General features: G+C 32.4%; 13 protein-coding genes across 18 annotated transcripts; 7 read left to right on the top strand and 6 right to left on the bottom strand.

Moving 5' to 3' along the window:
* Nucleotides 1-8,876: 8,876 nt before the first annotated feature.
* LOC133703784 (CRIB domain-containing protein RIC10-like) lies at nucleotides 8,877-12,516 on the top strand. 2 transcript variants are annotated; one of them, XM_062128459.1, is made up of 5 exons: nucleotides 8,877-9,537; nucleotides 9,776-9,943; nucleotides 10,050-10,147; nucleotides 10,285-10,381; nucleotides 11,918-12,516. In XM_062128459.1, the coding sequence occupies exons 2-5, from the start codon at nucleotides 9,886-9,888 to the stop codon at nucleotides 12,136-12,138; spliced, it is 474 nt and encodes a 157-aa protein (XP_061984443.1). In that variant the 5' UTR covers nucleotides 8,877-9,537; nucleotides 9,776-9,885; the 3' UTR covers nucleotides 12,139-12,516. The 2 variants fall into 2 exon arrangements, with proteins under 2 accessions (XP_061984443.1, XP_061984444.1); XM_062128460.1 differs by having other exon boundaries at nucleotides 9,773-9,943.
* A 528-nt stretch (nucleotides 12,517-13,044) lies between these two features.
* LOC133703783 (thiamine thiazole synthase 2, chloroplastic-like) lies at nucleotides 13,045-14,382 on the top strand. The gene is made up of 2 exons (XM_062128458.1): nucleotides 13,045-14,042; nucleotides 14,151-14,382. Exons 1-2 carry the CDS (start codon nucleotides 13,146-13,148, stop codon nucleotides 14,304-14,306), a joined length of 1,053 nt encoding a protein of 350 aa, XP_061984442.1. The 5' UTR covers nucleotides 13,045-13,145; the 3' UTR covers nucleotides 14,307-14,382.
* Nucleotides 14,383-18,930: 4,548 nt separating this feature from the next.
* Nucleotides 18,931-19,509, bottom strand: LOC133703615 (uncharacterized). Its single transcript, XM_062128237.1, has one exon. It carries the CDS (start codon nucleotides 19,507-19,509, stop codon nucleotides 18,931-18,933), a length of 579 nt encoding a protein of 192 aa, XP_061984221.1.
* A 10,583-nt stretch (nucleotides 19,510-30,092) lies between these two features.
* Nucleotides 30,093-34,294, top strand: LOC133703981 (homeobox-leucine zipper protein MERISTEM L1-like). Its single transcript, XM_062128740.1, has 11 exons — nucleotides 30,093-30,405; nucleotides 30,536-30,653; nucleotides 30,953-31,141; nucleotides 31,233-31,670; nucleotides 31,896-31,997; nucleotides 32,142-32,342; nucleotides 32,447-32,621; nucleotides 32,732-33,003; nucleotides 33,132-33,227; nucleotides 33,330-33,714; nucleotides 33,825-34,294. The coding sequence occupies exons 1-10, from the start codon at nucleotides 30,200-30,202 to the stop codon at nucleotides 33,693-33,695; spliced, it is 2,163 nt and encodes a 720-aa protein (XP_061984724.1). The 5' UTR covers nucleotides 30,093-30,199; the 3' UTR covers nucleotides 33,696-33,714; nucleotides 33,825-34,294.
* A 15,170-nt stretch (nucleotides 34,295-49,464) lies between these two features.
* LOC133702557 (tryptophan synthase beta chain 1-like) lies at nucleotides 49,465-51,603 on the top strand. Its single transcript, XM_062126864.1, has 5 exons — nucleotides 49,465-49,824; nucleotides 49,949-50,305; nucleotides 50,403-50,836; nucleotides 50,950-51,044; nucleotides 51,140-51,603. The coding sequence occupies exons 1-5, from the start codon at nucleotides 49,507-49,509 to the stop codon at nucleotides 51,319-51,321; spliced, it is 1,386 nt and encodes a 461-aa protein (XP_061982848.1). The 5' UTR covers nucleotides 49,465-49,506; the 3' UTR covers nucleotides 51,322-51,603.
* A 1,705-nt stretch (nucleotides 51,604-53,308) lies between these two features.
* Nucleotides 53,309-60,480, bottom strand: LOC133703498 (polyadenylation and cleavage factor homolog 4-like). 3 transcript variants are annotated; one of them, XR_009843893.1, is made up of 8 exons: nucleotides 60,023-60,480; nucleotides 58,918-59,019; nucleotides 58,562-58,813; nucleotides 56,671-57,474; nucleotides 55,193-56,158; nucleotides 54,562-55,110; nucleotides 54,021-54,118; nucleotides 53,309-53,661 (listed from the first exon to the last, which is right to left on the bottom strand). XR_009843893.1 is itself a non-coding variant. In XM_062128062.1 (7 exons), the coding sequence occupies exons 1-7, from the start codon at nucleotides 60,350-60,352 to the stop codon at nucleotides 54,077-54,079; spliced, it is 3,045 nt and encodes a 1,014-aa protein (XP_061984046.1). In that variant the 5' UTR covers nucleotides 60,353-60,480; the 3' UTR covers nucleotides 53,309-54,076. The 3 variants fall into 3 exon arrangements, 2 of the variants coding, with proteins under 2 accessions (XP_061984046.1, XP_061984047.1); XM_062128062.1 differs by having other exon boundaries at nucleotides 53,309-54,118; XM_062128063.1 differs by having other exon boundaries at nucleotides 53,309-54,118; nucleotides 56,671-57,372.
* Nucleotides 60,481-64,809: 4,329 nt separating this feature from the next.
* LOC133702848 (ATP synthase gamma chain, chloroplastic-like) lies at nucleotides 64,810-66,322 on the top strand. Its single transcript, XM_062127170.1, has one exon. It carries the CDS (start codon nucleotides 64,989-64,991, stop codon nucleotides 66,099-66,101), a length of 1,113 nt encoding a protein of 370 aa, XP_061983154.1. The 5' UTR covers nucleotides 64,810-64,988; the 3' UTR covers nucleotides 66,102-66,322.
* Nucleotides 66,323-66,455: 133 nt separating this feature from the next.
* Nucleotides 66,456-70,369, top strand: LOC133702847 (putative F-box/FBD/LRR-repeat protein At3g49040). The gene is made up of 3 exons (XM_062127169.1): nucleotides 66,456-69,403; nucleotides 69,576-69,725; nucleotides 69,816-70,369. Exons 1-3 carry the CDS (start codon nucleotides 68,276-68,278, stop codon nucleotides 70,059-70,061), a joined length of 1,524 nt encoding a protein of 507 aa, XP_061983153.1. The 5' UTR covers nucleotides 66,456-68,275; the 3' UTR covers nucleotides 70,062-70,369.
* A 525-nt stretch (nucleotides 70,370-70,894) lies between these two features.
* Nucleotides 70,895-73,671, bottom strand: LOC133703017 (uncharacterized). The gene is made up of 4 exons (XM_062127403.1): nucleotides 73,344-73,671; nucleotides 73,157-73,245; nucleotides 72,956-73,046; nucleotides 70,895-71,262 (listed from the first exon to the last, which is right to left on the bottom strand). The coding sequence occupies exons 1-4, from the start codon at nucleotides 73,370-73,372 to the stop codon at nucleotides 71,232-71,234; spliced, it is 240 nt and encodes a 79-aa protein (XP_061983387.1). The 5' UTR covers nucleotides 73,373-73,671; the 3' UTR covers nucleotides 70,895-71,231.
* Nucleotides 73,672-75,371: 1,700 nt separating this feature from the next.
* Nucleotides 75,372-76,930, bottom strand: LOC133703064 (F-box protein At3g59000-like). The gene is made up of 3 exons (XM_062127467.1): nucleotides 75,998-76,930; nucleotides 75,758-75,913; nucleotides 75,372-75,665 (listed from the first exon to the last, which is right to left on the bottom strand). The coding sequence occupies exons 1-3, from the start codon at nucleotides 76,928-76,930 to the stop codon at nucleotides 75,372-75,374; spliced, it is 1,383 nt and encodes a 460-aa protein (XP_061983451.1).
* Nucleotides 76,931-80,518: 3,588 nt separating this feature from the next.
* On the bottom strand, nucleotides 80,519-83,072 carry LOC133703065 (F-box/LRR-repeat protein At3g26922-like). 2 transcript variants are annotated; one of them, XM_062127469.1, is made up of 5 exons: nucleotides 82,949-83,072; nucleotides 82,789-82,835; nucleotides 81,603-82,495; nucleotides 81,022-81,189; nucleotides 80,519-80,925 (listed from the first exon to the last, which is right to left on the bottom strand). In XM_062127469.1, exons 3-5 carry the CDS (start codon nucleotides 82,485-82,487, stop codon nucleotides 80,641-80,643), a joined length of 1,338 nt encoding a protein of 445 aa, XP_061983453.1. In that variant the 5' UTR covers nucleotides 82,488-82,495; nucleotides 82,789-82,835; nucleotides 82,949-83,072; the 3' UTR covers nucleotides 80,519-80,640. The 2 variants fall into 2 exon arrangements, with proteins under 2 accessions (XP_061983453.1, XP_061983452.1); XM_062127468.1 differs by having other exon boundaries at nucleotides 82,789-83,030.
* Nucleotides 83,073-85,184: 2,112 nt separating this feature from the next.
* Nucleotides 85,185-87,524, top strand: LOC133703066 (jasmonate-induced oxygenase 1). The gene is made up of 2 exons (XM_062127470.1): nucleotides 85,185-86,358; nucleotides 86,971-87,524. The coding sequence occupies exons 1-2, from the start codon at nucleotides 85,528-85,530 to the stop codon at nucleotides 87,217-87,219; spliced, it is 1,080 nt and encodes a 359-aa protein (XP_061983454.1). The 5' UTR covers nucleotides 85,185-85,527; the 3' UTR covers nucleotides 87,220-87,524.
* A 1,012-nt stretch (nucleotides 87,525-88,536) lies between these two features.
* On the bottom strand, nucleotides 88,537-115,120 carry LOC133703063 (guanine nucleotide exchange factor SPIKE 1). 2 transcript variants are annotated; one of them, XM_062127465.1, is made up of 31 exons: nucleotides 114,934-115,120; nucleotides 114,631-114,731; nucleotides 113,839-114,001; nucleotides 113,346-113,473; nucleotides 113,070-113,182; nucleotides 112,888-112,943; nucleotides 112,319-112,416; nucleotides 112,043-112,180; nucleotides 111,052-111,363; nucleotides 109,366-109,653; nucleotides 108,212-108,379; nucleotides 107,932-108,123; nucleotides 106,836-106,879; nucleotides 105,899-105,968; nucleotides 105,407-105,568; nucleotides 100,916-101,023; nucleotides 100,430-100,467; nucleotides 99,857-100,001; nucleotides 98,572-98,698; nucleotides 98,237-98,430; nucleotides 97,558-97,688; nucleotides 96,813-96,888; nucleotides 96,536-96,646; nucleotides 94,331-94,513; nucleotides 93,477-93,620; nucleotides 93,189-93,362; nucleotides 92,714-93,061; nucleotides 92,292-92,624; nucleotides 91,485-91,670; nucleotides 89,128-90,102; nucleotides 88,537-88,988 (listed from the first exon to the last, which is right to left on the bottom strand). In XM_062127465.1, exons 2-31 carry the CDS (start codon nucleotides 114,727-114,729, stop codon nucleotides 88,734-88,736), a joined length of 5,559 nt encoding a protein of 1,852 aa, XP_061983449.1. In that variant the 5' UTR covers nucleotides 114,730-114,731; nucleotides 114,934-115,120; the 3' UTR covers nucleotides 88,537-88,733. The 2 variants fall into 2 exon arrangements, with proteins under 2 accessions (XP_061983449.1, XP_061983450.1); XM_062127466.1 differs by having other exon boundaries at nucleotides 113,079-113,182.
* Nucleotides 115,121-123,203: the final 8,083 nt, after the last annotated feature.

The raw sequence follows: 123,203 nt of genomic DNA, 5'->3' as shown, positions 1-123,203 counted from the left end.
TTCTTGCGTCTACACGCCGCAACAAAATGGGGTTGTGGAACGTAAACATCGTCATATTTTACAAGTGGCTCGCTCTTTAAAATTTCAAGCACATCTCCCTACCCTTTTTTGGGGGGAATGTGCTCTTACAGCCGTCCACATAATCAATCGTTTGCCTTCTCCAGTTCTTTCTCTAAAAACTCCTTTTGAACTTCTCTTTTCAAAAAAACCCGTTTTTTCTCATCTCCGTGTTTTTGGCTGTCTAACCTATGCTACTAATGTGCGCATTTCTCATAAGTTTGATCAGCGTTCCATTCCTTCCATTTTCATTGGTTATCCCGTTGGACAAAAAGCATACAAATTGTTTGATTTGTCACATAAAAATTTTTTTACTAGCCGCGATGTCAGATTTCATGAAACCATTTTTCCCTATGCATCTGTCCAGCCCATTAACCCACCAGAAACTGGCCCACAACTTTCCGAAACCGGCCCAATCCCAATTATGGCCCGTGACATCCCTTGGCCCAATTCTTCTCCTTCCACATCAGACACTTACCTGCCAAATCACCTTACCCCACCTTTACCAAATTCCCCATCTTCCTCTCCTTCACTGACGCCATCACACATGTCCCCTTCACCTCGTGACCCATCGTCACCTTCACCACTCCCACAGCCACCTCCTTCAGCTCCACCATTCGAGCACTCATCAACCACCACTCCACCAAATAACCCCATTCCTGCCCCTATTCCTCTCCGTCGCTCAAGTCGCCAGACTGTTCCACCGATCAAGCTCAAGGATTTCGTCTGCAACAATGTTTACACTGACCAATCACTCTCTTTGTCGCTGGGTCCAACCAAAGGAACTCGACATCCTCTGTCTAACCACCTCTCATATCACCGATACACGCCCAATTACAGATCCTTTGTTGCTCAAATCAGCACCATCAGTGAACCTAAGTCCTATTCAGAGGCAGTTGTTCATCCTGAGTGGCAGAAGGCCATGACTTCTGAGTTGCAGGCTTTACAAGCTAACGACACCTGGACTCTTACCAAACTTCCCACTGGTAAAATTCCAATTGGCTGCAGATGGGTCTATAAGGTCAAGCTCCGATCAGATGGGTCAGTTGAAAGGCACAAAGCACGGTTGGTAGCAAAGGGGTTCACCCAATTAGAAGGCATAGATTACCAGGATACATTTTCTCCAACAGCAAAGATTATTTCAGTACGCTGCTTGCTTGCCTTAGCTGCAGCCCGTGGGTGGTCCTTGCATCAAATGGACGTGAATAACGCCTTTCTTCATGGCGATTTGGCAGAAAAGATTTACATGTCTCCACCGCCTGGCCTTCAGCGACAGGGGGAGAATAATCTGGTGTGCCGTTTACATAAGTCGCTGTACGGTTTGAAACAGGCGTCTAGGCAGTGGTTTGCAAAATTCTCGGAGGCCATGTGTTCTGCTGGCTTCATCCAATCTCGAGCCGATTACTCTTTGTTTACCAAAACACGAGGCAAGCTCTTTACTGCACTTTTGATATATGTGGATGACATTCTAATAACTGGAAATGATCATGCTAGCATTGTTGACACTAAAAAATTCCTGCATAGTCAGTTTAATCTTAAAGACCTTGGTAATCTAAAGTACTTCCTTGGCATAGAAGTTTCTGCATCCAAGAAGGGTATTTTTATCTGTCAACGTAAATATGCTTTGGAAATTATTGAGGATGTGGGTCTGTTGGGGGCTGCCCCAATTAACACTCCTATGGAACGAGGTTTAAAATTATCAGACCAGGGTGTTTTGTTGAAAGAACCGAGTAAGTATAGAAGATTGGTTGGCAGATTGATTTATCTGACAGTTTCGAGACCGGATATAACCTATGCAGTGCATGTTTTGAGTAGGTTTATGCATGAGCCCAGAAAGCTTCACATGGAAGCAGCACTTCGGGTTGTCCGATATTTGAAAGGTGCACCAGGTCAAGGCCTATTTTTCTCATCAAATAATGACTTCAGGTTGAGAGCATATTGTGACTCAGACTGGGCAGGTTGCCCGCTCACTAGGAGATCCACCACAGGCTATTGTGTGTTTCTTGGACCGTCATTGATATCCTGGAGATCGAAAAGACAGAAAACAGTTTCCCTTTCTTCCGCCGAAGCCGAATATCGCGCAATGACAGGAGCCTGCTGTGAGTTGACTTGGCTGCGTCAATTATTGAAAGACTTGGGTCTAATACATCATGAAGCAGCCCTATTGTTTTGCGACAACAAGGCTGCCTTACACATAGCTGCCAACCCAGTTTTCCATGAGCGGACTAGGCACATTGAGATGGACTGCCATTTCATTAGAGACAAGATTCAAGACGGTTCAGTGATCACGAGATATGTGAGTTCTACACGTCAGCTGGCGGATATCCTGACCAAGTCTTTGGGAAAGGAAAGTTTCATCCCTATGATTCGCAAGTTGGGAGTTCAGGATATCCACTCTCCAACTTGAGGGGGAGTGTTGACAAGATAAATGTTGACATTATCTTTATATAGAAATAGATAATCAGTACATATTATTTTTCTATTTTAGTTCCTATATTGTAGCTGATTTTCCTGTAATGTAGTTCCCATTCCTAACTCATAGGAATTCCTTGGCTGTACAAATACATGACCTAAGGTCTGTATTCATTCATTCATTCAATATACATTGTTCTTCCATCTTTTCAAGTATGAGTAAAAAGCTATGCATGTGTGATTTCTTATTGTCAACAATCCCAGATTAGAAAATGAGCATCTACCATTGTTATTAAAAAAAATATATTATTTTTGTATGTATTTTGCTCATTAAAAGCTTGACCCAAATAAATTGACTTATTGGATTTGCATACCGAAACAAGTTTATCAAGCATATTGAGTATGAAAATTTATAAGTTAATTCAAATAAATGTAAGTTTGTAGGATATCCGATAAAACTATTAAAAAATTTATATCATCTCATTTAGCAAACATTTTTATCTTAAAACATGCTATTTTTATAAATAAAAAATTTATTCTTGAAAGAAACAATGAGAGGAAAATAAAACTTGAAGAAGTTTAAGAACCACAAACTAACATCCAAATAGAACTTGAGCCCAATGCTATAACATTGGATGCTCATCTTAAAACTCAAAAAACATAAGAATTTTATAGATCTAGGAGGACATACTATGCACAAATTAGATATATACTACCCATGATAGCTAAAAATAATAATTGTTTATATTTGATGAACTTACCAATTATATGGAACTAATATATGATATTGATTTTAAATAATGACTTGAAACCATGAAATATAAAATGGGTTTTATATATAATAACTAGATATAGACCTTGGTTGGTCCGTATGAATGAATAACAACTGTTAAATATAAATGAATCTTTATAAGAAATACTTATATAAAGAAAAACACTCTGAATACAATTTATGAGTGGATCATCATTTACAAGAGTCAAATCATACAGTAGAACATGTCAACTCAAGATTTCTAGTTATCATTCATTTATGTTTGGATTGAGAACAATTGTATCTTGATTGTCCATTAAATCATTTTTCATCCGCATCTAAAAAAAATAAAAAATAAAATAAAAGCAAATCATTGACTTCCTATTAATAGAAAATACTATTCGTTCTAGTTCATCCCTCCCATCGTTTGTTACGATTTTAAAATCTAGTAGAATTCTACTCTGCTGCACTTCAACTATCAGATGTAAAAGAAATCCCAACATATAATGTTCTTTTATTTTCCTCGAAAATAGGAAATGCTACACATTGTGAACCTGATTTTTCTCCTAATAATTTGAAGGGAAACATGAACTACCAAACAATTTTCTTTGAAACATGATTTTAGAACTAAGAAAAATAGAAGCTATTGAAAATTAATTTTTATTTCATGAAAATAAACAAAGCCTTGACTACTCTTGATCTTGCTCCTTCATCACCAGGACAATTGCTCTAATCATCCCCGAACTGGTAAAATATTACAACCCATAAATTTCTATCCAAATCACATTTAAGAGAGTGTTAAATATCAACTTGACTAAAAAAATTTCATGATACAATAGTTGAAAAAGAATTGCTAGATTAATTATTAATAAAAATAATTGATAAATAAATTAATTATTGATAAAAATATCCATAAATTTATATCCAAATCACATTGAAAAATACTTGATATCAAATTGATTTTTAAGATTATGTTTCCTTCAATGAAACAGCTGCCACTCAAACGTGGCTCCAACCATCGACAAATACTTAGCATATCATCAAAACACCTAAATCTTTTGTGGGATTATCCATGTGGGGGGCACGAAAGACAGTTATGTACGTAGATACATTCCTGTTATGTACTTATACCTAATAAAATGAATCATATTCTAATATTTGACTTCTTATAGTGTCACATAATTTTATATCCTTGTTTTCTTGAGCAAAATTTTTAGATAATGAAAAGATTTAGAAATCATTTAGTACTGTTCTTTTTCAAAATGATTTTCACTTGAAAATATATTGAAATAATATTTTTTTATTTTTTTTAAAATTTATTTTTAACATCAATATATCAAAATAATTTAAAAATATAAAAAAATTGAAGCAAAAAAAAAATATTAAAATCTTATATTTTTTTATTTTTTTAAAATACAAAAATAAATAAACGTTTAGAGAATAAAATATTAGTCTCAAGTAAAGAACTTTATGGCTCCTAGTAAAGCATGATGCGGTATGATGCAATGTATACTTTATCTTGATTATAAATTTAAAAGTGTTTGGTTAATTAATATATACTATAATTTTTAAAAAAAATTAAAAAAATTTTAATTAGAAAAATATAATTTATATTTTTTAAAAATTATTTTTTATAATTATAACTATAAAAATTATCACATCACTAAACATTCATATATGAGATCGTGGAAGTTTCCCATATCGAAGAATTAAAATGATTATAGAAATATAAATTAATATAATGAGAAAAAAAAATGAAGGGCCAAGAAGTTAGGTACGTGGTTTTAGGAATTAAATGAAAATTCGAAGGATAGACAAGCAAATGCAAGCTAGCTATTTTGTTATTAAAATATTAGGCTTAACACATCAACAAATTTGTAGGATTTGGTAGGGTAGCAATGATTTCACCTGTTGCCATATGTATGATATATAGATAAAAATAAGTTGAACAACAACAACCATATTATATTACACTATGTATTAAAAAAGATTAAGGTGTATTTATTTATTGAAAAGTAGTTTTTTTAAGTGGTTTTTGTAGAAAATAAATTTTTGAAAAGTAAATTATTTTTCAATGTTTTATAATGTCATAAAAAATAAGTTGGAAAATACTTTCTAGTATTTGGTCATGTTGTGAAAAATGAGTTGAAAAATAACTTATTAACGTTTTATTTTTTTTAAGTTTATTAAAATAATTAGGAACAAATCTTACAAATTAAAAAGTTAAATGAGAATGAAATTGAAAAAAAATCTAATTTCATAAATTACTCAAATAAAATAAATAACAATCAAAATAATTAAAATCAAATCTAACAGATAAACAAGTTAAAAGATGATAAAATTAAAATAATAAAAATAAAAATTTTATAAATTATTTCAAATTAAATAAATAATAATAAAACTAATTAAGATCAAATCTAACATATAAACAAGTTAAAAGATGATGAAATTAAAATAATAATAATAATAATAATTTCATAAATTATTTCAAATTAAATAAATAACAATCAAAAGAATGATGATCAAATTTGATAGATAAAAAGTTTTAATTAAAAAATGATAAGAGAAAAGCAAATAACAATCATAAAAATAAGAATCGAAGTTAATATAAAAATCAAATTAAACCAAATTCTAAGGGATGAAATTAAAAAAAAAGATTAAAAAAAAATATAGCAATCAAAAGTTTGAGGACCAAATTTGATATATTCAATAAATAATATGACATTTCTAAATTTTTCACAACTTCTGGAAATGGGTTAGTCAAGTTAACACGAGTTGACTCGGTTTTTTTTCCTTATTTTCGCTATTACTTTATTTTTATTTTTAATTTCATCATTTTGCATTAAATGATTTGCCCGTGAGCTTTGTTATTTTTTCGCTTCTCTTTCTGTTTAATTATTTCAAAAATGGGTTGGTCAAGCAAACCTGAATCAGCTTGCAATTTCCTTCGCAATAGTTTTTTTTTTAGGTTCTTCTTTTGGAACTCTAATTTTTTTTTTTACCCAGATCTCATGTCCTGGGTGGCGGGTTAGTCGAGTTATCCCGGGTTGACTCAGATTGTTTTTCCTCAATTTTCTTATAACCTTTTTTTTCTCAATTTTATCATCTGCATTAAATTATTTATCCTTGAGTTTTTTTATTTTTTAACTTTTCTTTATGTTTGATTATTTTGAGAGTGAGTTGGTAAAGTTAACCCGAGTTGGCTTAAGGTTTTTTTATGTTTTTTTTTTATCAAACTTTGATTTTTCTTACTAGGTCCTTCTTTTAAAATTCTTTTTTTTTTATCTCATTCTCATATCTCATATCGCAAGTTGTGAGTTCATTAAGTTACCATAAATTTACTCGAGTTTTCTTCTTCGACGTTATATTTTTTATTTTGTTTTTGTTTTCATTTTTGACATTAGATTATTAGGTTATTAGATCTTGAACTTTACAATTTTGTTTTATTTTTTTTTATGCTAGTTCTTTTAATCTCATATCTCAAGTAACATTTCAGTTAATTAATTTAACCCGTTATCTTAAATTATCATAGTCTGAATATCTTCATTTTAGTGTTTGAAAAAATTTGGTCTAAATCACGGTATAGCATATGATACCTATCTAATAATAATAATAATTATAAGTACATGTGTAGATTGGCTGGCTTCTTTAAGAGCCAGAGTTGGGACATAATTGGTTGCGGAAATGACTATAATTTATGAAATTCTTATGGAGAGATTTTTCAAGGATTTGATAATGGATATGGTGATACAATGTTGTGTTTCTGTGTTTTGTAGTTTAATTTATTTTTTAAAATATTTTTTATTTTAAAATATATCAAGTTTATTTCTTTAGATGTTTTTTTATATTAATTTTGATGTGCAATTATTAAAAATACAAAAAAATTAAAAGCATTTTTAATTTAAAATATTTTTACAAAAACACCATCATATGCATTATTATCATGCACACACTAATTACAGGGGAGAGATAAATTTAACTTGTGAAGTTATTTTATAATGGGCAAACTTGATTTGAATCAAATTGCAAGCCATAAAAACTTTGATAAAATAGCAAAGAAAACAAATTTAGAAATTAAAAGTAAAAAAACCAAATTGAAATATCTTATATATACAAATTAAGAATCAAGAGTTAAATTAAAAAGAAATAAAATATCAACAAAAGAAAAAATAACTAAAAAATAGCAATCAAAACTCAAAGGTCTGGATTTGAAATTAAAAGAGAGAGGATCATAGTATATTTACAGCGGTAGAGGAGAGAAATGAAAAAAGAAAAAACAGAAAAGGTTGTTGGCGATACAATGGTCATATTTAAATAACATGTGCCATTTATAATAATAATAAAAAAAGACAATTGTTTGAGAGGGCAGATGACCATTTTTTACAACCGAAAATAACCACACGTGCTGCTCAAAGCTTGCAGTGGTTCCAATACGTTAGCACGTGCTCTGCACTTACTAGTAGTTTTTTTAATAATAAATTATTATTTTAATAGTAAATTATGTAATTACTCTCAACCAAACTTATAATTAATAAAAAAAGAGGTTAAAAGACCAAAATACCTTTGGCAACAATGAATTAAATTTCTTGCATCTAAGATTATATGTGTAATTTCATTTGTGTATAAAAAAATATCTAAATACCCTTACTCGACAACTTAATTGTTTTTACTTATAGGGGTATTTTAGTTATTTTACTGTTTATAAAAACATTGAATGAACAAAAATACCTCAAACAAATTAATAATAACTTATAAATTATATGAAAATATTAAAATGTCCCAATCCAAAAACATTTATTTTTTGATAGGAAATGACAAAATAGTTACCATACTATAGTGGCGAAAAAAAATATGAGGGTTCAATGAATCTTCTATACCTTTTAATATATTTGTTATTTACTTGTGTGTTTTTATACTAATAATTTTATTTTCGATTATTAATGACATTCTTTTTAACCTAACGATTAATTGTCATTTTCAAATTAGGTTTTGGTTTTTTCTTCTTCTTTCGTCTCTCAGTTAGATCAAATATGTTTAATTTGTGATAAAAAAAAAACCCTCATAAATTCATAATTCATGTAGATCAGATTCATATAATAATTTTTAAGATAATTATCATAATTATTTTATATAAAAAAATTTGTAACCAAAAACTCATTTGTATATCTATAAAATCTACTAAAACAATTTTCATACAAACAAAACCCCCCAAAAATGTCTCTCATATAACGTTGTAAATCCATTTGATTTTTTTTCTATAATTAAAAAAATTTTATTTTGAAGTTTTATATATAATCTTTTAAAAAATCATCAATCTGGATAGAAATTATTTTACAAGGTTTTATGTTCAGTATTATATCTGAAAACCATATTGAAAATTAAAATACATACATTATACGTGCAATTACATTACATTACATTATATATATATTGGCCGTTTCAAAAACCATTTTCAACAAACACTTTTTTCCTAGTTATTTACATGTAGTTATAGTCTTCAATTTTTTTTATATGCTTATAATAGAAAATCCAAATAATTTAATGATGTCAAGTGAAAATGAGATATGTGGAGTTAGAGAGATACATTGTATCAAGATTTTCTCTATATTAGGCAAATCCTTCTAGATCATGACAGATAACTTTTGGAAGATAAAATTCAATTTACGAGGCAGGGTTTCTCTTTTACAAGTCAACACTGCAAAAACATAAATTTACTCTCTTTAATCGCCTCTGAAATTTTGCCCGCATTTTGAGAGAGCCCTAGCAATGGTTTTTCAGAGAAGAAGCTTTAAAAAGACAGGTTCAAGGGCTTCAGACCCGCGCTTTGCTCGTTGAACAACAAAGCAAATTCATCCTGCGCTCACATTTTTGTCACAAAATATTTGCAAGAACTCTTCATTATTAGCCAAACCAAAACCAACAAAACCACCATCCAACTTTTATCGTCATCTCTTCTTTCTTTCTTTGTCCTTCGTCTTTCAAACCCTTTGTGGGCTTGTTTTCGTTCCACCTTCTTTAATTTCTTTCTTTTCTAGCTTGCTATATTCTTGACTCTTTACACCCGCACGATATTTTCTCTCTTTCCTTTAGTTCAAGTTCTTTGGCTTTGATGGATTCTCTTTGATATTAGCAAGCTATCTCGTGATAGTTTTACATTTAGAGTTCTTGTATGTTCTTTTTATATTCATCAAAAGCATAGTGATAGATACATAAATGGAGCAATATTGTTGCTTGGAGGAAGGAAGAGAGAAGAGGTTGTTTCTCTTTTGAATCTCTCACTTCTTTGTACCGCCATACCTGGCCATCAATTATTTGAGGTAAAGTTACTATAGTTTTTTTATCTTTCTTTCCTTTCCTTCACATCAAGGCAATGTATTTTTCATTCAAAGATTCCAATCTTCTTTCACGGGTTAATAGTTTGTAAATCACATGCATAAGCTGCTACACGTTTTTGTCTGGTTTTTCCCCGTCCCTTGACATGGTCTGCTGTCATATATATTTTGGTGTGGATTGCATAATCTCCAATGTCCTAAGTACATCTTTGTTTTCTAGCAGGCAAAATTGGAAGCATCTCTCCACGTGCGTTTGGTAGTGCTGTTTCCTTCTGTTTTGAATCAATATTTCATTGAAGGACTATTCCATTTGGCTAGCTTCTAATTTTCTCCATGGCAACCAAAATCAAAGGGCTCTGTAAGGGGTTCAAGTACATCTCGCAAATCTTTGGTATGCCTACCTTTCTTTTCTCGACAATGTATTTATATATAATATCTAGTTTCCAAATCAACATGCCTAAAATTGTTGCTTGTTTGGTGTGTTTAATTTCTTGCAGTGGTGAAGGAACGAGAGATGGAAATTGGGTATCCAACAGATGTCAAGCATGTGGCGCATATAGGGTGGGATGGCCCTTCTGGCAATGCACCCAGTTGGGTATGTAGCAGTACTGTCTACAATTCTTGGCCTACCATTGTCTCATAAATCCTCTGAATTTTCTCTAGCACTAGAAAAAGGAAATCTCTATTGATATAACGATAAGTTAATGCAATTCTTGTGGGACAATATTGCAGATGAGTGAATTCAAGACACCTCCTGACTTCTCAACAACCACTGTTGCAAATCCAAGAGATTCCAATTCTGTTACTTTCTCCCCATGGTCCTCTCAAGGTAATGTCATCGTTGTTTTTTAAAACCTTGTCAATTATTTTTCTTTTCCGTGACATGATTTTTCTTTTGGTATTGTTGTGTAGCCATAGATTGTTTTGAGGAAAAAGACTAGACTAGATAAATTACAATTAAACACCTTAATTTTTGTGTGGTGGTAAGATAACTGTGATTTGGCCACCACATATAGAATAAATAACTGCTGAGCACTGTTGTTATGCCAAAACCTAGAAGGATCTGGTTGCTTTTCTTGCAAACCACAAAACCAAGCATTGCCTTAATTTTTTTTTAGTTCACAGCAACAAATAAGACATATATATGTGTGGCAAAGCTTACTCACATTTGGATGCCACTGGAGTAATGGCAAAGGTTGAATTTATGACCAAAATTATGTCGGCTTGAAAAATACTTGATAGATACCAAGTGGGGTTCTATTGCATTACAAGACAAGTGAAAGTAGGGCCTTTTCACGTGTGAAGAAACTCATAGGAATGCCCCTCTCAATTGATCAAAAAGCTAAACTTCAAGGTACACTGAGACTTGTTGAGATTCTTTGCCTCCAGGAGGGAAGAGTTTGGCTTTTGCGTCACGCGCGAGCTAATAATAATATTTATGTGGGTTATCTATGTAACTGATGGCCTTGGAAAAGGCCAGTTTTTGGTGGACCGTGTATAGGATTTTGCTACTCAAGCCACTCATACATGGTGTGATATATAATAATAATCATAAGGTATCTTGGAGAATATTATTGAGAATCTCTGGGTATTAGTGCTGAGAGTGAGGCAATGATCCATTGATCAAGGATTTTAAAGCTGAAATTCTGTTGGAATACTTCTCAACATTCCTATTTGAGGCCGTAATACATAATTAGAACCATAGCACCCCACCTAGAGTAATGCTACATTCATACTAAATAAACATTAAATTAATTTCTCTAATGATATCAATTATGATGATAAATATCCAATTGGTAGATCCTGTAACACATATTTTCAAATGATTGATTTTATTTAGAAAAATAATTCGGCATGAATATTTCGAAACCAATGGCATTACGCCTTTAAGTGCTCCTCCCACTCTCCCTGCAGCTAAAAACCAATCTCTATAAACCTAGTTATAGTACTCCAATACTTGTATTTTATTTTTCTTTAAAAATGGTTAGCTATGTGTTCTTGTTGTACGTTGGGATAATTCTAGGGCTCAAATCTTACCATTTGAAACGAAGAAAAAATTAAATCTACCAGGGATGTTGTCTTTATGAGTCATTTGGGACCGGCTGGAGGCCAGCTCAAAGAATTTGTGTCTTGTGATTCGAGTTTTTCAGGCTACTCATGTTCTGAGGCTACTATTAAGTTTGTTTTTCAAATCTAATTCCGAAATGGAACGCCTATCTTCTATGGAAGAGATCTTTCAAATCTAGTTTTTTCCTTCTCGTACGTTGCAAGGTTTTTTTTTAATATATATATAGGTGTTTGTGCATAATTAATTATCTCCACGGTATGATGACATGATACGATTTTTTGTAATATTTTGTGACAGATTTTGATGAATCTATGGGTCATCAAACTATGCCTAATGTGTTCAATGACATTCCACCTTCGGATCTTCCAAATGTTCCCAAGAAACCTAAAACTAGGAAAAAGAAGACAAGTTCTTCCTCTCCTAATTCTTCATCTTCGACATCAAGAATTTCCCGGAAAACGAAGCAGAAGGCTATGCAATGTGAGCTTGAGTCAACACCAGAGGTACAAGTACAGTAAGAGTGTGAAGACGGCGCATGCAAAGAGCAGAAAGGATATTGATGTGTATATCAGGAATTGCGTGTCCCCTTTTCGATATCCAGGATGATACAATGGCAGTAAGATTCAAGGTTTACGTAGGAATTTGAACATAACTTTTGTAAATTATTAAAATTCTATTTCATTTATGAATTGAAGAAAAGAAACTAGGTATAAGGGTGAGAAATGTCAAGGTAAAAAGAAAAAATCAATGCTCAAAGACGATCATGTTAGTGTAGGTAGCTGATTTTTTTTTGGTTTGGCAAGGAGTAATGAACATGTACAAATGTTGGATTGCTATGTTTTGCTTCTGAAAGTTTTGCTAACTCAAATTATTTGATCGATGAGACTTTTTAGCAATGGCCTTACTAGCTACAGATTGTGAAAGAATAATATCTACTTATACAGAAGAAAAAACAAAAGAAAGTGACAAAAAAGAAAAAGCGGAATGCAAAAACAGATGAGAAAAGGACGAGAAAAAAAAAACCAAAAGTTTAAGCTTTTAGATTAATCTAGTTTTCTGTGCACAAATATATCTTGAAGAGCAAAAACATGTCTCAAAATTATGTTGATACAAATCAACCAATATGGACTAGTGCTGAACTAATCCTGTATCAATTATGGGACTGCTATAGATTTGTCCAAAAAAAATGATGAATTAGGCAATACAAAAATCTCTCACAGATCTTATTGTAGGAAAGTTGTCAATTATGTTGCTTTTGGTGCAGTCTTTATATCCAGAAAGCAAGGCTCCAAGCATTATGAGCCGTTCAAGTTCTATCTAGCTATCTATCGCATGACCCGTCATTCTAACTTCTTGCAGATTTTTATTTCAGATATTTTCACATCCCACCAATTGCTACACATCCTTAAATACCAATCATCTAGACTCGCATCTCTCAAGCCTCTTCTCTAGCTTTCTCCAATTTCATTTACATCGACAAAAACCCTTTAACAAAACCTTATCAAGAACTCCTTGAATTACAGCCATGGCCACTACCCTTACCCCCTATCTATCTGCAAACCTCAAGTCCTCTTTCTTGGACAACAAATCATCCTTCCATGGCACACCTATCACAACTACTACACGTTCCACTCCCATAAAATCCACCTGTCCTGCCATTTCCATGTCCTTAACACAACCTTCATATGATCTTCAGTCCTTTAAGTTCCAGCCCATCAAAGAATCCATCGTCTCTCGTGAAATGACCCGTCGTTACATGACAGACATGGTTACTTATGCAGACACTGACGTTGTCATTGTTGGTGCTGGCTCTGCTGGTCTTTCTTGTGCTTATGAGCTCAGCAAGAACCCTTCAGTTCGTGTTGCTATAATTGAGCAATCAGTTAGCCCTGGAGGTGGTGCATGGCTTGGTGGTCAGTTATTTTCAGCTATGATTGTGCGTAAACCAGCTCATAGATTTCTTGATGAGCTTGAAATTGAATATGATGAGGCAGATAACTATGTGGTTATCAAGCATGCAGCTCTGTTCACCTCGACAATCATGAGCAAACTCTTGGCTAGGCCTAATGTGAAGCTGTTCAATGCTGTGGCAGCAGAGGATTTAATAGTGAAAGGAGGGAGAGTTTCTGGTGTGGTTACTAACTGGGCTTTAGTGTCTATGAACCATAACACTCAATCTTGCATGGACCCTAATGTTATGGAGGCTAAGGTTGTGGTTAGTTCTTGTGGACATGACGGGCCTTTTGGAGCTACTGGTGTTAAGAGATTGAAGAGTATTGGCATGATTGATAGTGTTCCTGGAATGAAAGCACTCGACATGAACGCTGCTGAAGATGCAATTGTTAGGCTTACAAGAGAGATTGTGCCTGGTATGATTGTTACAGGCATGGAAGTTGCAGAAATTGATGGAGCACCAAGAATGGTAAAATCTCTATAACGATTATATATATATATTAAAAGTTCATGTGCAAATCGTATTGTTTTATCAAATAGTCCTGCTTATTAACTTAATTTAACTTAATTTTTGCAGGGTCCAACATTTGGGGCAATGATGATCTCAGGGCAGAAGGCTGCACACTTGGCTTTGAAGGCTTTGGGGCAGCCAAATGCCCTAGACGGGACATTCAGTCTACAGCCAGAGCTTGTGCTTGCTGCTGCTGAGGCCGGGGATACTGTTGATGCATGAACACATTAGGACTTCTTGATTAGGGACTTGTACTGTCAAAATCAGAAAATAAGGATTAAAAAGAGGCCTTTTTTCAGGGATGGATGGGATATATATATATATATATATATATATATATATATATATATATAGTGGATGCTCATTTTGATTAAACTGAGTTCCAATTTAATTTGAAAAATTACATTATGTTGGCCAAATTAATATCTACCAGTACATATGGATTAATGGATTTGAAACTGGGACCAAAATCAAGCCAAATTTTCTTATCAACAAAGAAAATCAAATCATCTTGAGGGCTTGTAAGTGGAAAAAACTGATTGAATTTTCTGTATTCTTCATTTTAGCCTGATCTCTCAGAATAGTTAATTATGCTACAAATGAAGAGAGCCTCGATCAAAGGGACTACTGAATCATGCATTAGTTATGGGAATGCGACAGAGAGTAGAAATCGTCTCCTTCTAGATTTTAGTTCATTGCTTTATGTAAGGAGTTTTTAATGCAATTGAAAACCACAATCTAGCTAGTAATTTCTATCGTTAAGATTTTACTTTGACGATCTATAACACGATTCAATTTATGCCAACCAAATGTTACGAGCATTCATTGATTTTGGACCGGTTGTTAAGAAAAGTTAAATGTTTTTTAATGGTTTTTAAAGTGACCTAATTTAATAACCCATTTATTTAAAATTTAATTCGACCCAAGTCCTTTTTAAAAAAAAAAACCAGATTAATAAATTAAACTTGAATAATATAACGGATCAACTTGGTATTCAATTCATCGGGCCAAGCACATCTGAGATCTAATTAAATTAATATAAATATTTTATTTTAAAAAATATCATTTTAATTTTTTTTAAAAAAATTAATTTAGGCTGAGCCAAACTTTTAACTAATTCAGACGGAAAATATAGATAACTATGACATCTTGTCAAAAATAGAGTCAATATTTTTGTGTTAATTGGATTTCATAGTTATAAATTTTAGTTTTTTAAAGTGTAATTACGGTTGCTTTTCAAAATGTAATTTCATCTCGAAATATATCAAAATAATATATTTTTTTTATTTTTAAAAAATTATTTTTGAAATCAGTATATCATAATAATTTAAAATATATAAAATATAATTATTAAAAAAATAAATTTTTTTAAAAACACGATTAACTATATTTCCAAAAGCTCTCACGTATCTCACAGCAAAAAAAAGGACTAATGGATCTAAAGAGAAACCAAAAAATATTGGTCAGTTTTAAAGTGTGGAATGGGCTTTCGTTTTGGACTTTTAGATACGTTTGGGCCAGAAAATTAAAATCAGATTAAAACAATGTGCCCTTTAGATGGGCTTAGTTGCATTCAGGTGGACTTAAGTTTCATTTTGGAAGGAAAGGTCTGGTAATCAAAGAAATATTGCACTCTGTTAACAAATAAATAATTTCCGTCATATGTATAATTTTTAGTTAAATAAAATTTGATGTATGAAGAATATATATATATATATAGTCTTCCTACATAGAAAAATATAAACAGCGAAAACATAAATGCAATAACTAATTTACTTAAATATTAAAATTTTATTATTCAATAGGTATACTTCTACACTTTTGTTATATAATAATAATTTTTTTTAAATGATTTATTTATTTTATTAAATTATTAGACATTGTATTACTATAGTCATAATATGAATAGATTCTTTAGTAAAATATATTATTAACTTAATGAAACTTATTGTGAAAAAAACTAGACCTAAATGCTCAATTATTATTTTTTTAAAAAAGGTATTCTTGATTCTTAATTCTCACAATAAGGTACTCCCAATCTTTATTTATTTATTTTATAATGAAGGTATTTCCAATCTTATTTACCAAATTCCATTTAAATTCCATACCTCACCTGCATATGTAAATCGAGTACATGTCTAATTTTATTTCCTAAGAGAAATATTTTTCTGAAAAAAAAATCTATATATCTATTTATCATCTGTCTGAAAATATTATCTACTCTTGTTTGGGCCTGGCATGTTTGTCAAGCTCAAAACACGAGTCTAGTATTTTTTTGGACCTGGCCTGACGTACGTCAACCTAGGTTAACTTGAAAAAAAATATAAAAATATATTTGAGATTAATATTTTATATGAAAAAATTAAGAAACAATCCATGTGGATATAAGCTAAAAAACTATTTCAAAAAGTTTTTTATACCACTTTGAAAAGATATTATCTTATTCTATTAAGTCGAAGTATTTAAAAAATACAACTTTTTTATTGCGAACATAGAATATATATATTAATGGGCTTTAAATCTCACATTGAAAAAATAAAATATTCTTCTAATATTTATATAGTGAACTATGATATGGGTTAATAACCAACTGAAAAAAAGAAAGAAAAAAGAGGGGTCTCTAGTTAGGGGAAAAAACACATATATAGTATTTCTTTTCCTACAACATAATGTATCAATTTGAAAGTTCAAAAGTTTTCTCTTATGATCATATATTTTAATTTTTTGTATATACTAATAGTTATAATGTAGAATAAACTCTCCTTTTAACAAATTTTGACTATTAAATCATGCAACAACTCAAATTTAAAAAAGCATGAACTCTTTAAAAAAACTGTCAACACTTAGAAGGAAACATAACATTAATATTTTCATCTATAATGCATACAAAAAAAGAAGTTTATTTTTTAAGACTTGAAATAAATTACTTAGAAGTCAACATTTTTTTTCATTCTATCCTCTTTGAATATAACAAATTTATAAAATAAGTTGCACAAACAAAAAAAAGTTTACAATTAAGTTCTACTGCATATGAATAAAAAATCCTACTTGAATGAGATAGTGTTTGTTTTTGCAGTCCAATCATGCTTTTGAAAAAAATTAAATTTTTTGACCCAGACGCCGGTCTGGTAAACCCAAGCACGCGGGTCTGGCATGGTTGGCAGGTTCAGGCACTTATGCTTCAAGTCTGACAACTATGCCAGACTTAAACGTCTTGGATCTGACAGTTATGTCAAACATAAAGTACTTGGATATCACAAACATATTTGATTTGACAAACAACAAATAAAGAGGATAATTGTACACTTTAATTGTCAGGATAGAGAAAAGAAATAAAAAACACAAACAATCGATCATCAACGGTAATCCAACCATTATATGTCTATAAGCGTCACACCATGTGGAAGAAGAAACGATTGTGCATCTAATGAGATGGCGAATGACTAAATTTGATCACCGAGAAGTGTTATATACGTCTCCTTAATAACATGGACGCTACCTATTCACCAAGAAAGAAAAAAATTAAAGAAACATCTCATGAAAAGATGAAAAAATAAAAGTAAAATTATTATTATAATTCATAGTTAAATATTTCTTGATTTACAAGGGCACTACCATTGGTTGATCGAGGAAGAAAAAAAAATAAAAAAAATCTTATGAAAAAATAAAATATTAAAAATGAAATTATTATTATAATTTATAGTAAAATATTTTTAATTTACAATGACTTCTCTATCCCATTTAATTTCTGTGATTTGTTTCATTATTTGGCAACCTTGTTAATTACGACAGCAACGTTAAGAACAAGTACTGAAAGCCATGCGCAAATAACTAGCCAATACAGTACCATGGAATATTAATTTTCACCCACCTTCTTTGATGTTGGATGAGCTAGCTCTGTGACAACATTTACTTGATAAAGACCACTTATTAATGCCATTCATGGTCTTGCGTTTTCAATGTTCACCCACCATATTTGATGATAATCAAATTGCATATATTTTGTGCATTCCCAGCAAGAGTTGAGAAGGTAATATATATCAATTCAACGATTTCTCTCCTTTTGAATATATTTGATGTCATTAATTTCTCTTATAACATGTCATGTTAAAAGAAAATATATCTAATATGTTACATTTGGTTATTGTACATTGACAAAAATAATAAATATACGTATTTAATTGAAAAGAAAAAAATAAATATGTTTTTGTAATAATTTTTAATCATATTTTTATAATTTTAAAATAAAATAAAATAAATATGGAAATTAAACATGTCTTTTTTATCTTTATTTTTTTTTCTTAAGACAATAATCAAATGCTATCTTAACAAACTTTATCATTGTCAAATAAATAAGTTCATGTTTTCAACTTGAATTTTATTTATTTATTTATGTGGAGAGTACTGTTTCCCATGAATGGAAATAATTTTTTTCTTTTAATGAATCGGATCATAGTTGTATTAAGAAAGGATAAAAAAGAAATTTTATTTTTGGGTACAGGATCCAAGGTTTATTAATAAAGAATGGGAAAAAAAATAGGTACTAGTACTAACAAACTTGAGAAATGTAAGTGTTAGCTTGCATCGCAGCCTCTTGGATACGAGATATCTCTAGATAGGCAAAACTGGAGGTTGACAGATCATTGATTGTTCAAAATAAATGCTCACCATACATCATATGGTTCTCAATAAGTTCATGCAATATCCAATTAAAAGCATACGACACATATATTTAATAAAATCATGGTACCAGCAGTTTGGAATATGAATGATCTAGAAATCCAAAATCTTACATAGTAAATATTGCATGTATAGAAATGATAGCGAAGAACGTACGTGAATTAATTTATAAGCTGACTTTGGATTTGCAAATGGACTCAGCTTGCTGCTCTTGGACAAAGATAGAGATGTCACAAGTGCTTGAACTAGTGGCTTTTGCCTTGATCAACTTGAACAAGATAACCTTACCATGCAAGGTTGTTGCTGAAGTAAAATTCAAGATCGACCCTTGTAGCAACTCTCTCTTGAAATTATCATCCGATAACAACTTATCCGCAAACATTGTCACAGTTGTGCTTATATTATGTTTCCCTCGAGCAGGAATAGTGTCAGCTTCAATCGGAGCTTCGGCGACGACATCCCCCCTGTAACTCACATAAGCTGTACTCTCCTGGTATTTGAAGCTTCCATAGTTTCGATTTTCGACTGTGATTACCATGCCTAATGTAATATTTAACATCTGTAATGGAAAGATTATCCAGCGAATACTCTCAAGGATAACAGGCTGAGGATTAATCTTTGGTTCTTTAGGCTTGAAAACTGTAAAATACAAGGTAACTAAAACCACGGATATAATGACTAAGAGCACAAAGGTAACTAGAACACAGATTTTTAGACCACAGCAGAACCTTTTACTGCTTCCCATGATGTTTATTCTCACTCACCACTCGTTCTTGCTGTTGAGAATGTGTGCGTGATGATCAAGTGATTAAAACTGACAAGTGTGTGTGTGTATAGGTCAATTTGGGACTTTGCTTTCTTAATTTTTTTTTGAAAACAAGTGCTGTAGCATTGTAAAATATTTGGAACAAGGATTGGACATGGGGATTGTTCCAAGATATGAATCAAGAATGAGACAGCAACAAGGAGACAATATTTTTCAAATTAATAGCATATATATATTTTAATTTTTAACTGTTTTTTCGTCATGGAGATGAAAGCAATGGCTGGTTTTCTTTGCTTTTCTTTTCTTTCTTTTTCTCTTCTGAAAGCAGGCACATAAATTTGTCTTTACATGATTCATCTTTTATGAAGCCGTATTATATTTGCATTGGGCTGTCCATTTTAGGTTTGACAGGTCCGTTGGTTTGGTTTAAATAATCAGCACCTATAAATCTATCAATCACACATCATATCAAACACGTCCTATCTTAGCTAGTGTTTTTTCAAAATAACTTTTTTTTTAAATAGCATAAGCTGATTTTTTTTTTCAAAAATAGTACCTTTAATTATTTTTTTTAAAATTATAGTGATAGAAACAAGTTTTTTAAATTATTTAATTTATAAGAAACAACATAACTCGAGCAAAAATAATACATGTTGATACTTATATTTCTATCATCAAAGTTATCATACTATCAGATTTATTATTTTTTTATCTTACATAGTTTTCATCAAATTATAGATATTCTTCAATATCTCATTTTTACGAGACTAAATATTTATTTTGTTGTTAACAGAATCTGACAGTTTATGCATGCTCCTATATATTTTTATTGGGATGTCATTAAATGCATTATGCGTTATCTTCAGGGTACGACAACCTATGACTTACATACCACTCGTAGTTCATCTTTTGCGTTAAATGATTTTATGGATGCAGATTAGGCAAGTGGTATTGATGATCGTAAATCTATGGGTGTTTACCTTCTTTTTTTTTTGTCAAACACTGCATGCTTCTCTACTTAAGCTAAGTATAAAGCCTTAGCAAATGACACTGCTGAGGATATTTAGCTTTAGTATTTATTGACAGATATACAGAATATGTTGAGGTTGATTATCATTTTGTAAGAGGTAGGGTTGCAAAGAAAGAGATTCAAATTCGTTTTATCTCCTCTTAGGATCAACTTGCAGATATCTTCACTAAGTCACTTTCTATTTCTTTTTTTACTGTTTTTTGCTTCAAGTTTCGGGTCGATCCTCCACCTTCAGTTTGATAGGACATATTATAGAATGTATATATAGAAAATATTATAGGCAATATTCCGGTGTTATAATCTCTATCTTTACTATTATATATTGTCATACATATATAAACAGAAAATGATGGACTAACTAATAGGTTAAGCTTCTTACTTCTTCTCAACTTTCTTGTAAATATGTATGAAAATATTCATTGATATTATTTGGCAACTAGATTCCAAAAACTTATTTTTGGTAGAATAACATTAATTACTCAAGTTAAAATTTCCTAGAAAAGTGTTCATATAGTTGCGTGAGAAAAGAATGCAAACCATCGAACTAATCTAAAGTGATGAAAAAAACGGAAAAAAAAAAACAGAGAGTATAATAATGAAACTAATAAGTTGATAACAGGATGTTAGGTTAGGTTAATTAGAAACTTATTATTCTTATTACATCTTTCCAAGGTTGCCAATTAGTAGAATACTGGATTTAAAACCTGCACCGCGCAGTAGAATTTCAAGTTAAATTTTAATGGAAAATATATCAATGTTACGTATATGCTTTTATTATATAATGGTTTTTTTTAAAATAAAAAACAAAAAGATATTATTTATACTTTTATGAAGCCAAGAGAGGCCTGACATGCCTGGATCATAAAAAACAATAAGCTTAAATGGGTCCGGGAGGCCAGGGCCACACATCTAGCATCCTATTTTTTAAAAAAATATTAAATGAATGAATTAATTCTAAATAAATAGATGATATGTTGTTGATAGCCAGCGTAGACAAGCCTACGACAACTCACTTGGCCACTTTTCAATGATAAAAAAAAAAAGCTCATTCCAATGTATTTGCTCCTTAAAAAGCCATTGATATCAAGATGAATATTTTTTAAAATTGAAATGTGGTCGGTTACATTTTTTTTTTTTCAATGATTTTCTCTCTTGTTTTTCAGTACTGAGGGATTGAGACATTAAAAAAAACAGTTTTAAGACTGAAACGCAAATAAAAAAATAATAGGAACCAAATTATAAAAATAAAAAAAATAATGAGGACCACCGTTCAAACACCCCAAATGTTTTTTACTTTTTTTCGTTAACGTTAATGGTGGATTGTGAATAAGAAATGGTGGACCAATTGGGCTCAGTTAGAGAAACAAAAGTAAGTACAGCTCGGAGTCTAATTAAGAGGTGCAACGGATTTCACCCTTGTGAACAAAACTAAGGAAAATTGATTAATTACAAAATATTAATTGATGATTCCATTCATTAGTTTCTGCATAAAAACAATACAGTATCAATTTCATACAAAAAAAAATACATCGTAATGGGAAAATCGGCATCTTCTATTGATTGTGACAATAACACAACCTTTATGTGATCTGAATTAGGGCACTATAAAATTAATTTATGTTAATTTGAAAATTAACACTGTGTCATCTGCCACAAACTAAGCTATGATCATGAAGAAACAATTTGCATAGTGCATAGCCTTGCATGGAAACAATGATTCGAGAAATCAGCTCAAGGCATCTTTATATTATTAAACATTGTCTAATTAAACATGCAAGTTTGATTGCATTTATTATGTCCTTTGTGATGATGAAATATTAATGTGCTGTCGTCTAGATTAAATGAAATTATAACAGTAAATTATACATAACTCATAACTTTGATGTTTTAGATTCCTGTTATATTGGAGTTAAAGGATATCTGGATTAGGGCTTTCCCTTAATGCTACAAAAAAAGAAGATTAAATATATATTTGGTACTTAACACAAAAGAGGTAAATAAGGTGCATCTATCTAAAGTTCTTGAGATATCAAGAAAAATGTATTTTTTATGGGAGATAAATTAAAAGTTAGTGCACAATTCATAACAAAAAATTAAGGTATTACCTCGATGAATATAGATGAGCAATGAAAGGTTACTAGCATATTCATCTACATTTCGCAGGGAGTTAATAATAATTTTTTAAAATATAAAAAAAATATTAAGAGTATAGAAAATATTTTAAGTGCCTTGAGTCGGCGGTTATGCTAAACCCTATGCACTTGGGTCAAGCGGTGAATCCAGACGGCCCAAACCCAATAGAGTTGGGTTTGGCGGCTATGTCATACTCAATAGTATTAGGCTGAACTTGGGCTTTGGGCCCAATCAGCTCATCTCTAGGCTAAGGGTATGTTTGACATGTTAAATAATATATTTATCTTATTTTATTTATTAAGGGTAGAATAGTATTTTTAGCTTAACCTATATAATCTCTTTGTATTTAGGTTAAACAAGGTACTTTAGCATAAACATATTAAGGAGAATTCTAGCCTCCTTTTCTTTCATGTTCATATTTAATTTGTGTTAATTGAATTACTTTAACATGGTATCAGAATAGGTTGCATGGAACGAGGCTTAATCTCAATCACAGTATAAACAAAAAAAGATCTTAGTGATGTTTTGTCTTCCGTTTCTATAAAATCTAGTATTTCGTCTTTCCTTCAGCTTCTGCAATTTGGTATATACGTTATGTTTCTGTAAATTTTTTGGTATTTCATATTCCTTTCAGTTTCTGCAATTTGGTTTGTGTTTTGGAGTAATCGTATAACTTTGAGAAGATATTTATTTAGTTTCTGCGATATATGTTCAGTTTCTGCAATCTGGTACTTTGTCTTTCGCTGCTTTTAGAGTTTAGTTCTCTTTGTTTGTTAATTATGGCTACTAAAAGAGATGATTCGCTTCAGTCTATAAGTGTGAGGTTGGATGGAAATAATTATTCGTACTGGAGTTATGTAATGAGAAATTTTTTTAAAGGTAAAAGGATATGGGGATATGTTAATGAAACTTATGTGATACCCAAGAATACTGAGGAAGGAGATGTTGTTTTAATAGATACATGAAAAGCAAACAATGCAAAAATTATTACTTAGATCAATAATTTTGTTGAGTATTCTATAGGTACGCAGTTGGTGAAGTATGAGACAACAAAGAAGGTTTGGGATGATCTATAAAGGTTATTCACGCGATCAAATTTTACAAAACAGTATCAATTAGAGAATGACATACGAGCTCTTCATCAAAAGAATATAAGTATTTAAGAGTTTTATTCTGCTATGACAGATCTTTGGGATCAATTCACACTTACAAAATCAGCAGAACTAAAGAAATGTGGTGCCTATATTGAGGTTCAATTATGCATCATTCTCCACTGCCTTCTATTGACTTTATTGTTAGTGAGTTATTGGTTGAAGAAATATGTCTTCAGTCTTATTCTGAAAATAGAATTCTCTCTGCTTTGAATCCTCTATACTAACAATACCGTCTAAGTCATTATCTAATCATCATAATAAGCCTTACACAAGGGTTAGCTTTGACAAGTGTTGTTTCTATAAATAGAAAGATCATTGGAAGGCTTAATGTTCCAAGTTGAGACAACAGAATCAAGCTTAGAAGCATGACAGTTAGTCACAATCTAATACTCATAGACCACCTTTGCGTTTTAAACCACCACACCACAATACTGCAACTGTAGCTTCATCAGGCTCTATCACCGATCCTAGTATTCTAACTGAGCAATTTCAGAAGTTTCTCTCTTTAATGCCACAAACAATGTCTGTTTCTCCTTCTGTAGGTCAATTGCCTCATAGTTCCTCAGGTATATCATATTCTGAATGAGTCTTGGATTCCGGTGCTTCACATCATATGTCTCCAGATTCTTCATCTTTTACCTACGTGTCCCTTTTGCCTTCCATTCCTGTTATGACTGCTAATGGCACTCTCATGCCCTTAGTAGGTGTTGGTTCTGTTGTCACACCTCACCTGTCTCTCTCTAATGTTTATCTTATTCTGAAACTTAGATTGAATCTTGCTTCTGTTGGTTAATTATATGATTCTGATGATTATTTAATCATTTTTTCTTCTTCTTTTTATTGTGTATAGGATCTGCAGTCTCAAAAGCTGATTAGGATAGGCTATAGGTAGAATAAACTATATATTTTAGATGAGTGAAAAGTGTCAGTTGTCGTTACTACTACTACTACTGATTTGTCTTCTTTTCATTTGAGTCCTTCATCTTCTAGTTGTTATTTATGGCATTATCATTTAGGTCATGTTTCATCTTCTCATTTGAGATTTTTGGCATCCACAAGAGCTTTAGGAAATATAAAAACTTGTGATATTTCTGATTGTAGTGGATGTAAACTGGCAAAATTTTCTGATTTACCTTTTAATCGAAGTATTTTTGTTTCTTCTTCACCATTTGACTTGATTCATTCTGATGTATGGGGACCTTCTTCTATTTTTATAAAAGGAGGGTCCTGATATTATGTTTCATTTATTGATGATTATACTTGTTATTGTTGGGTTTATTTAATGAAACATTGCTCTAAATTCTTTGAGATATATACAAACTTTCAAGCTCTTGTCAAAACTCAATATTCTGTTGTAATCAAATGTTTTAGGTGTGATCTGGATGGAGAATACACCTCTAATAAATTTTTCCAGTTGCTTGCCTTAGATGGAACCATTCACTAAACTTTATTTATAGATACTTCTGAGCAAAATAGAGTTGCTGAAAGAAAATATATGCACATTGTTGAAACTAGTCGTTCTCTATTGTTGTCTACTTCTGTCCTTAGTGAGTTTTTGGAAGAAGTTGTTCTTACTACTGTAAGTTTGATTAATATTATTTCATCTTTTCATAGTTTGGGTTTGTCTCCTTTTGAAAAGTTATATGGGTATGTACCTGAGTATTCCTCCTTTAGAGTTTTGTGTTATACTTATTTTGTTCTTCGTCCTCATATAGAATGCACTAAATTGTCCTCTCGATCTGCTATTTGTGTCTTCTTGGTTATGGTGAAAGTAAAAAGGGGTATCGTTGTTTTGATCCAATAATTTAGAAACTTTATATGTCTCGTCATGTTGTCTTTCTTGAGCATATACCTTTTTTTTTATTCCATCCACTACTTATAGCCTGACTAGACCTGATATTATTCCTATAAATCCTTTTTCTAAGGATTTTGATAGTTTATCATCTTGTGTTCCGAGTACTTTAGATACCCCTCTCCATGTTCGACCAATTTGTACTCATCAATCTACAGGTACTGACACTTTACTCTCTAGCACATCTAAAGCTCAATTCTCATATACAGCCCCTTAAACTTCATTTTAGATTATGGATCCAATTCATCGTCAATCTACATGCATTTGTAAGTCCACAAAACTACCAGATTTTGCTTATTCTTCATCATTTACTTCCTTTTTAGCCTCTATTCATGGTCTCTCTTAGCCTTCTTCCCATAGTTTTGAATCCCAGCCCAACCCAGCTGGTTGACCCGGGACCCTACTGACCCAAGGCTAGAATTAGGTCGGGTTTAAAAAAAAATAGAGGAAGTCACGACCCGGGGTAACCTAGTTGACCCGACAAGACCCGGTTAAAAACCCAGTTGTAACCCTTTGATTTTTTTGTTTCTTTACCAAAACAACATCATTTTGAGTTAAAAAATTGACTCGAGTGACTCGGTCAAAACCCGTGACCCAGGCCTTGGGCTGGGTCAACCACCGAGCCAGGTTTCAAAACTCTATCTCTTCAACAAGCTATGGATGAGGAACTTTCTGCTTTACATTAAATAGATACTTGGGATTTGATTCCTCTACCTCCTAGTAAGAGTGTTGTTGGTTGTCGTTAGGTGTATAAGATCAAGACTAATTCTGATGGGTCTACTGAGCGATACAAAGCTAGGTTGGTTGCAAAAGGATACTCTCAACAGTATGGTATGAATTATAAGGAGACATTTACCCATGTTGCTAAAATAACTACTATTCATACTCTTATTGTCATAGCTTTGGTTCGTCAATGGTATATCTCTTAACTTGATGTTAAAAATGCCTTCTTGAATGGAGATCTTCAAGAAGTTTATATGGCACCTCCTCCTAGTGTTAACATAACTCTCGGTATGTTTGTAAGCTCAAAAAAGTGTTATATGGCCTCAAACAAGCACCCCGTGCTTGGTTTGAAAAATTTTCTGTTGTGATCTTATCTCTTTGATTTGTTTCTAGTAGTCATGATTCTGCTTTTTTTATTAAGTGCACTGATATAGGACATATCATTTTGTCCCTATATGTTGATGGCATGATTATTACTAGTGATGATATTGATGATATCTTAGTTTTGAAGACAAACTTAGCTAGACAGTTTGAAATAAAGGATTTGGGTTCTCTTTGATATTTTCTAGGTATTAAGGTAGCTTACTCACCTAGAGGTTAACTTCTTTCTCAGTCGAAATATGTTGCAAATATACTTAAGTGAGCTAGACTTACTGATAACAAGACTGTACATACTCTCATTGAAGTTAACGTCAGGTATTCTTCTTCTAATGGTTTACCTTTGATAGATCCTACTTTATATCCTACTATTATTGGGAGCTTGGTATATCTCATCATTACTCGTCTAGATATTGCATATGTTATTCATGTTGTTAGTCAGTTTGTTGCTTCTCCTACCATTATTCACTAGGCAACTGTTCTTCATATTTTGCGATATCTTCAGAGTATAGTCTTTCAGAGTCTTTTACTTTTATCCACCTTTTCCTTGAAGCTGTACGCATACTCTAATGTTGATCATGGAAGTGATCCCACAGATCGCAAGTCGGTTACTGATTTTTATATCTTTTTATGTGATTCTTTAATTTCTTGAAAGAGCAAGAAACAATTTATTATTTCTCAATCATTAACCGAAGTAGAATATCGTGTTATGGCATCTTACTCGTCATCATCTCAAGCAGGGCACTATTACTTTACCTTTTGTTTCTTCTTCCTTGCAGATTGCATATTTCTTTACCAACATTCCATTTTTTGTTTTCGTTTTCTTGTTGGCAAACTCTCGATGTTTGTAACTGTCATATTGTGAGTTTGAGAGAAGATGTTAAATAATATATTAATCTTGTTTTATTCATTAAGGATATAATATTATTTTTAGTTTAACTTATATATAATCTCTTTGTATTTAAGCTAAACAAGGTACTTTAGCATAAACAGATTAAAGAGAATTCTAGCTTTCCTTTTATTTCATGTTCGTATTTAGTTTGTATAATTGAATTACTTTAACATTGTAAACACACCCCAATGCCTTTCCCTTAGTTTTTAATTAGTTTTTACTTTAGTGCTTAGCCAAACAAAGCCTTAAGAAAAATCCAAGAAATTCAAAGTAATTTCTTTCTTTAAAAAATATATTATTTCCATGCATATGATCAAGTCTGTCAAAAAATAAAAATCATATTTTGCTTAAAAAATATAAAAATACATTATATGATTTAGCATGTATATACATACACACACAAAATTCAAAAAATACATTTGCATGCACTTTTAGATTTAATAACCAGTTTATTGAATCCATAAAAACTTGGTTAATATTTCAATAACCCCCAAAACTTTTTAATTCATAAGAATTAATAGTCAACATTGTGGTATAAATATTGGACCTACAAGTAGACTGACATTTAAATACCAGAAATTGACTAGAAAATTCTCAGAATTATTTCAGATATTCACCAATTTTAATTGAAAGTATTTTTCACTACAAAATACGAGTTGTAAAGAACTCTTTCATGTTCCATGATAGGTGGATTCCGTTGGGGCTCCAACATGGATTATTTCCACAGGAATTTATATGAGTATACGAGTTCATAATAAATTTAAAATATCAGATTTATTTATAAATATAAATTTTTGTTCTAATCTATAGATAATTATCAGTTAAAAACCATCAATATCTTTAAATCAAATCCAAATTATACAATACATCTTACTAAAGTAAACTAAAAATATCAGTACATTTTCTATGACTCCTTAATCCCAACATCACTTATTCCGCGCGCCAACTTCCAACACACTACGATACATCTACATCGAGAGGAAATTTAAACATGAAATACTTACATAACTTTCTCTCTCTCTCCCACCATAAATGCTAGTACACCCTCTCTATACGCTCTGCAATTACTCCTCTGATGCCGCATCCTCACCACCAATTCCCTTTCTTCTTCCCATTCTCACCTTCTTCAAAGCCTTAGAACTTATCTCCTCCTTTCCCATTCCATTTATCTCTCACCGTGTGCCCTTTTTTCTCCCAACATGGTTAGTCAGTCATCTTAAAACCCTCATTAGAACTTAGGGTTTGTCTTCCAAAACCAGCCAAAAAACTACTTCTGTAGCCCTCAAACCTGGTTTTGTAGAGACCCAAAACCTCTTCACATACAAATCTAACCCTCGTTTCCATATAGAACTTTAAAACAATTAAACGCTTCTATATTGTGGTAAGTAGTAATATCATATGCTTATGCACACCTTGTCTTCTAAACACTTCATTTCTCATCACGATAAGATTCTCTCATTTTAAGTTTTATATGTCCAATGTTTTTCCTTCAACTTTCTTTTCTTTTGTTCTTGGTTTTCATTTTTGATGGGAAAAGATCAAGTGCTATCGATTGACATAGATCTTGGTGGGAGTTATAGCCTGGATAATTTTTGCGTTGAAATTTGTTAATTTGTCAGTCTCAAAAGAGGTCCACTTTGTGTCAACTCTTTATGCTTAGGACTTGTTTCTTTTCTTTTTATTTTTTTTCTTTTCTTCTCAATTCCAATCTTTTGGCACGTATAATCTATAAAGGACTCAAGACTTTCTTGGATAGACAGACCTTAACACCCTGGTCACTCCTGCTCTATTACTATTTGTATATACGTAATAATCTTATAGTTTTTTCCTTTTTTGCTCACACAGCTTGAGAGAATCTACTACTGAAACCAACCCCGCATATCATGTATATCTCCTCAGGATGCTTCTGAGGGTTTGTATGTGAGAGAAAGATATACATGCCTTCTAAAATGGATTTTGAAGGGAAAAAAGACCTGCGTGATTCGAATATCTTTAACTTTTATACTTAAAAGGGGGCGGGGATTTACTCACTCAAGAATGCTTAAGCAAAGATTAAAGAAAACGTTTGAAGCAACATCCTTCTTGGAATGAACGCAAAACACTTTCTTTGGAGAGAAGGAAGGGGAGAGAGAGGTGTTAACTCGCTTCTCTGGTCACTAGCTCCTAGTGGTGCATGTACACGCATAATTCCAGCTATGACTGTGTGGAATACAGTTCACCTTGCCCTAGAAAGTCTATATAACATTTATGATACAGAGAATTCAACCTGATTTTCCTTTTATCCCTCCTTGTACTCTTTTTTTTTTTAATTCATTAATGTTTCTTATCAATAAAGCTTTCCTTATATAGTCTTTTCTTAATTTCCTTCTATGATTCACTCGCTCTTTTAGCATGCCATATCCAAGGAGTTCATTTTTTATTTACTTATCTATGATTTTATTTTTGACAGATTGCAAGTACAGCTTAGCTTGAACTCTTAAGGATTTATAAAAACGTTCCAACCAAACATGTTCGATAGCCACCATATGCTTGATATGACTCCCAAAAGCTCTGAAAATGACTTGAGCAAGCTCAAAGATGATGACTATGAGACCAAATCCGGCACCGAAACTATGGAAGCTCCCTCCGGTGATGATCAGGATCCCAGCGGCCAACGCCCCAAAAAGAAGCGTTATCATCGCCATACGCAGCGTCAAATCCAAGAAATGGAAGCGTAAGCAGCATCCGTCTTCACTCCTATTGATTTCGCAACGATACATAGATCATGCTAATTGATTCTTTTTTTTTTTTTTTTTGCAATTTAAGATTTTTGGTGATTAATTTATGAACTTTTTTTTACTTAGTTTCTTCCAGGAATGCCCTCATCCGGACGACAAGCAGCGGAAGGAGCTCAGCCGCGAGCTAGGGCTGGAACCATTGCAAGTAAAATTTTGGTTCCAAAACAAGCGTACTCAAATGAAGGTAACGCATCTACTACATTTCAGGCATCCTCTATATTTTCTCTAATCTTCATAGATATTATTGCAAGGTAAGCATTAACTTCCCACGTCTATTAATATCACAAATATTATTTTTCCCTTTAGGAAAAAAAAATATCATTTCCCATTCCAGCAATGTAAAGTCCCTTTTTTTTTAATCAAATTTATCAATTTTAATTTTGGTTTGCAATAAGCTCTTTTTCAAAAAAATAAAAATAAAAATCTAGAATATAGCTTACAGGCTTATAGATAATATTGTTAATCATTCTTTTCATTTTGTAGGCGCAACATGAACGCAGTGAGAATTCAATTCTCAAGGCTGAGAATGAAAAGCTTCGTATGGAGAACAATAGGTACAAGGATGCCCTAAGCAGTGCCTCATGCCCTAACTGTGGTGGTCCAGCTGCTCTTGGTGAGATGTCTTTTGATGAGCAGCATTTGAGGATTGAGAATGCTCGTCTTAGAGAAGAGGTTACAAAAACAAAACTTCTATTAGTCTCACGAGATCAAAAATTATATTCCCTTGAAACAATATTTTAACAGAAGTGTTGTTTGGTTACAGATTGACAGGATATCTGGAATTGCCGCCAAGTATGTTGGCAAGCCTTTGTCTTCTCTTTCCAACCTTTCTCATCATTTACCATCCCGATCTCTTGATCTCGGAGTTAGCAATTATGGGGCACATTCGGGCTTCGTAGGGGAGATGTTTGGAGCTACTGCTCTCCTTGGAGCAGTTACTGGACCTACTGAGGCAGACAAACCAATGATAGTTGAAGTCGCGGTTGCGGCAATGGAGGAACTAATGAGAATGGCTCAGGCTGGAGAACCCTTGTGGATTCAAGGAGAGAACAATACCGAGGTTCTCAATGAAGAGGAATATTTGAGAACTTTCACTAGGGGAATTGGACCAAGACCTTTAGGAATGAGATCTGAAGCTTCAAGGGAATCCGCAGTTGTTATCATGAGTCATGTTAATCTTGTTGAAATTCTCATGGATGCGGTAGGTTTCTTTCTTGTTCATAGTAAATAGATCCGTATATATTTGCGATATTTTTTGAAGATTGGTTGGGACCTAACAAAATAAGGTCTCTAAATCATCACACAAGAATTTATAGATTTGAATATGAGACATAGAAGTTAACTGAGGAAATTTAGCTCACTTCTGGAGCGTCGGAAGTTTTGAAGTTCCCAACTAACTATAACGAGATGAAAACTTTGGTTGCAGAATCAATGGTCAACTATTTTCTGTGGTATTGTATCAAGAGCAATGACCCTGGAAGTCCTATCAACAGGAGTGGCAGGGAACTATAATGGAGCATTGCAAGTGGTATAAACAAATTTTCAAATTCCATAATCTACTGCTATGGATCTATTGATCTTTTTTGTGAATGAAATGGTAACTTCTCCATGCATGATAATCAGCATTTCCATTTGGTTCTACTTCTCAACATACCTATCATTGCTTTCACAGATGACAGCTGAGTTCCAGGTCCCTTCCCCACTTGTTCCTACTAGAGAAAATTACTTTGTGAGGTACTGTAAACAGCATACCGATGGGACTTGGGCAGTGGTAGACGTTTCTTTGGACAGTTTATGCCCTAGTCTGATGTCTAAATGTAGAAGAAGGTCATCAGGTTGCTTGATCCAAGAATTGCCAAATGGTTATTCCAAGGTAATAACTCTCACTTGAACATCACTTTCAAGGTCTTACTTTCATTGCCACCCTCAAATATAATTGTCAAAATCATCATATGACCATAGATCATGATTGTGAAGGTCGTTTGGGTTGAGCACACTGAAGTGGACGACAGGTCTGTTCACAATATATACAGACCCCTGGTTAATTCTGGTCTTGCTTTTGGAGCAAAGCGTTGGGTGGGAACATTAGATCGACAATGCGAACGTCTTGCAAGTTCAATGGCCATTAACATTCCAACTGGAGATCTATGTGGTAATGTATTTTCATCTTTCTCCTTTAGCTAGTTTCATAGAGCTGAAGGGGTGTGCTCATTTGGATTTTATCCTGATGGCATAACACCTATCAATCTTTCTTCTCAATAGTGATAACAACCCCTGAAGGGAGGAAAAGTATTCTGAAGCTGGCTGAGAGAATGGTGATGAGCTTTTGCACTGGAGTTGGTGCTTCTACTGCACATACTTGGACAACATTGTCTGCAACGGGTTCTGATGATGTGAGAGTAATGACTCGAAAGAGTATGGATGATCCAGGCAGGCCTCCAGGTATTGTGCTCAGCGCAGCGACTTCCTTCTGGATTCCTGTTCCATCCAAGAAGGTGTTTGATTTCCTTAAGGATGAGAACCATCGAAGTGAGGTATATGAAATCAAGGTTTTAGTTTCATGTAGCTTTTAAGCCCAATTTCCTATCAGTAGCTAAAATAATTTCAAAGAATTCAAGGTTTTAGTTTCTTCTCAAAGTAAACTTCTTATCTTTGCATACAGTGGGATATCCTTTCAAATGGTGGCCAGGTTCAAGAAATGGCTCATATTGCTAATGGACGTGATCCCGGAAACTGTGTCTCATTGCTCCGTGTCAATGTAAGTTGCCAAAACATGATTGTGCGTGCGCGCTCGCGTGTCCCCTCTTCAGATATCTTATTTCAGAATCATGTCATTGCTGACATAAAAAATAAATTGCAGAGTACAAATTCAAGCCAGAGCAACATGCTGATCTTACAAGAGAGCTGCACTGATTCTACAGGCTCATATGTGATTTATGCACCAGTGGACATTTCGGCCATGAATATAGTCCTAAGTGGTGGAGACCCAGATTATGTTGCTCTGCTTCCATCAGGTTTTGCTATTCTCCCTGATGGACCAGGATATGGCCCTGCAGGAATTCTTGATGTCGGGTCTGGAGGCTCTCTGTTGACTGTTGCATTTCAGATACTAGTGGATTCAGTCCCATCAGTGAAACTTTCGCTTGGATCAGTAGCAACTGTAAACAGTCTAATTAAGTGCACAGTTGAAAGGATTAAGGCTGCAGTAATGTGTGACAATCCTTGAATAAAAGGCCTCACATAAGGTTAGGAAATCCTAGATGCTATATATTTTTTAGCCAAATTATTCCGAAACAAGCAACAAAAATTGCATAAGGGCTAATATTTTTGTGTTCAATAATAATTTTTGTTGCAGAGGAAAAAGAGTTAGGATGCAAGACATGGAGCTAGGAAGAAAGATTAAGTTTGCTTTTAATCATATTTAAGTCAAGAACACACCTCCGATCATCCTTGCCTGGTGGTGTTTGTCAAGGCAGTTAGCTAGTAGTGAAAGGGCATTTTCACCACCCTGCAAGGGTTATAGGTTAGGTAGGGTATTGACTTTGCCTGACAAAGATGAAAGTGAACTCAGAACTTGGTAAAAATGCTAGAAAATCTCGCTTTCATCTTTCGTTTTATCTTTAGAGTTAATTATGGCTAGTATTCCTGAAGGTGCAAGTTATTTTGTAATTGTCTAGAGATCTGCTCCGGCTTTTGCATATCTGTTGTTGAGGAAACGTTAGAAGACTGTAGACTACTTGGCTTTCTCATTAACAAACATTAGTTTCACTTTGTGTTGAATTTCTCAATAACTTCTGAATGAATAGTCACTCTTTCTGTTTGAAACTGCTAATTTTTATCTCTATCAGTAAAATGACAGCCCCAGTTTTGATAACTAGAATCAAGGGAGAAGGTAGGACATCAAGAAAAGCTCCTACCTTGTTCATGCTCATTAAAACAATCCAAATCTCAAGTTCAATCTCAAACTCTTGATGGAAAAATTGGTACACATCAACTGTGAAATCTTAACATTTAAGATCAAAAGCGACTGTAGGAATACTTCATTAGCCTATTGACAACTATATATGATGGGAGCTAGGCATTAGAAATTAAACTGTGTTGCAAGAACAACTTGAGAACTTCCGAAATACAGTATGGTGAGATGTAGTGACAGCGTATCCTATCGAAAAACCTTAAGCTTTTCGGTGAGATCCAAGAAATGGATTCATATTAAGTCGAGCATATATCTATATTGCCGAAGATGAAAGAGTGAATGTAGTCATACTCTAGGCCCTATGCACTAGCCTTGTAACTGCTCCTTGAGTTTCATCACCTAAAATTAAGTCCACCCATCTATCCATGAACTTGAACTTAAAATATCCAGGTTAGAAGTGCTAATCAATAGGCTGTGCCTCTGGAAAAAAGAAAAGCTTAGATTGATAATCCTTGCATGGACTAAATCAGAGTCAAAATATATAACATACTGTAATTAATAATCAAAGCGCACTTCTTATTACACTGGATTGACGTGTTTTATAGCAATAAATTCTTCAAGACATTATCACTATACCTAAAATTTCACCAAGATTCAGTAAAACTTTATATAGAACAGCCAAAGCATGAATAGTAAACAATAAAAGAACCTTCTCCTTTGTAGGTACCAGTTTCAAAACGCTGAATTCTGTTTGTTTATCTTGTCAGCTCTTCTAGCACACCAGTACTGGTTAGATGGTGTAATTATTCCTCGGGACATTGCATTCATTTCTTTTACCAGCACATTGATGTTCAAAGATTTAAAATTTACCTCCATGAAGTAATTCGTCGACAAATTAAGTAATAAAGATACAAACTCTCAGGCCCGCATGCAATAAACCAAAATCTACAGGTATTGAGTCATTCAAGATCTGAGTGGTGGTAGCTACTAGCCCATAATTTTCTAACTATGGAGGCAGCTACTCAGAACCTCATTAACTCCTTCATATCTAAAGTCCTACTGACGTTTAATAAAAACTTTCAAGAATAAATAATATATATTTATTAATTATATTTTATGAAATAAAAATTATCTCTGCTAAAAAAAAACCTAAAATACAAAATGAAAGGTTGTTCAAGACTAATATATATATATATATATATAAAAAAAATTTTACTCAAAGATTATTATTCACCTTGAACCCGGCTATGTCTGTCCGAATCATCTAGAGTCCTCTGCTATCATCATGTACCAAAAGCAATACAGTGAGTTGTTGAGATAATTCAATATACTGCAAAAGATTTCCAGTGATTTTGGAACCATTATTATACTTATTATTTAAAAGGTACGAGAAAAATATAGTGTACGTGCTTGTATTGTAAATATAGAATTATTTTATCGTGGTTCATACAGTACATATAAAATGTTTGCACTATAAACAGCATAATAGCACCTTAATAGGTTGTTTTTTCTCTTTATTTGTCAAAAAAATATTGTTGGATGTAGCTTATCTGCTAGACCCAACACTATTATGTCTGGTTAGATAGTTGGGCTCAATGTTGTTGGGTATTGTACAAGTATTGTGGATATAGAGTGTTTACATTGTGAACCACACTATAAACATGGAGTGTTTGCACTATAAAAAACGTTGTGCAGATACTGTGGATATATATTCATTGCATTGTGGACCATATTGTAAATATAAAATATTTGCACTGTGGACAACACTATAGTATTTGGAAAGTGTTGTCTTTTATGTTTATTAATCAAAAGGTGCTGCTAGGTCTGCTTTCGCCGTCAGACCCTATATTATTGGATCCGGTTTTCAGCCAGACCCAACGATCTTAGGTCAGGGTGGGCAACCGGACCCAACGCTATTAGATATGGATGAGCCGCCAGATATTTTCAATTTTATTTTTTTGTCTTTTTATTTTTAATTGTTCTTTTCTCTTATTTAATTTTTTTTCATCCGGTAAAGAGAAAATAAATTGATGGGAATTTTTTTATATTATATAAAAATTGGGTAGTGATAATTGTTTTTATTTAAGGTTGGGTTGAATTTTCTTATTAAAGGATATTCGTTTTTGCGTTTCAAAAATGCTTGAAAAAAAATTGAATTTTTTTTAATTCAAATTAATGTTTTTTAATGTTTTTGCATTATTTTAATGTGTTGATATAAAAATAAATTTTAAAAATAAAAAAATATTTTTTTAATATATTTTTTTAAAAAAATATTTTAAAAAATAACCATTATGTAATAATTAATATAATAACTAACATATTGGTTCGCATTCCGCAACAGGTCAATAACATTTTTTTTTTTCAAATGTAAAGATGTTTGAGTTGGGTTAAAAGCACGGAATGTATTTGTATCATTACTATCTTCAAATAAAATATTTTCTACAGTAGCACCATGAATAGTGCATAGCAGAATAGCGTCCAATACATCGGCAACTAATTTTATTCCCTTTAAATTTTTTCCTTTTAAGATATTAATTTCCAATTTTAATTTTTTTCCTCTTTAAATATTTTTACTTTTCTCTTATTGATTTTTTTTTTCATACTCCACAAGATTTAGAAACATAGAGCATTTTGTGTAATCCTTAGTGCTCAAGAAATATCTTAAATTAAATCTTGAATAGCAGAAAACAAATAAATAATAAAAGAAAAAAATATTAACATGGTGACCTACTCCACAAATATCCCCGTAAAAAATTAAATATCAATTATACTTTAGATTGATCATAAATAGATCACAAGAAATCTATATTTATAATAGATTAAACATGAAAACTTACATTTATTACAAAATAAATCAATTAATCCCTTAATATTTTCTCAAACAAAATCCAAAATTAAGTTTATCCCCACCATTTTTTTATTGATATTAAGTGGAAAGTCAAGATATATACTTTCCAATAAAATAATCCATAAGAAGATGGAATATTGAAGATGCCAAGAAAAGGGTTACCTACTGAATTTAAAAATCTCTTCCAAAAAGCAGACCAGAGACACCATTGAAGATGATAATTATTTGCACACAGGACCATATATAACCATTGAAGATGATCATAATTTGCACACAGGACCATAACCATTGAAGATGATGTCATATGTTTCAAAATCGTATCGATCGGCCCAGCATACAAAGGGAAAATAAAGAGGGCATGATCAGTACTGGCACCACAATATTGAACTGGCAGAGCTAATATCTGCAATATCAGCTACGTGCAGTGAATCCATTAATTAACAATATCTAAATGGTGCGGGGGAATATGTTTCCCACACCTAAATCACTTAAATCACTGTAGATTATAATAGTAATTTATAGTAATTTTTTATATATATATATTTTTATTTTTTTCCCAACTTTCTCTCTTTTTTTTTTGTTTTTTTTCCAAAATTACTTTTCTTTTTTTTTCCACCTTTGCTTTTTTTTCTTTTCTTTTTCATTTATTTTTTTTAAAAGAATTATCTTTGTTAATTTTAATTTTTAAATATTAAGCTGGTTAAAAATTTCGCTTTGTAATTTTTTTATTTTAAAATATTGTGGATTGCTATGGTATTTTTCCACATAGTTTTTCTATTTTATTTTTTTATTTTTTCAAAATTATATTTGTCATTTTTTTTATATTGAGCTAATTGAGAATTTAGTTTTGTAATTTTTTTCTTTAAAATATTGTTAATTGTTACAGTGTTTCTCCGCATGGTTTGTTTTTTTGTTTTTGGTTTTTTATGATTTTCTCTGAAATTATTTTTTTTATTTTTTAATATTGAGCTGGTTAAAAATTACAGTTACAATATGTGAGGAAAGCACTGTAACTTTCCTCGTAAATTACTGTGGATTGCTACAGTGTCTTTGTCAATTTTATTTTTTAAATATTAAGCTGGTTAATAATTGCAATTACAAGTAAATACAAGTTTTTCCTCACAAAACACTATGGATTGATACAGTTTTTCCTCACATGGTTTTTTTACAATTTCTTTTGTGTTTTCATTTTTTGTAATATTTTTTTCTAAAATTATCTTCGTCGATTTTATTTTTTTTTATATTAAGTTGGTTAGAATTTAACTTTATAATAACACATAATCATGTCGGGAAAGCAATGTAGTTTTCCTCACAAAACATTGTTGAAAATTACAATTACAAGTTATTACAAATAAGGTTAAATCATGTGGGAAAGCACTGTAGATTTCATCACAAAACACTATGAATTGCTATAGTGTTTCCAACATGATTTTTTTCCTCTTTTTTGTGTTTTTTTTTAATATTTTTTTTCTAAAATTGTCTTTGTCAATTTGATTTTTTTAATATTAAACTGATTAAGAATTTAGCTTTATAATTTTTTTCTTTAAAACACTGAATTATTGCAGTGTTTTATCATATGATTTTTTTTTTCCAAAATTATCTTTGTCTATTTTTTTTTAATATTAAGTTGGTTAAGAATTATAATTACAATAAAGCTAAATCATATGGGGAAAGCGTTATATTGTTTTCTCATAAAACACTATGGATTGCTATAGTATTTATCTAAATGATTTTTTATTTTATTTTATTGGGGAAAGCACTGTAGTTTTTCTCACAAAACATTGTCAATTGCTACAACATTTTTCCTCATAGGTTTTTTTCCTTCCAAAATTATCTTTGTTGGTTTTTTTAAAATATTAAGTTGATAGAGAATTTAGTTTTGTAATTTTTTTTTGTTTTTTATTAACATAAAAGTTAAATCATATGGCGAAAGCACTATATCTTTCCTCCCAAAACACTGTGGATTGCTACAAATCATTTTGTTCAGTCTCTAAGTTTTAATCACCAATACAACTTTTTTTCTGTCATGAAATATTGACTACATCATATTTTTAATTTCTATTACTTATCTAACACTAGTTCATAATTATAATACTATTAAATATATTTTTTTTATAAACCCGCGACAGCGCGTGAACATGCATATCGTTAAGAATATATTGCTGTAGATTTCAGTGGCCATTAATCATGTCGAAGAAATAAGCTCCAGCTAAAGAATTCTATGATTTTTTCGAGGAGATACAATTAGAAGAACTGGGACCTCACTAAATATCCATCAAATGAAGATACGATTGATAAGATCCTTACAGTCTTTCCATTTATAACTTTGCCTGGAATTCAAAGTTCTTAGCCATAAGCACCGACAAAAGCTACATCTCCTACTTGGTTCATGTTCTTGTTTTCTATCTGGTTCTTGTGCATGGGATGCAATTGCAATTAATATATAGTTGATGAACTTTTAATTAAATTCAAGAGGCGAAGCTAGCTAGCTAGCTAGGTTTGATTAGCTTTCACAAGGAGTAGGGTGAGCTTGAGTGATTCAAAAAATTTGTTTGTCTCAGATTGTGTCTGTTGTGCTATGCTATGCCTGCTATATTGTGTTGTGTTGTGTTATATTATGTTGTGAGATTAAACATATCGTATGTTTTGATAATGAAATGTGATGTTGTGTTACTAAAATCACTTAAATTAATACATAACTTATATTAAATGTTTTTAATAAACCAAATAAATTTCTTAAGAAATGAATTGTTTTTTGAAAGAAAAAAACATAAATATCATTAAAATATAAGTAAAAAATGAATAATAATAAAATTCTAAATAGCTTGTTTTAGTAAATAGAACTACTAAATAACTTAATTAAAAATCATCCAAGTTGATAGCTAATATGATTAGAATAAAATAAGGTTATCGACTATGCAATTAAATATCAATTAATTACTATATATAAAACAAAAATTATTGAAGTTAAATTTTAAAATATTTAAATTTATTTTTGTCTCTTAAATAAAATTATCATTTTTTCATCTCAAAGCATCATTTTTCCATACTTTTTAAAGGGAAAACTAATATACATTTAATCTAATTCAGTGAAAATCACTTTCTACTCTAAAAAATTAAGTATCGGAATTTTTAAATGTTTACCAATATTTATTTGATGCATTGCTTTAAAGCAAAACAATAAACTTTAAAAATAGAGTGTCAAAAGGCTCTACCACATAGATCTGTTCATGAGTTGGAGCATCGATTTGGTTTTGTCAAATTTTGACGGGCTTTGCCCAAAATTGAGAGAAAAAGAAGAAAGAAGCAATAAAATAAGCTCGAAACTAGAGACATATACGGCAGGGTTGGGGCTTGAGTTTTGATATTCAAAAAAATCTGAAGATCTCATTCATGATTTCATATGGATATTTTGGTAGCAAATAATTAATTTTGGTTGGTCAATGTTGGCTGATGTTGTAATAACCAGTCCGATCATAGCTATTCTATTGATGTGCACTTCTTTATTCATTGACTTTTCACCCACTCAAAGAAGAAAAAAAGACTTTTAATTTTAAGGTGATAGTTAAAAATATATATTTTTAAATAAAAAATATTTTAAAAACAATTATTATTACATTTTCAAATATAAAAATTCAGATTTCAAATATAACCTTTATTTTGTCTATTATTTTTGGACGTATTAACATAACTAGCCCCGACTTAATTTCAGTATCTGATTAATCATGTAATTTTTTTTTCTACTGTCTCTATATTTTCAATCAAAACAAAGAAAATCTAAAAGAGAATTGTCAACAGTGTAATTAAAAGTTAATAAAAAAAATGTTACACGACTTCCTTTAATCTTTTGTGAAAAATCTTGAGGGCTTCTTTTATTGATCACCTCCCATGACAAAGAAGAAACCCTTTTGAGCCTTGATTTTATCATCCTCAAAGATTAAAGAATTATATATCTTGAAGTTAATTTGTTTTTCTTTTTTCTTATGAAAATTGATGGATTCATTAATTAAAAGTTGTCATAACTTAATTTTTAACAACACAAATTCACCAAAAAAAAATGAAAATGAATGAGGAGTAATTTGAAGTTTGGGTCAAGATAACACAAATTAAAAGTTATAAGAGTAACAGGATGAAATTATAAATTTAAAAGTCTATTTTAATAGAAATATTTATAGGCAAATGTTTATTGATACTAAAGTCAAAAATATTATAAGAAGATCATAAAAATGGAACGAAAACAAACTCTTAATAATTTAAAACAGAATCGACAATGCAATTTGTTTCAGATATGACGCTTAAAGGATAATAATATCTTTTTTTCCGTGTAACCAGTCATGTACTGTAAAATTTCTGTTGACTAGTTAGGATTTTTAGTGATTATAATATTAGGTAGCGACTCTTTAAATTAGACATTTTCCTCTAGAAATAAGATACTAAATATATATTTTTTTATATTAAAATTTTTTTAAAAGTTATTATGATATCGATGGTTGCGACAAAAGTAATAACAAGAAAGCTAGATAATTAATTAAGAAAACCTTAAGTATTTTGACTCAAGGTCAACAAAATTTTTCTTGGAGCTTTGGTGGAGCCGGATTGTTAGCTAGTCACCTCCGGCAAGTAACAATTAATATTATTTGTTTTTTTTTTTGGAAAATAAGTAATATTTATTCAGAAATAAGTGTGTGGACTACATTTCTCGTAACAAGCTTTTTGTTAAAAACAATTATAGAGAAACCTCCTACCCTATTTCCCATTACTTCACTCAGATGTTGTTTCACATGTTAGAAGGGGATTGATGGGACAACATAAATCCATGTAGGGACTTATGTTTCTTCGCAATACATTGAAAACGTGGTCATCCATGGGAAAGTTCATGTATATTGTCAAATACCAAACTCATGTCGCTCCAAGTAGAAAAGAATGGGATCGTGACGTTTTAATTTTAAATTTAAATTTTATTTTTATGGACCATTATTTATTTAATATTAGATAATAAATTCCTCCTTTCAATTAAGAGATTGTATAGTGAAATTAAGTTTACATATTGTTTACCAGTTATATATACTACCCTCTTTTTTATGGAAAAAAAGTCTTCATAAAACAAGTGTACGAATTAAAATTTAATTGTTATGACTAGATGTATGCGTTTATAGGCTTTCTGTGTCTAGTTTATTAAACTTTATAATTATATTTCTAACTATCGAAATCAAAACGATATCTCTAACTACTAAGAAATGTATATAAGTTTATTTAGAATTGTAGGTATGGTTGTTTTTTAAAGTATTTTTTATTCTGAAATGTATTAAAATAATATTTTTTTATTTTTAAAAAATTATTTTTAAAATTAACGCATCAAAATATAAAAAAATATTAATAAAAAAATTTAATTTTTTTTTGAAATCATGGGTTAGTTCATGTTTTCAAATGCTCTTGTAAGCTGATCGAGCATATCCTCACCATGAAATCAAGAGAGATAGGGAGCTAATATTTTTTTTTTTTTAATCTCTATGCTGATATCATAATGTATGGATATTCATTTCGAGAAGCTTGTAATAAAAAGAGTTATGAGGTACAAAGTAGTATAGTTATTTTATATAAAAAAAAAATTAAAAATTAATTTATGAATATGCAGTTTATAAAAAAAATTATGAGACATGAAGTATAATATAATTATTTCATATTAAAAAATTAAAAAATAATTTATGTGGATATAAGTTATAAAAAAATATAAAATATGAAATATAGTATAGTTATTCTGCATATAAATTATTTAAATAATAACACATAAAGTATAGAATATATATATATATATACAATGAAAAAATATTTTAATAAAACTAAACTATTAGACACATTCAATAAATCCTTTATATAATTCACGTGTAATACTTAAAATTATTAATTTAACAAATAACTTCGTTAACTAAATAACAATTTTATTTTTCACCCATGTGTTTTAGTAATGAATTTTATAATATATTTTGCAATAATCACACTTAATTTTGTAGAAAAGAATATATTCTGTTACGATAGAACGACGTTTGAACTTTACATAATATTTGTAATATATATTGTTTGTTGTTCGATGATTATCTATAATTTTATTTATAATTACCTTGGTAAATCATGCAATGATGGAACAAAATTTTCCATGTAATAAAGCAATGGATAAGGTGTCAAAGTCAAACAATTAAGACAATAGTAGTAAATAAAAATCAATTTAGGGAGAAGTAGGAAGAATTAATGGGGACAAAAAAAAAAGGAGAGAAGAATAACGATGTATTTATTTTCTGAAAAGTGATTTTTAAAAAATTATTTTTCAAATTTTCTTGTGTTTGTTTTCTATTAGGAAAGTTGGTTAATAGAAAACACTTTACAATCAAAGAAAAAATTGGCTTGGTTTTCAGGAAAGTGTTTTCCTTTTATTTTAAGCAAAAACATTTTCTGAAAGTTGTGAAAAATTTAGAAATGTCATATTATTCGCTGATTATATCAAATTTGATCCTTAAACTTTTGATTGGTATATATATTTTTTGTTTTGAATATTTATTTTTTAATTTCATCCCTTAGAATTTAATTTTTCTATTAATTTTGATCCTCATTTTTATAATTGTTATTTTCTTTTCCCTTATCATTTTTTAATTGAAATTTTTTATCTATCAAATTTGGTACTCATTCTTTTGATTGTTACTTATTTTATTTGAAATAATTTATGAAATGTCAATTATTATTATTTTAATTTTTTCATCTTTCATTTTTTTTTATTTTTTAGATTTGATCTCTATTATTTTGATTATTATTTATTTTATTTGAGATAATTTATGAAATTATATTTTTTTCAATTTCATTCTCATTCAACCTTTTAATTTGTAAGATTTGTTCCTCATTATTTTAATAAAATTGAAAAAAATAAAATATTAATAAGTTATTTTTCAGCTCATTTTTCATAATATAACTAAACATTGAAAAGTGTTTTTCAATTTATTTTTTATTATACTACCAAACATCAAAAAATAATTTATTTTTTTGAAATTCACTTTCTCAAAATTTATTTTTTTAGAATTTATTTTTTAAAAAAAAATTATTATTCAACGAACAAACAGGATCTGATAAACATTTTGTATGCCTTTGAATATCTCCACGTGCACTTGAGAGGCCATCGTAGGAAATGAGGGGATGAGAGCAAACCCGTGGGTGCAAAGGCATCTAAAAAATAATAAGTGAAGGAGAATTGAATGGGAGAGCTAAAAATCTAGTTGGACCATCCACGGGGAACATAACATTCATCTTGTCCTTTGCTTTAGGGCTGTCAACATTACAAGAAATTAAGGTTAGCACAATTTTTCTTGCAGCTTTGGTGGAGCCAGATTGTCTGGGCTACATTTCTCCTGACAAGCTTTCCCGTATTACTAGTTACATGATCTTAGTTACATGACTCTTGTGATGTTGTGGGTCAATTTATTTTATATAAAAAATTAAATAAAAATTAAAATTTAAAAGTGTTAGGTCTTTTAGTAAAATTATACCTAATAATTTTGGGTTTCGCTATAACATCTGACTTAAAATTAATATTTATAATATTAATAATAACATTAAACTTGCATGACTCAAATTTAACTGAGTTAACCATTCAAACCAGATTAACCCGTCAAACCTAAGATTTGTGTCATGAAAATATATAATAATAATAGTTATTATTATTATTATTATTATTATTATTATATATAATAAGTATAATAATATAACACATTAAAAATAAAAAAGTAAAAGGTTTTCTACTTCTTTTAAAGTATTACTTAATAATTTCCTTTTACTTCACTCATATTGTGTTTCACGTGATGGGTGGGGATTGATGGGACAAAACAAACCCATCCAGGGACATTTTTTCTTCGTAATAAATTGAAATAAACCATTACGAATTGAAAGCATAGTCATCAATCTGGAATTTTGTTGAAATTCTTGCATGTTGTAAAAAAAAAGTTTGTGATTTCTTCGACTGGAATTTTATTTTGGTCCTTCTTGTTTTATTTTTTAAACTATAATCCATTTTTTTTTATAATATTGACATTGGAGTATTTCATGAATCCTAGATCTAGGATGCAAATCAAAACAAATCCTAGAATATAAAATCTTGCCGAAAAGATGAAATCATGTACGAAACTCTTAAAACATAATAATAATAATAATAATAATAATAATAATAATAATAATAATATTGTAGAACAAAAGAGCAAAACCACAAAAAAAAAATTAAAGTACAAGAGAAAAATGTGATTCAAAGTATTAGCATCATCAAATTTTTTTTGTGTTTTGTTAACTTGTCTATTCGAACCAAACACGAAAAGATTGTTTATTTGGAATTCACATGTGGACTTCAATATGTTTGCTTGAATATGTTCAGGAAAGGTCATTGTCACGCAGCAGACCCACGAGGAGAGTACGGGTTGTGTTTGTTTTATAAAATACTGTTTATTTTTATATTTGAAAGGTGTTTTTTAAAAAAATATTTATTTTTTTATTTTTTTTATTTCAAATTAATAATTTTTTTTATGTCTTAGATCATTTTGATATATTGATATCAAAAATATTTTTTTAAAAAAAATACATTATTTTAATTCATTTTCAAGTAAAAAACACTTTAAAAAACAACCATAACCTCGTAACTACCAAACGATTTTATTATATATTTTTTTGCTGGAAATAAATCCCAATCATAATTTTTATCTCAATCATAATTTTTACCAAACATTTATCTAAATCCAACTAATCACACCTAACTATATTTTTTAAATTTATTTTTTTTCAAATCACAACCATAAAAATTACCTTAAAAACAAACTCAACATAAAAAACAATCAACTTTTTGGTTTTAAAATAAATTATTGATTCAACCCAAGAATTGATGTCATTTAATCACATAACTAATTAACTTGTAGCTTTTTTATGAAAAGATACTTGTCCATGTTGGATTATCTTCACTCGGAGTTGTCCTGGACATCAACATCATAGGGAGAAATTTTCGTTTCTACGATGTTTCAGTCTAATCTAGTTACATCCCTGTCATGATGTGGGTTTTTTTTTATATAAAAAATATATAAAAAAAAATTAAATTTAAAAGTAATAGGTCCTTCTGTAAAATTATATCTAAGAATCTTAGATTTGACTGCAACACTTAATCTAAAAATAATATTTATAATATTAATAATAACATTAAACTTGCATGACCCAAGTTTAAGTGGGTTTGACTGCAATATCAGATCCAATAGCCTTGAATGTAGGTCTGGCTGCAAGCTCGTGTCATAAAAGTGTAATAATTAAATATAAAAAAATAAAGAAAAAAAACCAACAGAAAGAAAAAAAACTAATGAAGAAAAAGAAAAAAAATCTGAATTAATTGGGTTAACCCTTCAAAGCCGGTTAACTCGTCAAACCTTTGATTCTTGTCGTGAAAGTTTGATAACTAAATAGAAAAAAAAATTGACAGGTTACCCAGAATTAATTAGGCTAACCCGTCAAATCTGGAATCCGTGTCATGAAAATTTGATAACTGAATAGAAAAAAAAAATTGAACATTAACAAACTAAATTAAATGAAAAAAATAACTTAAAAAGAAAAAAACCGAGACAAACTAAAGGCATCAGCCTTTTCACTATGGATTGCACTGAGCAATCTACAGTTAAAGGTATAAAAACAAAAAAAAGCGAAAAGAAAAAAATTCTTCAATTAGTCAAACCTAAGATAACTAAATAGAAAAAAGGCATCAACTAATAACTAAATAGAAAAAAAAAATATTAATTCAAAAGAAAAAATAACATAAAAAAATTATAAGAAGAAAAAAAACTAATGAAGAAAAAGAAAAAATAATCTAAATTAATTGGGTTAACCCGTCAAACCTAAGATTCGTGTCATGAAAGTTTAATAAATAAATAGAAAAACATTTAATATCAACAAACTAAATAAAAAAATTAATTAAAAAAAAAAGCATAAGCTTTTCACCGTGGACTGCACTGTGCAGTCCACAGTGAAAGGCATAAAAAGAAAAGAAAATGCAAAAAAAATAAAAATAAAGGCATCAGCCTTTTCACTGTGGATTGCATACAATATTAAAAGATGAAATCGGAAGAAAAAAACTAATGAGAAAAAAGAAAAAAAATCTGAATTAGCTGAGTTAACTCGCCAAATCAGGTTATCCCGTCAAACCTGAGATTTATGTCATGAAAGTGTGATAACTAAATAGAAAAAAGATTTAATATTAATTAACTAAATTAAAAAACAAAGAGAAAAAACATAACCAAAAAAAAAATCAAATTACATAAGAAACTCTTAAAACATAATAATAATAATAATAATAATAATAATAATAATAAAAAAAAAAAGTCTTAATTGTTTGACTGTACCTTGAAATGAGAAAAATGTGATTCAAAGTATTAGCATCAAAACAATCAATTCGTGTTGAATCAAACCAAACACGAAAAGATTGTCCATTTGGAATTCACATGTGGACTTTCATATGCTTGCTTGAATATGTTCAGGAAAGGTCATTGCAACGCGGCGACCCCGCGAGGAGTGTACATCAAAAAACAATCAATTTTTTGTTTTTGTTTTGTTAACTATTTAAAATAAATAATTTTAGGTATTCTCTTTGTTTTTTATTGTAGCATATTAATTTTTAAAAAAATTTGATTTTTTTAATTATATCCTTATATTTTATTTTAACTATTGATTTTATGATATTTTCAATATACTTTAGATAATGATTGTAAAAACAAACTATTTAAAATAAATTATTGATTTAACTTAAAAATTATCATTTAAAACTTCTAATCACATAACTAATTAACTTGTGGACATGAATATTCTTGTGGGATCAAACGTGTATCGGATCATCATCCCTGTAGCTTTTTTATTAAAAGATTTGTCCCTGTTGGATTATCTTCTTCACTCGGAGTTTTCCTAGACATCAGCATCATAGAAGAAATTTTCATATCTAACCATTTAGATTATGATCCAATAATAAAAATTGGAGATTAAAAGGTTTGTTTTCTATGTGATTTCAGGTTTGAGCCCTGTAATTACTCATATGATGGCTACTGAAAACTTATATGATCGTTAACTTCAAGACCCGTAGGATTAATTGAGATACACACAAATTAACCCGGAAATCCAAATTAAACTAAAAAAAAATTGTTTCTGCGATGTTTCAGTCTAAATATCAGTCCTTTTTATTGCATGTACCAGGACGAGATTATTGCTACAGCATGAAACACGTTGAAATGCCTTGGTCACCACAAGAAGAGTTCTAAGAATACTAGTCAGCGTCAAACCGACATGGAAAAGGATGTGATTTATTATTGGATGAATTGTTTTTATTAAAATAGCATTGTTTTGTCATTTTATTTTTAATTTCTTGGTGTTCATACTGTTGAATTTGGATCTGGTCAGCTGGATTATTAAAAAATCTAAATTCAAATCAAATTAAATAAACTACTATAAAATAAAGTTTAAAAACTAAAATATAAAATTAATAAATTATAGAGACCAAAGAGTATTTACAATGCAGCCCACAATTCTTGTCTTGTACGAACAATATCCCAAATGGTAAAAGTTGATATTTATTATCAAGTATAGTTATTGGAGTGTATTATAAGTTGACGCGGATTAACTTAAAAAATAAAATAAATAAATTATGTTTAAGGTTTCATAATATTCCATAAGAAAAAATTTAAAACAATAAAATTGAAAATATACTGTAAAAATATGAGACATGAAGTGTAATATAGTTATATCCTACATTGAAAAATTAAAAAACAATCTATATAGATATAGGTTATAATAAAAAAAAAATATGAGATATGAAGTAAGGAGTATAGTTATCTCACATTAAAAAGTTAAAAAACAATTTATATGAATATAGTCTATAAAAAAAATGAGACATGAAATGTAATATAATTATTTTACTTCAAAAAATTAAAAAATAATTAATATAGATATAGGCTATAAAAAAAACATAAGACATAAAATATATTATAGTTATCCTATATTTAAAAGTTAAGAATCAAGACTATAAAAAAAATGTAAAATTATGTATTTATAAATTAATTTTAGAATTTTAGAATTTATTAAAAATATAAAAATGTAGGAAAACGTTTAAAACGTTGTGCCACGTCACACTTTTGCTCTCTTTATAAGCAGCACCCCTCTGGTTCTTCAGGAAAATCAACAACACTCAGTATTCCCCAGATAATTTCTTATAGCCTTACGTACAGCAATAACATGGATAAGACTTGTAGTATCCACACAACTTTCTTGAATCGCCAATTACACGGTCGTTTATGTTCTGCCACCAAACACATAAGCCTAATAACAACTGATAAGAGAAGAACTGGAAGTGGCCAAACAGTACTCTGTTCACTTGTTACTCCTAAAACTATGAATACGAGGACATTGATTGAAAGACAGGTTCCCCGTGAGGTGTCAATGCCAGCAAAATTTGGCATGTTTGGAGGGAATTTTGTGCCTGAGACCCTAATCACTAGTTTGAAGAAGCTGGAAGCTGAATTCATATATGCTTTACAGGATACTGAATTTCAGGTTTGCTGCCACTTTATTTTTTTTTTATTGTTATATATTTTTTTGCAATGCTAGACATGATTTTCACCAACCTCGAATAATTTAAGGTTAGCGCTTACAAATGTGGACTTGCATGAAAATGTAGGAGGAGCTTGCGACGGCCCTGAGAGACTACGTAGGAAGGGAAACACCTCTGTATTTTGCTCAAGGATTGACAAATTACTACAAGAATAAAGATGGAGAAGGGGCAGAAATTTACCTTAAGAGGGAGGATCTCAATCATTGTGGAGCACACAAGATGAACAACGCTGTTGCGCAGACGATGATTGCCAAACGCATGGGCCTGAAAAGTGTTGTGGCAGCCACTGGTGCTGGACAGCATGGTGTTGCAACTGCAGCTGCATGTGCCAAGCTGTCTTTGTCTTGCACTGTCTTCATGGGCTCTGATGATATGGAAAAACAATCCTCAAACGTACTGTTAATGAAACTATTTGGTGCTCAGGTGAGATACCCTCTAGCTTCTTTTTTCCAAAGCTTGATCTATCTAGCAAAAACTTAATGAATCGGGGTTTCCTCTGTGTATTATTCTATTTGCATAGGTTAAACCTGTGGAAAGAAGTTTTAAAGAAGCAAGCTCAGAGGCAATCAGGGAATGGGCAAGTAACTTAGAGACAAGCTACTACCTGACAGGCACGGCCGTGGGGCCTCATCCATGTCCAAGTATGGTCTGTGAATTTCAGTCTGTGATTGGAAAGGAGACAAGGAGGCAAGCAATGGAGAAATGGGGTGGCAAGCCAGATGTGTTGATTGCCTGTATCGGGAGTGGGTCTAATGCAATGGGGTTGTTCTATGAATTCATAGAAGATGAAGATGTGAAGTTGATAGGAGTTGAGGCAGCAGGGTTTGGCTTGGATAGTGGGAAACATGCTGCAACTCTGAGTAAAGGAGAAGTTGGGGTCTATCATGGAGCCATGAGCTATATGTTGGAAGATGAAGAAGGACAAATAATACGACCACACTCAATCGCTGTGGGGTGAGTCCATAGAACTCCTTTACCATCTATTAATAATAAATAGCTCATGGTTTCACTGTTAACAAATCCTTTCCCAGAAATTTACTGTCATCATATTTTGCTGTCTTCTGCAGGCTGGAATATCCAGGGGTTAGTCCGCAGCTGAGCTTTCTTAAGGACACAGAACGTGCTGAGTTTTATTCTGCCACAGATAAAGAGGCTGTAGATGGTATGTCCAGGAATGATACTATTAATTACAACTATATATGTGAAGCAAGTAAATTTTGCAATAATCTTGGCTCCCTGTGCATTGTTTGTTTGCAGCATACCTAAGGCTAAGCAGATTAGAAGGCATAATTCCATCCTTGGAGGCAGCTCATGCACTGGCATACCTCGACAAAGTTTGTCCTCCTTTACCAAATGCCACCAAAGTCATAGTAAATTGTAGCGGTCGAGGAGATAAAGATGCAGGAATGGTTCTTGACCACAGACATGAGATAAATTAAATGAGCACTCAATTTATCTTGGAATTATGAAAATAGGGAAAAGAATATAAAAAATGTAATTTACTGTGCTGGTTACTGTAGACACACCGGCAATTCAAGGTACAACGGGGATGCAGAGCTTTATATGGAAGCTCATCGGGCATATCCTTGATAACGAAGGATAGCCAGCTAAAATTTTTTTCTCTGAAAAATTGAATGTTACTCTGCACTCGCTGATATCATAATGTATGGATTCATTTCAAGAAACTTTTAATAAAAAGAGAGTGTAATTTGTAGATTTGAGTTTCTCTTAAGAATAATAGTATTATAACTTACTGTATTTTTTTTAAAATTTTCATATAAAAAAAAATAAATTATATTTTAGACTTAAATTTTAGATCGAGATGATTCTTTAATATAATATTAAAATCTTAATGACTTAATAGTAATGAATTTAAATCTTATCATTCATATTTATTGGATAAAAATTAAATATAAAACAGATCTATAGTATAGATCTGTACAAATTTTTACTTCAAAATATTTTTATTTAAAAAAATATATTAAAAAATAATATAAATTATATTTTAAAAATTCAAATTATTAAAAAAAAATAAAGCATAAATGCAAATATAGATACCTCTATTATTTTGCACTTTGGACGATGTTGTCACATGCAAATTTCCCTCGTAAATCATAAATGCAATTATAGATACCTCTACTTTTCCTTAGATTTTGACAAGTGGTACCGTTGGCGATTGAAAAAGTCTATGGCTACAACTACCTCAACTTTATTATTTATTTTTTTATATAAAATAAAATGAGAAGATCAATGTCATATTTATTTTTATATTTTTAAAATATTTTTAGAAAGTTTGAAATTTTCTTGCCTTAATTTTAAATTAATATTTTTTTATATTTTTAGATAATTTTAATGTGCAGATGTCATAAATAATTTTTTAAAAATAAAAAAAAAATTATTTTAATATATTTTCAAAAAAATAACTTTTAAAAGCAATCATTATTATACTCTTAAACACCTTCTAAGATTGTTTTTGAGTGATTTTCATTCTTTCACCAAATCAACCTCTTGTTATTTAGTTGTTCTAGTTAATTTGTTATATTTTTTAATTTCAAATATCAAATTTGAAAACATAAATATATTTTTTATCTATTTATAAAAAAAGTACAAAATGAATAATTGACCGTCAAAATCTTTTACAAAAATAAAGTGGTTTTATATGAGATGTTCTTTATAAAATTGATTTAGAAATTTTTCAATTTGAAACTTTAAAAAATTGATATGGAATATATCTAAATTCAAGTAACTTGAAGGACTGATCTGGAATTTAGTTAATCTAATCAAATTCAATCTAAATTAGACTAGATCAACAACATCAATGAATTTAAATAAAAAATATTATTTTACTAAATAATAATAATTAATTGGACTTGCTGACCTCATAAATTGTCTCAATAATCTAATAATATAATAATATGAACCACTTATTAAATTAAACCCACATGAGATTTGACAACCATGTTTTTATATTTTTATGCAATTCCTAAATCGTCATCTTTTCTTGAAGCCTTTTAATGCAAAATCTCAAATTGGGATGTTGTTGGATAATAAGGTGTGATTTTATAAATTAAGTCATTATATTTGTAGTAGAAATTATTTTTTAAAATATGTTTTACTTGAAAATATATTTAAATAATACTTTTTAAATTTTAATTTTTTTTAAATCACCACATCAAAACAATATAAGACCATTAAAATTTTAATTTTAAAAAAAAATCATTTGTTAAAAAAAATTAAAAAGGGGGCGGGGAAAAAACATCTGTATTTGATATTTTCTTCGTTTGAATGGAGGCAAATACCTTGTGAATCGTTCAATCAATGTGATTACCATCACCACGTATTAAAAAAGACTACATCATTATAAATACAATTTCCATAGCATTAAAATTCATATCATTATAAATATGTAATTATTGAATAAAAATCTTGTCAAATGAGAATTGTCATTGAAGTTTATAAATGATAACCATAATCTTTTCAAGAAACCATCAAGCAAATCCGCGTCAGAGCGGATGGGTAGCATTTACATTCTGCTCCAAATAGAAATGACCCTACGGCTTCTGGACAACAAAGTTAGGGCTCATTGATAATATTACAGCAGGAAAAGGCAAAAAAAAAAAAAAAAAGTTGAAAAACAGAGGGCAGAAATTATGTCACTGATGTGCTGTTGTTGCCACCAATCCATCCATTTGTGAGGAATTAAGCTTATTATGAGACGTTCAGGCCTTCTAGAGAATCAACTTAAAATGGTGACGGCTAACTGGTGCTCTGTGCAGTCCCTGCAGAAAGTCAAAACAAACTGCAAAAACAGACAACCCAGAAACTCCAGCAGTCTAACAATTACAGTGGATTATCGAGTGCCCTCGGAATAAAACTCAAACCATTCATACATTCTGTATTGCATATTTTTTTTCAGCCTCCATAAGCGACCAACAAAAACAACTGAAAACATTCCTTCTTTTTTGCATATAAAAAAAATGGTTTTAATATCCCTCTGAATGTTAGAAAGACAATTTTTTATCTTTTTTTCTGCATGATATAATGCATGGTACAAGCCCCACTATACATGTACATGATTTGGGCATATAGCCAAGGCATTGCACAGTCCAATGCAACTGTAAAGCAAGTAAAAGCATACCGCTAACATGATGAAACTCTAAGTTACATGAGACTTGGAAGCTGATCTATAGAAAGTTAACTCCGCATTCGTTTTCGACTACCTTCTTCAGTATTGCCCTGCAGATGATCAATCAGAAACAAATTTCTCAGGTTGTTAGAATATTAAAAGAAATCCCCAACCTGTAGGGCAAGAAAGTGAAGGATGGACTATATAGTAAACTAAACTTTCAACTTACATATACTTCGATAATAATTTAACAGATAAGACCACAATCTAGCAGAGAAAAAAAAAACAGATATCTAGAGCTTGCAAAAGCACAGAAAAGACAAGGATATTAAGAGTTTGATGTTCCGATTACCAATTTTTATTGAATAATACATCAACATATAACAATACTTGGAAACATAAATTGATTAATTATGCTGGTTCGATGTTCCGATTACCAATTTTTATTGAATAATACAATAACATATAACAATACTGAGAAACATAAATAGATTAATTATGCTGAGTGAAAGATCAAGATAAAGCAAACGGACATAGAAAAAGAAATGCATACCCCTTCTTCATGTCCAAAATCTTCAGAAGGAACCCCACTAGAATCGGACCTGCATTTAGCATGTACAATAGGGCCTAGCTGAGACCTATCCATGTCTGCTGTTGACCCATCAGGAGCATTCAGGTAGACAGCTCCTTTATACATCCATTCCTCAGTTTCATCACTGTAGAAATCATCAAAAGGCTCTCCACATAACGCACATGTACTCTGCTCTTCGTCAGCAGGAACAGCCATTTCATCGTCATCCTTCTTCTCCACGATGGTCTCAGTGGGTAAAAATCCAGGAACTGCATCAGTTCCCAATGCCTCTGCACCACTAAGCCACATACTTGCACTTACAAACCACTTGCGAGAAGGGTTCTGCTTGCGGTTTTTGGACATCCGGTTCTTAGTAACATGCCAATCCATGTGACTACTGTGCTCTTCTTGACACTTTAATCGAAGGCCACATGTTGTGCACTGTCTTGGAAGGTCAGAATATAATGCACTTATTGCCGATTCATAGCGCAATTTGAGAAGGTCAGCATTGAACTCAAGCCCTACAGAGTCCTACGTATTGATTCACAAGGTTAGATTCTGCCTAAGATCACATTTGTTAAAGGAAAAATAGAGATTCTATTCCAATAAGTACCTGTACAGGTGTTTGTTTTGTCATTGTGATCAAACCTTGAGCCATGAGAGAATTAATCAAACCAGAAAATGCAATGCCGGATGGTTGGGCGGGGGCACCTGAACTAGCATTCTGAGGGAAAGGCATCGTTTGAGGAGGACCTTGTGGCAAAGGTGGCCGAACCCCCACCTGTGAATGCAAGGTGTTTGGAACATTGCTGACCGCTAAAGGCAGTTGTACAGAAGGTAGCGCATTTGAGGAACCATGCCCGTGTGTGGTGTATCCATGATTCATTGGTCGTGCCAGTGGACGAGGTGGCAGTAAAGCTATCCCAGATGGATGAAAATTTTCTCGGGCTTCATGAGATTGAAGAAACTTTGGCTGAAAAGGATTAAAATGTGCCTGGTTTTGCTGATTCAAAGCAGCATGTTGATTAGGCAATGGTGTTGGCTTCATCAAAACATAATCTTTGCTCTCAAAACTATTAAATGATTGCTCAGGCATAACTGAAGCTTTTTGCAAAGCCTGATTTGTGACAGTACTGCTGGTATTTACTGGATCAAACTGACTTCTACTCTGATTTTCTGGTGGAAAAGTAGAATGCACAGGAGGTGGGAGAGACTTGTGTACATTTACTGGAGGCCAGGCCCCTGATAATGGGAGCACAGCACTTGACCAGGTACCAGAACTATTAGAGTCAATACTAGAACCCAATCTTGATGCAATCGCAGGAGGCCTAACAAGCTGTGCATCCATATCTGGAAGTTTTTCAACAAGTGGATTGAAATTCTCGCCACCCAAAGAGGATACACCACTTCCAGATAAGGGCATCCGGAAATCCCTTCCTCTTCCTTTGGCATTCAGGGGATGAGATGGCTGACGGATGTGAGGCGGCAAATTCCAAGCTTCTTGAGAATAACGAGAACCCGATATCTGATTTCTCTCAGTCAGGAGTCCAGGCATCTTGCTTGTTGATCCACGGCCAGACTGCAGGAAGTACACCAATATCTTTAGCACATAAGATCAAAATTTGAAGTTGATTTTCTCTCTCAAAATACACAAACATAACTTTAAGACATAAAGAAAAGATGTAGAGCTTGGTTCCTAGTATATGAACAACAAACCCAACTGTTTCCTGAAACCAATAATAAGGGAACAATAAAACAGGTGAATATAATTTGAAAGGATATCTTTTTGACACAACTGACTATACAAAAAATAATTGAAATGCAAATTATCATCCAATGATAGTGTCGAATGCAGCAGAAAAGCTCTAAAATGTGCCAAATTGCAGAGGAGGCCTTGATGGGGATAAAGAGGAGATTTGGGGGGGGGGGGGGCTCATTATCAAATAAAAGCTTGTCAAGTTCCATTTAAAAAAAAATCACCACCTTATTATAGAAAGAAATAAAAATAATTTAGAATCAACCAATTTCACGCAAAGCTATAACTTTTAGACACAAGTACAAGAAGTACATAAACAAGTTGAGAAAGCATACACCAAGAATCGAGACTGCATCTCCACCCATATTAGAGGAGTCATCCACCAAAGCCATTGGAGTCAGACTAGACCCATTGCTCCTAATATCAGAGTCTGCACGGATAGCATTTAGCCTTCCAAAGCCAGGCCTTGGAACAACACTTCCAAAAGGTGGAACAGATGGTGGCAAGAAATCATTGCAACTACCACGATCTAACAAAGTAGGGCTCATATCTTCCCAATCAAATTCCTCCTCTTCAGTATTCTGCCATGATCTTGGAGCCACCTTATTATGCATGCCAATTACAGCCAACTGTTCAATGTGCAATGGTTTACTATTTGGAATTCTCTTCCCCCTATCATCCCCATATGCATCTATTAAAGCTCTTGGTCCTTGTTGCTCATGTCCATTGCTGAGAGATCTGGCAGAAGCTTCAAATCGGTAATGGTTATCATCAGAATAGTGTTTTCTTCTCAATTCATTTGTCTCATCATCTCTGACAACAACTCTGCCATGTCCATAATCAAATGGAGGATGAGATGGGGACAACCCCTCCACGAACCTTCGGGGAGAATTTCCTGCTGCAAAGTCATCGATTTCTGAAGATGAAGGCCTCTCAGCTCCAGTTGTTGAAGGCGACAAGCATCTTGCAAGCCTGGAAGTTGATGATGGCTGCAGCTTATTAGATCCAAGAGTGAGAGATGCACGGTCGACTCCAACCTGTGAAGATATGACCTCTGCTTGATCAGTTTCATATCCAACAGCAGGTTTGTGACCATACATTTTTAGATTTGAAGAAGTTCCCTTTGTGTGCTGAACATTCTGAGAGGGGTTAAATTATAGTTTTAGCAATTTCTATGTTTGTATTGACCATCCTGTCTGCGTGCACACAGATGCTCATTGCATTACATAGTGTCAATAGCTGATGATAACACAATTACCAAACAGCAACAATCAATAACAAAATACAAAATAAACCCAAAATGTAGCTTGTGAGCACATAAATTCAACTTAGAACCAAATGTTTTATTTTATACCAAGTAAACAATAAGAAACAAACACAGTAGATTAAAAATAATATAGCCCAGAGGAAAGTCCCTGTATCAAAAACAGATGGAACAAAATCGATCTAGATTCTACATGCAACTTTAATATTGACCAAACAAACAGAAAAGGGGGCCTTGCTTTTGTGGGATCATTAGAGATGGAATTTCTTAGACCTTTCAACCAAAAGGATCACAAATAAGTTTCCCTTCTAAAATTCTGACACAATATTCAGTCAAGTAATAAAAGAAGAAATTGATACATGAAGCAACCAAAGAGTCGCACAATAGAAGGCCACTATATCAAGTATCTTAGACATAACCAACAAGTCAAAACACATGTATTTCAAGAAAAATGGAAGTCTCCATATCTTGAATAGACATAGTAATGCCAAATGCCGGAGCATGGCACTTAATCAGTAGACATTTGACACAAATCCCTGAAGTGGTACATTGAACAGTAACAATCAACAAAGTTGCAAAGCAACTAGTACTAAACAGCTTTCTATTTAAGCATTATATAAGTTGAGAACCATAAGATATGTAAGGTTACAGGGCCATGCATTATATAAACATGCTCCAAAGTGCAATTATCACAACTTTTCTTAAGACTCGTCTTGATATCCAAAATCTACAACTGAAATGATTAGCATCATGAGACCGTCTTTAGCCATTAATATTTCAGCCTTGAAAACACTGAAATGATGAACATTTAACTTGGCATATACTCCACTATGAACTCTTTATATTTAAAAAAAAATCTAAAATTTAAACAGGCCCAGGTGAAGGTTCCAAAACACAAAGCATATGGTTTCAGAGCAGGACTATAAATCAGAGAGAGAGGGAGAGTTCAATGAGAACATTACATTATCTCTACTTGAATCCATCTGACGTAAGTATTTTGGGTTCACATGTATGCCATGACTTGGTCTGGGTGATTCAGAAGCCTTCAAGGAAGTCAAACTTGATGACTGATTATTAATTTGTGAAGACAATTTCAGTTGAGTCTCAATCTTCCGAAGTACAGAAGATGGAAACACAGATGACCAAGTGCCAAAAAGGTGGCGCATTGAAGAATATAATCTAGGGTCAACTTGTCCGTATGCCTCACAGAAAACCTGGTAAAGTGAAAAGACCAAAAATGTCAGAACCATGTAGTATAAGAAATATCAATCATGAAAAATGAAAGAGAAAAAAGCACACTATTTTGTGACTAACTCACCTCAGGCAAACGGGAAGAAAAATACCCAATGTATTCACGGCCGATGTTCTTGACAATGCTATCTAAAAGATATAACGAAGGTAGCTTTAGATCTACTGGGACCTGCCAAAGATGAAAAGTAAACACCAACAACCACCCCTCCTCAGAGAAAAAGGCATAGATATAGAAACTCAACTTTCCTATAGATAAGAAAAAAGGACAAAGCTGGGGGAGAAAAGTTCAAACTTTTAAATTAAAAGGAACACAATGAAATTGAATATAATGATCCAAAATTCTTCTAACTTCAAGAAATTCATATGTCAATCCATCTTCACTTTTCAGGGTTAACTTGAGTAATATTTCTTCCCCTACTTGAAAACTCAAAATATCTTTCCAATATCCAGTATCCACATTTATCCAAGGAACTAGCCAAGAAATGAAGAAAAATGAAAACAAATTCACGTAAGTGAGAAATCTAAAAGCCCAAAAAACTAACAGATAGAACCAAAATCAATGGAAAAGGAGTTTAGAAAAGGGAGATTTCCCAAAAACTACAAACGCAAAAATTTCAAGCATTCAAAGCAGCACTCCAACCAAGCAGCTGGCATTTAAACGTCACAAGTTTTTTCTTCTCTTTCTAATGATTCTACTTAAATAAACAGACAATGAAACCAATAATATGCAGGGAAATAAAGTAAAATTTCCAATTTGTCAACCCAACAAAGCTGAAAATGTTTCAACTACATTAACTCTAGATTCTAAATCTCTCACATTTTCCCAACATCCGATACAACCATTCAAAAACTCCCACCACAGCAGGGAAAAAAGGCTCAAAGTTCTACAGCCACACAACACATCTCCCAAACCTTCAAACAAAACCTAAAATCCATCAACTCTCCCACATTTCACTGACGCCAAGACTTCTAAATTCATCAATACCAGCATCAGTCATCTCAATAACTAAACCCCGAAATCCAAAATTAATACAAACACACACAAAAATTAATCAATAGCACCTCCCCGATTAAGAGACTAAAAAATACTCTAAAGTTTCACTATCTCTAGCACTACTCCATCAAAATAACTAAACCCTAAAAAATCCCACACGTTAAAAAAAAATACAGACCTCGACAATGCGGCCACAAAGAGCATCAGCAATACCCTCACCGTGCCCCCTCAGTTCTCCGGCAATAATAGTCAAATCAGTGATAATAGGTTTTGAATTAAACGTTAATTCATTCAAAACCGTCTCATAAATCTCCACCATATCCTCCGTACTCAAGCCGCCACCTTCCTCCACCGCCGATTGTTGTCGCTGCTTCAATAAATACCTGAACTTGTCCAGTATTGAAGATGCTGGGGATTTCTGCGGCAGCAGCTCATTTGGCATGGTGTTGGTAACGGCTTCCGCTGCCTTGGTGGCGGTTTTAGGGTTTAGGAGTTTTGTGGATTGCATTTGTGTTCCATTAAGAGAGAATTGAGAATTGAATATGGAGAATTAGGGTTTATGAATTGGGATTTTGATGGATTAGTGGCGTCGATTTTTTATTTTCTAGAGAGAGAGAGAGTGATAAAGAGGGAACTTACTTGGCCTTTTTCTTTTATTTTTTTAATTATAACTCCATCCTTACATTTTATTACATTTGATGAATTGGTCCTTATAGGATTTAAAATAATAGATGTTAATCCTCAGTTTAGACAATTATTTTTTTTATCCTAAGTTAAATAAATTAGAAAGAAAAATGGAATTGATAAAGGGACAAAGTTATAAACAAATTGATAACTATAAGAATGAAACATAAGTTTCTAAGATTATAAGGACTGATTAATTTTTTAAAAAATCAATAGACAGATCGTTCGGCCTTCTTTTTTTTTTTTTTTTAAAGAACAATTATTGTCAGTCAAAGCATTTGATTTTTGCATTTTAGCATAATATTAACAAAAGGCTAAAGCCGGTGATATTACTGTGACTCGTGATACAGTTTACTGTTTATTTTAATACTGTAATTACTGTCTTCTCTCTTTATTATTATTATTTTTTATATTTATTTAAGAATAGAATTATCTTTTTCACATGAGATAAATATTTTTTAGAAATTAAATAGGATTATTTTGATAATTGTGTTTATAACTGCACAGTAAAATAATAAATTTAACTATGATATAAAATAATTTCATGTTTTCTGCACAAGGACGATTTTGTATTTTCATGTTTGACCGAACAGTAAAATTACGACATTACCCATGCCATTTTATTATTTTAGCCTTGCATTCAAGGGTTTTGTGGTAATTTCTCCATGGTATGTTTATTATTGATTGTTCTTGGGGTATTTTTCAGTTTTGTGCAATTAAAAAAAACCAAAAAAGTTGTTGGCGCATGTAAAGCACCCGCCAGTGCATCAGTCGCTTCATCGACTTCGAGTGGCACATATGGCCGACTCCGGTGGATGTACTGGCGCTTTCGCCGCATCATTGGATTCGTCTCAATATCCTCTCATATTTGGATGGCGCGTGTATAGTGGTTCGACGTGGTTTGACCGAAAATGGCTTTTTTCCGTTATTTTCCTTCTCTTTCTTCTTAGATTTGCGTGCAGGCCAGGTAGAAAATCAAAACAACCCTTCAAATTTTTTTTCCGATTCAGTCCTTCTTCTCTTATTTACAATTTGTTTTTACATTGGTTGTTTCTAATTGGATTTTATTTTTGATTTCATCCCTGATCATTTGAATTTTGAATTTTATTTTCAAATTTGGTGTTAGTTCTTTGAATTGCTATTTGTTTTATTTTGAATTGTTTTCTTAATTTATTTGATTTTTTACAATTTTACTTGAGGCATTTTTTTTCATTTAATTTTTGCATCAAATTTGGTCATGTTTCTTTTAGTTGCTATTTTTATATCATTCTTGATGGATTGGGTTTTTACAATTTCATCCTTACATATTTAATTTAATTTGATTTATATATTGGATCTAGTCCTAATTTTTTTAATTGCTTTTTTGTTTTTGTTTTTCATGGCTTTTTTATTGATTTTTTTTCTTAATTTCATCCCTCGATGTCAAATTTAGTGCTAATCATTTTTTTAATTTTCTTGGAATAATTTTGATTTTTTTAAAAAATTTTATCTTTGTTTGGTTTTTGTTCCTATACGATTTTAAACCCATTTTTTTTGCTACTCCTTTTATTAGCAAGTTTTTTTATCAGTAGTTTTTTAACAATTCTATTATTTAAAAGTAAATTGAATAACATTTAAACTTTTTAATTAAACTCGGATCCAAAATTTGACAAGTTGAAGGTTTTTTTAGATTAGATGAGGTTTAGGAGGTTCGTTTGGGATTGCTTTATTTTTTCTATTTTTTTTAAAGCTGAAGTTTTTTTTTAAATTTGACTCCTTTTGTTCTAGTTTTTCTTTAGTTGGGTTAGCATCAGGTTCTTTGATAATCCAAATAAGCTTGAGAGTGGTTCTTTCTATCTTTTTCTCCTTGTTTTTTTGGTCAATTTATTTATTATCATTGTGTTTTGTTTTTTTTATATTATTTAAATTACTACTTTAACCAATAATTTTGTATTTGAATTTTGTTTTATGCCTGATATTATTTTTTACATAAAAAAATTATTTTTCCACCTGTGGCGAAGAGCGGACAACATATCTAATTCTTTATTAAAACTTATTTAATAAGAGATTTATAATTAATAAATAAATATTTTAGAAATATATCAATAATATCTATAAATGAAGTCCTTGATACATGTAAAAAACTAAACTCGACAGATTTTTAGATAATATATTATTTGAGCCATGTCATTTACTAATATTAAATAGAAAAAAATCAAAATTAATTTAAAATTTACACCAAGATATATCAAGAATATGTCATCTATATCTTTCTAAAAAAAACAACATAACTATAACTATATATTCTTTTAGAATAACATTTTTTAAGGCAGTCTAGCTGTAATAACTTAAAGATTTAAAATTTAAGAATAATAAAATTTTAAAATATTTAATGGAGAAAAAAAAATCTATCTTGAGGTCTAAGGATGCAACAGCAATACACAAAGGAGCTCCATTTAGCTAATGATGTGCAATTGGCTTTCTTTTCTCTATTTATTTTTTTTATGTAAAACCCCATGAATTTTTACACTTAGTATGGTGGTCAAAAACATTTTATTAGAATTCCACTTTTTTATTAAAGCAAATAAAATCATGTTTCATAAAAATAATTTTTCTTTTACCATTTGTTTTACAAAAAGCTCTATTTCTTTTTTAGTATATTATTGGTGATTTTTTTTACGTAATTCAATTAACAAGTAAAAAATAACAAATACTATTTTAAAATCTATATTAACTATCCTATCTTGTTAGGTCATACAAGCTATTTAACTTGCGCTTCTTCGCATGTCACATAAAAAAAAATTTCTTCAATACGACAAAGGTTTCTAAATGTTTTTTAACATAAAAAAACATCTCAATCACAAATCAAAACGTTCATGGATGCATTTAGTTAAATAAACTAAGAACTATTCATGCAATTAAAAAATTTATAAAACTCAATTTTTAACTAATTAAAGTTAATTAGTTAAACGCATAATCTAAGTCATGAACTCAAATGGGCTAGATACTTTTTTTTTCATTATTTTTTTTAATTTTAAACAAACATCTATAAAAATGAAAATCAACCAAAAACTGAGGCAATTGGATAAAAATACCAAAATAAAACAAATTGTGCTGCTCAATTAATAATCAATAAAATATTAAATGATGAAATTAAAAAAATATTAAACAAGTGAAAAAATACAATTTTAATTGGTAAAATGGGGGGGGTAAAATGGCACAAGTGCCCGAGAGCACATGGGCCTCAAGGAAAAGGCTTGGGCGTGCAGCCCTAGAGCAGCCCACTCGTTTGCCCTGCTCAAAGGTCATCATAAAATCAGACTATAATGTTCCGGGTCAAAATAAATTTATTTTCAGACATATTTCAACTCCAAAAACCCTTAAAAAACACAATAAACACATTGCAAAACATATTCTTGGCCTTAAACAACCCAAAAAGGTGCCCGGAGACCAACAATCAACCCAAAATCAAATTTATTTGTGGGCTAAGATTTACCATATAATGTAAGTTTATAGGAAAAAAAACACTTAAGATAAACTCTTCCTATCAAAAGGAACTCATTAACACTAAAATAACCTTTTTTTTTGTGGTCTTGATAGGTGTAAATAATGAATTTCTCTTGCTACTACTGGAATCCAACCACTTTTCTTCTACTCTCTTAAACTAGAAAACAAAAAAGAAAAAAAAATGAAGTTTAAGACCAAAATTGATTTTGTTCTTTATTTTTGAAAATTGAAGGGACCACATAGTTATAATTGAAAAATTTTGGGGATTAAAGTGCATATTTTGCATAAAACTTTATTTAAACCACTTATCCCCTCCATGTTTTTTATTTTGATTCCTTTTTTTTTAATCTTATTATTTTTTAACAAATTAACTCTAGCTTTCAATTTGGCAAGGATAAAAAAAAAATTCACGTTGGAAATTCACATTAAATAGTGAGAGAAACTACAATGTAATGTATTGGAACATTAATTCCCCACTCTTTTTAGTTTATGGAGTAATTTTTATTTCACATGTTTCTAAATATTTATTTGATTTTTAAATAAAATGTATGAAAAGAATATGACTTTTTAATTTTGTCATCAATTATTTAATTAATTAAAAAAATATGTCAAAATATATAAAAATATTTCTTTAAGATTAAAATAATTTCTTAAGAAAAAAATGTACAACATACAAATTTTGATAAGTAGTTGGAAATCTAAGTCTGAATCTTTTTTTTTGGGCTTCTTTTTCATGGGCTGCTTTTATGATCCAGCCCAAAAGGACCCGTCGATAGTGGAGGTCAATGGTGTTTGGTGTGGCGGCAGCAGCTCATTTGGTGTAGTGGTAGTAATGGATTCTGCTACTAATGCTGCTGCGGCCGCCTGAGTGAAGGTTTTAGGGTCTGGGACTTTTGCATTTAGTTCAATTCAGAGAAAGAGTTGATGGTACTGAATGCAAAGGTTTAATGCTTTAGGATTTTGATTGAAAGACAATGAATTGCTTAAATCTAACAACGTTGGTGTCCTCAAAATCTTGTCTTTCTAGCACTAGTCTACTCTCTTGTCACTCTTCTACCAACCCTTTTCAGCTTCCAAGATCATCTTCAAGATTCTCTCACGTGACCCCAATTCACTGTGGTCTTCGAGAGCTTAGGAATCGTATAAATTCAGTGAAAAACACACAGAAGATCACTGAGGCTATGAAGCTTGTTTCTGCTGCTAAAGTGAGGAGAGCACAAGAAGCTGTTGTTAATGGTAGGCCTTTTTCTGAAACTCTTGTTGAAGTGCTTTATTACATTAATGAACAGCTTCAAACTGAGGATATAGATATGCCTTTAACTAATATTAGGCCTGTCAAGAAAGTTGCTCTTGTTGTGATTACTGGTGACAGAGGACTTTGTGGGGGTTTTAATAATAATATAATCAAGATAGCAGAAGCAAGAATTGCTGTATTGAAGAATCAGGGAGTTGAATATACTGTAATCAGTGTTGGAAAGAAGGGTAAATCTTATTTTATTCGTAGGCCGCATATTCCTGTTGATAGGTTTCTTGAAGGAATGGGTTTTCCTACAGCCAAAGAAGCTCAAGCAATTGCAGATGATGTTTTTTCATTGTTTGTTAGTGAGGAGGTTGATAAAGTGGAGCTTTTGTACACGAAATTCGTGTCATTTGTTAAGTTTGTTCCTGTTATACAAACCTTGCTCCCGTTATCACCGAAGGGAAGGATTTGTGATATGAATGGTGTTAGTGTTGATGCAGACGGGGATGAGTTCTTCAGGTTGACTACAAAAGAAGGGAAATTGGCCGTGGAGAGAGATGTTGTTAGGACTGAAACGGCAGAGCTTTCTCCAATTTTGCAGTTTGAGCAGGATCCAGTTCAGATTCTTGATGCCTTGTTGCCTTTGTATTTGAACAGCCAGATTTTGAAGGCATTGCAGGAATCACTAGCTAGTGAGCTTGCTGCTAGAATGTGTGCTATGAGCAATGCAACTGATAATGCTGTGGAATTGAAGAAGAGCCTTTCAATCATTTACAACAGGGAGCGCCAGGCCAAAATTACAGGAGAGCTATTGGAGATTATTGCTGGTGCCGATGCCTTGACCTAATGAATTCATCATGTTTCCCTTACAACTCTGCTTCTCTCCACAGTTATGCTTCTTTGTAGGTATAATTCAAGGTTGATTCCATATTTATTCAAATATGCTTTGTTTTAAAGAAGTTATTGAGACAAATGACTTTTTTTCCTTTTGTAATTCTCAAACTACTTGTAACAGCTCTGTGCACTATAAGAAATGCAATGTCTTTTAGAACTGAAGAGTTTTCTGCATATCTTTGTACCCAATTAATTTTCTCTAATATCTACACTAGTATTGTTTGTGGAGTTTTCTCTACAAGGATATCCTATAGAGGTCAGTTTCTGTTGGATGAGCCGATACGCAGATTATTTATAGCAGAACTCAGTCCTTTTCGCTGCAATGTAATTAGATTTACAAAGGGTTTCTTATCTCTTTCATCCATTTAAATTCTCCTGCTTCGTAATCCTGAATGGCCTCAAACATTCATAGTGCCAAATAAAGCTCTTATATTTTGGAGATCAAAGTATGGATTTCAGAAAACTGGTGTTTCTCATGCTCTGTCACTGAAATTCATCTTGGATTGCCAGTGCCAATTCAGAGAGCAGTATTACTGTAGTAGTTACCTGTGAAAATTATTTGAGATGCTTAATGCCAAAGCAATGCAGCAGCCAAAAGAATCAGTTGAAGTGACAAGTTTATTCAGCCCTCGTGATGGAACCTGGCAGTCGAAGGACTCTTGTATTACTGTCAGCTTATCCATGATTGGTTTGCGACTTCGAACAACTGCAAAACCCTTCCTTTTCAGTGGCACTTTTTGACATCAAAAACCTTGTTTCAAACAGTAAGTATCATAATCCTTTTCTCCTTCCACTTTCCTCTGCACTCAACTATTTATTAGCAAAACTGGAATGAGATTGAGGTAATGAGTTGTGTCCAGAAGCTCTTTTGAAACGATGAAGGTAAGTTTAATATGCATCTGATTTTGTAGACAGCGAGACAATAGTGAAGATGTTAACCATTGTTTCTATTTGAACTTCCTCTGAGACTCCTTTCAGCCTCGTATTGTTTAGATCATGCAGTTGTGGTAGGATTGAACAAGTGATGACATCCACCAGTTTATGGAGCGAAGTATCAATCTTTAGCGGATAAACTTCCTCTGAGATAGAGAGGGCGACGATTATTATATTTTTGGAAAAACTTTAAATTGGTCCCTCTACTACAAATATGGTTTCAATTGGATAGTTAAAGTATAAAATCAGGCAAGATTTAGCCTAAAATAGTCAAATGTCTACTAGTGTTATTTCTTCACATGATTCTGTCACATCCTTCATGCACGTCTTTTTTTTTTTGCGCCAAAATTAGTGCCGTTTACTTAGAAATTCAATTATAATCACAGAATTTCTAAGTGCTGTTAAATTAAATCATGCAATGTTGTGCAGAATTATTTCCTAGCAAAATACAAGAAATCAAGAAAACCATTGAAATTATGAATTTATTTGTTCAAACTTGCATTTAAATTTTGATTTTGGCACTAAAAAGTAGTTCAATTACAAAATTAAGCAATGCATTGTTTTAGGTTTTTCTTTAAAAAAATAATGAATTAATATCATCTTTTTAAAAATACATTTTTACCCTTATAGTTTCCAATATTGTACTTTACAACTATAAGTTTTAATTTTTACCTCTGATAATAAATAAATAACAAAAAATAACCTTTTTAGTTTTTAAATTTTATTTTATTTTTCTTACTTCTCTCCCACTTTCTCCCTCTAAAATATGTTATATATCTCACATGAACATTTAAAAAGACCCCAAAAACCAAATTAAAAAAGTTACTTATTAAATGATTAAGGGCAGCGAAAACTAGAAGGGTAGTATTGATAAATTTAAAAATAGGGGTAGGAATGATAATTATTACGAGCTTAAATAAATAAAAGTGACGGGGGATGAAATTATATGATAATTATTTTTATTGTAATATTTATTTAATTATTAAGATTATACAATGATTTATTGAATTTAAAAATCCTAATTCTAGTTGGATTCTATTATTCACGAAGAGTTCTTTTCCTGTAAGGATTCTAGCGCTATTATAAAGGGGTGTCTAGCTTTTTTTTTTTTTTTTAATTAGAGATCATTATTCAGAACTTTCCAAGCAAATTAAGTACTTCTTTCTTCTATAAACTGCGTCACAAACTACTACCATGCGTGAAAGTGATCATGAGATCGATGCCAAAAGCCTGAAGCAGAAGAAGTTACCGAACAACATGGATGAGGAAATGAATATGATAGAAAATCTGCCAGAGGCCATGCTTCTGCACATCTTGTCTTTCCTTCCGGCAAAAGATGTCCTCAAAACTAGCATATTATCTAAGAGATGGCGACATCTATGGATGTCTGTTTCCAATCTTTACTTTGAAGAATGGAGACCTGATAAATTTGTGATGTTCATGAATTCTGCAGAAAGGGCGATGATGTGTCGTGATGTTCCAAGAATTGAGAGATTCTCTCTCTCAAGTCATATGTTAAATAGTGCATGTATTAATGCACTGATAAGTAATGCACTGAGCTTTAAAGTGCAAGACTTTTCACTTCGCCTTGTCTATGTTGGTGTGCCAATATTGTTACCTCATCACCTTTTCTCTTGTCCAACACTAACTGTTCTGAATCTAGAAGAAGTTACTCAATTTCCTTGCACTGCATGTCTTCCCAATCTGAAGAAGGTAAGATTGTCATGTTGTTTACTTCCGCATCAGCAGTCACTGTTGCAGTTCTTTTCCGGTTGCCCAAAATTGCAGAAGCTGATTCTGAATCGATGCTTTTGGAGGGATGCAAATCTTGGTTTTATTTCTACTCCCATGCCTGAACCGGTGGACATTACCCAACTTTCTTCTACTACATGTCTTCCCGATCTGAAGGAGTTAGAATTGTCATTTTGTCTACTTCCATATGGGCAGTCAATGGTGCAGTTCTTCGGTGATTGCCCAAAATTACAGAAGCTAACTCTGAAAGAATGCCATTGGGGGTTAGCAAAGTGTCTCTACATTTCTACTCCCATGCTCGAATCCTTGGTCATTTGTGATGCTACTTCGAGTAGTGGTTGTAAAGTCGTGATTTCTGGAGCGAATATTAAATCCTTCTCCTACCACGGTGATCTCACAACTACTTATTGTTTATGTTCATCCTCGATAGCTGATGCATGTATACATGTGAGTTCAAAAGGTATGATTGAAAGGGAAGGGAGAGAAAAAGAAGTTGCCCATCGTCTCCATAAGCTTATTATGGAGTGCTGTAATGTGAAACACTTGGAGCTATCACCTGATACTCTTGAGGTATGTTTCCAGTCGATTAGAAGTCAGTTAATTATGTCATGAGGACAGTGTTTCTTATGAATACGAGGTTGTTTTCTTCTACTTCTTCTTAAGGATTTAATTCATGTTAATCAAAGGGGAGTTTCTCGATTGCAATTATAAATTTCATGCTATTTTGTTTTTGGATTTCTAGGCTCTTGCTTATGCAGAAGAACTAGATCTTCCAGTGTTTCAGAGATTGACTCGACTTGACTTGAAGAGGAAGAGTGTGGATTTATCTTGCAGAGCACTGAATAGATTGCTACAGAAATTGCCTCATCTTGACTGTCTTGATTTCCGAATGGTACGATTTTCAAGCCACCAAATAGATTTTGCTGTGGTTATCTGGGGTTAAACTTGAATATTTTGGTTGAAATGTATGATTGATTTGCAGGGTATCTTCTTGTCTAAGAAACATAAAAATTTCGCATTGGATCCGTTGCCTCCTTGTTTCTTGACACAACTCAAGATCATCAAGATCCACACATTCTCTTTAACTGACGAAGAATTGCATGCTGTCGGGATTTTATTCAGAGTTTCAACAGTTTTGGAGAAGGTGTATATTTCAGGTGGCAGGTTGAACCAGAATAAGATATCCATGCTCGCTAGAGAATCAAAATTTGAAATCATTTCCATGTGAACCATGCACCTGATTTGAGTTTTGACAGAAAATCCCATGTGTTGAGCCATTAAAACAACTTGTGCTTTTGCTTTTATTTTTCTGCAGTAGTATTTTAGGTCAATGGTATTGGTAACGGTTCTAGCTGTTCAATAGGGATATTTTGGGTCCGATTCAGCTACACATTTTAGTTGCTCTTCAATTCCCTGCAAATATTTTTGGGTCTGATTCTGCTCCATGATTAGAGTAGGTTCTTCGAAAATTCATCTGGGACTTTGTTGTATCTTAATGTTTTTATTTATTCCATTGATGCACAAGCTTTTATTGCTGGTCTTCCAATTGCAGATTCATGATTTAACTGCTTGTTTTTTAGGCTGTAAAATATTCCTTACTGCTTCCTTTTTCTTTCTCTCGGTGGTTAAAACCTCCTCCTACCCTATTTTCTTGAAGAAATTTAAAGGCTTGCAGAAATTAAAATCGAATTAGGATCCCAAGACGAGGGTCTTGAAATTCAACGATGCAACAAAATCTGTTAATTGTGTTCATAAAATAAGGCCACATCGGTGATGTAGACACTGAATGAGATGAATTATATAAAAAAAGAATAAGAAATTTGCCTTTTTTTTTTAACATATAATCAATTGAAAATAATTTTCAAAATTTTCCTCATCACAGCTCCTCACAGCTTAAAATCAAACAAAATTTTGGAAAAATAAACATCTATCACGTCCACCATTCACACTAGTAAAGAAGGCGACTCGTATCCAACGGTGGTTAACAGCTCATATCTTTGACCTTTGATTTCAGAAATTGAAAGAAAATCTAAAACTGCATTCAAGGAGGCACAGGTCAAGTAATAAAAATGTTTCAGGCTTCAGATGTCCGAAAACCAAAAATGAGATTTTACTGCAGCAATAACAAAACCACAGCAATAACAAAACCAACCTTTTAGGCTGAAATTATTTCTGTCAAACAACAACTGAAAGATACAGTGCTTAAATTTAGCCCCATCACAGGGGCTTCAGAAGCAATCGATGTTTGAAAAATAAAAAAGGATGAACAAAATCTAAATTGTTTGTAAGTTGTTGTATCATGAGAACATCTGGCTGCTATTCCATTTGTGATGAACCAATGGAAGTCGTAGAGGATGAGCAAACACTAAGACTTCAACTTCTCAAAGGGAGTTGAAATTCACTTACTTTCGCTGTCATATATATCTGTTCTGAACACATATATCAAGGAAACCCAACAAAGTAATATAGAAGGCAAAAGAAGAGTAATGTTTTCTACACTAGCAAACATAGACAATTGTTTATAATTTCACTATCAAAATGCATCTTATTTGCTTCTAATTGGCTGCAATCTAATTGATGATGGGCAGGCAACCACATAGACACTACAGACCTCAGACTCTAATGGTCAAGACAGATTGCCCAAAAGGTCTGCATGCCAGTTTTCACTGGAGTGATAAAGAGAAAATTGTTGAATTAAGCTGTTATGAATTCAGGAAAAAGAAAATAATCATAATCATATAAAATGCAGCATATCATACTCTGCATTATACTTTGCCATCAGCAATGACATTTTGGTTCAGACAGTTTTTCAAAAAGAAAAGGAAATATGCATACTAAGTTAGGAGATTGGCCTTGTTTCCATTTTCTTTTCAAAGGCTTGATTTGCCGTAGTAATTTCCATGAACTCATTCGCAGAAATCTTCCATAGTTCTCATGTACTCATTCACATATACCCAGTGGAGCATGGAAAGAACCAAAAGTGGACAACATTAAACTGCAAAAGACCATGAAATGGATGTTTTGTGACCGTCAAAGAACCAGATTATCTAGAGGAATTATCTGTACAACTACAGCATAAGATTCTGACTAAACACTATACAGTTTGCCAAAAGTGCAATTAAGTGTTTTTGGTAAAGTGGTGTGGGTGCTTTTCAACTGAAAAGGGTATCAATTGATAGTTTTTTTAGGTGTTTTTCAATGGTTTTAACATCTTCACATCAAAACCATCTAAACACACCTAAAAGGCATTGATTTTGATGCTTTTACGACACACTTTGAAAAGCAATTTCAAATGCACTGCAACTGCATTACCAAACAGAGAGTACTACAATGGAATTTGCCTATCCAGCAAGTCAGCAACCAATTCCGATAGAGAGCCTCATAAACAGAAATGTATTCCAATACATAATATTTGATGGCAAAGCCACAAAATAAAACTATGCAAGTGTATCTTCTTGTTCACTAATAACACATCCTTCAGAGTTTTTCAGCTTAAACATCTGTAATAGCCACCCCCCAATATCAGATTCCCTAACTTCTTATAACCTCCCCATATAAGCCTAGTAAAAGATTCTAAATATTCAGGATTTAGCAGCAAAATCACAAAATGCTATGAATCATCCATCTATACTACCCTGAATCACAAAATGCTATGAATCATCCATCTATACTACCCTGAATCACGATGGTGTAACAGCTTCTACAACTATTAACTCCAATTCAAGAGTAGTATGACAGCATACAAAATACCACATATCTGACTTAACATTGTAACAAAAATTACCTGAAATTAAACTCCATATCTTTCTTCCATCTACTTCCATTACTCACCAAATACCAGAAACGAAGGTTTATATATAATTTTATTGCAATTTTTATGCAAGACGCTCTACCTTCCACTCCTTGTATCCATTCTATTTTCTCAAATAAAATATAAACCAAGAAATAGGAACCCTTCAAACGAAGGCCACAGTCATTGAGAAGCAATAAATTTAAGGACCAAAATGAGCATATTAAGGCATTCAACACAATGATATGACTGCTCAAACATTCGCAAGCCAGAATCACATAGCACCAGAATCAAATTGCATTACGGAAGAACAAGAAAAACAAAAAGGATACACCAAGTAAAAGCCATGAGCAAAAGCACCAACCAAGACAGCCGTGAAAAGACGGTCCCTTACAACAGGATTCTTACGCAGGGTGAGTCGAACTGAAAATATTAAAAAAACAAACAAACTCGTCATTAAACACGAAAATGGACAAACCCATTTCAAGAAACATAAAAAAGTTCCCTTTTTCAAGAAACATAAAAAAGCTTACTTAGAGGAAGAACAGGAGCATAGACAAGAGGAACCAAGAACTTGATCGGGGGTCCATTTTTTTTCCTTCTAATCGCTGCTGCCGCCTCCCTTCATCAGATTCATAAATAAAATCAATTCAGCAATAATATATAAGCATTTACATAACCTATGGACTCATACACATGTCTCCGGCAAATAAAACTCACGGGTTGGTGAGATCAGACGGTGAAGCCATGAGAGGAGGGGGGCTGGACAGCGGGATACCTGCGATGGCTGAAATTCTCAAATCTGAGGAATTTCTACTTTGTTTCCTCTTGTTAGTTTGGGCTGAAAATTCTGCTCTTTTTTCTTCTTCTTTTTTGTGTCAATAGTAAGGACTGTAAATTCATGGGTTGGGTTTGGGCTCCATTCACCAAAATCAATCACTTATTGAAATTAATCTAATTACTTTTGGGAAAAAGATTTTCGATTTTATTGAAATAATTCCTGAAAAATTGAGAAAACTTGTTTAATAATTATTGTTTGTTTCTTGGGAATATAAAGCTTTCTGTTTTTCTATTTCATTAGTTAGAAAGGAAAGCCAATAAATGTTGTGTTCTAAAACCTTCCACTTTAAAATACAAAACTTTTGTTAGATTTACCTGTTATTTTAGATATATCTGGTTAATATGCACGAGGAAACATTTCAAAAACCTAATTTTATTTATTTTTGTGGCAATTAAAATGAATATTTAAAAGAATTCTAATGATTTAAACTCTTGAGTTAAAAATGTATTTCTTAAAGAAATTTTCTCTTTTCTTTTGCATTTATTTGCAACTCATAGTGGTGTGATATGTGATTTATATTTAAAAATTCTAATAATTAAATAAATTAATAATTATTTGTGCAAATAAGCTAAAAAATCATTACCAATAACCAGAAGCAAAACTAAAAAAATTTAGAAACAAACGTACATCAAAATATTTAATTTCGCAACATGAAACATTTACCAAGATATATCGACCTGCATTAACTTTTTAAATTTATAACCTGAATCATTAGATTGGAAGCATAATAAATAAAAAAAATTACGTAGTTTAATTTCTAGCCAATTAAATGTTAAAGGGTGAAATCAAAAAGAAAAATCAATCACACGAAAGGGTTTAAAATAAACAATTATAATTAAAAGAATGAGGGTGAAAATCAAAATAAAAAACAAATTAAAAGACAAATCAAAATAAAGAGTGTCAAATTTAAAAAATAATACACCATAAACTTTAATTGAATAATGAAATTGAAAATAAATAAAACTTTAACAAAAAGATCAAGGAAAAAAATAAAAATCAAAAGAATAAAAACTAAATTGAAAAAAAAAAAAATTAAAAAACTAAATTGAATAAAAACTAAATTGAAGAATCTTCTCATTGCCTTGCCCTCTGGTGATGGCAACGGGGATCTACAGGACTTGAAGGGAGCTAGTGTATTGAATCAACAGGTGAATATTTACTGTAGTTGAGCCATAAGGTTCAAAGCATCAATCTTTGGCTTAAAGAAGTCGAAGAAACCTTCGAGTTGCCTCCTTGTTTGTATACCAGTGAATCACTGACTATGTTGAGTATAGATATGAAATCTGATCACAAGCTTCCTTCTCATATATTTCTTTCGAGTCTCAAAACATTGAAACTTTGGAATGCTGTTTCACTTGAAATTTACTCCACACAGCGGCTTTTCTCATGTTGTTCGCTTACAGAGGAGCAGATGATACATGACTGCAGATGGGAGAATGTGCAGGCTATTTGCATTGATGCTCCCATGCAAGAGAACTGAAAATAATAGATGAGATGGACAGTGATGATGATGGTGATTCAAATTATGAAAATGATACAAACGATAGTCAGCATGATGCTAGTTTTTGTCAATTTGATACTTTTCTTTTGCGCTACAAAATTATACTGATCATCCAAAAGCAATTTCTACCAGTAGTTTCCAATGAATAAAATAAAAGAAAAACTGATCATCCAAAAAATAATAATCAAATTTCACCCAAGTTGAAGTGTCATCAGAATGGTTAGGGTACAAGAATCAGTTCTCCAGTAAATGGAACTTGATTTCCAAAAGTTGAAACATGTGCAGTAGAAACAATTCAACTGCGTTCTACAACCAAGTGACTAAAAATCATATACCCTCGTGCCCTTCGAAGTTCAAATTTGGACAACTGGAAAAGTTGTGTGCAATCAATATGACCAGAAAATGCTCAATCGAAATTGATATTGCCGATCTCTGACCATCTAGGGAGGGCAAGTAGCTGTTGATGAATCTCGTTCGTCTTGTCTACACCCTGATCCCTACGCGCAGAACCAGAATAAATTATATCCATAGATTCTAAAGCTGTAACATTCTTTAAAAGAAAGCCAACTGCATCCAGCTCCTTTTCATCACCACCAAATCTTCCGACTTGAATGAATTTGAGACATGACAGGAAACAAGGTGGAGATGGGTCCAATGTCCAATCTTCTCGACAATTTGAAGGAACCTTAGGCATGCTGACCTACACTTTCATCGTGATTCAATAACTGATTGAAGTCACAAATATGGAACTTGACAGCGAGAAGTGGAAACTTGTAAAGTGCAGAGAGTTACCCCATAAAACTGAAGAGCTATAAGATGAGGAGAGTTGTAGATGATGTGCCAAAATCCATCACTATGAAGATTTGACTCCTCTGATTCAAACAATAAAGAGGTCAAGTTCCTAAATTCAAGCGGGAAAGCGAGCAGCTCAGGCGCGTCATCCAGAACCTGCGAATAAAGAAAAAACTGCATCACACCTGTGAGGCCCGTAGATCACATAGGAGCTTAAGGGAAAAGGGGAAGCAAACACACATCAACAACATTAGTTGTTAGACATAAGGATTGAGCACTAGAAATTCCTTCAAGGAGTTTAGAGGCACGGTAGGCAGTTTGCCTCGGTTTGTCAGCAGCGGAAAAAATAGAAATGCATGTCTCGACCACAGAAGATTCATATAAGCAATAGTCATTTGAAAGTGTGCCGATGATAGTAAAATCGGCGAGATGAGTTCGAAAAATCCTGACATGACATCCACCTAAAGAAGCCGGACTGCTCTGACAAGGTTCATGTATGTCCAAGCTCTGAAGTTTGGGAGCAGAAATGCTGACAGCCACGAGGTTCATCCAATTGCACTCATGTATTTCCAACTCCACGAGGTTTGGGAGACTGAATAGTTGCTGGGTTGAGTGGTCATCAGTAAAGATAACCTCATAGAGGTTCAATATCTTCACACATGAGAGGGATATTGAAGAAGGAAGCTTGAGAATATATGGCATATTTATTTCCAACTCTGTCAATGTTTCGCAGTTAAATAAGCAATGAGGCAAAACAAACGATGCTTCGAAATCACGAAGTTCGAGATATAAATCCTTGACGTTACGATTCACAGCGGCAGAAATCCATGTACCAACCCGAGATGGATCGTCCTTGACTTCACATGAGAGATAGAATTGTTCAATATTAGAAGGACCACGAAGAGCAAGAACCCTATCCACAAAATCCATGAAGAGCTTTCTTTTGGGAGATTTCAGACCAAAAAACGTGAGGTTGGTCGTGGATTTCCACAGATGTAGCCACTTCTTTGATAATATGCTGGTTCTAACAGCACCTGCTGTCGAGAGGAACGACAGGATATGTTCAAGAATAGCATCAGGTAAATTCCCAATGCTTTTTTCACCAGAATCGGTTTCCTTTTCTGCCTTCAACTTCTTTCTTTTGGTTTTGCGAGTCAAAGATCTGGCCTTCATAGTCTAGACTTCGCCTAATGCATGAAATGAACCGTCAGGTTGATCATCAGGACTCAATACATTCCAAAATCAACTTGACTTCAGCACAGTAACATGAATATATTAACTATTACACGGGAACATGAATATATTCAGTTTTTTGCACATTTAACGCTAAAAGAATGGAGATTAGATGAAATTAAACCAGCAGCCTAGGCAAGATAAAAACAGATTTGACCACAGTTACGTGATATCTTGCAACATATCTATTGCAACAAATTCACCTTCGCTAAATCTTGTTCAATAATTTATTCATCTTTCTATGGACAGCAATCTACCAACAAACTCATATTATCTCGTATTTAAGATTATTTTAAGATAATAGCGCAGCATGCAGTGGTTCAGACTTCAGACTTATAATTCTTTAGTCATTACAACTCTAATATTCTATTAAAAAAAAACATTTCAATTGATGTTCAAACGAATGATTTTATATTAGTCGTCTTTAACATAAATAATTTATCAAAAAGAAGAGAATGTAATGAAAATTCAAATAAACAACTCATAAATTAAACATGCAAAATATGTTTTTCTCATGTTAATATAAAATGCCTTGAAAGGTAGGTTATGGGACGTTTTGAATGGCAAAACCATGTAAGGAGAAAATAAAAGAAAAAAAAAAAAAACCTAACGATAGAGAAGTAGAAGGATTTGTAGTCGAGATGAAGAAATACCAAGGAGTAGAAACAGAAGCCGAGAGTGAGGTCTTGTGTTCTTCGTTTTGATAATAACTTGGAGGTGGTAGCCAGGGCAGGACATGAGAAGTTGCCTTTATATGGCAATTAAACTGAAGTGAGAAAAAGAAGGAAAATAAAGGGAATTAAATTTCTTGTTTGGTTTAAGGAAATTAAGTGAGGGTTTTCTTTATTTAGATATATTTATGAGAAAAACAAAATAAAATTTTAAAAAACGATTTTTTAGAGGATTCCATGAGCAATATTCAATCAATTTTTTTTTATTTCTTTCTAATTTGGTGTAGAGATTTTAAATATTAAGAAAAATAAAGTTGAGGGTATTTTTTTTATTTTCTATTTCCCTTTAATTTCCTTTATTTTATGCTCCCAATTTTAGCATCCAAATAAAGGAAACGATCCAATTAGAAAGAAATTAAATTAAAAAAACAAAAAGAAAAAAGGATGATTAATGGGTAATTGATTGAGGATTGGAAAGGGTAATTTTCTTGGTCTGCGGTTGAGATTTAATTGCCTTGTTTCTTACGAGGAATTCGCTGGTGGATGGAAACGACAGCGTTCCTGGTTTTCCTCGGGAAACGAAGAGCCCGGTGACTAAGCGACGTCGTATCCAAGCAAAATCAATTTTATCTCCATTTGCCACTCCGAAATCAATCAATCGATGATATAAATTAAGCGACATGGTAATTTTCTTGGTCCGCGGTTTGAGATTAATTGCCTTGTTTCTTTCGAGGAGTCGCTGGTGGATGGAAACGACAGCGTTCCTGGTTTTCCTCGGGAAACCAAGAGGCCGGGGACTAAACGACATCGTCCGAAATCAATAAATCGGTGATTTAAATACTTTCACAGCTTCACTGGCTCTTGGAGGAGATGCCACTCTGGGGCTCAACGGCGGTGGAGTGTCTCTCCATCTTATTTTATATTTTTAGGTCAACCGAGAATAAAAACCCTCCGAACATAGCACGAGCTGAATTTGTAATCAAATAATATAGGATGGTGGTAAGATCAAAATCCAATTTATATAATTAATTTAAACAGATTTTATCAAATATTGGAAATAAAAATCAAATAATATAGTTTGTTCATTTTGTTAAAAGATAATTATTATCAAACACCGTCTAATCCAGCAAATTCAATCTCAAATTAGATTTAAAAGTAAATAAGACATGGAAATAACCCTAAATATTGGAAATAAAAATATTGAATATGAATTTCAAATTAATATATGATTCAATTTTAGATTTAATTAACTTAAATTTGTTTTGAAACTATAATAAAATTATCAAATTAAAAGATAATGGACTGAAATATCAAACACAATAAAAAATTAAGTACAATCTTAAATTTTTAGCAATTTTTATTTTATTATTTTTAGCTTTCAATCATATATAAAATATAAACATGTTGTTTTGATATTTATTTATAATTTGCTTTAACAATTATGAATTTGTTTTTAACAAAACAATGGTTCTAGTTAAAAAAACATGCTTTCACTAAGATAAATAAAATTAAGGTACATTAATAAAAAAAAAATTGATTTTAAACATGAGAAACATGTGTCTCATACTTATATTAAATGACTTAAATCCTTAACAAAAAGAAAATTGTTTTATAATTAAATAAGAAATTTAGAAGAGTTTATTAAGATTGTCAATTCCTTTTCAGTAGGTATTTCGTTTTTTCAATTGAAATACAATGTTTCAGTTTCGAAGTGTTTCGGCGTGCCGTTTCAGAATTGTATTGTTCACACACACATATATGTACATACATTCAACAAACATAATTCAAATTCAAAGATAAATTAATTATAAATTATGCAATACAAATACAATGCCAAACAAATATAATTTTAAAATTTAAAATATTTCTAAATAATCAAGATTAAATAGATCTTTAACTTAAAGTAATTCAAATTAAACAAAATATCAAAATATTATGAAAGTAAAATGTTTTAACACAATTTTTTTAAATATAAAGTTAGATCAATGTTATCAAGGCTAATGGAATCTAAAATATCCTTTATTTTGCTCAAATTCTTACAAAGTATAAATATGAAAAAAACAACATGAATATAAACCATATATATCAGTGATAAATCTAATTTTAAAAAATTAATATCATTGTTAATGAAAATAGTAATAATAATTTTCAATATTATTATTAATATCATTGTTATTGAAAATAGTAATGAAAAAGAGATTTTTATACTTGGATGGTTTAATTAATTAAATTAAACAAAGTTCAATTTGATTCAACGGCTTTTCAAGAGCGTAATTGGACATGTGGAATGAAACCGAAACGTTCCGATCGAAATTTAGCCGAAAAATCCGGAACGAACCTAGATTTAAAATGAGATGAAAATTGTTCCATTTTGTTTCCTTTTTTGAATTGGTATGGAATGTTTCGGCCATTCCGGGTTAAATGAAATGAAATTGACAACCTTACACGTGACATGAGATAAAATATCTTAATATACATCTTTATCTCAACTTCCTGCTCAATTTTTGATGTAAATCATATCAACTTTCAGATTTTATTTTTACTTTAAATCAACTTATTAGTTATTATTTATTAACACAAAAAACTCTCAATTGATTTCATTGAACATTCATATTAAATTTTATTTTGCAATAAAAGATTTTCTTAATGAAATAAAAAATTAACATATTATATTTTTAGATTTAATAACAATATCAAAGAATTTTATATGAACTAAACATTTTTAAAAAAAATTTCAAGAAAAATTTAATCCCAACGGAGAAGAAGCATGCAAACTAGTATGACAGTACTATGGCATCGTATACAGCATAATTTTAGTAACTATTAATCAATATAAGAGTTGGTTTATTGGCAAAACTTTAAGTTAAACAATCTATATAATATATCAATTGAGAAATCTTTAAAATTGTAGGAATAAACTTCCCTTCTTAATTATAGTTGAAAAGGATAAAAGGAAGTATATTAATCCAAAATAAATAGTCAAACGAAATTTAACCTGCCAATTTCTGACCATCCTGGGAGCTCGAATAGCTGCTCGCGAATCTTCCTCTGAGCCTCTGACCCGCTGGTCCTACAAGTAATAACCATATCATCCAAAGCAATTGCATTCTTCAGCAACAAGGCAACTGCATGCAACTCATCAATAAGACCTACGAAATCACGTATCTCAATGCATTTCAGACATGACTGGAAGCAAGGTGGCACTGGCTCCAATATCCAGTCATCCTTTGCACAATTTGTAGGCAACTCATCACTTAGCTCGATCTGCACATTCACCAGAATCATGTGAACCCATTAGATTTGTAAACATGAAAGCTTGATGATAACTTAATTTGGAAATCAAAGAGTCCAAGATGTTACACTGGAGAAACTAAGAGCTTTAAGATGAGGAGAGCTGTAGAGAATGTGCCAGACGGTATCACAGTAGTGAAGATCAAGACAATCAAAAAACGACTCAGATAATCGTAACGAGGTCAGATTCATGACTGTAGGTGTATGGGCAAAGAGCTCGGGCGCGCAATCTAGAACCTAGAAAAAAAAAACACAAACAAAATTTTTAAAATTTAACGCACTTCATTGAAGAAGCATCTATAAGCAATGTCAAGTGGCAGTAATGGTCTTCTGGATTAATAACAGTTAGAAAATAATATAAATTATATTTTAATACTTTATCTAATAAATTTAACTTTTTAGTTGAATTGATTAAAAACATTTGGGAGAATTAAAGGCTAAGAATGCTCATGCTACTATTAATTTCCTACAAAAATATTGCATCACAAATAAAATCAAGAGGCTTTTTATGAACATTTCAAGCAACTGGATTGAGAAAATAAAAGTTGAAAGAAAAGAAAGAGAAAGAGCTAGGGATCGTGACAGATACAAATAAGAATATCATCCATTGACCAGATAGAAGCTGATGCAAAACGGAGAAGCAAAAATACCTCTAAAACATCAGGTGTCAGCGTTAAATGTTTTACAGTAGAGAGCCCTACAATATGCTTATAAGCACGGTGGGCAATTTCCCTTGACCTCTCATAACATTCATAAACATCAAAATATGCCTCAACCAGTGATGATGATTTAAATAAGCAATAGTCATCCCAAAATCCACCACTGAAAGAAAAAAAGGTTAAAGCAGTTCCAAAAATCATGACATGACAAGCATCTGAACCTCTCAAATCGTTCCTATGCATTTCACAAATGTCCAAGCTCCGAAGTTTGGGAGCAGAAATGGTAATGGCCTTAAGATTCTTCCAGTCGCAGTAACGGATCTTCAACTTCTCGAGGGATCGGACATTCAATATTTGTTGGGTTGAGTCCTCATCGGGAAAGACAACGTGTTGAAGGCTCAATATCTTTAGACACGGGAGAGAGATTGAAGAAGGAAGCCTGAGAACACCATGTGAAGTAATTTTCAACTTGGTTAATGTTGCACAAGTAAATAAGCATAGGGGGAAAACGAACGATTCTGATTCTTCCCCCTCGTAAAAGTTGACACATAACTCTTTAACATTACGATTTACTGCAGCAGAAACCCAAGTTCGAGTTCGAGTCGCATCATCAATTCCACATGAAAGAGTGAATTTTTCTATATTAGAGGAGTCCCGTAGAAGAAGCACTCTCTCCACAGAATTCATGAAAATCTTTCTCTTAGCCTTAAAATAACATTGATGAAACTCAAGATTGGAAAGGGACTTCCACAGATGCTCCCACTTCCTAGACAATATGCTTGTTCTAACAGCATCTTTTGTTCCGAGGAAGGACAGTATGTGTTGAAGAAGAGCATCGGGTAAATCGTTTATGCTTTTCCCGCCAGAATCATCCATGTCCTGTTCTGCACGCATAATTAATTAACTCAATATTAATTATTACGACGCAGAAAATAATTACTTTACTATTCAGATCAAGATTTGATGAAATTATTCAGATTTAGTCCTATAAATAAATAGCATAATTACGATTAAATCCTAAGACAATGAGGGGTTTAGCAACGAAATTCAAAGCTGAAATATCACCATCATCACATCATCATAACAACAACAACAACCGAACTGAAGCTTAGATAATAGCCAGAAAGAAAGAAAGGACGGTTTACATTTAAACCCTAAAACATTAGCAATAACTAACCTGGAAAAATTAGTCAAAAAATGTACTGAGCCCTTGATAGATAATAGCTGGGGAAAAAAAAAGAAGAAGTGAGAGATTTTACGTTGATCAGCTACTCCACCGCCCTGAACCCTTGATAGATAATAGCTGGGAAAAAACAAGAAGAAATGACAGATTTTACTTTGATCAGCTACTCCACCGCCCTCCACGCACTGAACTAAAATTGCCTTTCCCTTTTGCTTTTGCTTTATGCGAGTCATTGGAGGACTGGAGGTCGTGTTAAAGTCCATGGAAGCGGAAGCGTTAAGGTAATCGAGATAGCCAGGTGGGTGGATGAATTTGTATTATTATTGTTATATAGGCGTAAGAATACTATTTTTTTTTATTTTTCATTTGCATGCTCCTATTTATGTCAAATTGTAAAATGCATTAATAAAAAAACATTATTTGTTATTTACTATCATAATTAACCTTTAAAATAAGATAAATAAAAATATATGATATATAAAGGAGTCAATGTAATATTTTCATATATATATATATATATATATATATATATATATATTAATTTTACTTAAAATATTAGCTTTTCATTTAAATATTTAATTGGAATTAATCAACAATTTTTTTATTTATTTGTCGGTTTGTATAATTTTATTGTAAGGTGTTTTTAATATTTTTATTAGAATGATTAAAGGGTTTTTTTGATTAAAAATAAATTTCTTAAGGTTTTTATTAGTCATGCTCACTTTTTTTTAATCTTTATTAATATTTTAAAATTTTTTAATTAAAGGCCTTTTTTAACTCTTTTTTTACAATATAACGTATCCTTCTCTTTTATTTTTTTTAAATTGTTTAATTCATTATTTTTAAAATAGTAATTAATCTTGTTAATTATTTTTCTTATTTTGAAATGTTTCAAAGAGATTATTGTAATTTGTTTTTAAATTTTTCTTGTATATTTTGCATATATAAATTTCATTTGCAAGATGTATTTATAAACATAAAATTTGTTTATTACTAGTAATCAGAATTAACCTTTTGAAATAAAATAAATAAAAAAATATATATATATATATTAAAAAATAACAGTCAAAGTTAAATATTTATATTTGCATGTATCCTTTTCTTTTACTACAAATATTAGCTTTTACTTTAATATTAAATCATATTTAATTTATTTTGTTAAGGATAAATAATATATTTTTTTTTATTTTCATGTTTCTTTTCAACTAGATCTTTTTATATTTAGTTGCTTAGAATCTAAGATTAGTAATTCACTCATAAGTAAGTGAATTGCACTATTCATTGTTTTTTAAGTGAATAGTGCAATTTTTTTACACTGTTCACATGAAAATACACTGTGCATGCTAATTGCACTATTCAGTTAACAGTGCAATTAGCATGCACAGTGGGCAAAAAGCAGCATTTTGCTGCCTTTTCTTTTCCTGCGTCTCAACCGCTATAAATATGTAGGGCCCATATACAGTAAACTGTGTATTTTTTTTACCAAACGGCTGCAAACTGCGTTTTAATTAAAACACAACCGCGTAGCCAAACGGGCTCGACATCTTCCACTCGCTGGTGCGTAGTTTGCATGTGTGAGCCTTTTCTCTTCCTTTCTAATCACTTTGGTCCCTAAACCTATAACAACTTCTCAATTGAGTTTTGATTTTCAATTCACCCAAACCCAAGCCTTTGTTTTTCAATTTAGTCCCCATTTCTCTAAGACCTCTTCAATTTAACCTTGAATTTCATCCAAACAAGGTGCAATAAAGGCCCGACATTGGGAAAGAAGGAGAAAATTGAAAAAGAAAGAGACAAGTTCTATGTCTCGGGTTGTTGGGGTACTTTGATTTTTTAGTAAATATTAAAAAACAAAATTGGTGACACGTGCCAGCAGAGTAAATTATAAACTAGTCCTTTCTAGTTTTGCAAAACCAATAAAATAGTTCCTCTAATTAAAAAAAACAAAACTAATTAATTAGTTATTGAATGCCTTAAAAAATATTGTCGTTTCATGTCGGCAAGCATTTGCTCTTGGTTTCTTGTTAAATATTATAGAAAATAAAGATTTTATAGTATTGAAGCCATAACTGTTAAATAATTACAATATATGGAAAAGATAGATTAAAAAAATGAAAGATAAACAAGAAATAAAATTTTAAAAATATTTTTTTGAATAAGTGAGAAATTTTTTATCATTTTTTACTTGGATAGAATGTAAATTTTCACAAATATATATTATCGAAATAGAAGGTGAAAATTATATTTTTGGTACAAAATTACCTTCATTAAAAACCTCTCTGAACTGATATTAGTAATGTTAAAACGAAAAAGGATCAAAGTGAAACATTACAGAATGTATAGGGACAATAATATACAATAGCCAACAAATAAATCCATCCTCCCCTCACTCTCTTACCCCCTCCACCTCTCCCTCTTGACAAATTTTAATGATCCACGCAAGCTCAACAGAATGTGGAGAAACATGTGAAGGAAAGGAGCTTGGATTGAATTGGTATTTGATTTCTTTCTTTCTCGTTTAATTTATAATTTTCTCTTGTTTTTTTTTTTTACTTTTCCATTTGATTCAAAACCCATTTTGTGGCTTTTGCGTTGAAATTTGAAGTAAGAGACTAATATTTGATAATTGATTTGATTGCAATTGATAGATTGGATTGGATTAGGATATTTCATTTTGTCTGAACAAATTAGAATCAATTATTTTGGAGGAATAAGGAGAGAAAAAAGGAGAGAATGGATTTTCAGATGATGAGAGTGCAAAGCCTCTCTGAAGGGGGCATAGCAGAGGTGCCAGCCCAATATATCCAGCCCCCTGAGGAACGACCGCCCATTCTTGATGACCTCACAGTAATAGATAACAGTGATGAAGACAATGTCCCCATGATTGATGTTTTTGGGTTCGCCTCGGAGCAGAGGGATACTGTTTGCAAACTAATTGGTGATGCCTGCGCCCAATGGGGCGCCTTCCACATTACCAACCATGGAGTTCCATTTGATTTGCTGGACCAGATTAGGGGCGTAGGGTTATCTTTCTTCAAAGACTGCCCCGTCAAAGATAAGCTCAAATATGCCTGTGATCCCAATTCTCCTGCTTCTCAGGGGTATGGCTCTAAGATGCTGCGCCCTGAAGCTGAAGCTGAAACCTCAACTGTTTTGGACTGGAGGGACTACTTCGATCACCATTCCCTACCACTCTCTCGCCGCGACCCTTCTCGCTGGCCTCACTTCCCTTCCAATTACAGGCAAGTTGTTGCACATTATAGTGATGAGCTCAAATTGGTTGCACAGAAGCTGTTGGGACTTATATCAGAGTCTCTGGGACTGCCAACTTCTTGCATTGAGGATGCTGTCGGGGAATTTTATCAAAACATTACTATAAGCTACTACCCTGCTTGTCCTCAACCGCATCTTACACTGGGTCTTCAGTCCCATTCTGATATGGGTGCCATCACACTTCTCATCCAAGACCATGTCGGGGGCCTTCAGATTTTCAAAGACTCTCGGTGGATCACTGTCCATCCTCAATCTCATGCTATTCTTGTTATATTGGCTGACCAAATGGAGGTAATTGAACCATTACTGATGCTTTCATTTTCCGCTATTGACATGCTTTTTTCGTTCTCTTGTTGGCTTAACTGCAGTTTTTTCTTAATTTTTTCCCCTTGTTTTCTAACTAACTTGGACAGGAAGGGGATGAACTGTGTTTATGTATCTGATTGAATTGAAGCATTTGCTTAATAATGCTAGATAGTAAAACAAAATCAAGAGGGAAAAAGGATGCATTTTGATTATCATGTACTCATGTCTCATGCAAGTTAACATTTTGCAAGCTTTTCGCAATCATGTGGGTTCGTTGTGAAATCTTGAACCTATCCTTGTGGAGTCTCTACTAACATGCTGCCACATTCTTAGCCCGCAACAAACGGTCAAAACCAATGGTTCCTGTATAAACTACCTTCTATTTCACAAGAAAATTTTTCCACTTTAGCTCTTTCCTATGTAATGGTTGGATTTTGAAAGGTCAAAGTGATGGGTATTTTCCATTTGAGCTCTTATCAGTTTACCTTCTACAAAATCTTATATCCATTAATGTGCCACCCATGTGTTTGGTCATTTTGTTGCTTTAGTTGAAATACACTTTGATCAAAAGTTTAATGGGAAACACTTTGCCTGTAGATTATAACCAATGGGAAGTATAGGAGTGCTCAACATCGAGCCATTACAAATTCCAGCAGTCCACGGCTCTCAGTTGCCACCTTTCATGACCCGGCCAAGACGGTGAAAATATCCCCTGCTTTTGAGCTAACTAGCAACTCATCCCCGCCTAAGTACCGTGAAGTTAAGTATGGAGATTATGTGTCATCATGGTATACCAAAGGCCCAAAGGGGAAACGGAACATCGATGCCCTCCTCATCAATTGTTAGATCTTCCCCGTTTTCATGTTGACCTGTTCTGTTCTCTTGTTTTGAGGGGAAAAAGGAATTTATTAGGATAAGCATATGCCTCTACATTTAATCTTTCAGGATTTTTGTGCTTCATTGTTATAGTGTTCCTCCATGGATGTCTTTGATGGTGTCTCTCCTTCAAATATTTTTTGGGATTGGACAGTTTTTTTTTTTTTTCCAGCTGCTCTGGTCCTCCGAAGGTTGTCTTTCCTTGCCATGATGCCTTTTCATAGAATATTTTGTGGCATATTGTAATGTTTTGATCCCATAAGCTGTTCCCATAATCTTACCTGTACTAAGAATTACTCCCATATTTGTTAATATAAAAAGGTTGGAAATCTAAGAATTTTGGTGAGCTCAAATTGACAAAAATATCGTGCATCTATTTTGGGCTTGTGAGACAGACAACATTTGGTTGCTCATAAAATCTCAAGACTCGTGTCATTTGGGATAGTAATTGACATTTTGACATCTTCGAAATACCCATAATATGTTTGAACTTTGGTATTATATTATATTTAAGGTAAAAATTGCCTAAATGTATATACTACTGACTCTAAAACACTACCATGTGCAAATAAACTTTTTCAGAGATTCCTTGATCCGCCATATTAAGTTTTAATTTAAATAACATAGGTAGAAAAAATAATTTTTAAATTAACACAGTTAAAAAAAAAACTGAAAAATAACGTTAAATAACTTTTAATTTAATTGTTGGATTGATTAAAATTGACAAAATATTCTCCAGGTAGAAAATTAAAAAAGCTTTAAAATAAAACTTGAAAGTTACCATGCACGATTATAATTTTTTTTTCTATTTAGCTTAGAACTTTTAATTTAATTAATTTAATTAGCAATTAGTATTTTATTATTTAACTATTAGTTAAATAGTTTTATTTGTGTTTCTCTTGTACTAACTACGTTGTGCTTCTTCTTCTTTTTTTTTAACTATGATAGTTTATAAATTGTTTTAGCACTTGTGATATTAAAAATAAATACATAAATAACTCTGAAATGTTATTTTGGAAGTCTACTATTGAACAAAACGCATTACGTGGAAAATATAATATATTCGTGCAAAGGCAAAGTTCAATAAAAAAAAATCTATAAATGCATGCAAGTCGAAAGCTTGTAGCATTAATCCAGTGACTGTTAAATAATAATCCCGATTCCCATGTATCTTGTTCTTCCCTTTACATTTTGCATGGGTTCAAAACAAACATGTAAGCTCACAACACAATACAATGCACGTTGGTATGAAACCCTTAAATGCACTAAAAGAATTTAGGAGCAAGATTTGTAAAGTAGCATGCAGGTAGTAAGCACCTCTTGGATTAGCAAGTACACTAGAGTTGAAAAAATAATACACTGAACACATTGGTTATATATACGAAACATGAAATAATTGCACAGCTTCACCGGAAAAAAAAATACAACTAATGATATATGAACATACCATCGGAGTAGTAGAATCAGATAATGTTACAACAACGTCATAGTTCTGCAAGAATGGCTGGGATGTAATGAGATAACTCTGCAGTGAGCGATTGAAATCCGTTCACAAGCTGCGTGTGGAAATCTTGATCTTCCTCTCCAATCAATCTAAAATGTACACGAATGGCGCGCTTGCAAACAGCCATGAATTCAAGTAAGGCAGCAATGAGTTGCTGCAGTTCTTGAGAACGCAACCTTGTAGCAGGCTCACCCGACAGGAAGGCCGTGCAGACACTCAAAACTCCGCTGTTTACCTGTAACAAAGCAGATTGCCATAAGAAAAGTGAACTTCGCTGACGAATGGTTGGAGAACATGATAAAAAGAGCAATTTTATTTCGATTTTAATTGAAAATATGGAGGAACTTCGTTAAGAAACCCAACAAGCAACTCACTTGAACGGCAACACTGCCTTGGAGAATTCTCTGCAAACTTTGGAGACGTGGAAGCTGATCGCCTTCAGAGCTGCGGGGCTCCTCAAGCTCGTTTCGTAAGGCAGCTGTTCGAGTTTCAATCATTCCAATTGCATTCTCGACTGGTGAGAACTCAAGAGATTCAGATTTCATTACCAAAAGCCTGTTCACCAGAGCAGGGAATGAGCCTTCAGTCTGAAGAACTGTCCTCCTCTTCCATTGGTCTTCCAATCCACCTTGGGTTTTACCATTTTTTGTAAATGGAGTGTCAAACAAGAAGCGGTCAAAGACACGTGCCCGTACAGTTCCAGTGGAAAGAGAAAAGATCCTTTCCCTTCTGCTTCCTAAATCTTCATCTTCCATGACCGGATCAACAGCAGTTATCTGCAGGTAGCAGACTCCGGGCTGCAGCTCGTCGGCCTTTACTTGCCTAGAATCTGGAATAATATGCAAAGTGTGATTGTCGTCCATCCTAGACTCATAAATATGACTAAGTTTCTCCATTATGTCACCTAGCCGTACATCACGGGGCTCTCGGTATACATATTCCTTCCTATCTAGTTTCCCAAACCTTTCACCATAGAATCCCACCCTATAGTATGTGGCATCAGTGAACGGAATTGGGCTTGATTCCTGCTCCAGAATTGATTCATAGATATCAGTAAGCATGGTGTGACATTTAGCCAGCTGCCCATATGCCCTCCTACTTTTATGAACTGGTATTACAAGCTCCAGAATGTTTGCACAGAAATGAAAAAGCTCAGCTTGAGAGAAAAGCCTATTAGCAAGCTGTAGATATTTTACAGCAGAGTCCACTGTGAGCTTTGAAGAACCATACCCCTCTACCTCAGCTGCAGATGCCTCAGCAGTGATCTCACTGCTGACCATTGGGCAAATTTTACGTAGAGAAATCACGTGATCTTTGCTCCATACACCATCATTCCTAGCCACAAGAGCCTACGATAATTAAAGTAAATATATCAGTTGAAAAAGGATAAAATGTAGGCAACCATCACTCCATGATCACAAACTCATCTTTCCAGTTGTCCACTACACAGCTAGAAAATATCAGTCATAAACTACAAATCATGGAAGAATCTTGAATCAAGTTACATAATTCGGTTTGGTTTAAATACAATTCCATTAGACTCAAATTGTTGAATTGCATGATTCAACACAAGAAAATAAATAAATAAATATGAAATAGATGGTTCGAGAGGATTTGTGCTAATTGCAAACTGATTTCTCCAGAGATCACAAGAGTTAATAACACTCAACACCACATAAACCAAAGATGTTAGTACTGCCTGGACAATAAGATCTTTGTATTTTTTTTCCTTTTTCATCTTATTTTATTGAAAGCAATAGAAAACCAACCCCAAGAAAAAGCAAAAAGAGAAACAGTTTGTGAGTCTTATTTTAACTTTCTAACACTTTTGAGTTCAACGAAGCCCTGAAAACATAAAAACACAAGGCAGAGTGGGTGAAATAAAACAATTGTGAGAAATAGACATTTTTATGATTACATGATAGTTGATAAGAAAACATGTCATAGTCTGCAAGAGTTTTTAACAAGAAAATTGTTCGCGGTGAGATTTGAACCTGCATTTCTTACATTATGCTAAAGTTCATATCAATGGGAAGTTAGTCATGTCATTTAACAGGTGCAATCAATCAATCATAGACAGGCTACATAATTTAGGTGTTCATCTTTTACTATATCCAAAAATCTCTAACTCCGACAGTTCAGAATTAGATTCAATTCGCTTCTCCAAAAAGATGATCTCTCCAAGTGAGAATTCAAATCTCATTTTAACCTCCATAATCACTGTTTTCTGTATAACAAATAATGAGAATATTGATAAGTCGAAGAAAATTACACCAAAATATAAATACTTTTACTCCAATTTTAAGTGGCTTGAAAAACTCTCATCAGTTGAATTGGCTTCTCCAAAAAGCAACTATTTTGTGACAATGGATTTGGAACAATCAGTAAGCATTTAGCTTCAGGTACAGTTCTGACAGACTCAACATTTTAAGGAGCAATATGACAGTCTCCAACAATTTCAACTTCCAGTTGATGGCAACTCACTTTCAACAGAGAACAGTGTAAAAAAAGTGTAAAAGATGCAAAAGATAAATTCAGAATGTGACAAAGTAGCAACAATTTAAGTCATTTGCAAGTTTTGGGTGTTGGCAGCTTAGAAGATATTTATGAGGACAGGATACTGTTTAAGCATATCATGAAGAGTCTCTCGGTTACATTGGTGGTGTACAACAAAATGAAAGGGCAATCTAATTAATTCATTTAGTTGCAAGCACACATATTAGTAATTTACCTGCATTACAACACCAGCAACAGCCACAGCACACTGTGCAGCTTCAGCCCAAGACTGCATTTCCTGATGCGCATCGCATAAATGCAGTAACCACATTATGTGAAGATCAGGAACAGGAGCAAATGCCATTGCTAGTTTATAGAAACTCTCTGCAGCCGCATATCTATCCACAGTCATTACAGAACCCTGTTAAGAAAGTCGAGAACAGATGATTCTGTCAGAGCACCAGCATTTAGTCATAAATCTAGCATGCATTAGTGATGTCAAAGAACTAGTTCAACCTAAAAGCTTAAGCTATCCAGTGAAGTTCCAAGAATGGTTTTATATCTATCTAACACACTCCCTCAAGTGATAGCCTTTTGGACTTGAAACTTGCACATGTTCACCATTACCCTGTGCTTAATTTTATTAATTTAATTAATTAGAATAGGGTTGTTGAGATTCAAACTCATGATAGTTTGATAATCAATATGATATCATGTTAAAGAACTATTTCAACCCAAAAGATTGAATTATTAGGTGAAGCCCAAAGAATGGTTTTATATTGCTTTCTAACACACAAGATAGGGTAAAACCCATCCCAATTCATTGGGAAAAGAACCACATAATCCATGATAATTACAGAAAATGCCCTTTCCTCATTTAGGAAAACAGCTTAAGCAAGAATGTGCTAGGGGTTACAAGAAGGAGTGGGAGGAAAACGTTGCCAACACTACTTGCTTATATGCCCAATCCCACCAATCCATTATGTCTGTATTAAATGACCAGTCTCTGAAATAAAAAAAGCTGATGCAGATATTAACTTACCAAGAGTGCATGTTCAAGGCTAGCATCAAGGGCCAGGATAAGGCAGTCTGAGAGATATTTCACCTCACTCCAGGACCACCTATTCTCGGCCAACTTTTTTGGAACTGCCACCAGAGCACTTTCAGGAAGTCCACATTCCCGTAGTAGGTCAGGAGTCTTCAATTCATCTGCCACCTCCTCCAAAGACTTGCGAAGACGCTTTGCTTCACCACTCTCCTCTAGCATTCCATCAGACTTCATCTGAGTCACTTGCACATCAGACATCAGCTCTGACAGTGTGATAGTCAGCATGACCCTCAACCTTGCTGTTTGCATGAAGTAATAGAAAGCGCTCTGCAAAAACAGAAGAAAATGACAATTCATGTTATATAAGTTGAAAATTACAACATATGTGGCAAACCAGAGCATGTAAAAAAGCATACCCTGACAAGAATCTGGAGGCCAATAACAGCTCTTTTCTTGACACTTTCGTTTCTAAAAACTGCAAGCCGAAGAAGATGGAAAGCAACCTGCTTTAAGAAACGATCGTTCTCCCTGGCCATTAATGTTGCCCCATGAAGATCAAACACGTTGTTAAAGACAGGAAATAGAGCTTTCCAGAAAGACAATGGTTGATTTCGAGAGAAGAAGCTAGTAAATATGGCTGTGAGGCAATCAAGTTTCCCATAATCAGTAGCAATGCTATGGGAAGCTGCCATCATAGAAAACTTTTCAGTTATTTCCAGAACCTGAAGACTCACAGCAGCACTCAAGTTTTCTTCCCAAAGCTCCTGAAGTAAATGCCAAAGCTATCAGCTGCCTAAATTATTGGTCATATACAGAAATATAATATTTTGCAAAAGAATAGGGCCCATTGCAGTATGAGAACAAGCACATGAATTCTCCACAAGAATATACCAGTTTTTGTCTCAATATTGGATGCAAGGATTCTCTAAGTGCTTGGGCTGAAGCTCCAATCCTGGAAGATTGTGCCTGAGCAAGTGCTTCTCTCAAGGAATATGGCTGGCTGGGGGAGCTTAACTGGGAATTCACTCTCTGCCACAAATATCCATTATCAGGTGTACCCTGAGGCTGCACAAGAAAAAATAAAAAACTTAGTAGGATATATAAATTTTGACTTTTAAAACTTCTAAAGCGTGCAAAAGCGCTAACTTTTGAACCAAGAACAAATAAAATTTAACCTACCCTGACTTCTTGCCGTGATGCCTCAGACAGATAATTGTTGATTGCTGGAGAGAGCCTATCGGAGTACTTGGGAGAAGCAGGTCCATCCCCAACAGGACTGCGAGAACTAGATCCCATAAGAATGCCATCAGCAGGTTTTCTGTGCTGTAAACACATTGTGCAGAATCAGCATCAAAGGTAAGAACAGAGAAACAATGCTAAAAAGAAGCAACCCCCAAGGGGTTGCATGCACACCTTAACATTTTTAAACTTGATAACCTAAACTATAGTCCTTGCCTAGCAGATCGATTTAAAGTTTTCAAGCTAGTTTGGGAGTGATCCTTATTTGAGTAATTGTTAGCCCAATAATAGTTGCTACTTAGCCCTATGGATTTTCCTCAATGGCTAGGTTTTGCCTTATCCTTCTATAATTTTAGCCTTTTTTGACAAGTGAAGCCTTCCCTAATAAGGTGCATAAAGTGCATTGGGCCCTTAACAAGTCAAGAAAAGCTTTTGGACTGGATGCTCTAACTCCTCAAAATGTGATACTTGAGGGCAAAAATAGTCAAGACACTCCACTTTATTTTCCCCAAGTCAATTTTCCTTTCAAGGATCTATATTTTCTCCCTATCTATGCCGATGGCCAAAAAGTTCATTACCAGCATGATCTTAGTGATCTCACTTGTTTTTGCATGTAGTGCATGTTGCCCTAATTCAAACTAGATAATGTTTAGAGGCACCTAGACGAATAAACTCTAACTTAAACTAGATAATTCTCCATACCTAGACCAACAAATATGTTCAGCTACCAAACACAAATACCAATGTCTAGAAACATGAGAAGAAAAGAGACGGGAGTTCAGATAAATAGCAACCTCAAAAAGAACAAGGCATTCCTCCATGAGTTTGAAAAATAATCTAGTCCGAGCAATGCTTTGCTGCCACGCCTTGACAAGCGATGTATCATCCAAATTGCGCATAATTTGCAAAATAACTATTAAAACTTCACGCTTTTCAACAGCATTCAGGTTGTAGAAGACAGGCATCTCATCCAAGATCTGCATAAATGACAGATTATTAATTCAGCGATCCATGGGGTAGTTAGAGCAAATATCAGTTGGCAGAACAGTACAGCCTATAAAATACATCTTATCCCATATCACCTCTTCTAAATCATTATGATACTAGATATACTTGCAGTTAGTAATTAAGATTAGAACTTTAACAAGGCAGACAAGCTCAATAATCATGAATTTCTACAAATTTTCAAGGCATTATATGAAGCCAACACTTGAACCCAACTTCCATCAAAAGAATTAGTAGTAAACTCAGTTAAGAAAAAAATGATCCATTACATTCACATGAAAGTTTCAATCACTGGTTTATCGGTGCAATTAGGATCATGACCATTACGTCTTCAGCTGAAGGCAGTTTCTTAGCCTTTCTTAGCCTTTCTTAGGGGAGAAAGCAAATTTTTTTCAATATTACTAGACGTTTTAAATGTGTCCAGAAAAGCATGTCTGTATAGGTGGGTTTTTGACTTCTTACTTGGATGATAATGTCTATCAGACTCCATATATGACTACAGAATACCATAGTGATACACAAACTGCTGAAGTTGGTCAAGCCTCCATATATTCATTAATTTTTGGATGCAGAAAATAAATATAGATGGCAGTCTAAGTGTTGTATGCAGAACCAGAACAAAATTGTGATAGTTGTTTCAAAACTTTTGATTGTCAACATGCTTTACCTTTCCTTCATTAATGAGCATCATCTACCTTGTTTTGAATAACTAACTTCTGAGATATTAGATACATATTGGCTTAGGCTAGTATCTGCATAGTTATTAATATTCTGGCATCAGAATATCCATCTCATCATGCGGCTCTGCTTGTCATTAAATCTTCATCAGGGCAATTTTAATCAGCTACATTATCAATGAATGAAGTGGTCATTATAATTCCTGATTGCCTCTATGAATAGGTAACAATATATTCTTGACCAGTGAATTTAATTCAAAAGAGAGAATTTAAAACATGATATCTTTTTCATTTCTTACTTTTTACGTCATCTCATATTTCCACAAGGAGAACTGTTTTCAAATCCTTTAGTAAGAGACCTGCACATTTATTGTTCTTACCCGCATGCTAGAAATAAAGTTTTATGAGACCTTTCTCTGATGCTGTGTGTCCCTGGATTTCCTTTACTTAGTTTGCAATTCTCATGTGTGACGATTCTTAGTGATCTGTTTTATTTTACTCTACACATAGCAATTGTGGGAACGTGTTCAATTCTGGACATATAATTATGATTAAACCATGAAGTGTATTGAGAGAAGCATGCTTTAACTTCTCTTAATTGGACCAAGGCAAATCCTTGCTTCAGCCACTCAGTTCACTTGTGAAAGTAAATTGAAGCACCTGTAGCTATACCATACAACTCCATCTCTCACCATTATCAACAAAGAATGTTTCATTACCTCTGACAAATTCTCTTCAAGAAACTTCGCATTTTAAGATCTTTCTTAGCAAAAGAACTGCTGGTCCTTTAAAGAGTTGCCATGTGTTATTTTGAAATAGCCCATTAAGGTAAGAGACAAACACTTTGATTTCTCATTACATGAACTCAGGCACCAACCTCAATAATCAGTAGCCAAGCAGATTCTGAACACAAACTTAACTAATAATATGGTAAGATTTCCTGACATCCAAAGCTAAGTTGAACAATTCATAGTCCATGCCAATTGATAGGAGTACTAAGTCCCTAACAAATACTAGCATATAAACACTTAAATATACAGTTCATGGTGATAACGCTACAAACACAAGCAGGCAAACATAAGAGCACAATTCTCCTTTTCTGACTCTTAATTAGAATACTTCAGTTCCACCAAACATTAAAAAAAAAGTTAAAGCAATTAAAAAGTGTAATCACAAAGTTATACAGAACTCTGATGAGCAACCAAGATTCCCACATGATAGCACTAGAAGAGAAATTAAATTTGACTATGAACTTGAGGTAAGGCAGAAGTGATTGGATGTTTTATAAATAAGCAAGAATTTTATAATGGTAAAAACCTGGCCAACAAGTGGAAAATATAGCTGAGCGATATATAGTTTATCTTCAGGCTTTTGGTATCGAGCATCAAATTCATGCTTGCAAAGCAGTACTACTAAGATTCTGGCTGCCTGCATGCACCAAAACTCAGTGCCATGAGAATATATAGAGGTGGAAATGGCCACGATAAGTAAAATACCAATTCTGCAAAAAGGTACTCTTGAAGAAAGTGTACGCACATAAGATATAATATTCAGATGAAGTAAAGGGCACTTGGTTCATCTGCACTAAACTCACCTTTGATCGTTGAGATAGCTCATCATGATCCCAAGTAAGGAAAAGCTCTTGTATTAAAACAGACGCAAGGTAGTTTCTACAAAACAAACAAGAACACAATCAGACATCCATTACTGCAAATCCCTAATTGGTCACTATATAGCATCTACCCTTTTTCTTTTCGGAGAATGAAGATTACATCCATATGTGTTAAAATGTATGTCACAATCCTAGGTGCAACTTGACACTGACAGACATCTACACTTACAAGGAGATTGACAAATGAAGTGGCTGAAAGGACAACGATAAAATTATATGAAAAGAAAACAAGCCTATGTAATGCAGAGTTCACCTAATTTATTTTTGTATATAAAGCATCAAAGCAATCAATCAACAAGAATTTGATTAACAAAATACCTCAGGGGCCTCTCCCCAGCATTTCCACAAAAAAGATCAAGATCGCATTATTTGCAAAAAGGTAAGCATGCAGTCACGAACTGATCAGTATACCCAGATAAGCTTGCCCAGGTATTTGCTTATATGTGTGCGGGTGCATGTGAGTGTGTGTGTATAAAGTAATAAGGTATTTATATGTTAAAAAATAAGAAAATTTGGTTCTAGAAAGTAGATAGGTAATTGAATGAGCTGAAAGAAAATGACAACACAACACAAAAAGAAAGTGAGCTAATGAGATGCAGACTTCACTCAGTTTATCTTGCATGATGTGCCAAGGTAATCAATCAAGAACAATTAGATTGATGAATACCTATCTGAAGGGTCCCTCCCTGGCATCTCCACAAAAAGATCATGATCACATATGATTTGCAAAAAGGTAAGCTTGCAGTCATGAAGAACTGATTGGCATACCCCAGAAAACTTGTCCAGGTACAAGGACACCTGTAGCAGATTGCAGATAGTTAGAGGTATAACGAGTTATAACATCAGCAAAATTTTAACCTACCTTATACTCTGCCCACACTCAAGATAGCAGAAGATTTAGATCCCTACTTCCTGGACACATGATGCCATTCCTAGTATGTTATATGCATACAGAACTACTCGACAAATTGTCATGTCTTGTCAGGGGTGGCATGTAGAGTACTTTTGAGGGGACCATGTCCCAAAAGTTTTTCAACATTACACCCTTGTGTCTTAGCATACAATTTAATGAAACTTTCTTATTCTCCCATTACCCTATGCCAATATTTCAGTTTCATTCTGCTTGTCCACCTTCATGAACAAAGTTTAGCAGAAATATGATTGTGGCATTTTGTCATTCACATGACACCCTTCCAGCATACAAGTTGTCATGTTAAATGCATGCTCAGTGATCCATATTTTATAACTGAAACTAGATATACATAAATGCCAGAGCAGTTAGTGTTAAAAAGTATAATTAATGTCAATACGCTGATTTAGACACTATATTTCAGCTGAAAGCATACCAATTCAAAAACTTGACGAGGTTCAATGATTGACAAAAGATCATAGCAGAAGAAGGCCAAACTGCTATTCAAACGTTTTGCCAAGCTTAAACCCTTCTTACAACGCTCATGCACCTCTGTAAGAAGGCAATCATATAACTGCATTATACATCTGAACACACCTTCTTTCAATTGCATCGGTGGAACATCTTCACCTACAGCACAAAAGGAATTACAATAAAAGAAAAGAAACATAAGTTAAATACTGCCAATATAAAATCTAAGTCAATTGTAATTTCAAGCAAGATCATTTTGTATCGAAATGGCAGGAATCCCATGGCATTTAATTAATATACCCAATGGAAGACTATGATAGAAAAGACGAGCTTGCTCCAATGCCATTGACTTGACAATAAGCTCAAGGAAAAACCATGCCATTGCCAATACATCATCATATACTGGTCCAACACGATAGCCTTTAGCCTGCAGTAGTCATAAATTTGAAAAGTTCTGCAAGGAAAGAGCAAAAAGAGAGGGAGGGAGGAGGTGGAGAAAGAGAGAGGAAAAGAAGATGCATAAACACATAGAGATGACTTTGGTCCTAAGCACATCTTGCAATAAATGCAGCATCCAATGAATGTGCTATATGCACTGATCCAACAATGGATGCCAGAATCAGTTGTGTCATTAGCACCAATAGATGTCGTAGGATGCACTGATTGTATTAGCCAGCGAACTACACTATCAATAAAAGCATAAACATATCATTTGGTCAAATAGAGATGGTGGAGGACCGTCATCACCTAGCCATAGTCCAACTCATTTTAAAGACCACTGTAATCTATTTGAAATATCACAAGGATGTTAGAAGCCAGGAAAAAAAATGAATTACAAGTACCAAGTAGAAAAGGATGATGAATACAGATTCTTAAATGGCAATGTATTCCAGTGACTAAGAGCCATGAACCTTTCTAAAATTAACAAAGAGCAGGCTAATAAATTGCCTTAGGCCCACGGATCCAAAACTAGCCAAGAAACTAGAATTCATAGCAAAAAAATTCCCATGTAACAATAAAAAAAGACTAACTTATACAAGTATAAATAAACTGATAATAATCACCTTCCTTTTGCTTCATCAATGGGACTAAAGCGGGTAAGATGATGGAACAATAAAAACATCAAGACTGAAAAGAATATAACTACATCACAAACACATAATTGAAAGTCATAACAATTAACACTATTTAGCCAGACACCAACAAGTGAGATTCACATTCTTTTCTAATATACAAGGTAATCGTGCATCATTGTCAAACCCAACAATGGTAATTAGAAATGCTTCTAAACCTCTGCAAATAAAACTAGAAGGATATTAAAAATAAATTTGATATAATATTTAGTGTTTTGATACCAAGCATAAGAGTGAGTATGGGAAATTTACAAAGCTCCAAGTAATATAATTGGAAGAAATGTCATTATCCTATGAAATTTAACAAGTTATCTACATCTATCAAGAATAGGAGAGAGTATGTGCACCAAAGTTAGATAGATGATGGTAACTAAGAAACGAAGGATGATCGTATGACCAGTTTACCAACCCTACCAGCAAATGCAAGAATTGTGAAAGCAGAGATAACTAACCTTGCTACGAGCAAGACTCCCCCACACAGTGGACAAACCAGGATAAACAGGTGGTTGACGACCACCAAAGTCATCAAAAGCATAATCAACATAGTTAACCAGAAAACGATTCCGTTCAGTATCATCAACTGACTCTTGCTGCACCCTACAAAATGAAATGCAGCCAAATGTTAAACGATGCAAAGGCTAGTTTTTATTGCACATTTGTTTTTCTAAATAAATTACTCTAGTTTGTATTGCACATTTGTTTTTCTAAATAAATTGCTCAAAACTGGTAAACACTGAATTGAATCTGAAAAGATAGAAAATTTATGAGTTACCATCGCCAAGATCAGGAAAAGATGGACATTCAAATCTAATAACGCTAATATTGATTGAAGATTATCAGCAATTGAGAAGTTCTCCCTGCTTTTATTTAGGCAGACTAAAAAACTTTGGAGGCATATATTTCTGATACCTCTTTTGAACACCTCATATTTTACATGAACTCAGATTACTGCACTCGAAGAACATTCTAGAAGATAAATGATGTTGCCTTGATGTCAAACTCAAAAACATGACTAGCTATCATACCTAGTTAGGATATTAACCATGGCCCTGAAGGCTGCAACCTGAAAGAAAGAGGGAAAAATAAAGAACTAGTTAACAGGCACTGCACAATCAGGAGCACAGGTGTACAACATGAAAACAAAAATTAGAAAAGACCCCCAAGCCAAAAACCAAATGAACTAGTTAAAATGGCTTTAAATCACAGCCACATTTGTAATAGCTGTTGCGACCCAACTGTCACATTTTTACAGGGGTTGTTTATTGGCTGCAAATGGCACAGGTGTGAATTTATCAATAATAGAAGGCACCAAGATATGCTGCATAAAATAAACTATGGTCTCAGATCACGGTTCTATTGCACTTGTAATAACACTTATTATTTAATGCCATTACAGAATGACTATTACTGATATCTAGAAACATGTAGTTAAAGCAACTCAAACAAACATAAACAGTGAGTTCCATATCAAGAACCACTTGTAAAGCTCCTGGTTGAATTGTTAAAATTACCTGGAGAGTTTCTCCACCACTGCCAATAAGATGGAGAAGCATATTCAAAATTGGGTGGAGAAACTGAAGCAAAGCAGTGGAATCAACGTTCTTCAGACTATTAATGGCCTGCATGATATCCATAAACATTCAAGTCAAGCCACAGCAAACAGACCCTATTTTCACACAGTTGAATTGACTATGATAAGACAACTATCCATGAGTTTCCTTGTTTGTGATAATGTAAACCAAATAGAATTTAACAATACAGAAATAAGACATCTAATTCAAGCAAAATACTGGCTAAAAATTATTTTATTCCATAACTGCCAAAAAGCTTATTCCACGCATTTCAAGCAACAATCCCATAAAAATAATGATGTGCCGGAGTCCAAAGTAGTAGCATAATAAATGATGACCACTACTCATATGACTTTCTCACCTGTAGAAAACAATTACTGTTTATTCAACTAAGAACCACTACAGATACAATACCCTTGACCTAATGTTGTTCGCAAGACATTAAAAATCTTGGCCAAATAAGACAGTGAAATAATATGACAATATGATGCACCATTTTTTAAGTTCAAAAACTACTTCCCATTTCAAGCTACAACTCCAGCATCACCTGTTCTTGAAGTGGTAGGAGAAAAAAAAAGAAGTGTTGGTAGCTTGACCATGGTTTGCAGACACGCTATCAAATTCAACAAGGTAGCTAAATATTCAAATTGTAAACTTGCATTGGTTATAATCTAAAGCTTGCAAGTCAAGGAAGAGAAAGCAATAATATGAGGGTGGAAAAGATTAGAAGTACCCTAGAATTTGAGAAGGATCAAAAGTACACTAAATTTCCCCATCCTGAGTTGAACCATTTTTCAGGTATCTATAGCCTGGGAAAGGGTAATTCAGAAAAGCAAATGAACATACCAAATCACATGGTTGTGGCTAAGAAAGAGTGACATGGGAAACTTTTCAATATTCTTGGCCTAATAATGTTTATTTCATTATTTCATTAATGGTTAAGGTCTTGAGGTTTTGAGGAGTTTAAGAAAAGTACAAGACACAGTTTAGTAAATCAAGTATAACTTTTAATCCAACCATTAGATCAAGATGAAATTTTGACAAAAGATTCTGAAGGCCATGTTTCTTATTGAGTTCAAATTTCATAATGACCAGGGATCAGTAAGGCCTTAAATAAGGTTCGAAAGTTACTATGTGGGATTGTCTTTATTTACCTTGTGTTTGGATTCTTTTTCTTATTTAGATTAGTATTTTACTATTTGGAAATCCTAATGCTAGATGCATTCTATAGTTATGTAAGTTTTAATTATTAATCATTTTCCTACAAGGATTATAGGTTTAGAACTAGTATAAATATTGATGTCTAATTTATTTTTGTTAGAAGAAGATTCGGATTATTCAGGCCTTCTATAAAATATCTGAGATTTTTCTCTATTCATCTACAATGTTAGGGCTATAACTTTAAAGCTTGAGAACCCTAGTTTTTATCCACAGTATAAGCCACGTCAATTGGTATCAAAGCAAGTTAGCCTCTTTGATTGATGGAGACAATAGTAACTCATTTTGCGATATAGGAGTGGAGGCCTTATGGAGCGTTGTGCTGGCCAGGAGATAAAACTAGATCGTTGGGATAGAAATTTGATTGCTTGGATCAAGCCATAATAGATCTAATTTGGCTAATAGGAGACGCAAACATGAAACGCAAAAAGGAGATGAATGTGCTTGGAAACATACACCAAGGTCAATCTTACCTTGGACCTATTCTTGAAATTCCACCTAAACAACCACTTGTCTATGTAGTTTGGTGAGAGCAAAATTTCAAAGTTATCTAATATGTTTACGATAACGCAACCAAAGAGCACTTGACAAACAGTTTCAGTCTTTTGACCTTAAGTTGGAGAAGACAGTGGCAAATGATGATCTTTCAATCATGAATGAAGATCTTACAAACAAGGACATGGAGGTCATGGTAATTTCTAACAATTCCCCTAAAGATTTTATGAAAGATTATTTTGAAATTTCTTTACATACAAAGGTCGAAGTAATAGGAGTTGTCAATGATGAGGGATCAAGTTTGAAGTAGAAAAATGTGTGAAGGAACTAAAATGGATTTCATAAGAGCAGAAGGTGTAAATATTAAATATAGATTTTTCTTTAGCATGCACATACCATAAATTAAATTTTGAAGTTCAGGGGTCAAAGACATGCTACTTTGTAAATCAATTAGCTACAATGTTATATTCTAAGTATCTATTCCTTTTGAGTGGTAGAGATCAATTTCTAACAATTAACTCCAACTCGAGGGCGAGTTTTTCGAAAGTAGAAGGGATTAAGGTGGGGAACTTTCTTCAATATTCTTGGCCTAATAATGTTTAATGCATTATTTCATTAATGGTTAAGGTTTTTTGGTTTTGAGGAGTTTAAAAAGAATTCAAGACGCAGCTTGGTAGAATCAAGCTGAAATTTTGACAAAAGATTAGAAGGTCTTGCTTCCTATTAGGTTAAAGTTTCATGATATCAAAGATCGAAAAGGCTTTCAAATAAGACAAAGGCTTTCAAAGAAGACACGAAAGTTACTGTGCAGAATTATCTATTTACCTTGTTGTATTTAGATTCTTTATCCTATTTAGATTAGGACTTTTAATTTAATTAGTATTAATAGATTCTATAGCTAAGTAAGTTTTAATTAGGAATGCTTTTCCTACAAGGATTATAGGTCTACAACTAGTATATATAGAGATATCTAGTTTATTTTTGTTAGAAGAAGATTCAGATTATTCATACTTTTTACAAAATATCAGAGATTTTTCTCTATTACTCTACAATCGTAGGGTTGTAACTTTAGAGCTTGAGAACCCTAATTTTTATACACGCTATACACCGCATCAAAAAGGTAGGAATCGGGTATAGAAGGAGCACAGACGGAAATGAAAGAAAATTGGACTTTACCTGCTTATGAGACATTTAATTGATTACTCGGTATTTGTGGTCATTTTCAGGCACCTTATTATAGATTATAAAGTTCAATTTTTAAGCTTCCATTCAAGTTAAGAGTTTATTTTGTTTCCGATTTAATAGTAGTAAAATTTGTCTTCCAACCTTTTGGAACTCTTGTTCCTATAACTTGCACTTTCAAAATCTACATAAGAGCACATATTATTATAAATTGTGATGGGTTTTGTTTTGATGATTGAGAATAGGAAATGATATGAAACTATTTTCCTTCTATCTTCCATATTTCTCTAGATTCACTCCTTTATTTTTTCTTCTCTGTAATTTACTTATGCCCTCTACTTCACTAGCAAGAAGAAATTTTAATTTCCAAGGCTTTGTAAAGCACATTCTAGTTTTCATCAAAAATCAAAAAGAAATTAATCTTTCAGTAATAAAGCTACTTGATCAAGAAAGAGAAAAGAGGAAATTGTTGGTGAATGAGGGTTGAAAAAATGAAGAACAAATTCTAGGGAGGTGATTGAGTCCCAAAAGCAAATATCAACTTCAATACCTCCAGCAAATGTATCATAACAATAGACAACTAACACATCATTATACAGGGGAGCTTTCTTCAAAGATCCTTCTTTCGGAAGAAGAATTCATTGGCAACTCTATAGCCTCATAATTCTAAACTACTTGAAAGAGGCAACTAGAAGCACCAACTGCTAGATAAGTGACCAAACATCCTTTACCTCTAAGTCACTTCACAATGAACCTATATAACCTACTCTGCTCATAGAAACAAGCATCAGAAAATCAAGGATCCTGTTATTCTGCAATCGGATGATCAAGAATATGCCTGTCGTTGGAGTTTGAAAACAACCACGTGCAATTATCTGTCTTCCAAAAATTCCTTGTGATATTTGGCTTCCAAAGGGATCGTCACTTATTAAAAGAAAATTTTTAATAGCCTCGTTTTAAAAAAGATTCCCTTAAATTGATGAGTCTGAACTTCTTAAATTTTCACTTTCTTGCAGAATTTGATTAAGAGATCTTTCAAAGCTCTCCATGCATAATTTTGGGATGGTTGTTTACTTGCTTGACTTGGCTAAGTCAATAACAACCGCCTGTGAGGATTATCACAGAGTCGAGCTTTAAATTTGAATATTAGATAAACAAACTGGGAAAACAGCATGACGCCAAGGACACCACGAAATGTATCATTTAATCCAGAGACAGAGCCTTAGGTCTCCCGAGCATCCAATTTTTATCACCCAATTTCTCAGCCTCCAACAGGTCTTTTAGGCCATTGGTGGGGATCATGAGACTAGTCCAAGACAGCATAGATAAAATAGACCTTCTGGCCTTAAATTCTTCTTTCAGTTAATATGGTAGCTAAAATATCTTGCCATTTCTATGATTTGAGAGTGATTTGAAGACTATTTGGCAGTAACACATGGAATACCACAAAAAAAAAAAGCAGAGAGATTGCATGAGAATAAACGTTAAGGATGCAAATATAGAAATCGATATGTACTGAAAAAATTAGAAGAATACCTCAAGAAGTTCAGATCCCCAAGGTGGACTAGTACGAAGAGTGTGCCTATCATATTCAATAAAAAAATCTCTAATGCGCTCATTAATGGGATACAGAGATGAGCATAGTCTCAAGCGCAATCTGAAGACATTTTTTCCATCTTCCAAATAATCCAGCCTCTCCTATAAAAGATTGGGAAGAAAGGAGTAGAAAAGGTAAATCATCACTTAACAGTATATATAAAGATTTTGCATTTGAATAAACAAGCCAGAATGAGATTGGCATATATGTATTTATGAGATAATCAAAGAACAAAAAGGAAAACTTTTCCCTAGAAATCATATGAGATTCAATTAATTTACAAGAAAGCAATACAAAAAATGAAAGAGTAATCAAATGTGAAAATTTTCCTTCAACAAAAAAAAAATCAGAAAGTGAACTATTTTATAAAAATACACAAAGTAGAGATTTAATACCAACATTATCCATCCAACACTGCACTCCAAACATACCTTTCCCATTTCCTGGAGATAATGTGGAACCAGCTCTCTCATTATTGGCAAAGAAATTTCAGATCTCAACCTGAGTAAAATCATACTTTAAATAAAATGACTGAAAGTTCTAAAACCTTAACAAATTTATAAATAAATAGCAAGATGAAATAATAGTGTCAATCATAGTGTCAAGCCATTTTCCAAGTTTCAATGTGTAATCACAAGAAGGGTGAAGAAAAGCAAACTTAAACCTCAAATAATCATTCAAAAAGAGCAAAATTGGGACCCATATCAAATCTAACTACAAATCAGGGAAAGTTTAACTTTATGCATAAAATCATAAGGCTAGCAATGATTTTTCATGTTGTCTAGGCTCAAAGATGTTCGGTAGAACCAGACCAGATATTCAACCAGACAAGGCTTCATCAATGGTCAGACTACCGGCTCATACATATTATAGACATGATCCAAAAAGATAAAGGTATTTTCACAACTTAAGGAAAAATAGCATGAAGGTAACAACTGCATGCAGATGAATTACAGTTAGCAATCCTCATATTCATTTCAATGTTGAACAAGCAACATACTAATCCTAGTCAAATTGAGATTCTCCTTTGTTTCAAAGAACAAGATATATCATGTTTCGCCAATGCAAAACATTGATTTGAACTCAATGGTTAGAATTCCATTCCAAAATGTTAGTGGGTTGTCACATAATCTTTTGAATGGGCAGTTATTTTATTTTGAGAAATCCAAGCTATTGATACCAAATAAATGGTTTGGATCTCACAGACATGATACATCATGTTCTATGTAACAGGAGGGGAGCCAAATCCTAGAACGTAATAAAATGTAACACAGTATTTATGGTTGTGGAAAATTAAGAAAAGAGAACTAAGAAGCAGTTACAATAGAAAATTCAGAAGAAACGCCAAATTTAAAGCCATTTACATACTGCGCATGTGTGGATAATGGAAGCACTGCATATCCGATAACCACCTAGAAAAAGAAAGAATACGAAGTCATTTCACCATGATACCGTTTAGAACACTCCCAAAAACCCCTCAAAAACAAGCAATGGAGTATAATTAACTGAAACTAAATATTGATGGGAAATAACAACAAATAGGAATTATAGCAACATTCAATATACAGTCCACTGTAGAAATTAAGCTTTACAGGGATATCTTGCAAGAACGTAGCATGTGACTTCAATTATAAATGGCATGTTAAAAAACTTAGTTTCAACTTGACTGAATCAAGTGAGCATCGTGGAAAATAAGTTCTTGTATTCCAGAATATACTTTTCTTGGAGGTGTCCAGAATATGCTTTTCTACTTAGTTACAACAAATAGAGAAGAATAAGGAGCACTGTTGCACAAACTATTACAGCACTGTTTTGTTTGTTGGGGCAAAAGATACCTTTTCAGTATATGCTTTGCCTGCAGAAGATGAAGCAATTTTTTGAAGGGCATAAGGAAAATTAAATAAATCTATTAATCCCCCATATTAAAATAGTAGCCAAAGTATTTCAATCAATTTCAAGTTAAATCCATATGGTATGAGTAGCCAAGCTGTAGTGACATGGGGTTGGGTTTCAAGTTCTATGCACAGTATGTCACTTTTATCCACCAGTTCTTATTTTGTCAGTCGGCTCTCCAGCAGTACAAACAGAGTAGAAGGATGGAATTTGGATTTTTGTTTCAAAAACAAAATCAATTCCTATGCTAAAAAGAGTACTAAACTTTTAAAGTTGCTGGTTATTATGGAGATGAAAATATCTGATCACTTAACATTACCCCATTTACAATAAATCTTCAGTGAGCCATCTGTATCATAATCTTTCATTCAGATTTCGGCCCACAAATGCTGAAATGTGAAAGGACGATGTAACATGAATCCAAAGCACAATGGGAACGATAAGATATTTTCATTTAAATATGTCACATTTCATGTTAACCCCTTGTCGCGCACCACTATAATGCTGGATTTCAAGTGGTCAAGTATAAACTCTATGTCAAAAGGGAAAGAAAGATAAATGTAGTACGTACTGGTTTTGGAGCTTCCAGTTTGGTTTGAAGATCAACATGGAAGAAAGTGAACAAGAGGTGATGGGACGGTGTCCAAATGGCTGGCAGAGAAAGTTTGATTTCATCATGATAGCAAGCCACTCTAGTCCCAGCAGCTACTTGTGTGTGAGCCCACTTTTGGAGCGATGTTCCTGGCTCCCTGGGATGCATTGCCTGGTAAGATAAAGCACACACATCAATCAAGTTGAATGGATTTCAGAAAGCAGACTGATTTAGTACTTAACAAGTGACACCCATTTACCTCTAAAGGCTGTCTACGAACATCCACGTCATCCTTCCTTAGTTCAACCCGAATGAACAAATTCCTCTTCCGACTCAAACTGACAGTTAATGGGTAAACATACAGGCAATGGAAAAGCTGCAAGAAAGGCTCGTTCCTCGTGGTCGTGCGGAAATCAAAAGCTTGGAACTGGAAGTCAAACGACATGGTTAGAAGGAAAAGGGTATACGATAGTGAGCACCTTGTTGAAATAGAAAGAAAAGGGTTATTATTCATAATAATCTTCAAGATGCATACTTAAATTAAATGCGGCTCTTATTACAACCATCTAAACACAGACAACAGATTCAAAAAGAGTGCAGAAATTCAAATGAACATGGGGAGATAATCATGGGCAGGACCCACAAGTTCACATGCACATCTTGGGAAAACATAAAATTGCATTGATTACCACATCAAATAATGAGTTCAGCAATGTTAAAATAGCTATCCAAAAGGATTGGACATTTGTTAATATTTCAAGCCAAAAGGTTAAATAAAATGAGAGAAGGAGATTATCTTTTCATGACAAATAAATCAATCAGTACTTCCAATTGGTTTTTCCTGTTTCCTTCTCTATTTTCAATACAGGACAAAGAATTTACCATTAACATATGATGTAATTAAAAGAATGGGCATTCAATAAGATGAAGGTTGTTGAAAATAAAAATTGTTATCAAGGGCGAAACCTTTTGTGCAATGACAAAAATCACAGGCAGCGAACTGCATGTTCATGGATTCAAGTCAAAATAGCTGAGATGCCATGCGTTGCAAGAAATGAAATTGAGCATTGAGAGCTCTCAATGTTGTAAAATTATTAATCATGAGCTTTTAGTGTCGTCATGGCAGTTTAACAATTCTTTTCCAAGTTAGAGCTACTAAACATAATATTATTCATCATATTGCTTGACACCAACAATTCTCAAATGAACTAAACAAATTGTGCTTAAATGCATTTCCAAAGGCGACAAGAAGTTCAATTAAGAAAAAAATGACTTGCAAGTTCATTGACTCAGCTTGTGGAAAAATCGCACATAAGTAATCACATACAAGTTTTGGAGAAACAAAAAATCCATATGGTATGCCTATATGGTATATTCAGTTACCAATATACACAAGAAGGTTGTTATACTCACATCATCAGCAGTGAAATCAGGATTTTCACGAGCATTTGATATATTTCCAGATGTTTCTTTCCCATCAAAGATATTCCACTTCGAACCACTAGTTTGAGGATCATCAAAGCCATTGCTAGGGGATTTTGTAAATGCAGAATCAGCAACACGATCCCCCAGATCAATGGAATCATTGGTTATACTGCCAGTTTCTGATAAATTTTCCAACTCAGCATGGGCTGTCTGATGCTTTTCAATTTCTAGTCTGAGAACACCCTTGACAGGTTTATGAACTTTGCGTTTAGGATCCTAAAAATTGGAGAGAGAACCTCAAATTAAGATAAATATTAAGAAGCATTTTACAATCTAAAAGATTATTGAGTATTCATTCTTGCTGTTAGATAATCATTGAGCAGACACTAATGCATCCACTAAGAACAGAAAGGATCAGCTCAAAATACAAAATACAAAATAAAAGGTGACCTTGATGTAGTCAAATAAAAGTAAATAGAAGAAAGAAATGGAAAGAAAATGATTTATTAGAAGTTGTAACATTACACCACATTACGGGCATGTTAGGGATTGTGGTGGTTGTGGCGGTTCAAAATGTTTTTCGCTTAGAAATGCATCAAAATGAAGTTTTTTTATTTTTTAAAAATTATTTTTGACGTCAGCACATCAAAACGATCCAAAAACATTAAAAAAAATTCATTTTAAGCAAAAAAAAAAATCATAATTTTTGGGAACGCGGCCAACACACCCTACATGAATCATGAAAGCTTATTTTCGTAAAAGCAAAAACAATATATAGAAGAATATTTGCATGTAAGAGATGGCAATAATTAATAGCATTAGCAAAAACAACTAAGAAGTCAGTATTGCACCTTTTATTTTTTTCAAAAAGAATGATTTATTAGAACAGAGAAGAGGACAGATTAGAACAAGAAGGATAAGACATTCTCCATGACAAGAGTACACAGGAGAGAACTTGAAAGAGAATGGCCTACCAATCCTTTGGAATATTTGATTAAGAAATGCTTTGAACATATTATTAGAACATAGTTGGAAAGCCAAGAAACCATTGTATGTTATAAGAACTGCATTGTAGGGGAATGCTATCCACAAATTCTGGAGTTCTGTCTCATCAAAGCATTCAGAATAACAGCAAAATAACATGCCTGCTTTCTCTAGAAAACTTTAAAACCCTTCTCCGGTATTTATGTGCTAATGATGTGTTGCTCTAATGCTCATTCTTCTTATGCTCAACTTCGAGCTTAATATAGAGAATTAAATAGCATTTTTTTAAAACTAAATAAAAACACATTGAAGAGAAGCAGCATAATGTACACTCAATCAGAGTAGATGGAATACAATGAGAATTGTATGCGAAAGACTTCAACCATTTGCACTGGTTTTGAGTAAGAAAACATGAATACTTCAGAAAACTAGCATTACAAGGTTCCATAGAGATACTGGAAATGAAAGATACGAGGGAAAGCTACAAATGAAGCACATTGTACATGGAAAGAACAATCATAGGCAACTGTATACAAAAGATAAAAAGAAATAAACAAATAAAATATATGTACCGGCTGCCAGCTTGAGTGTTCATAAATAATTTAGAAAAAAAAAATATATATATATATACACACAAAAATCATACAGATGGTAAAAGAAATCGATAAATGAATCACTTCTCCACCGCACCTGAAGTGAGTCCTCAGTGTAGCTTTCCTTAACTTTATTTAAATTTGATATTTCAACCACTACAGAGCTTCCACTTGAATAACCCAACTTCCCATCCAGAGTGATCTTTGCAACAGGCTCGAAAACACCGTCATGGGAGCTTGAGCCAGATACACTTGGAGCAAGAGGGCTGCTTGGAGAAGCAGCCCCCCCGGAAGTCGCAGCAATACTGTTATCAAACAATGGAACAATAGTCCAGGCAAAGGATTCTTTGTAAGGCATAATACGAGACCAGACCTGCAGTTTCTGCTTCTCTCTCTCACTCAAGTGCACCTGTTCAGAAAGGGGAACACAGTCATCACATTAGTGAAATGTTATTCAAAAACATAGTTTAATAAACATAATTTATTGGTAACCTGTAAATGATTGCATAGATGGTTGAAAACTATGTTCCATGGATATATAGTCAGTTAAGTATGTTTGAAGATTAAAAACTAAAAAACCATGGAGAATGGCCTTCAAAGGATGACAAGATTAGTCCCACAAATATAAAAAAACATTATAATCTTATGATGGGATGAAACTCCCTCCATGCTCCATTTTCTCTCTTTCCTCACCCCCAATGTGTTACACAAGGACTATTTTGTTAGTTTTTAGGAGAACAAGGACTGAAGTTAAACCACAATAAAATCTCAAGGACTCTAAAAAAATTACCCAATAACTACAGAAAACGATTGAAAAAGGGCATAATGTTTTAGGTTTGATTTAAATCAGTTAGCCATTATATCATTGAAACACCAAGTTAGGCACACCTATCTTATATGTAACATTAAGGCCCCACGTATTATATGGTAGTTCATTGCATAATTTACATCAATCACAAATGAAAAGGGAAATACTGTTTAAAAGCTAGTGGCATATAAGCAACTTGCTAACAAGGAAACAACATTGCAATTTTCAGTCCATTAAATGAACATACAAAAACAATAACATCAAGATTTATAAGACATACAGGTTCTTTACGTGAATAAACAGAGGCAGTGACCCCGCCTTCTTCTGTGGCAGGCTTCTCTAGCTGGATTAGCAAACATATTGATGATGAAGGAGCATCTAAATAGAAAATTCCACGAGGATCATGAGAAATTTTTGCCTGGCAATAACAGAAACAGGACCATTAAATTTCCTTCCATATAATCTACAAGAAAACTGCTTAAAATAACAATACCAATGACATAATAAAAATTTAAATTGAAAAGGAAGGAGCTTCAACATTATTATTATAGCTTACATCTTGTGTGTCTGTTGGCACCACAGAAAAATAAAAATCCTCGGACAACTTTTCTCTTCTCTCCTTATTATATATGCAAATTGTACCATAAAATGGCTCTGAGAATGAAAGACACAGAACTCTAAGTCAGAAATATTCAATTAAATATATTTTATGAAACAGCATAATTAAGATTCCTTTATTACAGTGTAAAATGTTTTGCATTGAAAAAAAATTTGATTAGAACTACAGGATTTTTTAAGTTTAAAAGTATTTACCATGCCAGACGAGTTTGTTTAGAAAGTGAAAAATTGTAACTTATTTACAATTAACATAAGCCTAGCAGGTGACAGGTCCATATTTTCATCTCTTGGTGGACATGACTTAAAATAGAAAAATGTGAAGATAATAGTTAGCCAAAAGGCCCCTCCAGAAGTAAACTGCTTCACATTAATTTGGACATAAAACAAAATAAAAAATTGTCATTTCATGTCCAAGTCAATTTTTAACCAGTTGTTGGATATAGAAAGAGCTTGGGAAGAAAAATGTTATCAATGGTATAAAACTGATAATAAAAGCTGCACACCCACCAGCTAATCCTGCTTGAAATGATAGGGACAGTACTTTCACAGAGATCTTCAATCCACTATGGCCCGCCCCACCAGGATCCCCCCAGGAAAAACAAAATATAATCAGAGATAAAGCATAACAAATAAATTGATAGTGAACCACAATACTAATACCAAACTTTTCAGCAATAACAATTTAAAACCTGTCATACTGTGGCAATGGAGTTTCAGGAATCCTTTGGCCAAATATCATCGACCTCTCATTATCCCAATCAAAAGCTGGTTCATATGCAGGGAGAGGAGATTCACCAAAATGCTGCAAGTAAATCATTAAAACAATCATGAGGGGAACTAGAAGTGAGTTATTGGAGGCAAACGTTAAAGAACCAAGAAGCTAACTGATTCATGAAGTACCAGACTAGTAGAATTATGTAATGAAGATACGATCTCAATAAAACCAATGCTCCAAGCAGTACAACCTTTGAAACAACAGAATTTGATGAGTCAGGGAAGGCAGCCTCCACAAATTGCCTTCCTGAAGTACTTGGGATGTCATCATCAGTGGTCTCTTCAGCCTTGTTTCGTCTTGAATTGGCAAGATGCATTTCTGAATAAAGGTCAAAGCGAAGTTGAAACCATTGACCATCTAACTATATCACAAAAACTCAGATTTCTCCCAATTGACATGCACGATGAACAGCAAGAGCTAACTTAATTGCCAACTAGATATGTCAAGAAAAGATAAAGTTTTTCAAGAAAATACTCCATAGGAAATAAATCCCTCTGAATCCAACCAACTAAAACAATTCTCAAGAAAATACTCCATGGCAGATAAATCCCTCTGGATCCAAACATCTGAAACAATGTTTTCCCTACATGCCAATCTTAGCTAGCATGCAAGAGTAGTATTTGTGTACTAAACAGTAAATTGTTCCCCTTAAGTAAAATCACTAAAAATTTTGTCAACCTTACCTGTCTCGAGATCAGTATCCGGACCTTCAAAAATCTGGTTTTGAAAAGATACTGGAGAGATACTTTCATAATGACCATACTTGTTTTCATCCTTCACCCAATCAGTTCTATAACATTGAACAAGTTCATTAAGATGTGGCCACTGGTCCAAATTTTCATCTACCTGAAGAATAAAAACAAAAAACACAACAACAAAGTAGTAAGAACCTTTACTATTTCCAACACGAGGATATCTGCACACACTACATTGACTGATAAAATCATAATAGAAACAGTCCCTGACAGTAACTCCAATTAATTTTAAGGAAATGAGTGGATAAATTGAAATTGAGGCTTTTAACATGAGCAAGCAGATGAAGTTATCAAGATTTTTAAAGGTGGCCGAGTTACAATATGGTCAGGGTTGTCAGCAATGAGCTTCCCCTCTCCATTTTGGTGTTCGATATTGACAACTAAAACCTGTAAGCTGTAAGAAAAATGACTGCCCCCTCGGAGAGCGGAACCAACGACACCAAACCTCTTCAACAATCTCCCTCGCTCTCATAAACAAGGAAAATGCTTGTGTTATGAATTAAATAGGGAAAAATAAGAGCATTTCTTACTACATTATATTTACTCTTCACCGTCAGTTCAAAAATCAAAATGAACTTACATTATTGTCATTGCATCATTTATTAGCTTTAATTTAACATACATTTTGCAATAAGGTCAAATTAATCATTAATATTAATAAAATAACTCATGCAAATAAAAATTAAATTATTTTAAAATAAATTAAATTAAAAAACTCACCAGCGGGTCCAACTTGAGATGAGAGAGGGACTGAGAATGCCGAGGTATTTTCCGGAACCGCTGCCCTCCGCTGCTGCCGTTACTATTACTATTATCCATCTCTACCAAACACGCCATAAATAAAAATCAAAATTCATTTTAAATTAAATAACCGACAAAAAAAATAAAAACAAAAAAAACACAGTCTATTGTTAACATATTTGCTAGATCTGAGACGAACGACTTCAACCATGTCCGGTGCTGCATTTTAAGAGAATGCGTCGGCGACGGAGAAGCTCAGACCTAGAGATGCAGAGCTTTTACCTGTGCTGCGACGGAGACTAGAAGGGGAGAGAGCTCAAAATGTGAAGCGATTTCGTGCACTAGAAGAGTTGAGTTCTTAGAAATGGCATCGAGTAAGCTCAGAGAGGAGAGATCTTGAGAGAGAGATGGAGATGACCAACTAACTCTGCTCTAAAAGACTGAAGGCTAAAGAAAGAGAAGAAGAGTAGAGAGCGAGCCAGCAAAATACAGAGGGAGGGGTACAAGAGTCAAAACGAGTCCTTTTTTTTTTTTTGTAGTTTCTCGTCTTTCAACTCGGCTGCGACTTGCTTGCTTTAATTATTATTTTTTCCTTTTCTTTTTCTTTTTCTTTCGCTTCGAAGGAAAGGAATGACTCCACTTAGCAACATTCACCGGCTCGGCTTGACTGATTAGCCTGGTACCTAATCCACTCGTCTTTAATCTAGACAGGGTGTTCAAAAAAATTAAAATAAAGTTGCTTTAATTTTTAAAAAAATATTTACTTAAATTAATCAGCTCATTTAAACTTTATATTAAATCAATTCTGTATTGGGTTCGGTAACAGTATTTGCATTATTTTTCTATTTAATTTATAGAAATTTAAATCCATCTTTTATATCTTTGTATTTTCTGTATTTTTCATTTTGTAGGTTTATATTTTTTTTAGACGGACTGGATTATAAATATACTGTGGATATTTTGGATTGGTGCATTTACGGTAACTTAGATGATATTATGTTAGATATGTTTAATCACCGATTAGGTTATGATTTTAAGATTAAGCCCTTATTATTTGTTTGATTGGGTGTTTTATTTTTCATAATTTAATCTAAATTTTGAAACTTGATAATTAATTATTATGAATTATATCTTTTGTACATTAGATGGGATTTTTTTTAATTTTTTCAATTTTATATCTAACGGTTATATTTTGAAAAATGTTTTTATATGATATTATTATATATGATAAAATGGTTTTTATGTGGTTGTTGATTGAATTTCATAATATAAATTTACCTGATTAGAGCATGTTTGGGAGTGTAGTTATGGTTGTTTTTCAAAGTATTTTTTGTGCTTAAATGCATCAAAATAATATTTTTTATTTTTAAAAAATTATTTTTGAAATTAGCGCATCAAAACGATTCAAAATACATAAAAAATTTTAATTTTTAGTAAAAAAATTGAATATTTAGATAACATGTTTTATACGATGTTTTTAAACAGAGTTTAAATATTGGTTAAACCACTATATATATATATATATGATATTTTTCTATCAAATATAATAAAATAACATGAGAAAAATGTTTCAATTGAAACTACTCGAGCCTCCAATTTGACCACAACAGCTTCCAACTAATGTTTATTTTTAAATCAAAGGTGATGTTGATTTTTATTTTTTTTCAAACAACATGGCTTGACATCATGGTTGATAAAACCTAAAAATAATTGCAAATTCTTTAAGATTATAACTGAAAATCAATACCACTTTTGACCTTTAGAAAATTATTTAATTTTTAAAGTTGGTAGTTGCTAGTGCGATCTTCCTGCCATACTAGAAACTATTTTTGTTTTTGTTATTCACAGCCCAATGAAACGGATGTACATCTTATCAGGCCAGCTAGTAGATAGATTGTGTATATCAGTATTTTTTGACTCAAATCGATGACGATTATATATGAATCAAGAGGTACAGGAAAAAACAAATCTTAAAAAGCTAAAATTAAAATTTTTTAAAAATAGACATAATTATTATTTAAATTGAAAAATCAAAGTTACTGGAGTAAAAACCTTAACTTAATAATTACAATGAATCACGAACTAGAAATATAAAAAATAAAAATTTTTAGATATACTAAGTACGAACAAGTATATCAAAAATACAGTCATTGATTCTCACATGAGGTCAATTACCACGAGAAAATATAAATTTAATGATGAAGAACATATTTTTGTTATGTTATTAACAATTATACTTGCTCCGCTATTCTGTCCAAGCCTGGCCGAGAAAAAGTTGCAGGGCGTAAAAAAAATATGTTGATTCAGTTCAAATATATTATATGAAAAGATTCAACATTAACGATATAAAAAATATATATTTTAGAGCTTATTTGTTTGTTTTTATGGTAGAAAAATATTTAAAAAAAAACTTGAATTTTTTATGTTATTAGATTATTTTGACATGCTAATATTAAAAATAAATTTTTAAAATAAAAAATATATATTATTTTGATATATTTTAAAATAAAAAACATTGTTTATTAATAAGCTCTCAACTTGAAACCTTTATTAAATTATTCCCTTTAATTTAAGTGGACATATAGTTTAAGAACTCAAGAATCTCAGTTTTAAAAAATTTCTTCTTAAGAAGTTATTTTTTTGATATTTTGAAAATCTATATTTAAAAACTTCAACAATTTTTATCATCAATCAAGTATAACTTCCAAATATTGCTAATAACGGTGGAAAAACATTTGTTTGTTAACATTTCTATTTGTTTTTGTGTTTTAAAAGTACTTTAAAAATATTAATTTTTTTTTTATTTTAAATTAATATTTTTTTTAGTATTTTTAAATTTATATGATGTGTTGATATAAAAAATAATTTTTTAAAAAAATAATATATTTCTGAATAAAAAAACATTTTAAAAATTAACCCCAGCTATACTTAAAAACATGCATATTTCGGTATTGAATGATTCAAATACATATCTAGGTCATGTTTTGTTATTGTGGCATGATAAAAGACACAGCGATATAATTGGTTGGACGAACGAAGATAAAATATAAAATAAATATATTTTTATAATAGTTTTGGATGGTTAATCTTCTCAGCTATCTCCACTTTCTTTTGTCTGAAAACAACCACTGAAGAATTAAAAACGTAACTTGTAGAGATATATCGGTATTGAATGATTCAATACTCGGGATATTTAATACATAATAAAAATGAATTGAAAGACTAGTTTAGAGGATTCAAGGCTAGTTAGATCCGTTGAAATTTTGTTTTACAACATGGCTAATAAATATACCGGAGGTTAAAATTAAGGGTTAATTTTTTAAAAAAATTTATTATACATCACTCGATATAATAATTAAAATAAATTATAAACTAATAAGAAATTATTCTTAGAAAACTATTAATTAACATGTTTTTTTTATATATAAAACCCTGGAGAGTGAAAAGTTCAAAGCCCCATCAACCCCATGTATAAACAAGAATTTTTTAATTAACATGGGTATTCGGATTAGCTTGCGTGTACCTCGACTAATTCCACGGGTCTTAAAATTAACAACCATGTAAATCTCTAGCGGCCATCATATTAGCAACCACATGACTCGAACTTTAAATCATATAAAAAACTAATTTTTTAATCTCAAACTTTTATTATTGACCACTTACTAGATAAGCCGCCTATTTATTATTATACATCAAGAAGATGAAGAGTTAAGATTTGGCTAAAAAATCATCCGAGGGGATGAAACATAAATAACTTCGGTCGGGCTCAAGTTTTTGTTTGATGTAAAAACATTTTTTTGTCAATATATTTTGTGCTTGAGTTTATAACTCTTTGTCCATGTAAATTTATTTTTTATCAGTTCAAAAGTTTGATTAGTTAGTCATCTTCTTCATGAATTTGAACAGTTTCTTCATTACAAAAAGTCAGATTTTAAAGTAAAGGTTGTCAAGTTTAATACTATTTTATAACGGGTAATTAAGACTGATATTGAAGAAGATTTATTCTAGTAATATCTATAATTAATTCTATGTCAATTTTTTATTCCAAAACTAACTAAATAAAATATGGCTGAAGCAAGAGTGTTTGGTAGTTTTTTATGGACAGTTTTGAACAGGATTTTCTAGATTTCTTTTACTTTTATTAACCATAGTTCTTTAGTTTATTCTCTTCGGTTTTAAGTTTTGATTTTCCTATTAATTTTTGTTTTTCTAATCTAGAGGTTAAGATCAATTATTATAAATAGATAATCGAGTAATAATTTTTTAAATTCACTGGACCTTGTTTTAAAGTTCATTTAAACATAGTATTATTGTTGGAATTATAAAAGGTTAACTATATATATCTTGTTTATATGAAGAATGATAAACAATAAAAATAAATGACCATTAACAAGTAAGTATTTAAATTAATATATATATATATATATATATATACACACGCACTCATGAGTTTAAAATACTGTAGTGTAGCACTTGAGGGTCTAGCTGTTGTAGTCAACTGTGTGACTTGTTCCGTCCCCGTCCCGGGTTCGACCCTCTATGTGCACGCCTGTCACCCCCGTGATGCCTAACCTGCCCCTGGGCTTGCAGGATGTCCAGTGGACCGTAGGGAATAGTCGTGGTACGTGCAAGCTGGCCCAGACACCCCACGTAAAAAAAAAAAAAAAAAATTGTAGTGTAAATAATTTTGTACAATAAGATCTAGCGTTTCCTATTTACTTTTATAAAGTACAAGTTTTAAACGCATTTTATAAAAATTTAAATTTTTTGGTTAAAAATTAATTTTTTGTATGTTTTGTAGGGGTAATCATTTTCGGTTCGGTTTGGTTTTTACCTATAAAAAACAACCAAACTGGTTTAAAAAAAAAACAACCAAACCGAAATCGAGTAAAACCGATTGGTTTCGGTCTGGTTCGATTTGGTTCTTGATTTCAAAAAACCAAGAAAACCTATACGCTCATATTTCTTCTCGAACTCGCCAATAAGATGCCTTTTCACAAATATTGTTTTCCCTACATTGTGCAAACAATTAAAAGCCAAAAATCAACACCACTGATTTGAATTAAAAAATAAAAATAAAATCAACATCTCAAATCCAAAACTCTGTTATAAATCAAAATCCTAAATTTCTTGCAACAAACATGGTTTTTCTTATATTTTTTATATACCCAAATGCCAAAAATCCAAACCCGATTTTTTAAAATCAAAACCCCAAATCTTCTTATACAGATAAATCTTATCTGCCCTGCATTTTAAAGAATACCCAGAGATGAAAAACAAAACCCATGATTTTTTTTTATAAAAAATATCAAAACTCAAACCCAAACAACACTAAAAATCAACAAGAAACACATTACCTTAGTTTTAAATGGATTAAATCAATCATATAAACTGCAATTAAGTGTCTTGCATTAAATTATTAAATGAAAAGAGGATACAAACTTCCATTACCAAGATAATAGACAACAAAGTTTTACAAAAGATTGAACTGGTCTTATTTGAGAAATGAAATAAACTTATGTCTCATTTCCCGAGCTTTATCATCATTGAGATCAAGCAAACGGAAGCAGTGGTCTTCCTTTTCATTCTCGACAAGTTCAACAGTTCCTTTTCATCCACTCCTTTTCAACTTCCCATAATAATTCTCAGCTGCAACAGTCAAATAATCTTCCTCAGCTACAAAGATCAACATCCTCTCGCACCCAAGCCTAGCAAGATACTCTACACCCGGATTCATCCTAGGATCAAGAGACGAAAGGGGGCTGCTTCTAAGTCTAGAGGGAGGGAGAGGGAGAGAAAGAGGCGAGAGGGGGCTGCTTCGGGGAGGGAGAGGGAGAGAGAGGGGGAGGCAAGAGGGGGCTGCTGGTGGCTAGGGTTACTAGGGGGGATAATTTTTTCTATTTATAGTACTTTTTTTTGAACCAGTTCGGTTCGGTTCGATCCGGGTTAACCGGTTCCTGTATTACAAAACTGAAACCGAATTGAACCGGGATTTTTTTCTAACTATTCTAATTGGTTTAATCGGTTTTTTCTCAATTCGGTTTTTTCGGTTAATTTTTTTTGTTTTCTCGGTTTATTCGGTTTTTTGATTTTTTTGCACACCCCTAATATTTTGGATCATTTTGATGCGCTGATCTCAAAAATAATTTTTTAAAAATAAAAAATAATTATTTTAATGCATTTCGGTACGAAAAACATTTTAAAAAACAACTACAACTATATTCTCAAACCGGCACAAAACTAGAGTTTCAAGAAATTTTACTGATGATGTGGCGCCACTCATGCCTTCTTTTTTTTTTGAAAAAATGCTCCAAATCAGAAGTCGGTATTCGTCCTCAAATCCAAATCAAATCAAAGACAAAACCGAATGAATACAATATTTATACTACAAGCATACATTAAATAACATTTGACAAGACAAATTATTTATTTATCCTCGTATATTATGGTTGTGTCCATTAATGCTGCCTTTTTTATTGCATCGATCATGTCTTTAAATTATTATAAAATATCAAGTAAATCATTCTAACTCAAGGTAGCAAGATACATCCTCGAAAATTGCCTAAATATTTCTCTCTATATATAAAAATAACAGAGAGCAAGAATAGCATGGCTGTTCATTTTGAGTTTGAATGGAATGCCATATGTTTCTAGCTATTAAAGATGTCATCAACACATCAAGTGTACATGAAAGCTACTTAACCGAGAATTATCGATATAATTATTAGAACAAAAAACCAGTTTATTTTTACATTTTACAAATATTTTTAAAAATATTTAAATTCTTTCTTTCTTTCTTGATTTGTTAAATCAAACCAAAAATGAAAAAGATGTGTCGAGAATGCGATGCAAACCTCGTTTTAAAAATTTTGATTTTTTTTGTTTAAAATAAAAAATATATATTTTCAGATCGTTTTAATGTAATGATATCAAAAATAATTTTTAAAATATAAAAAAATTATTTTAATACATTTCTAAATAAAAAAATATTTTAAAATATCACTGCTATTATAATCCCAAACAAACCCGAGAAGAGCATTTCGGCAGCAAAGGGCATTCGGGGATGTACATAATCGAACCACGCATTGAACGGGAACTTGGGAAAAGAAAAGAAAGCATGCATGGGAAGAAAGGGTTATGAGCCTTCGGCTTAGCCAGAGAAAAAAACATGTTTTGGGGAATCTTATAAAGTATAATCATGTACTCGAGACATAACCTATGTTTTAACTTCTCAACAGATTTCATAGAAGATAGTGAAAACAAAGGACTAGGAGAGAGCAAAAAAGGGTACAAAAAGGAAAAGCAATCAAACAAATCCTAATTATACTTGCAATCTAAAAGAAATGAAGTTTCTTGAGCACCTTGATATATATTTTAATCATGCTACAACAACTCCATATCATAGTTGACTTGGTTATAACGCAAGACAATTTCGACGTTGGGTGTTTAAGCGTTGGCTGACGCAAAAACTTTCTTCAACGCGATAAGCAATTATTTTGAGATCAAGGTACTTAAGAAATTTGAATTTATTTTTTTAAAATTTTTGTGTGTTTTTTTATTATTTTGATATACTGATATCAAAAATAATTTTTTAAAAAATAAAAAATATATTATTTTAATATATTTCTAAAAAATAAAATTTTAAAAAATAATTATTACTATGTTCTCAAGCACTATACGAGAGTGAGAGAGGAAAAACCCTAGTTTCATTAAAGTTTACACCCTCTCTATATACATAGATAATGGGAGAAATATGTTTTATTAATTTTATGGACACAAATAAATTTTGGAGACAATACAGGGCAAGTTTTGAATTGAGTAGAACAATATCTATTATTTATCTAAAACTCAACTTTATCATTTCAGATTTTATCCACAGTAGCTATCTATAAAATATCTAACTTATTTTGATCAATTTCAACAATTATTAACCGGGGTAAAACTATTATCCTTGATCATTTATTTATTTTTTAATCTTGGAAATATGGTGCAAATCACATTCCCTTAAATTATATATTTTTTTAATTTAAAATTATATATATATATATATATATATATATATATATATATATTCAAATCATTTTGATGTGCTGGTGTCAAAAATAATTTTTTAAAAATAAAAAATATTTTAATACATTTCTAAACGAAAAATACTTTAATTCGTAACCTATACCACAATTCTATTATTCAACATTAGATTAACTAGAAATTAAGTTTTATAATTTATTTTGATTTACTTTATATAGAGTTATTGTGATCTCATTATCCGAGTCGTGAATTCAACATGTTAATTGGTTAGTTCAGGTCAATCCAATAAATTGATATTTTAAAACAAAATAATATCTTTAAGTTTTGTAAGTCAAATTATATTTAACAATCATCTAAATTGTCAATTTAATCATTTTATATTACACCAACCTTTGATGTAATTTTTTTTTCTAAAAAAATATTATCAATACCTGAAAGTTTCTTTTCTAAATTAAATATAGTGTAGCGCTGGCTACCAGTACAGTACGAGGCTATAATATATAGTCAGACATGCAGCAGTCCAT

The sequence above is a fragment of the Populus nigra genome, chromosome 9 (assembly GCF_951802175.1).
Source record: "Populus nigra chromosome 9, ddPopNigr1.1, whole genome shotgun sequence".
Classification (NCBI taxonomy): domain Eukaryota; kingdom Viridiplantae; phylum Streptophyta; class Magnoliopsida; order Malpighiales; family Salicaceae; genus Populus; species Populus nigra.
Note: the sequence above shows the minus strand (reverse complement) of the source record. Positions and strands in the feature narration are given on the sequence as shown.

Excerpts from the sequence above, each read along its gene's own strand:
- LOC133703784 (XM_062128459.1), top strand. The coding sequence starts at position 9,886 with ATGGCAACCAAAATCAAAGGGCTCTGTAAGGGGTTCAAGTACATCTCG. Across the intron at positions 9,944-10,049 it reads GTACATCTCGCAAATCTTTG|TGGTGAAGGAACGAGAGATG; the intron begins GTATGCCTACCT and ends AATTTCTTGCAG. Across the intron at positions 10,148-10,284 it reads CTGGCAATGCACCCAGTTGG|ATGAGTGAATTCAAGACACC; the intron begins GTATGTAGCAGT and ends ACAATATTGCAG.
- LOC133703783 (XM_062128458.1), top strand. The coding sequence starts at position 13,146 with ATGGCCACTACCCTTACCCCCTATCTATCTGCAAACCTCAAGTCCTCT. Across the intron at positions 14,043-14,150 it reads TTGATGGAGCACCAAGAATG|GGTCCAACATTTGGGGCAAT; the intron begins GTAAAATCTCTA and ends TAATTTTTGCAG.
- LOC133703615 (XM_062128237.1), bottom strand. The coding sequence starts at position 19,509 with ATGGGAAGCAGTAAAAGGTTCTGCTGTGGTCTAAAAATCTGTGTTCTA.
- LOC133703981 (XM_062128740.1), top strand. The coding sequence starts at position 30,200 with ATGTTCGATAGCCACCATATGCTTGATATGACTCCCAAAAGCTCTGAA. Across the intron at positions 32,343-32,446 it reads TGCCAAATGGTTATTCCAAG|GTCGTTTGGGTTGAGCACAC; the intron begins GTAATAACTCTC and ends ATGATTGTGAAG. Across the intron at positions 33,228-33,329 it reads TCTCATTGCTCCGTGTCAAT|AGTACAAATTCAAGCCAGAG; the intron begins GTAAGTTGCCAA and ends AATAAATTGCAG.
- LOC133702557 (XM_062126864.1), top strand. The coding sequence starts at position 49,507 with ATGGATAAGACTTGTAGTATCCACACAACTTTCTTGAATCGCCAATTA. Across the intron at positions 49,825-49,948 it reads TACAGGATACTGAATTTCAG|GAGGAGCTTGCGACGGCCCT; the intron begins GTTTGCTGCCAC and ends ATGAAAATGTAG. Across the intron at positions 51,045-51,139 it reads AGATAAAGAGGCTGTAGATG|CATACCTAAGGCTAAGCAGA; the intron begins GTATGTCCAGGA and ends GTTTGTTTGCAG.
- LOC133703498 (XM_062128062.1), bottom strand. The coding sequence starts at position 60,352 with ATGCAATCCACAAAACTCCTAAACCCTAAAACCGCCACCAAGGCAGCG. Across the intron at positions 58,814-58,917 it reads TTTCTTCCCGTTTGCCTGAG|GTTTTCTGTGAGGCATACGG; the intron begins GTGAGTTAGTCA and ends TCACTTTACCAG. Across the intron at positions 57,475-58,561 it reads TGGATTCAAGTAGAGATAAT|AATGTTCAGCACACAAAGGG; the intron begins GTAATGTTCTCA and ends AACCCCTCTCAG.
- LOC133702848 (XM_062127170.1), top strand. The coding sequence starts at position 64,989 with ATGAATTGCTTAAATCTAACAACGTTGGTGTCCTCAAAATCTTGTCTT.
- LOC133702847 (XM_062127169.1), top strand. The coding sequence starts at position 68,276 with ATGCGTGAAAGTGATCATGAGATCGATGCCAAAAGCCTGAAGCAGAAG. Across the intron at positions 69,404-69,575 it reads TATCACCTGATACTCTTGAG|GCTCTTGCTTATGCAGAAGA; the intron begins GTATGTTTCCAG and ends TTGGATTTCTAG. Across the intron at positions 69,726-69,815 it reads ACTGTCTTGATTTCCGAATG|GGTATCTTCTTGTCTAAGAA; the intron begins GTACGATTTTCA and ends ATTGATTTGCAG.
- LOC133703017 (XM_062127403.1), bottom strand. The coding sequence starts at position 73,372 with ATGGCTTCACCGTCTGATCTCACCAACCC. Across the intron at positions 73,246-73,343 it reads CCGTCTGATCTCACCAACCC|GGAGGCGGCAGCAGCGATTA; the intron begins GTGAGTTTTATT and ends AATCTGATGAAG. Across the intron at positions 71,263-72,955 it reads GCTCATGGCTTTTACTTGGT|AACAGATATATATGACAGCG; the intron begins GTATCCTTTTTG and ends ATATGTGTTCAG.
- LOC133703064 (XM_062127467.1), bottom strand. The coding sequence starts at position 76,930 with ATGAAGGCCAGATCTTTGACTCGCAAAACCAAAAGAAAGAAGTTGAAG. Across the intron at positions 75,914-75,997 it reads TAACAACTAATGTTGTTGAT|GTTCTGGATGACGCGCCTGA; the intron begins GTGTGTTTGCTT and ends CTTTATTCGCAG. Across the intron at positions 75,666-75,757 it reads TAGCTCTTCAGTTTTATGGG|GTCAGCATGCCTAAGGTTCC; the intron begins GTAACTCTCTGC and ends ATGAAAGTGTAG.
- LOC133703065 (XM_062127469.1), bottom strand. The coding sequence starts at position 82,487 with ATGGATGATTCTGGCGGGAAAAGCATAAACGATTTACCCGATGCTCTT. Across the intron at positions 81,190-81,602 it reads TGACACCTGATGTTTTAGAG|GTTCTAGATTGCGCGCCCGA; the intron begins GTATTTTTGCTT and ends TTTTTTTTCTAG. Across the intron at positions 80,926-81,021 it reads AAGCTCTTAGTTTCTCCAGT|ATCGAGCTAAGTGATGAGTT; the intron begins GTAACATCTTGG and ends GTGAATGTGCAG.
- LOC133703066 (XM_062127470.1), top strand. The coding sequence starts at position 85,528 with ATGGATTTTCAGATGATGAGAGTGCAAAGCCTCTCTGAAGGGGGCATA. Across the intron at positions 86,359-86,970 it reads TATTGGCTGACCAAATGGAG|ATTATAACCAATGGGAAGTA; the intron begins GTAATTGAACCA and ends CTTTGCCTGTAG.
- LOC133703063 (XM_062127465.1), bottom strand. The coding sequence starts at position 114,729 with ATGGATAATAGTAATAGTAACGGCAGCAGCGGAGGGCAGCGGTTCCGG. Across the intron at positions 97,689-98,236 it reads CTCGTCAAGTTTTTGAATTG|GTGTCCTTGTACCTGGACAA; the intron begins GTATGCTTTCAG and ends AATCTGCTACAG. Across the intron at positions 93,363-93,476 it reads CATCACGGCAAGAAGTCAGG|CCTCAGGGTACACCTGATAA; the intron begins GTAGGTTAAATT and ends TTTCTTGTGCAG.